The 125,199-nt window shown below is 34.7% G+C and overlaps 1 protein-coding gene across 3 annotated transcripts; it reads left to right on the top strand.

Annotated features, from left to right (window-relative positions):
* The first annotated feature begins 50,200 nt into the window (after positions 1-50,200).
* Positions 50,201-119,267, top strand: TFPI (tissue factor pathway inhibitor). Of its 3 annotated transcripts, XM_060016455.1 has the most exons (8): positions 50,201-50,464; positions 81,713-81,835; positions 87,241-87,438; positions 93,705-93,749; positions 99,966-100,142; positions 100,813-100,908; positions 115,601-115,780; positions 116,455-119,267. In XM_060016455.1, exons 2-8 carry the CDS (start codon positions 81,715-81,717, stop codon positions 116,559-116,561), a joined length of 924 nt encoding a protein of 307 aa, XP_059872438.1. In that variant the 5' UTR covers positions 50,201-50,464; positions 81,713-81,714; the 3' UTR covers positions 116,562-119,267. The 3 variants fall into 3 exon arrangements, with proteins under 3 accessions (XP_059872438.1, XP_059872440.1, XP_059872439.1); XM_060016457.1 differs by lacking the exons at positions 115,601-115,780; positions 116,455-119,267 and adding an exon at positions 112,077-112,744; XM_060016456.1 differs by lacking the exons at positions 115,601-115,780; positions 116,455-119,267 and adding an exon at positions 105,295-105,521.
* The last annotated feature ends 5,932 nt before the right edge of the window (positions 119,268-125,199 follow it).

Consider the following 125,199-nt stretch of genomic DNA (forward strand, 5'->3'; position numbering starts at 1 on the left):
TAGTGTAATCAAAACCAGATATTTTAGAAGAGACTTTAACAGAAATATTGGAGGAAAAAGCATGAAAAAGTAGCCCATGATGGGAATGATAGTTTACTATTAAAAGATAACAATGAAGAAAACTCCTTAACTCATTTCTGCAAATAGGAAAGAAGAAAATGAATATTACTTTACCAGCACATTGAGAGAACAGGAGTCATAGGAAACAATCAGAAAACAATATAAAACAACCTTGGGTTTTTTACTTAGGACTGCCCCTGAAAACTTACTACATGAGACCATTTTGTCTCTGTCCAGGTTAAAATTTGGCCAGAACACCCAGCTGTTAACTCTTAGTTAACAAAACTTCCCTGCTCAGTTTACTGCTGAAACAGTCTTGCTCTATAGTTAATGTACCCAAACAGGTATAATAATTAAAACTCTCAAATAACTTCAGAGTTGAAATTCTTCCATATTCCAGCTAGACCAGCTTCTCATCTAACAACTCCAGAGTTGGAGAGATATCGGGGAGAAAATGTAAATGATAATGAGATCTTTTTTTTTTTTTGGCCGCACTGGGAGGCATATGGGATCTTAGTTCCCCAACCAGGGATCGAACCCGTGCCCCCTGCATTGGACCACTGGACCACCACGGAAGTCCCAATGTGGTCTTTCTTAAGTGAAGTTCTCTCATCCGCAGTTCCAATGTAAAAGAGATACATTGGACATTTATGACTCCTTCAGCTTATGGTCCAAATAGACTCTCTTAATTAGGCCCTTCTCTCTCCTGCTCTAATAGTCCATGATACACCCAGCCCTTTGACCAGCCATTAGTAGGAGTCCTTTTCCAAACCACCCCAGACCACTACTTTGCTGTCACAAACTCCTTTATTTTTCTTTTTTATTTTTCCTAATACAAGTTCATTTGTTCCTCAAACTTAGAGACTTCAGCAACACCTATCAAATTCTCCAAGTAGTCTCATGTAAGTTTTTATCAATATATCTGAGGTAAGGGGGAAGCATGATCCCCTCACAGCAAATTTATAACTCTATCATGAAAGCCATTTCAGCTTAGCTTTTATATCATCAAATGTTTAAGAACCCAAGTGTTTTGATACAGTTTTTGAAAACTCTTTTGCAAATCTGGATAGGTGAATAAATGCATCATTTATTTTCCTATTTCTGGCTGAAGGAGAGGATGGGATGATAGGGTCCCTTTGACCACAGAAGTTTCCCCTCCTCTTCAAAACTATGCATCCTGCATATGTACCTGGTTTATGCCTTCTACAGAATAGCTCAGCACCACCTGCCTTTAGGGCTTCTCCCCATTGACCTATTTCCCCAGTTGATAGCCTCACACAGTAGTTCTACAGTCCCCACAGTCATAAAGCCACAATCTTATAACACATACCATTGTCTCAGTCTGTGCTGGGGATGAGGAACAGGCTCCCATGGCCTCCATTAAAAGCATCACTGAAAGAGTTATAGAAACTCCCGTGCCAAGGAGACCAAACCAATGTAGACTCTGTCTTCCCCCAGGTGCTATCAAGAGGAGATAGTCAACACAATTCAGAAGTGTGAAGGACATAACACTATATAGGATGGACTTTATCTAATGGGGAACAAGAAATAGGACTGTTCAATGAGCAGTAGTTTTAAACTGCCTCTTTGGAGATATTCTTCATGACTGAACCAACATCTGGGTTTTCTTGGGAGTTGGAAATGCTTGTATTTGCTTTTCCTCATTCTCTGCCTCATTTCTTTTCCCCCTGTGTTTTCTTCATTTGAATGACATTCACCAATAATACAGTAGCATGAAAGTTTGCCTCAGGCTCTGTTTTCCAGGGAGTTTAGGCTTATGGCCCCTGAAAGTAGGTAATTTACTGAAAAGAATTTAGGAGATTATTGTGAAAGGAACTTGGATTGCAGATGGTCAAGAAATTACAAATGCCACTGACATTTAACAGCTATTAACATCCTATAGAACTGCAGTTCTGAGGAACACACTTCATTTAACTTTGGACCAGTTGTCTAGTTCAAATCTAAAGTTTTATGATTCCTCACTTTATAAGTAGATCTATTATATTCAGAGATGCTGTAAATCCAGTCATTCAACCTATGAAAATTCCAAGAGGTCATGATTCTGACTTTGAAAAGGAAGGTACTAAGCAGCAATAAAATTAACAACTTTTTGCACAAAGATATCTGTGTAGCAAGAATCACCCACAATGACTTCCATTTATTTTGACCTCATAACACCAGAGCACTGAGCCAGTAACAGCTCAATATCAGAAAGATGAGCTGACCCAGAGGAAGCAAAGCACTGACATTGGCATCCAAATTATTATGTATTGAAAAATCATCTCGGTTTGCACCTGGCACATTGGCTCTTCTTGTTGACATTGAAACTGGAAATTGCCACTTGGCATTATCTATCAAAGTCTAGAAGGATAGAGGTTCGTTATAGAATGTAATGCAATCAGGGCCAGCCTGTAATTATGGGGACAGTTCTCAGAATTTGCATTAACACTGAAATGACAGTCCCTGTATTCATTCAATAACCACACTCTAAGAACTTAACAGTAAATACTAAAGTGATGTCTTTCCATTAATAACATCAATTTAGTGAACTTAAAATTTTGGAACAATATTGAACTACTAATTATAACTCAATTGATGTAAGAAGAAAAATTCCTAAATATAAATATGTCATAAACACAATAATTATACCCTGAATGTGTTACTTTATTATTGTTACCAAAAATCAAAATAATTTGTATAGTTATAATAGGAATAGGTAACGTTTGTAACTTTTGTTTTCAGAGCATATACCTTACTAAGGTACTCAGTCTTCATTACTGCTATCACATATTGTGTCTTCCACTGCTTCCCCATATTTCATATTATTCACTGTTATTTTTAAAAGCAACATTTGAGAGAAATTTATAATCTTCATAGTTATCAGATATTACTAATGAAATATAAAGCTCCTCATATTTTAATAAGTAAAACTGGGGAGCCATTAAACTAAACTGTACCACTTTTTCTCTTAAAAACTCACCTCTTAATTTCTTCTATCTTTTCCTTAAGCTGTTTGTAGGCATATTTTTACTGTTTGTATTACTTCTAAAATGTACTATGTACTCAGCAATTCTATTTCTTTAAATAACATTGTGATTTAATATTTAAGCAATACTCATTAGTCCATAAATTTTAAAATCGGAATTCTTTGCAGATCTGACTATTGCTGTTGATCATTAATCAGGAGTTGCATAACTCATTAATTTGTGGTAGGGTTTTACAGAATTCATTCTTCTACTAGGTGAATGCTAAAGGGCACAGAAGGAATTAAGAGTCAAGACTAAAATTAGGTAGTGGCAAAATGGCCAATAGTTAAAACCAATAACCATCACGTTGATAGATGGTGGTTAATTCAGAGTACTGTAGAGCAATGCTACAAAGTCAGAAGGATTGCTGCTATGCCAGCAACAGCTTACAAGGAAATGAAATGGCTTCAAATATAAAGGCTCTATGATCAAAATCAATGTTTCCTTTGGTATGTGAAAGTCCTAATAATGTACCTTCTAAAGGACATGTGAAAAGAGTTTACATTTATGACCCGCCTCTCCTTTATGCTTTTCTTCATTATACTTATACTCAAAATCTCCTAGGAACCTCTTTCAAAACTCATGTGAATAGTCTCAACCCACAGTGCAACCAGATCTAGTGAATCCCAAGCACATGTGTATTTTAACAAAGGCCCCCAAATGCCAGACACAATAAAGAATATTTCATTTGTTATCTCATTTTATTTAACCCACACAGAACCCTGAGAGGCATTATGAACCTTACTTTCCATTAGAGGGAAAAGGAGACTCAAAATAGTAATTAATAAGGAAACCCATCTAGTTATTCTGCTTAAAATCACTATTCTCTACTATGTTCACTCCTTAGTCACTAATGGTTTATGTAAAATAATGATCTCCATCACTGTCATTTCATAATCAGAAAAACAGAGTACCATTGGAAGCACATGCCACATGAAAGATAGAATTCCCACGGGAAGCGGACTGTCACACCTGAATGACAGAAGTCTCACAGAAGGTTGGCAGCTACACCTATTCCAACATGTTTGTGTTATGTTCCTATCACTTGTTCTTCCAACTCTGCCCTCCTGGTAGCCATGCCTGTGTGACTCCAACACACCTAAGCACAGAGGCGTGGGTGTCCACTCTTGTCCCCCTTTCAGGATTTGGTGGCAACTTTGTGCGAGTTTACTCTGCCTTAAAATGGAGGAAACTATGATTTACATTATACTGTAAAACCCTTTGCTTTGGATTGTTTTCTCCCGGAACAGATGCAAAGATATCACAGTTGTACCCTCAGGTTTTAGGGGGAGAGTCCAGCAGCATGCAAAAAGTGTTTATTGTCAGCAGATGGTCTTAATTGGTTTCACTTCTGATTTAAAAAGTCCATTTCTGCCCATCTTAGCTACTCAGCTTAACTTTTAATTTCACACTTTATTGCCTTTATTTTTGCTGTTCTGATCACTTGGACGGTTCAGTTATCTTTGTTATGCTTGGTTAATAACTATATACTTTGGCAAGGCAGTCTTTGCTTCAAACAGCTATCCTTCCTGATTTAATCAATATAGTCTATTTCACTTAATATTCCAACAAAGAGTAACATGGGGAACTAGAAAGAAAAGAATCCATATACTAACAATTAGTCCTTATAATTAATGCCTATTATCTTAAACACATAACAATTTAGGCCTTATTCAACCACTTTTAATGGCAAAGTATCTTCATTAGATAACAGAATATATTAATATCTGACAGAATATTAGTCAGTGATTAGTCAATAAATAGCTAAGCTAAAAAAAGAAGAAAAAAAGCTCTTTGTAGCTGATTAGTTCTTCAACTTGTAAAAGTTTTGCTTTTATTAAATTTCCATTTGCTATATTCCCATGACCAAACCATAAATCTCTGGCAGCCTTCCCAAATCACAAATATTATAATATAGAAATTTTCATTTTATCTCAGCAATTTTAGTAAAATGTTGTATTCTCAGAGGTTGTCACTATAGATGTATATTACTCAATATTGTGTGTTTTTGACTGAGCTTCAAAAACAATTGCACTGTTCGACAAAAAAAAAAAAAAAAAGAGGGCTTCCCTGGTGGTGCAGTGGTTGAGAATCTGCCTGCTAATGCAGGAGACACGAGTTCGAGCCCTGGTCTGGGAGGATCCCACATGCCGCGGAGCAACTGGGTCCGTGAGCCACAACTACTGATCCTGCACGTCTGGAGCCTGTGCTCCGCAACAAGAGAGGCCGCGACAGTGAGAGGCCTGCACACTGCGATGAAGAGTGGCCCCCGCTTGCCACAAATAGAGAAAGCCCTCGCACAGAAACGAAGACCCAACACAGCAAAAATAAATAAAATAAATTAATAAACTCCTACCCCAACATCTAAAAAAAAAAAAAAGACTTTTTCCCTCAAACAATACATTTTTCTTCTTATTCTGCTGCATACACTCAGAGTTATGAGGCCATATTTTCTAGCATCCTGAGAACCTGCACCTACATTATAAATTAAGGATTGCTCTAGTCATTTATAGATTCTCTGTGGAGAATAACAACTCAAATTTTCTCTTGTGTTTGCCCAGCAGTTCAAAGGAAAAAGCAAATTAACTGGAAAAATAAAATAGCTTTTCTTCTTCTCCAAATGATGTTTCTAAGAATATTAGAAAGTTCTAGTAGTTGGAGTGGGAAAAAGGAAATATTACAACAGAAAAGTATCTCTTCAGTTATTGAAATTTTTTCTTTTATATTTGTGGAGAATAACAATGACAGTGATGACAACAACAGACATTAAGTGCTCACTGAGTGCCATTGTATGTGCTAGGGACTATGTAAGATGCTGAGGAGTAAATTATGAGAGAAACCAGACAGGCTCTGTGACATCACAGCCTTAAAAAGTCCAAGGTACTTTCATTCGATGATCTCAGATATAAAAATTCACAAAGCAATCAAATAGTTTCCCAACTTACCTACATAGTTTTAAGAGTTCACTTGTTCCCCAAAGTAAAATTTGTTGTTGGCTGTTCCCAAAATGTCTGCTAAAAGTTTGAAAACCAGTATTTTTGACATTTTAATTTAAGGATATTGCCAAATACACAAACGGACAATTTTTTAAGTTCTATTTTGTGTTTAGAAAAGAAGAATAATTGTCCTAAATTAAGAATACCTGACAAGGGAGAAGAAAAATGGAAGTAGTAATCATTCATTATTAACATGAGGGCTACTCTTGACTTTTTCATTCTTACAAGTATTCCATTGGCTTATTATATTAGTCCCCTAACAGTCATTATTCTTACTGATGCGGTACTGCATTTGTGTTTACCACAATTGAAAACTGGAGGATAATTCATCTACTCTGATAAGTTGCATCAGGAAGCTACAAGGATCTTAGTAATAAAAGAGTTATTACTCTTAGATTAAGTATTATGGTTGTTATGTATGAATAAATACTGCTGAAACCTTTCAGCTTCTGACTGCTGTCTCACAATATTCAGAAATTTCAGTTCTCACTTTGGTATAACAATAACTCATAAAATATAGCTAGTCTTTTTTTAATCTTATTTTTTGAGATATCGACAGGTTGCTAGCTGGTAAGATATAAATATACCAAGTTTCTTTTAGACCACTTAACTTTAGAGAAATAGATTTGTTTTCTGTCTAATTGTGTAAATAACCTTTGCGTTACTTAATCTTTTTTGTAACCCTGGAGGTGTCTATAATATAAAGAATTAAATTCTGAATCATGTAACTTCCAGGGACTATTTGGCCAGAATTTACTGACTAAATAAAAAATCTCTAACACAATATTATAACTTAGTCCTCTTAGCTCATACCTGTGATTTCCAGAAAACAACTTAATCTCTTCTTTTCATAATCATTCATTCAGGCTATGTTTATCCTCTCACAGGAGTTACAAGACATTCTTTATTTTTCTCTTTAAACCATTTACATACTGAGAAACCTTAACACTGAAACAGTATTTATAAAAGGGAGAGTTCTTCAAGGACCTGTGACAAACAAAAATTTAAAGTTCATCCACAAATCTAAGTGCTGTCATATGTACATGGACACCGGAGCAACTGGAGATGCTAAGAACATAATTACTATATTATTAATTATTAATTGATAATATAATATAAAAATGTGTCTTGAATAATTTTCTGTGTAATATTTACTCACAAAATAAATCCTTATCCAAGAAATTAATAAAAACAAAATATGATTTTCAAATTGTAAACACCTATTCTTTTTTGTAATATATTCAGAGAAATAATACAGTTTAATATTAACATAGTGGTATTAATACACATATTGATACAGAAATATATAGTGTTACCTTAGGGAATTAATATTTTCATACCATTTATTATCATGCTCAAAAATATGGATAATCTACAAATTTGATCCATTAGTTTATTATACAAACCAAAATTAATTATATTCCCATTAGGTATATGGCTCATATACTCATATATGATAGAGAAAAGGCACAAATAAGATGAATAAATATACATTACAGCATATTTTTAGGCAAATTTAAAGATATTTTTAATTCTCTGATTTTGCACTTGGTTTCCATTCTGTCTATTGTGTCTCATATCTCCAATACCATTTCTAAAATGCCATTTACCAGAAGCAGAGAGTAATCTCTAGAGTTCCAGGAAATTTGAGGCCACACATGAAGTAGATTCTCTTCTTCCCCTTAAAAGCCTTCATTAGGAGATTACCACTTGCATGCTAGGTCTGTTCCATCAGGCATATTGGCCACTGGTGTGGCTACCAAAAGCAGTTCGCTTATCAGTCACTTCTGAGCATTCTTCAGGTCATTAAAAGCCATCAGAACATGATGTTGCAGAGCAACCTGGTTGTTGAACATGAAATTTTTTTAAAAAATTGCTCTGCTGTACATACTCTGCAAATAATTATTACAGAAATCCATATTGTGGATGGTTAAAAAAAAGAGGGTGAAAAGTGCTAATATCTTTCCATAAATCAGCACTGTATGTCACCAAATAAAATTCCCTTTATTAACAGAAATTCTATCTAAATCTTTTACATAATGTGCTGGAAGCTAACTCATCAGTGGTTATGGAAAGCCGCACAGCTGGATGCTCCTTGCAGATCTGCTGAAGTATGCCTCCTTTAATCAACGGCATTTGGATCTTCCTTTAGAAGCCTTGCAATGATTTAAAGAATTTGACCACGGCAATTACCAGGCTGACACATTACACAGTTTCATTAAAGATCCTTTCACTGCTCATTAGCATTAGACAGACATTACATAAGAATTCTCTATGATTACTTAGCGGAATTTTCTTTTTTATTCTACATGTTTCCAGTAGTTTATACTATCTGTCAGAGATTATTGTATAGTTTTGGTGCTGTGTACTATATTAACAATGTGACGACTCTCAGGGACTTGTATATCCCTAAACATGGCACTGATTTAATAAACTGTGTGACATCATAGAAGACAACCTTCACTTCAGTTTAAGATGGCTTTTACTTTCTAATTGGAACTTATTCTAGAGTTTTTTGATTGTAGGGGAAAACCATGACATTTTTCATTCATCCAGAAGAGATTATTAACCTTTTAAAGTAGTAATATTTTAATAGAAAGTGTTGTCATATGAGTCTCACTTTCCACTACTTTTAACACCACAGATAAATTATGTTTACAGTCTTTTATAGTTATTATCATTCATGCACACTGAAAGCTGTTAAAAGACTTGCTTTGTGATTGTCAAATATCCAATCAGTCCTGGGTTTGCAAATCTAATCTCCATGGCAAAACTGTTCATTGCTAAGTTTAAGGCCAAGGTTTAGACTCAACTGGATAGAGAGTCTTTCCAATGAGAAAGTTCCCACTTTCTTCCTTGTAAAGTTCTAACATGGACCCTAGAGGAAGGTAGAACAACTTGATCAACAGTTCCACTAAGACCATCCAAAGTGAGAATGAAGTAACACCTGTAAAGGAAATCAGGGCTGCTGAAGAAGGGGGAAATGAATACTGAACAGGCAAAATAGCAAAAAATAATGGATGTTTCAAAACTACAGTAAATAAGTGCTTCTGTCTGACATACTTTTAGGTTCTCTATAAATAGGAAAAGCCATTATAATTAGTGTTCTAACAATATAGGCCCTATAGTCAGATATACCTGCCTAATATCCTAGTTCTACCTCTTCAAGTTATAGAACTTTGAGCATGTTTTATAATTTATCTATGCCTCATTGCATCCCACTGTTAATTTCATAGAAATCATGAAGATTAAAAAACTATATAATTCCAAACATAGCATGAGCTAATTACTATTACTAGTATTACCTACTATTATTAGAGGTAACACTTATGAAGTACTTTACACCAAATAAGCACCCAATCAGTGCTAGCAATAGTGACAGTTAAAGTAACCATTATTATTTTTATTAACCAACAAAATATATACTGGTACATCAAAAGGGTATTTTTGCAAATAAGAACTAACTGGAAGAGGAACTTCCTTCGGTTAAATAAGAATTTAAGTATCATAAGTTGCACATGCAAAAATTGTACAATCAAGGTGGATGAGATGACCTTGTCTTTACAGAATAACAACAATAATAACAACTGCTAACATTATTATTAAAGCTACCTTTAAATAAGCACCTATTTTGATCCAGACATAATGCATAATACTATCTAATCCTGAAAGATAATAGTAATATAGAAAACAATAATAATACCAGAACTGCCCAAGGTAGTGAGCAAAAGAGGATCCAAATTTTCCTGGGGCCTGAAGATTTTAGTATGGGAAGCTAAAAAATAATATAAAAGTATGAATATATAATTAGGTACAGGGTCTTAGAAGGATTCTCTATTAGCCACTTGGTTATTCTGCCTCTGAAAGGGAGTACTATCATTATCATAACTTTACAGATAAGAAACATAAGACGCCCAGTGTTGAGACAGCTTGATCAAAGTCACACAGCTGGTGACTGTTAGAGCTAGGCATCAAGCCTGATTTTGTTTTGTTTTGTGGTATGTGGGCTTCTCACTGTTGTGGCCTCTCCCGTTGTGGAGCACAGGCTCCGGACGCGCAGTCTCAGCGGCCATGGCTCACGGGCCCAGATGCTCCGCGGCATGTGGGATCTTCCCGGACCGGTGCACGAACCCGTGTCCCCTGCATCAGCAGGCGGACTCTCAACCACTGTGCCACCAGGAAAGCCCCAAGCCTGATATTGTGTTTTCATTTTGCAGATGAGAAATCTCAGTCTCAGTGAGTTTATGTAACCTGCCAGAGATTGCAGAATTATTGAGTGATGTGGGCAAGATTAAAACCCAGATCTGGCAGACTCTGAAGTCCATACTCTCTACACTAAGCTTTTGATGCCAACTGGTGAATAATTCTACCACAGGATACTGAATATTTTTTTCAGATTTTCATTGCTTTTGATCAAAGAATCAAACGAATGAGACTTACCCTGGACCCTGAAGGAAATAAGGCTAATTTCAAAGGTGAAGTTGCTATTTTCTGAGGGCACTTTAGCAGAGGTTATTTTTGATATGTTTTAACAGGTATCTTTATATCTCTTATTTGCAACATAATTTTATATCCACCAGTCATCTGTTATGTCATAGAGCATTTGAGATTTCTAAACTAAAAGTCCCATATTAATTTTTATCCTAAGACTGAGCTTTAAACAAAAAACCCACCATAATATAAATAATCTATTCTTTGGGGATATAGAGAAGCTTTGTTCCAACTTTAGAGTTCAAGAAATTGTTCTTTTTATTTGGTTTCATTACTAGAACCCTCCATAAACATCCTTCTCCCCTGCATAGTATTGTGTATGTAAATAAGTGAAGTTGATGGTTCTCCCCTTAAGAACAGAAATGAAAAAGTGAATGAATGCAAAATGTATCTTTTTTTTTTTTTTTTTTTTTTGCGGTACGCGGGCCTCTCACTGTTGTGGCCTTCCCGTTGCGGAGCACAGGCTCCGGACGCGCAGGCTCAGTGGCCATGGCTCACGGGCCCAGACGCTCCGCGGCATGTGGGATCCTCCCGGACCGGGGCACGAACCCGTGTCCCCTGCATCGGCAAGCGGACTCTCAACCACTGCGCCACCAGGAAAGCCCCACCAAATGTATCTTAATATAATATTTTGAGGCCAGAATAAAGTTGATGGGGAATGTGAATATTTCCATAACCTTATTTCCCATAGTGTGTATAGGCATTTAAAATTCTTATATAATTTGACAAGCTAGAGGAAGGTGTGATAGGAGTCTGGTATTCCTTTATATTCATGCGCCAGAAGGGTATACATCAGATACAGAGGAGATTTTAGAATTCATCAATTAGGGACTTCCCTGGCGGTCCGTGGTTAAGACTTCACCTTCCAATGCAGGGGATGCAGGTTCGATCCCTGGTCTGGGAGCTAAGATCCCACATGACTCGCAGCCAAAAAAACAAAACATAAAAACAGAAGCAATATTGTAACAAATTCAGTAAAGACTTTAAAAAATGGTCCACATCAAAAAAAAATCTTTAGAATTCATCAATTATCCAACAATTAGATTGATATGAAACAGTAGCCATAACACTTCAGGTTCTTTAATAGGTCTTGGTAACCCTTTAAATCATTCTATGTTTTCCTGTCATATCACTCAACACAAATATACACTATATTTATAGGTATAATGATAATCAGTAACATCCCTGAACTATTAGTTCCAGGAAGGAACTCTTACGATAAAGGTGGTGTAGCAATGATCTCATGCCCATGGAATTCACTGTTCTTACTTTACACCATATTGGAATTGTGATGGAATAAAACAATATAATCTTACCTAAACATTTCAGTCAGATGTCGGTCTGTGATTTTTTTTAAACATTTCACAGAAAAATAAGAAAACTAAAGACACTATAGAAAGTTTTTTATTAAGTTAAAATTTTACTTTTGAAATAATCACTTTATTCTGAGATTATGTTTTTCCTTCTTTTTAGTTGCTAAAATATTCTTTCCTTTATGTGACTAAAGTGAATGGAAAAGTTATTTTTTAGTTGCTTTTACTTAGAAAATTTTAATGTTAACATTCTCTGCAGAGCACCTAATTTTTAAATAAAATGTTACTTGACTATAAAATCTAAAAATACAGGAAACCAATATTACATAGAAAGTAGTATGCCATATATTTTTGGTTAAAGTAATATGTGTGTACCTTAAAACCCTTAGTGAAATAACCCTTCTCAAAAAAGTAACTAGTGTCAGATAACTTCTGTTACTTTTCTTTCCAGTATCTTCATATGGATAGACAATTACGTGGATATGGATTTGCCTTCATGAACTGCAGTGCTTCTGCAAGCACCATCATTGGTGGATTTATAGAATTCCTTGTTCACTATTATGTTAAACTGCACAGAATCATCACAGACCAGGGACATATTTTCTAACAAAGGAAGTGTAGCAATGAGCTCATGCCCATGAAATTTACTGAGCCTACCATATGTCACATCTAGAAGAAATATGCTTGATAGGCAGTGGCACTTTGGGGAATCCAGCAGGAGGTGAGAAAGAGACAGAGACAGGTTAAGAAGAGAGTGGTAGGGAGAGAGAGGAGAGGAGAGAGTTATCAAGGTATGGATCCCCATGGTGTCTTTTGTGAGGCTGCCTTGTACTAGTTATGTCCTTTACATAAAGGTCACTTATCATCAAGGTGGCTCCCCTCAAGGTGGTCTGCTCTATCATGACTCACTTCTGGATTTTAGTTTCCTCCATCCCTTTGATACTTTAGGCCTAGGGGTACTGATAACTAAGCTGCTGTTAGGACTGGATCCCAGCACTATACTAGTGTTTCCCCTGACCCCCCCAAACCTTTATAATTAGTACTTTGGAAATAAACTCTTTTTGAAGTATCTAAATGTATGTGAGTCATCTGTTTTCTGTAGGAACTCTGAGGATCTATTTTCATTTCACCCTAAGAGCAGAAAACACTGAAGATAGAGGAGATTCAGGTCATACACACAAACACAGACACATACATAGAAAAACAGAAAGCAGGAATAGAGAAAGCAGGGCAGAGAGATAAACCTGCAAGTATAATACTTCACAAATAGAAAAACTATTAATTGTATAATTTATAATTTGTAGCAGCAACTTTGTACAACGTGTTGGAGCAATAGATGAACAAATGAAAAAAAAACAGTGAGATAACACATAAGAAGATAGACATTTTCTGCTGAAAATGATTCATATAAAAGAAAGAGACATTACAACTCAAATCAAAATAACACATAATTAACAAAAAAGAATCAGCAACAATTGATCAATATCTGAAACAAGGGACATCCTATCAGGACAGTACTGGACTAAGAGTACTTTAGTTTCTTAATGTGGACAAAACTGTAAAAGAATATATATTATTATATTCTCTGGTATAGTATTAATTTTGAATTAAACATTATTGACTATTGTATTGTGCTTATTAACACCTCTTTTTGCTTTTAACTTTGTTTTCATAAGGTTCCAAATTTTTAAAAATTTAGATATTGTGAGGGTAAATAGATAAGTAAATAGTGTTCGGGTTAATAGATTTATCATCTGAATTTTGTTCCTGACCACATTGTGTTTTAAGATGTTGTATTCTAGAACGGAGTTGGAAAGGGAACTGATAGGATTATTATGAAGAATATATTTTCTTAAGACATTTTACCAGTGTGTAGGTATACTGCAAGCTACTCATAAATGGCAAAACATTATTTATGGAAAAATAAACAAGCTCCCTTTATTAAATGATAAGAATTTGCCTCTACTATTGAAATATTACATTCCTCTAAGAGTTCCTGGCCATATTCATTTCCTATTGCACTTCATTTTTTGCCTTTCTGGATACATAAAACAATAAGATAAAACAAGTTATATTATACAATTTCATTTATCAGGGTGATGTTTTATAGTATAGAAATAGAATTTTAATATCAGCTATTATTTGATATACTGGATTGATTGTGTAAAATTAAACTGCAACTTTCTGCTATTTTTTATTTTAAGTTTCTAGAACTAAATAAATAACATTGACTTCTTCAAAGGTGAAACTAAAGTAGACAATATCAATTTTAACAGAGTTAATGAAAGAAATATCTTACTTTTTAGTCAATGATTATTACAGATGCATTAATAAATTATTGTTATTAAGTAAAAAAATGAGTCAAGTTTCAAAATTATATTGTAGTTTGATATTCTAACTGAAATTACTTGGAGAGAGAATAGTAGAGAAAAGGAACAGAGAAGACAACTGGGTTAGAGGCAACAAACCTCACAGGGCTCTCTTCTCTGAGGAAGAGTCGGAGGAGAAAGGGAAGTAAAGTATTTATCTTGCTGAGTTTTGACTACTAGAAAAGAGTCATGTAGCCAATACTCAAAATTATTTTCTAAAATCTCATCTTATAAATATTTTAAATCTAAGCAATCACATATTTTATGCATAAATACTGCTATTTTAAGAACCTGGGATGTCTCAGATGCTGCCTAGTTTAGAAAGTAGGAGGTTATAGTCATTATCAACTTCACATTAATCATCTACATATGAAGAACAGAATTATTTGTCAGTTTTTATACTTTTTACTATCTTGTAACTTCTCCCCTTTTTAGAAAAGAGAATGGTGGTTTATGCTCATGTTTTCTCCAATTGAAAATATTCTTTGTGAAAATTACTGTAATAGGAACATGTGTTTAAATTAGTTTGTATAAATGATATTCACCTACAAATATAATTTCTCCAATTTTTTCATTCAACATCATATTCGAAGATCTTTGTTGTATGTTTATATAGTTTTTTTGTCCTAAAATTCTGCACAGCGTTCCACTAGAATTAATTTTTAATTTTCCTTTATGGACACATAGGTGCCCCCAATCTTCTGCTTCCACAAACTGTCATGCAATAATAAATAGTGACACTGTCCGTTGGTTACACACTCAGTAGCAGGATTGCAGTGTCCTAGGAAACACACAATCACAATTCCAATAAGGATTGGTAGCTTGCCCTCCCTAACAGCTCATCCAGTTTTCACTCCCATCAGCAAGATAAACCTGCTCTCAAGTCTCTACATTCTCACTAACACTTGGTATTATCTCACTTGCCTCCTCTTCCTGAATTTGAATGTGGAAACTCCCTTCAGTCAGTGTGCTGGAGCAAATCAGAATGTAGGGCTGAACTCTTGTTTCCTGTCCTTATGGGATCACTGCTCTTCACTGACCAATATTTAGTTAGTGGAAAACCATCATTTAATATATTTTGACTATTTTATTTTTTTTAAGTTGTTTCAGGTGAGAGGATAAACCAATGTTAATCGATTGTGGCTAGAAGTAGAAGGGCTATTTTTCTTTAAATTTTTATTTTGTATTGGTGTATAGTTGATTTACAATGTTGTGTTAGTTTCAGGTGTGCAGCAAAGTGAATCAGTTATACACATACATATATCTATTCTTTTTCAGACTCTTTTCCCAAATAGGTTATTACAGAGTACTGAGTAGAGTTCCTTGTGCTATACAATAGGTCCTTGTTGATTATCTGTTTTATATACAGTAGTGTGTATATGTAATCCCAAACTCCTAATTTATCCCTCCCCCTACATTTCCCCTTTGGTAACCATACATTTGTTTACAAAATCTGTGAGTCTGTTTCTGTTTTGTAAATATGTTCATTTGTACCATTATTTTGTTTTAGAGTCCACATATGAGTGATATCATATCATATTTGTCTTTCTCTATCTGACTTACTTTGATTAGAATGATAATCTCTAGGTCCAACCATGTTGCTGCAAATGGCATTATTTCATTCTTTTTTATGGCTGAGTATTATTCAAACCAGGACTTTTTTAATAGTTAAGAGGAGAGATCATGATAACTGTAAAAGATATCAATCATAAATTATGCTATGCAAACCAGGACAAACATTCACCCCGTAACACTGATGTTTTAATTATTTGCATTTAATTATTTGATTATTAGTGAAATTGAACATCTCCTCATAAACAGATTAGCCAGCAAATTATTTCTGCTAATAAATACTATATCATTTGAATGTTTCTCTCATAGTTTTCTATCTCTTTCTTATTAACGGGTAAGAGTTTCCCTAGATTTTAGGTTCTAATCCCTTGGTTTCTGTCATCTTCTCCCAGTCTATAATTTACCTTCTTCCATTCTCTATTGTTTCCTTCACTGAAGAGAAATGTGAGTAAATCTATTTTATTCTTTGGGGACGGTATTTTTAGTGTAATATCCTACAATGCTAAAATTGTTATTGCTTAACCAAAGTTTCACAACTTAACACATCTTTATGGATAATCTTCTATGTGCCGCTAGACATTAATAATCAGTAAAGCAGATACGGTGTCGCTTTTAGGAAGTTCACAGCAAAGTAAGGCAGGTAGGCATTCAAGTACCAACGTGGATGGTGAACGTTAAAAACAAGAAAGAGAGGGCTTCCCTGGTGGCGCAGTGGTTGAGAGTCCGCCTGCCAATGAAGGGGACACGGGTTTGTGCCCCCGTCCGGGAAGATCCCACATGCCGCGGAGCGTCTGGGCCCGTGAGCCATGGCCGCTGAGCCTGCGCGTCAGGAGCCTGTGCTCCGCAACGGGAGGGGCCACGACAGTGAGAGGCCCGCATACCACAAAAAAAAAAAAAAAAAAAAAAAGAGAGAGAAGTCATGTTCTAAGATAATGTAAATTAAGAGACTCTAATCCAGTATAGGAGCCCTTGAGGAAAGGATGCCTAAGGTGGAATCGTTTAGCCAGACAATGGGGTGTGGGTGGGACATGTTCAAAGCATGGAAGAACACGGCCAGAAGCTGTTTTAGCGTAAGGCACTTTGCAAGAGAAGCCGGTCTGTCTAGACAATTTTAGCTGTGGTTATGGTATCTGGTAGTTATACCGAGATTGTGATAAACTGCTTTCTTTCAGACATTTCTTTCTTAAGGAAAAAAAAATTCAAAAAAGTTTTCAAAAAAAATTCAAAAAATTCAAAAAAATGTGGTGGAAAATGTATACAGGATGAATTTATTCCAATTTTATATTAAACATATAAGTTTTTAGTACTTGAGTATATGTAAATATATATTTTATATGCATATATATTTTAAAAGTTTTATAAGTAATGGAATACTTTGAAAATGTTTCATGTATTATATATTAGCCATGTACCATATGTAGCCTAAATCTTAATCCTCTATCTTAAAAATAAAATTATTGTTCAAATAATGTCTTTTGATTCTGTACTGTCTTCCTAATGAATTCTTTGTGCTATTTGAAGCGTGTCTAGAAAAAACATTATATCTTCTAAATTAAAAAAAATGTTTTCCTAATTTTTTATATCTTATGTGACTTGGACCTAAATCTAGTTGACAAGTACTTAAGATGTGGATTTGCTTCTTTTAATAAAGTGCTTATTTAGAAAATACTATAAATCGTTGTCTTTATGAACAAAACAGTCATATTTGGTAAAGCAACAGTGACATCCAGTGACAGTTCAGATTTATTCAAAGAATATTTTATAGATTTGCCATACAAGCAAAAGAAAAAGTTATTAAGTATTAACCTGCACACTTTTACCTGTTCTAAGAATGTGTCTGTAAAAAAAGTTATTGGATGAAAATAAAAACCAGTCAATTATTTAGAGAATGAAAAGATAAGCCACAGACTGAGAGAAAATACTTGTAAAACATATGTCTGAAAAAGGACATCTCCAAAATACACAAAGAACTCAGTATCATATGTCAAAAGAGGATTGCAAATTAAAACAACAATGATATACTACTACGCACTTGTTAAAATGGCTAAAAAAGTTTTTAAAGTGATTATACCAAATGCTGGCAAGGATAGAGAGCAAAAGGAATTCTCATTCATTGCTGTTGGGAATACAAAATGTTACAGCCATTTTGCTGCCAAAGTTTGGCAGTTTCTTACAAAGCTAACACTGTCTTTATGATCCAGCAATTGTGCTCCTTGGTATTTACTCATATAAGTTGAAAACTTACATCCACAAAAAAACGTGCACACCAATATTTATAGCAGCTTTATTCATAACCGCTCAAAACTGGAAGCAATTAAAATGCCTTTCACTAGGTGAATGGATGAACAATTGTGGTACATCCATACAGCTGGGTGCTATCTAGCCATAAAAAGACGAGTTATCATGCCACAGAAAGGCACAGAGGAAAGTTAAAAGCATATTTCCAAGAAAAGGAAACCAGTCTAAAAAGACTATGTATTGTATTATTCTAATTATAATGACATTCTGGACTAAACAAAACTATAGAGAGATTAAAAAGCTCAGTGGTTATCAGAGGGTGGTGACAGATGGGAGGGATAAATAGTTGAAGCACTGAGGATTTTTAGCGCAGTGAAACTATTCTGTATGATACTGTAATGGTGGATACATGGCATTATGCATTTTCAAAACGTGTAGAAGTGTATAATACAATTGTGAACCTTAATGTAAACCACAGACTTGGTTAATAATAATGTACCTATATTGATTCATCAATTGCAACATGTACCACACTAATGCATGATGTTAATAATAATGGAAATTATTTGTGTGGGGTGATATGGAAACTTTCTGTACTATCTTCTCATTTTTTCTGTAACTCTGAACTCTCCTAAAAAGTAAAGTCTATTAATTTAAAAAAGTCAATCAATAAAATTATCATTTCAAGATTAATCTTTTCCACTGAATTAAGGTATTTTACTGAATGGTGGATTGTCGCCAAGATACTGAATGGCATTATTCATAATTTTTATTGAATACGTGAAGTAGTGAATATTGAGTAACACGGTGACTGTGTAACTATATGACTTTTAATTGCAAAAATTAAATTGTATGTTGTATGTGTTTGGAACGATGAGGACTTCACAGTCATGTTACTTTGCTATGTCCTCATCATTGCATTATTCATTATTTTCATTAATATCATTGATATTGAAAACTTGACCTCATAATTCACCATTTCTAAAAGCACAGTGGAAAAATTAATACAATAGATACCAAAAAAAAAATCACAATTTAATGCAATCATGATAGGCTGAAAAAAATGGACTGTCTACTATGAAACTAACAAGGGTGCATACAAAATGTCACATCAATCACAGAATTATACTATCAAATTATAATTTGATAATAGTTCACACTGGAAAGTAAATGTTAGAGAGATTCTTAGTTGAACATAGATTCAATATAACCTGTTTGTGACGAGGTTTTTATTGGGTTGGCCAAAAACTTCGTTTGGGTTTTTCCACGCCATCTTACGGAAAATCCCAAACGAACTTTTTGGCCAAGCCAATATTTAGTCTGCCTTAATTTCATTTTTATTCTGTTTTATTTGAAAACAAAGGGAGGAAATAAGCCAACTGTGAACTCCAGCTGGTTAGACTGCATCTAGAGTACTGTGCTCAGTCCTTGTTGCCTCGTTTTAAGAGGGCCATTGACAACTGAAAGCATCTTGAGAACAGGTAAGATGTTGAAGTATGTAATATGAGGGGTGAAGAAACTTGAGAATTTTTAAATTCTCAAGAAAAGCATAGATAATCAGTTACAGTTACCTTTAAATATTTGAAGCCTCCCTCTGGGAGATAACATTTCCTTCAGTCTTACAGGGAAACTGTAAGCAATAAGTGAAAATTACAGGGAAACAACTTTTAACAATTTTCACTTAAGATAACATAAGTTGTTCATGCTGAATTTGATTATATTAACAAAACATTAAGATACTTTACCTGGTGTTTTTTATTTGAAACATAATTAGAACCCATCTCTATTTTTTTTTTTTTTCTTTTGCGGTAGTGGGCCTCTCACTGTTGTGGCCTCATCTGTTGCGGAGCACAGGCTCCGGACGCCCAGGCTCAGTGGCCATGCCTCATGGGCCTAGCCGCTCCGCGGCATGTGGGATCTTCCCGGACCGGGGCACAAACCCATGTCCCCTGCATTGGCAGGCGAACTCTCAACCACTGCGCCACCGGGGAAGCCCCCCATCTCTATTTTTATGCAACATATGTAAAATCAAATGATGGAAATTTTGAGAGAGAAACATACAGTTTTTTGCAGCTAATTACCAATTATGAAATTATAAACAAATTATCTCAATGTCTGTCCATATGAAAGACTGTCCTTGTAATATTTAAATTGACTAGTTTTCTTCTTTCATCACCAAATTAGTATGGGCATATTGTCTCAAGTGAAAGATGCAAAAATATGTGAAGATAACTTTAATGATCTCCAGTCATACATCTCCTTTCCCACAACCTTAAATTAATAAATTTCAAATGTCTTTTGTATATTCTTCCATACTCCCTCTATATTCATATGAATAAATACATGCACACGTAGAAGTTATTCATTTCTTTTCCAAAAATATGGATCACAAATAGTACATTGTAATGTAAAATAAAATCTCTTGATAAGCATATTAACTATTCCTCAGATCAGAAGGTTTGTTAATCTTCCTTCTATTGATAGATATTCACAGTTTTTTACTTTTTAGTTTTATATTGCAGTCATGCTGCTTGCCACAAACATTTTGTATATATGTGTATTTAGTTACTATTGCTTTTATTTTTATATATTATTCTGTAGGAACATTTTTAAAAGTGGGAATGCTAGTTTAAGGATTATGAGTTTCTTTTGTTTAATAGATATTACAAATTACTTTTTAAAAAAATTGTAGCAAGGCTTGCAAGAAAAGGAAAGAGAATTTCATTTCCCCCATCGTGTTATAGCACTGGATATTACCAAATTTTAAAAGTTTGGTAAATCTGAAGACAAAAATATTATTTAATTGTTGCTTTAATTTGCATTCCCTCGAGTGAGGTTGAAAATATTTTTTATGATGTTGTTTGTTGTTGTTATATTTCTTCTTCTGTAAATTTCCTGCTGTATTAGTTAGGATAATCTAGGATATGCTGATAATATGTTAACCCAGAAACTTTGCTGGTATGACACAGGAGAATTTTACTTCTCAATCATGTTACATGCCCAAAGTGGATTAGCAGCAATCCCAAACCCACAGACTAAAAAATGTTCTTCGATGTTGTATTTGAACCACCTGCAATATTTGTTCCAAGGGAGCTTCCAAAGAAGCAAAGAATTTTCAAGGAGGCCTATCAGCTCATAGCAGCCTTAGCTGCCAAATAATACCCATCACGTCTTCTTACACTAACTAGTCCCATAGCACCAATCTAACTTTCAGTAGGGCTGGGAAGTACAAGCAAGCTGGGTTTGGTGAATATTCGATAGCTACTAACCATTTCTACAACAACTGCCATTTTTATAACTTGATATCTGTCTTTTCTTAAACCAGTTTATCAGGAGTATTTGTAGGAGGTATTAACTTTTCATAGATTATGTTAAGATATACTTGTTTAGTCTATTATTTATTTGTCTTAGTCTTTAGCTATTTTGTGGTATCCTTTGCCGTACAAAAAAACCCCTCCATTTTTCTAAATACTATTACTCTTGTACAATATTTATTCATTTTCTTTACATTTAAATACTTACTTCATTGACATTGATTTTTAAATAATGAAGTAAGAATCTGGCTGTTCTTCTGTTAGATGATTAATCGACCCCATCAACAACATTTATTAAATAACTTCCCACTGAACTAAAATATTTCCTTTATAATACTATATGAGGTTCCTTTATAGGGTTTATATCTCTTCCCAAACTGCTTTTTATATATTTCACTAGGTACTGTGTGCCTTAATATGACAATACACTTTCTTTTGCATACAATGTTTTCATACTCAAATTTAATATCTAGTAAAACAAGAACAGAACCTCCTTTTCCAATTCTTTAAAATTTTACTAGGTATAATTCTTCTGATCTATAAAAACCTATTTAAAATCTAAGGTAAAATCAAATTACTGTGGACTTGTTTGAAATTATTCATTAATTTTACAATCACTTTTATTCAGCTACGTGGTTTCTCCATTTTGTGCAGGTCTTGAAAAAAATTATATAGGTTTTTCATTTTTGTCATAAAATTTATTTATAGGCATTTTATCATTTACTATTTATGTATTTATTATTCATTATCATAAGATGGTATTTTTATTTCCATTTCTCAATGGCAATTGTTAGTAGAGATAAAAAGCTATACTGACTTCTGTGTATTAACCTAAACAATCAACAAATTTTCTTATTGATATACTCACAGTTTCTTTAGTTTTCTAGGTATACACTCATGTTATCTAGATCTAAGAGTAAGTTTCTCTCTCTTTTTATACAACTTGTTTTATTTTGTATTGTCTTGTCACATTACCTAGAAAAATAATGTCCAACAGAACTTTCTGCAGTAATGTAAATATTTTAAAACTTCACTGCCAATAGGTAGCTACTAGGCACACATGGCTAATGCAACTGTGGAACTGGCTTTTTAATTTCATTTAACTTAATTAATTTTAATTTAAAATGTCACATATGAATAGCACCTACTGTACTGGACAGTGTGTATAGAAAATACAAAAATAATTTTGAAAAATATCATGATAATGAACATCCCTGTCTTCTTATTTTTAATTATCTCAGTATTTTACTATTTTATATGTTGTTTGCTGGTTTATCTGTGAGTGTGGGTGAATATTCTTCATTGTTTTTAAGGAGTCTTATTCCATTCCTATTTCCTTAATAAATTTTAGAAATTTAATTCGGATTGGAAACAGAGTTTTAGCAAATACTTTTTGGCATACGGTTTCTCTTTTTTAATGTGTATATGTAATTACTTAAGATTGATGCCCTAATTTTGAACAAAACTTATATTTTTGTCTAAATCCTTTTTGTTTCTGTTGTTATTCTTTTCACATTATGGGAATTTAATTTTCTGAACAATGTATTTAGAAAGTTAATAGTGCCAAGTGAATTGTTCTAGAGTTTCTTAACATGTTATAATATTAAGATTATGATAAATGCATAAAATGACATGAGAAAAATTCCATTTTTCTATGATCTAGAATACTTCATATTACATAGAGCTTTAATGTTTAGATAGAGCTCAATTATAAAACAATAAGGGTCTTATGGCTCTCAATGGGAGATTTACAAATATCTTTCTAATTGTTTTCTGTAATTATTGATTATTATTTGGTGATTGCTTTCTATGTTTTTGAAGTCATTCTTGATAGTTTATATTATATTTTTATAGGAAATCATCTATTTCTTCTAGGTTTTCTAAGTTATTGCCATAGTATTATTCATAATATTTTATAATTCCTTTGTTCTTTTATCCTCTTCTTTTTCTAAAGTTATATCTATTTTATCAATCTAAATATTGCATAATTTTGCTATCTCTTATAGTTCTTTTGTCAGATTTGTTAAAAGTTTATCTAACTGACATTTTTAAAGAAACTTCTGGCCGGTTGGTTTAGACTACTTTGTACTGTTTTGTATTTAATCATTTCAACATTCATTGATCTACATTCTCTGTTTCTTTGGCTTCACTTTCTTTCTTTTTTTTTTCCTAATGTTTTAATTTGGACACTTCATCAGTCTTTCTTATTTTTCTTCAGTCTGCATTGGCTTTATGTCAGTCTTATAATAAACTTTTCTTATTAAAAAAATTTAGTTAAAGTCCCATTTATGGTTTTTCTCTTTGATCCCAACACTTTTATTTTATTTTTGAAAGGAAAACAAATATTTCACAGGAAGAAAAAATACAAAGTATGACACAAGGCTGATACCCACCCAATGGCCAGATATGTTTTCCTGAGGGATTTCGTTGTGTTTATTCCTCTAGCATTTTTCCATTTCTGACTTTTAGGGTGGCCCTTCTGTGAAGTTTCCTCATCCCAGCTGTTATGATATTTAATACAGAGTTGGCAACTTCTGATCTGGCAGCTCTAAGACACAGGGTGAGGAAAATAAAGCTTTCCAGTATTTCTGAATCCTGTCCTCCACCCTAATTGGAATTAGTGCTTTCATCTCTGGTCAATCCTGAATTGTTTCTAACCCTAGCTTCATCCTTCCTCTCCTGCAGAATAGCAGAACACTTACTAATGGTAAAGATCCATGTCCATGTCCAGAGTTCAAATTACTTATGTCCCACACAAATCTCAATTTACTCTTTTTTCCTTTTCTATCCCTCTCCTCCCCTCTACCCAAGTAAATTATGGTTGTTTTCTTTGGGGGAAATATTTACGTTAAAGAGCTTTTATTTTTTCTAAGATAAAAATTAGATTTTTAGTTTTAAACTAGGAAAAACAGAATAATCTTTAAAAAGGGTAATCATCTGGGGATCCTAATGTTACTCCATGGGATGGCTTAACACTTCCAGTAAGCGAAGTCATGGCATTTCATTCTAGAAATACACAAGAATGGCTACTTCCTGCTCCCTCCTGCCCTCAGCCTGAATTGTTTAATGTTAATGTGAAGTGGTCCTGACTGATCCTGTATTTTATGCGTGGCATGCTGCAGAACAAGGCAGATAAGGAATTAGAGGTAAGCAGAATTAATACTTGAAGGCCTCAGAGTCAATGGTGAAAAAACTGATATGATATCTAATATGCTAAAATTCAAGGACAGGGCATTGTTGTAACCCAGAAATTACATATCTAAATAGGGTTATAGTAGCAAATTTATAACAATTGTACAGGCAATGGTTTGAAATCCAGTCTGTAGCTTCTGCCTCAAACTTGAAAGGATCCAGCCATCAAAATATGTCAGTGATCTTGGGGACCAGACTGGGAATATGCTCAAAGATTTGGGTAATATTGTGAAGTATTTTAACATCTTGGGTCATCTGGTGTAAGTTGGTTTGAATCTGACCTGAGCTGGTAGATTGTTCCATATCTCATCAAATCAGTTTCTTAGTTCTGAGAATGGTCAGTTTAATTAAAGGGTCGTGTCTCATTTCAGGAGGTGGTATTGCAGGTGGGCTCCCAAAGTTAGGTATATATGGTGCTTATTTGCATCAGGTTACTTAATAAAAGGCATTTCTATAGAAACAAAAGAAAAAAATGGTTAATGGTTGGAGCAGACTATAAACCCAGTCTGAGTCCCAAGGGTGACCAATCAAGATTTCTAGATGTTGAGTTTAAAGCATCTTCAGATGGAGTGAGGGAAGGCAGTGGAAATCTAATGCAGGTTCTTGGTTAGCAGTTTGAATGTCTCTGGTAATCCTTCTGAGCGGCCACATAGCAACAGACACAAAGATTGTCCATACACAAGCTATTGTGATGATTCCTCTAAGTTTATATTAAGTTGTCCTACTTTAGCTTGCATAGTTTGGAGGAACGGACAGTTTTAGTTTGAGAATTTCAGAATTCTGGAGGGATCAAGTAAGGAGAAAAAGTAATTATTTCACTTTTGTTCACAAAGGTATACTTTAACAAATTGCTGTAAGTCATAGCTTAAGAGAAAAAGTTTTCTTAAATCTGGAAAACAAAAGAAGAAAGGGCCAGCAATGTTCAAACAAAACGTCATAAAAAATTATAATCACATTCATCAATTCATTCAGTCCTATGTAATTAATTTTTGATCTTGATCTTTTGTTAGCTATTTTATGAATCCAGTTTTTCTTAGAGTTCTGTAAATTCTTACCTAGTTCAGTGGTATGATCTGACAGCAGAAACCTGTATTTGTCAGAGTCCCTTCCACAAATCTCCTTGAAGATGAAGCACTTTTGCAAAAGCATCAGAGTAAAACAAAAGCTATCTGTAAGTGACGAAAGACTTAAAAATGCCCATGGTTAAAGATCTGATAAATGTTCATTATAATGCAATTGATAAGGAAATTTGGTTCTTTCTCTAACACAGGATATTTCAAGATGATAACTAGAATTATGACTGATAATATTACATATCAGATTTTCAGTTTCATATAATTTCTGAAACACATATTCATAACATATATCCATAAAGAAGGTTTAGCATTATTTCTTATTTGACAATGCTTCCCATATAACTTAACATGTCAAATAAGCCTAATTAGTTTAATGTTTCTCCTTTATGAGGAGAGGCCCTCTGGAAATCCCAAAGTTACTTCCAGGTCAAAAGACTTCATTTAGAATTTGATTTGGGGAAGTCTGTCAAAAATATCAAAAGGTTTTGGACATTTGATGAAATAGGATCACCAATTATTATGAAACAGTACTTAATTATCTACTTAACCAAAGTGACAAAAGATTTTAAAGGCAAATACAGGAGGTTACATAGTTGTAAGCAAAACAGCTCTTTTAATGTTGAGGAAACTCAGTTTTCTTAAGTAATCAAAGACCTGATTAAGACAACATGAAGCACAAAATTATTCTGATAAAACTCATAATCTTTGCTTTGTAGCCAGATCACTTAAAAGGTAAAGAAATACCTTTCACAATCTCTTATGAGGAGCAGACCAATATTCCAAAAAACCTTTGCCCTTTTGGCAGATGAAAGAAAATTGCATAAGTGTACTTTGATACTAAATGTTATTAAAAAAAACTCTTATAATAACAAGTCAATTTTAGCCAACCTGACCACACAAGGTAAAATTCTCTTTTTCTCTCTCTTCTCAACTTTCTATACCATTTTTTCCTTTATTCACCTCTTTCTCATTCTGAAATAACCAGCTTTACTTTAGGACAAAAGACCAAAAAAAAAAAAAACCAAAAAAACCCAAAATAATTACTTGCATTTCCCTTAAAAATGCATCTCCATACATCATAGCTTTCTTACCCAAAACACATCTTACTTTTCTTGCATATTGAGATTTTTTTCATTATTATTTCTAGGAGTTTTAATTACATATATTAACTAGGGTCCTTAACCCTTAAAAACCTTAATTTCTAGTGAAAACTAAGAAGTAAGCAATTGTGAACTGTCTCTTACACCAGCATTTTTTAAGTTTGGCAAATCTGTGAATATATTTTATAATTTGTAGAAACATACATTTCCTCATAGAATAATTTTTCAATGTTGCAAAAATCATGTTTACTAACAGACTCAAATCTCTATAATAAGAGGTCAAAAGTCGGTAAACTTAGACTTGTTTGATAATTAATGTTTTACTAGTTTATCTTATTTGGAAATGATCTAGACAGTCAATGAATTCCCATCATTTATTTTAACTTAGCAAAAGTCTAAGCCTGGAAGTTACCAAAGATTTGGGAAACTATTTTTAAATAGACATACTATAACACATAATTCTTGCTGAAAAGTTCACCTAAAAACTCTTTTCCTACTTACATCTATTTAAATCATTTGCTCCCAACAATTATGTTTAGATTACCTGTGAAAACTTCATTAGGCAGTAGAAAAAGTCAGCCATCATCCCAAGCTACTTTTCTTGCTGACAGATTTTATAATAGAGATAACATGAATTTATTTGACTAGAAAACTCAGGTAGAATATAAATAGTTTATCTGCACTATATTTAATGCTGATAGCTCTGAAGACATACTTATTTTAATTAAACCAAATATAAACTAGCTTTTACTTACCAAAAGTTATCCTAGATCATGTAAACTTGAAAAACTTTGGAGTTAGTTTTTATATTTCTGAGTTTAAGTAATAGTTAATTCATAAGAGTTTATTTTTAAGACAATTAAATAGAGTTCTTTTATGAATTAATTTTGGCAATACCATCCGGAGGTAGAGAAGAAAAAATAATCACATATACCTAACATACATACATAGACTTTTGTAAACATGCGGACAGACACAAACAGAGACCCTATAGCTTCTGTTCCAAAATTTTAGCCATGAATCAGGTACAGCAATATAAAACTCACTAGTTTACAAATAACAGCTGAATCCAAATTGACAGAACAAGTAGAAGTTACCTGCTTCAATGGCTGAAACTTTATACTAACATTTGTGGAGGAGACTTTTTAAGATTTGTGTTTGTCCTTGACAAGTAATCTTAAGGAGGCTGCGGACTAGATTTTGGACAAGAGAGCTTTTACAGCAGTTTGTATTTTAAAAGGCCCCTTCCCCCCCCCCCCCACCCCCCCCCCCCCCCCCCCCGCCACACCCGGCTATTTAAACCCTTCAGTCTCAAGTGATTGTGGGCAGTGTTTTAGTTGCCACCTGGGGTGTTTACATTTCCAACACATGGTAAGGTTTACATCTTCAAGTGATAGAGAAAGAATGTAAATTTTCTCCTAGGAGTTTCAGTGCCTTTTGGATGGTTTCAGTAATCCCAATAAAATGTAGTAGCACAGCCCTATAATTAGGGGAAGCACCTTGTAAAGATAATTTCTCTGGACTCAGGGTCAAATGGGACATGTTCAGGGTTGGACATAAAGAGGGGCATCATTTTGGTCACTACGGTCATGGAAATGATAAGCCCATTGGACCACGCCCACCTTTCATGGCAGGAGACAAACCTCATCTGACGTTTTCCATTCACTGTGAGCCTTAGCAGTGATCACCGTGATGGAAGAATGGGCAGGGTACCAGGCAATAAATACCCAGATGAGGAGAGGGAGGGCCCTGGTATGAATATCGATGGCTCTGGGGGCCTTTGCCTCCCAGTTTCCCTCTTCCTCCTCTCTAGAGGCCTCAAGAACCCTGTCAGCCTTTCCCTTGGTGGTAGGGATACCTCTTGAGGAATGTTTCTTAATTCTGACACATTCAGGGGAAGGCCAAGGGGGCTCAAGATCTGTGGTATCTCAGAGGAAGCAAGCGTATATCCTTTATGGATCTTTAAGAAAGTTATACATTTTAAGGTCATTAGAAATACTGACCAGTTGCGGCATTTGGGGAACCATGAGTAATAATTCAGAGCCCCTTCCAAACAAACACCCGACAATGGCTGATTAGCTCCCCTCTTTCCTACTTGCTACATAAAATCTTTAAGAAAGGTTTGAATTTCAGTTAAGGTAATACTTTTTGATGTCAGTTGTACTTATTGATTTTCTTCCATTACCTTAATCTTATGTGTTGTCACTGCAAAGGTTTGGATGATGCCACTGGGAGCCCTCTTCGTGGGTGGTCACTTTCCTTTCCAGAATTGTCCCAGCTGATCTCTCTGGGATTGGAACCTGCCTCCACTTGTACGATACACACATGGTCTCTGGGGGAAGCCCCTAGGTTTCTGGAGTATAATTCCAGAGTCTTGGCATGTTGGTATGCATGCCACTGAACAACACCTAGGAAGCTTCCATGGGGTTTTGCATTTATCAAGGAACGGCTGTACCTCTTCAGGGTTCTTCGGAGGTGCTGGCACCAGATATTCAAGACATTTATATTTGTCCATTATTATTTCTCTTTTTTTAGCAATATACCAGTGATTGGACCCACAATATCCCACTGGGTCAGGGAATGAAGACCAACAGTAGTGAGTGAAGTGACCATAGGCCTCTTTGTATTTTTTCTCTGATGATGCCACTGGCCTCCTTTCAAGGCTCTTTCATTCTTCTGAGTTAGGACATGTAGTCCAGCCATGACCCACCAACTCAGGGTTCGCAGATGGACGTCTCCCATCCTCCTCACCTATGAGAATCCTTTCCCTGTGTCTTTACCTCAGAACCTCTCCTTGGTCAGTGCCAAAAGCTTTTCAATTCAATCCACCCTCCTTAGCTCTAATTGGTCTTGAGGCGAGGAAGACCCTCATGCACATTAGTAGTTAATTAAAGTCTATATAAATAGTGGTCTGATCACCTCATTAGACCATATGGCCTTGATCACACTGCTCTAGGAAGATCATTGGAATATTATGGCAGCCCTGACATTTTGGGTTGAATACCACAGGTAACACATGACAGAGGCAGTACCCAAAAGCACATAACAGTGGTACAGAACCTCAGCAAGCAGTGTCCCTTCCCCAGATAGTGTTACCCACCTGAATTAGGTGGTTAGTAAGCAAGTTTCAGGTAAAAGGCATTCAATTGCAAAGGTAATCTTGGAGTCCTGCTGACTATGCCGATTGTTTTGTGCTGGTCTCAGCCTACCCAAAACCAATGTTATGGCTGGATAGGCCCTTACGGTCCTTATTATGACTGCAAGATGCCCTGCAGCAATAACTATCAGGAAACTTTGAAAAAAAAGAAAGGTTTATTACTTACAAGACCTGGATATTACATGGCACACCTGGAGCTACACAGCAAGGTCTCAGACAGAGAGACTGAGAACGGTCCTGGGATTCTGCTTTTACTGAGGTTGAGGGTGGGAGCCTAGGGTTTCATGGGCTCACTCTTTATTAGTGAATTTAAAATATGAGAGTGGAAATTCACAGCAAGGAAGGAAAAAAGCAAGTGGCTGAAATGTTCAGTTATTGAAATCAACCAAGATCTTTAGACAAAGGAGCCTTAGTGGGGGAAGGCCACCTGGTTTTTTATCTGGTTATATGGCTGGCAATGTGTATATTCGAGATAGCCATTTTTGAAGCGGATGCCCCTTTGAAGTGGCATCTCAGCAATCAAAGCTTAAGTCAGGGACTTGCATTACAAAAAAGAAAAAAAAAACTGTCAGTGTTTACAGTACAGTCACTTTGGTTCACTGAATCAGAAACAAGAAACAGAAAAGGAAATTTAGTAATAACTTGAAAAACAAACTGTGTAAGTCACAGATGGCAAATTTCTAGTTATGTGCAAGGACAGGAAGAAACAATCCAGGCAAGAGCAAATAAAAAGCAAAGCTTCATTCTGTGATGCATCACAGGAATTTCACAAGTAAGCAAATTATTCAAGTGTATAACCAGGATTATTGCATGTAAGAACCATGAAATTATCATTCTATTATATGAAATACATGTTCTATATATACATGTTCTGCAAAAAAGATGAAAAAGAAGATACTCAGTGGAAAGTTCCATGATGCAAATAGATTAAATAGCATCTAAAACACTAGAATATTAGACGTGTGATGGGACATTAAGAGATCTGGATTTATTCTCTCTGTTAAAGACTCTGAATGAGATTGGATAATGGATTGAAGTACATGAAAGCTTTTTCCAAATAGAATGATGACTGTTTTATTTCTAAAGAAGCAAGAGAACAAAGGATTTATATCTTATTTAAGGAGTACTTTCCTGGCAAAAATGATAAACATAAGAAAGCATTGGTGAGAGAAACTGCAGATTTCCTCTTACTCACAGTCATTCTGCAAAGGATAGGTGTCTGTATATCTAAAGTAGCTTAATACATTTGGCTTAGTGATAAAGTGGTGTGAATTATGCCGCTACAGTCTCTATTTGATGCTATGGAGCAAATACACAAGTTAGCTAATATACAAGCCAAGAACTCTTGGCCCTAATGTGGATCTTAGAGGGCATGAATCTAATTCCAAATTTTTATCTTGGGGTGATCTGAGTCCTAGAAAAGTGACAAGGTTGCATTGTGAGTAGGAGCTTGGGCTTAGACATCAGACAGGAAAAGCTGAGTCATAACTCAACTCCCTAATAGATGGCAGATATCTATGTCTGAGGCTGAACGGTCCAAGGTCTCAGCTGGTGGTCTAAGAAGGCTTCCTGAAGAGTGAAACCTGAATTGATAGATAGAGCTGAGGCAGTTTTCACTTTAGGCAGAGGAAAGTACATACAAAAAAAAAAAAAAAAAAAAAAAAAAGGCAATAAGTCAGTTCTTTTTTTTTCCAAGAACTGCAAGATTCTCAGTATATCTAGAATATAAGGCTCAACTGGGGACTCTGAGATAACAGTTCTAAAGGAAAGGCAATTCTTAGTTTATGAAGCCCTTTTTAAGGCAATATTGGGAATTCATATTTTATTCAGAAGGATTTGGGTGATATCTTAGCAAGTTCAGAACAGTGCAAAGGAACTGCATGAGTATAGGCAGTAATTGAGTGTATTTTCTCTAGAAAAACCTAAAAACAATAATAAAATCAACTTATTTAGTCTTTCTTTTTAATGCACCAGCAATTCTAAACAGTCAGTGATAAAATAGTCCTCCCAGAAAAATATTTTATTGGTCTAATTCTAAACAATTTCTTCTGCAGTTATTGATGAATTTTAATACTATATATGCCAGTGCGGCAGATTGTATTTTTCAAAAACAGCTGCAATGGTATTTCCAGTACCATATGCTCTTCCAAAATGTTGTCACTCTCCCATCAAGAGGTGGAAACCTTCTCCCCTCTGTTTGCCTTTGTGTGGACTTTTGTAACTGCTTTGTTGAGTAGAATGCAGCAGAAGTGTAGATAGGTCTTAAGTGTCTCTTTCTTGTAATGCTTGCTTTTGGAACCCAGTCACCCTTACTATGAGGAAGCCACGGAGTAACTTGCAGAGGTTACATGGAGATGTTCTTGATGACATTTGACCAAGATGGCCTTAACGTCCCCTCAGCTGATTAAACTGTACACAGCTTTCTTCCTGTCTTTCTGACATTCCTCTTTTTAGAGCACTAACTTTAGAAGATTTGCAGTCATCTCGTCTGTCTCTGCCTTTTTGAAATGTAAATCTCTCAGCCTCCTGCCAGTTTTATAACCTAGGAAAGTCTTTCTTGAGGACCTGGGAGCCATTCCTTTAACATGCAATCATTCAGAAAGATATCACCCTTATTTCCCAGTGTCTGAGGGAGGGTAGGAGCCTAACTTTGATAAATTAGCCAACACAAATGACCTAATTCCATTGACCAAATTCTCCCCTAATGTCCTCTAGTAGTTTTCTACTGACTCACCCCAGCACTTAAAAACTCTTCAATCTCTCTCCCTATTGCAGTAGTCTTTAACTCTACTGCAATATACTTGAATAGTCTTCCTCTCTGTTTAACTCAATCCAATGCATTTTTTTCTTTGATTCACTCTCTGGTGAGGCCCCAGATGACAGCATCAACTGTTAAACATTTGAGTAAGTGAATATTAAGATTCCAGCACCCGACAGTCCTCCTAGCTACCCCAGATGGTGCCACTTGGAAAAGATACAAACTGTCTTTACTGAGCCTACCCATACTTACAGCTGTGCAAACTAAATAAATGATCGTCATTGTTTTAAGCCACTAAGATTTAGGATGGTTTGTTATTCGTCAATAGATAACTGGAATAGTAAGCTTCAAATTAACACAGTTTTGCTAATAACCCTCTTATAAACATTGTTTTTTTATGTGGATGTTAATTCTGTTAACTCCAATAGTACATAACACTCAATTCACAACTGTGCAGAATCATTCCAACTCACTTTTTTTTTATTATTTTTTATTCTTTTGGATTTATGTGACAGTTTTATTGGAAAATCATACTCAAGGCAGAAATAGAGACACAGACATAGAGAACAAACGTAAGGTCACCAAGGGGGGAAAACGGGGGTGGGATGAATTGGGAGATTAGGATTGACATATACACACTAACTAATATATATAAGATAGATAATGAGAACCTGCTGTATAGCACAGGGAACTCTACTTCTCTTTGCTGTACAGTAGAAACTAACTGTACCCCAATTAAAAAAGAAAAAAAAAGAGAGGGGGCAGGGGCAGAGATATGCAGAGTGAGACTCTCCAAGTGTTGGAGCCAGAGGTGTTGGGGGAAGAAGAGTACTGAATCAGGCTTGACTTAGGAGTTTTAAGATGAATAGTTTCAAAGACTATAAAACTGTTCTAATTACCAGCTCACTTCTTGTGCCATTTGATTCTCCGATCCTGGGGAACCACATATTCCTGCATTTAATGAATGGATTCAAAATAAACTATGATAACACAATGATTATAAAAAAGGAGAAACAAAACTTATGTTATTTCAATTCTGTCATTTTATGTAACCACCTGGGTTTTGTGCATGTGTGTTTAAAATTTAAAACATTGAAATAGAGTATGAACTGGAAGGAATAATAATTTTTGGCAAGTGCAAAATTTTATCCCACACATGAAAAGTTTTGCTAAATTTAAATAATATTTTTAAAACTAAAATTCACTCCTTTTTTTTTTTACTGTTAATTCGTTATTGGGAAACTAAAGAACAAATCAATAAAATAAAATATCACATCAGAATTATGAGGTAGTTGTACTTAAATTGTTTTGCAGATGTTCCAATTGTATTAAAATTCACTTACTAATTATTGGACACTTATTTACATAAAAACTTATTTTATAAGACTGTACCTAAGGATGATAGACACAATTGTTAAGTAGATATAAAAACTACTGTATAAATATTGTACTTTTTTCTCCTATAAAAACTTGGAGGAACTTGTAATCATTTGCAATATTTTTGTATAACCAGCAACTTGTTCATAATTATTGTAAATTTCAGAAAGAAAATTGAATACATCAACATGAAACAATTAAAATGAGTTTTCACTTGAAATGTTACACTGCTAACCACTATGTCATAACAGATATAAGTGGAAAACCCTTTCAGTAGCCAAAATAAACATCAGAAAGTCAGTGAGTTGCAAGTTCCTTTCTTTATTTTCCATAGGTTAAGTCTTAAGTGACTCACTCCTTTTTCAGTCCTCTCATCCATGTGGGAAGGTGTGAAGCCAGTCCAGCGTCTCCTTTTTCAGCACTTTGCTATTCTTCTCACAGTTAATGCTATCACTCCCCAACAAACTCCTCTCCTCCTGTCAATCCAGTGGAACTCAACAAGGAAAAAACAACAAAGCAAAAACAAACAAACAGCAACAACAAAAATATACTAGGAAGCAATTGCAGCAATGTCTGCATCTATTATGGAATATCCAATGTCTCCAATGTTATGTATAAATTAACTTCATGGTCATTAAAAAATAATAATTTTGTCATATAAGAGATGGGTAGATGTTAAGAAAAATAATTCACTCTCGTGTCATAGGATAGGTATACCACTGCAATGATTATTTTATATTATATATTCTGAGACTACTGAAACTATGCCTATTTTGTATTATACTTAAAACATAGTATTTAATAGGTAATTGTAAAGTTGATGCGTCAAATATTTACATAGGGAGTGACATAATCAGTGTTTTAGTTGTAAAGGATCACACTGATATCAATTTGGACACTAAATTATAGGAGGCTAAGACTGCAGACAGGAAGACCAATATGGCAATTATTGAATAAGAAATGAAGAACCAAGGTGATAGCTGTGGGTTTGGAGGAGATGGAAAAGATAAAAATACTGTTTATGAAGTATAATCCATAGGACATAAGGGAGAAGGAGGAGTTAAGAGAATCTTCAAGAAAGATAGGGTTAGGGCTTCCCTGGTGGCGCAGTGGTTGAGAGTCCGCCTGTCGATGCAGGGCACACGGGTTCGTGCCCCAGTCCGGGAAGGTCCCACATGCCGTGGAGCGGCTGGGCCCGTGACCCATGGCCGCTGAGCCTGCGCGTCCGGAGCCTGTGCTCCGCAACGGGAGAGGCCACAACAGTGAGAGGCCCGTGTACCGCAGAAAAAAAAAAAAAAAAGATGGGTTTAGGAAATCAATGATATAGTTCAGCTTTATACATGATGTTCTGGAGACATCTTTTGACTATCCAAAAGGATATATACAGTAGGTAATTAAAAATATAACATTTGTGTTTAGAAAAGAAGTATTAGAGAAAAATATTGGAGATTCGATACATATATGGTATACTTGATACCAAGGATATGAGGGTGATAACTGAGGTTCAGCCTTTAGGTTAGAAGAAAGAAATGTATGAAATTTGGGAAAATATCAGCAATTAGTGGATAAGCAGAGAAAGAGGATCTATAGAATAAAACTGTGAAAAAAACTTACAAAACCATTTGGAAATTTCTAAAAAGACACAGTGACCCCTGTCAAGGTGTGTAGAGAGGTCAAGATAGTCATTGAAAAGTGTCCATTTGACTTAGCAAATAGGGAGTCATTGCAATCATTAGAAAGGAGGGCTTCACTGGAATAGTGTTGGGAAAAAGACTTTTGCTATGACTGAAGTAGAGACTGGGAGATGCAGAAGTGCAGATAACAAGTATTGAGTATTTCAAGAGTCTTTATTCTAAAAGCCAAAAGAGGCTGTAAAATACTAAACAGAAAGCAAGTTTAAGGAAGAGGTTGCTTTCCTTTTTAAGAGGGATGAAACTTGATTATGTTACTGATGTACAGAAAGAGCTAATATGGAAAAAAAGTGATAGGAGTAATTAATGGAGATACTTGAGGATGTGAAATGAAATAAACTCCAAATGAAATATTCTGGGGAAGATATTAAAGATTTACTCTTTCAATATTTATTCCAGATTCCTTTTAGTATTTCCTTCTATACTGCAGAGACAGGAAAGCTTAAAACAAATCCCAGATTACCTCATAGCTAGAATTCCAAATGTGTTTTAGACTCCATAATCAAGTGCACTTACATGAGACTTGAATCAGAACTGAGGTTACTGAGATGGGTAACTAACACATGAAAAGATACCCGACATCACTAATTATTAGAGAAATGCAAATCAAAACTATGATGAGGTATCGGCTCACACTGGTCAGAATGGCCAAATCTACAAACAATAAATGCTGGAGAGGGTGTGGAGAAAAGGGAACACTTTTACACTCTTGGTGGGAATGTAAATTGATACAGCCACTATGGAGAACAGTATGGAGGTTCCATAAAAAACTGAAAATAGAATTACCATATGACCCAGCAATCCCACTCCTGGGTATATACCTGGAGAAAACCATAACTGAAAAAGATACATGCACCCCAGTGTTCATTACAGCACTATTTACAATAGCCAGCACATGGAAGCAACCTAAATGTCCATCAACAGAGGAATGGATAAAGAAGATGTGGTATACACACACACACACACACACACACACACACACACACACACACACACCACAGTGGAATATTACTCGGCCATAAAAAGGAACGAAATCACGCCATTGGCGGAGACATGGATGGACCTAGAGACTGTCATACAGAGTGGAGTAAGTCAGAAAGAGAAAAACAAATATCATATAATATCACTTATATGTGGAATCTAGAAGGATGATACAGATGAACTTATTTGCAAAGCAGAAATAGAGACACAGATGTAGAGAACAAACATATGGATACCAAAGGGAGAAGAGGGGAATGGGATGAATTGGGAGATTGGGATTGACACACATATATATACTACTATGTATAAAATAGATAACAAATGAGAACCCACTGTATAGTGCAGGGAACTCTACTCAGTGCACTGTAGTGACCTAAATGGGAAGGAAATCCAAAAAAGAGGGGATATATGTATACGTATAGCTGATTCACTTTGCTATACAGCAAAAATTAACACAACATTTTAAAGCAACTATACTCCAATAAAAATTAATAATAAAAACAGAACCGAGGTTATTGATGAGGGAAGCAGAGTGCGTGTTTCTCTATTTATTTGCACTTATTGTGGAAGAGGCAGCATGGTTCTGAAGTGAGCAATTGTAATGGCACCATGTCTGTATGTGTGTGTGCTTTGTGCATGCACACATGTGCTCCTGTGTATCTGTTGGCATTTGTCTGGAAACAGCAACTATAGAAACAACTTACCAATGCAATAGACAAGTTCTCATTATGGAAGGAGCTGCTGGTGCTTTGGCAACAGTTCTACTATTGATAATTTACATTAGAGTCTCTTTTGACAGCTCTCTCAATGATTTATAACCCATTAAGAACACTGTAAAAATATACTTATTCTTTTTAAACCACTTTATTGTGACATGATTGACACACAAAAAGCTGTGCATATTTAATTTCACATCTGAAATAATCACTACAATCTATGCCACAAACATATCCATCACTTCCATAAGTTTCTGTTACCCTCATTATTATTATTATATTATTTCTCTTTTTGTGATAAGAACACTTAACATAAGATCTATCCTCAACAAAATTTTAAGTATACTATGCAGTATTGTTAACTATAGACACTATGCTGTACAATAGATCGTAGGTTCTGTTTGCTTTAACTCAACCATGATCCATACTACTTAGAAAAAAGGTATAACATGAATAAAGAAAAGATTGCTAGTGGGGAACAGGAAATTTGATGACATGCTATCTGGCAGTCTCCTTTTTCTCCCCAAACAAAATAAAATTTTCTACTGAGAGTAAAGAGTAAAGTGTTGCGAGTAGGGACTTGCGGAATATAAATATTTTATTTTGCATTGGTGTTCAAAAACTTGCCTTTGTCTTTGTAGTTGTCCTCATAGTTGTCCTCTTGTTTTGAAGGGAAAATGTAAATTCCTGAACTAGTGGAATTCAATTGAAATATTCTGATTGAGGCAATGCGTAGAATGACACAAAAAATTTTGGCTAGAAATTTCTCGAGCGCTGAATAAAAATATAACTTTTCTGATACAATATATTGTTGTGTTTACAGTATAGAATGAGAATACCCCAGGGCTGGTGGGGAAAAAGCAAGAAAGGAAATGGAGATAGTAGGCTGATCTTGTGGCTGTGGCTGGGCACTGAGTTTAGTTTTACATACCCATGGCGACAAGAAATAAGTTTTGAATCTATATGAACAGGAAGTTAGAACTGAGGCACCTACAAATAATTGACATAGGCAAAGAGTTACACAATTACTGAAAAGGAAGACTATGGCGATATCTATGCACCTGCACAAGTAGATCATAGGAACATTTTCCTGGGATTAAAGCAGGAAAACGAGTTTCCCTCAATTACTTAAATCAATGAGCATGCTCCTTAAGTGAGTTTGAGATCAAATTTGCACAACTCTAATGGTTTTAAAATGCCCGTAGGAGTGAAAAAAAGAAGCTTAAAAATAGGTGGAACCAGCACCATCATGGATTTTTGGGCAGGTTTTGCACTACACGATGGTGCCGCTTTCAAGGAGAGTGAGTCATATCTTTGACATCATAGATTGTATTTTTCTATAACAATTTTCCAGTAATGACAGTAAGTTGTATTGTTCTAATAAGCTTAATACATTATGACAATTTTATGGAATAAAATACAACAAGAAAAGGTGACAAAAAGTTCCCAGGTGGGATAATAGCAGTCACTTGGGATATCTGGCATATGCACATGCACAATTTCTCTGAAAAGATACACAATCCAAGACAAGATTCTCACAAACAACCTCACTGTGAAGGTGAGGACATTTCCAAAATTGTTAGCATCATAAATGATCACTAGCAGCCATAGCCACCAGGATGATTAAAGACCTAAAAACTTCAAAACAAAAATAGAAAAAAAAATACAAAAGAATAATGAGACCAGAAAATAAGTATGTATAAAGTTATTAAAGACAAACAAGAAACTAAAAGCATAAATCAAAAAAACACCAAATTATGAAAAAAGGCAGAACTGAAAGAAAATCAAGTAGAACTTATAAAATTAAAGTACAGTCACTGCAATTAAAAATTAACTGAATCATAGATAACTAATAAGAACATACTGTATAAAAATAAATAAATAAAATTCAAAAATATATATAAATAAAATAAATTAATTGAATCAACTGAAAGCAGATTAGGCACAGGGAGTTTTGGTGAATTGAATATGAGACCTTGAGACATAACCCAGAATGCAGCACAGGGAGATAAATGACCTTTACGTCCTATTCCATGAGAAAATAAAAGCTTCTTCCATATACACCCACCACCCTATCTACCCATGCTTTGCAACTGAACCCATATCCTCTCCAGGACCAGCTACATATTTGGGGGACACATTATAAAATTTATCAATTTCAAGGTGATGACAGCTGGGTATCAAACCAAGCACAGGACCCTTCTCAGTGCAATGCCCTGTGTGATCGCAGCAGTAGCACATCCATGAAGCCAGCCTTTAACCAGCCTTCACTTCTATTTCTGTGGATGAGCTGCCTGTCTCCTAGCTAAGGTCAGTACATCCACCAGATCACTGAAGTCCAGCTCCCTTAACTGTTCAAGCTTAATCTTTCCAAATTAATTTATTAACTTAGTGCAATACCAGTTAATATTAAGTTTTTCAAAGAAATGGGCACACCAGATATTAAACTTTATATGGAAGATATAAAGGGAAAAATAGCTGAAGAACTTTGAAATGTTTGAAACAGAAGACAAAGATGATGATTTCAAAGATAAAGATTTAAAAGTAAAAATTTAGAGAAAACATAGAATAATATATTCGTCATATTATGGTAGTAGGATTTTTAAAATAAAAATTTAAAAGCATAAGCCATGAAGGAAAAGATTGATATATTTACCTACTTCAATATTAACTCTTATATGACAAAAAATTCTCTAAACAAACTAAAAAGACAAGACACATATTTGGAGAAGGAATCTCCATTCCATAGAACCAAGAGGATTTTTTTTCAGAATCTATAAGAAACAGCTCTTATTTAAACAAGAAAAAGGCAGAACAGAAAATCAAATATTTTAAATGGTCAAAGGATATGATCAGGCATTTCTCAGAAGAGTAAACCAATAAACATGAACACTTTCTCACAAAAAATCTAATAAATAAAATCAAATCTACAATAAGACATCTTTTCTTACATATCAGTTAGGCAAAATTTTAAATTCTGACAACACTTTTGGCAAGTATTTGGAGAAATAAGTACTCTTATATAGTGCTCTGGTGAGACTACTTTGTAGAGCAGTTTAACAATACCTTGTGTAATTAAAAAACTGCTTATTCTACAAGCCAGCAATTCCAGTCTTCCATACCTACCCTGAAGATATGCTTACATTTATACAAGGTATCATGTTTAAGAATGTTCACTGAAGCAAAAACAAGTGCAAGCAAGCTAATCAATCTACTACTCCTCAGCAGAGGAATGGAAAAAATTAATTGTATGTTTTAATAAATGGAACACTATACCATAGGTAAAGCAAAAGCAGTAGATCCACACATATGACCATGTATACATTTCAGAAATGTAATGATATGTGAAAAAGAGAGGTCCAGAAGAATAAGTTGAGTATAATACTATTTACTCACATTAAAAAGGGAGCAACTGTGTAAATTGTGTAAATATCATATATAGCAATGTACAACATCATAAATGGGAAAAATTCACCCAACTTCAGGATATTGACTACTTCTAAAGAGGCAGAGAGGCTGTAAAGTGGACTGGAGTTGAGGCTGTTTCAGAGTAAGGTAAGTCTGGGTCCTTATTGTTTAGGAGTAGTAAAACTATCCACAAAGCATGAATAGAACAAATATCAGCAGAAATGTCCCAAGATGAGAAACAGCCCCATAACTCATGTGCCATAAAGGAATGTTAATACTCACCAACGATTATTTCCACGTTTAGTGACATATAGGTATTTTAGCCTGAACTACCATGCTGAAGTAAACGCATTACTCAGTTGTCATCCATTTTTGTGGAAGCAAAGGTACACTCCCTGACTTTAAGATAAACGTGAAAAATCTAGATCAACCTTGTCATTTATGCGTTTCATCTCAAATTGTTGTGAGAGAATGAAAACCACGTATTGTCTTTATGACTTCATTATTTAGTCTGACTTTGGTTATAATGATTGTCACCTGGGTTTTGAATGACTTCCACTTCAAAAGAGAGAAAAATTACTGTTGCCAAAAAAGTAGAAATAGATATTCTTCTCAGTCCAGGTGGGTTTTTGGCAGGCACCCCACTTTCTAAGCTGTCTAATGAATCACTAATATATGGATCTGACACAATCCTAATAGAACTCACAAAAAATCATGCCTTGAAAATACCTTTTGCTGAATTGATTTTGCTGTTACTGGAACTGAATTTGCAACTACAGTATTTCTAATTAACCTTAATTTTCTGTGTGTGCAAAATGGGCAGCAGCTGTTTATCACTATGTCTCCACGGAGATATAAAGGCTATGGTTTTGTGATTGCTTATTTTACATGTTACAGTACCAATTAATCAAGCTTATTCTGCTACTTTCTGGAATACCTTTCCAACCTGAAACAAAACTCAGTTTAATTTTATATTTTCTTTCTTTCTTGTTTAAATTCTACTTGTTAAATTTTGAGGATACTGTTGGCTACATTGACATTTTTCTATTATTCTTCTGCTTTCTTTTGCCCCCTAAACATTTTCCCCAAGGCCAGACCTTTCCTCCAAGTCTTTTGATGAATCCTTCTGCAGTTATGGCTTTCTCCTACCAAAATCACATGTTAATTCAGCAAAATTTGTCATGCCAATGAGGAAAAATTTGTCATGCCAATGAGAAAGTTAGTGTGTGCCACTAAGAGGGCAAAAGTAATATCACATGCCTGAATATGTTAAATATGTCCCCTGACTCTTTTGATGAAAAATGTACTAAAATGTAAGTTCCAAGAAAATGGGAATGTTTATCTGGTTTGTTTACTGCAATAGTCCCAATAGTGGCATGTAGTAGGTGGTCAATAAATAGTTAGTAAATGAATGATTCAGAAAATGCTCTGTTTGCATTAAGGTGAAAGGCAGCAAGGCATAATGACGAACATGTGTTAAATATTAAAAGTTATTAATCAAGTTAGAAAAGTACTACAAAAGATATTTTCTATCTTACTTAGACAAATATACTTCATAAGATGAAATTGTAAGATATGTAAGATATGTAAAGCTATAATTTTTATATGGCTGAAAGCTGACAAAATTGTAAGACATCCCAATTGAGTTATTATTGTGCATATTTGGATATTAGGTTAATTGGTGAGTGCTGCTTGGATGAATAATAAACTAAATACATACATAATTTATGAGTATTTGTATATTTATTCCATACCATTGATCTTTCTTGCTTTCATTTCAGCACAATTAATAATTATGTGATAATCAAGATTATCACATAATTTTCTTCTACTGCAATTTGAAATAATTTGTCCAAAATGTAAATTAAATTTAAGTATTAAAAATTTTCTTTTATTTTAAAAGTTTTTTCTTCTAAAGCAATCAAAATTATTTATTAAAATACAAATGCAACATGAAAAGTTTTATCTAATATCAAAATTTAAAGTAAAAATTCACATGACTGAAATTTTAATGTAATGTTTGAAAATATGATTGTATTATTACATGTTTTAAGAAAAAACTGTCAGCAGTTCTGGTGTTCAGTGTTCATCTAACTGCCAATGAAAAGAATTATTATTTTACTCTACATGTTATGTATACACTTACACATGAAAAAGTTCAGAGTTACATGAATTGTTTAATATACCAAACCATTCCACATTCCAAGAGTAACTACTACAGATACCTCCTTAATTTGTGTATTCTTCCAGAAAGAGAAATTAAAATTAAACAAGAAGCCAGGAAATGGACACTCAGCACTCTTGGGAAAATAACACTTAGCATCTAAGATCTACTCTTCTTGCTACCTGAGAGAAAGGATGTGACAAGGTAATTATTTTGATTTTGTATTTTTGTTGAGCATTTCTGCCACTCAATCCTATCTGTGCACAGAAGCAGAAAAACTAGGTAGCTTACAATGGAGAAGCCTGTAGACAACACCTTGATGAAGTGATCAAAGTTAACATCTGTCATCAGTAATGAGACAAACCCAAATCAAGTGTCCCCTGATGAAATGAGAACAAAACAGCTTCACTAGTGTAAAAGTCCAAGAAGAGATGCACAATCTAAATTAATTACAAGAAATGTCAGGTAATCCTAAATAAGGACATTCTAAATTTGTCTGTAATCCTCGAAAGTGTCAATAAAAGGAAGTCATATTTAAAAATGAGTTATATCTCTGCAAAGTAATATGGAATAAACTCTAAAATATGTTTTACATTTGTAAAAAGTCGGAGAACAGTACTTCAATTTTGAAACACACACACACACACACACACACACACACATATATAATTTCCAGAATGACAAAGAAACAGTTAATAGTGGCAACCTCTTGGAGTGGAATCTAGATGGAGAGTGAGAGAAAGATGTTTATTTTTCTCTTCTCACTTTTATTTTTTACATGGTTTATTTTTAACCTGAACAAACATCTTATTTCAATTTTTAAAATAAAATAATTTCTTTAATTCCTTTGACTATTGTAAACTTCTTTTTTGACTCAGAAAATGGGAAATATTCTCAGGCAAAAATATTTACTGTTTTTAACTTAGTCAACACAAGACTGATGGTAGGGGACTTCCCTGGTGGGCCAGTGGTAAAGAATCCGCCTTCTAATGCAGGGGATGTGGGTTCAATCCCTGATCGCAGAACTAAGATCCCACATGCTGCTGGGCAACTAAGCCCGCGTGCCACAACTACTGAGCTGCGTGCCTCTAGAGAGCCCACGTGCCGCAAAATACAAAGCCCCCGTGCTCTGGAACCCACGCGCCACAACTAGAGAGAAGCCTGCATACCACAATGAAGAGCCCACGCACCGCAACGAAAAGGATCCCACATGCCTCAACGAAGATCCCGCATGCCACTACTTAGACCCAAGCAGACAAAAAAAAAAAAAGACATGGTAGGTCATGACACCCAGGGTCTCATCCTGCCCTTGTCATTTAAAAGCTATGGCTGCTTGGGCAAGGCACTTCCATTCTCTGGGATTTAATTATTCATCTTGTTGATGAGATTTGTTATAACTCTAACTTTAAATACTCTTAAAATATAAATTAAGATTTATATAACATTCTGCCAACAGAGGGCAGTAATTTATCACAAATAGTTCCGAAGAGTTTTTCTGAGCAAGAAATGAATCCTTTTCATACAATTTAAAGGAAAATAGTAACCAGAGTACCACCGTTTTCCTCGCTGTTCCTGAAAATTTGGATCGCATTCCAATTTCTAGAGCCCGTGCTCCACAACAAGAGAAGCCACTGCAGTGAGAAGCGCGCGCACCACAACGAAGAGTAGCCCCTGCTCGCCGCCAACTAGAGAAAGCCCACACGCAGCAACAAAGACCCAACGCAGTCAAAAATAAATAAATAAATAAGTTAATTTTTAGAAAAGTGTTGTTGAGGGCGTTGGTATATGCGTACTATCAGACTGTGAAGTTCAAGTGGCTAGAAACTGATATAAAAGTATAATTTTTGTGTGTGGGGGGGGGGCTTCTCACTGTTGTGGCCTCTCCCGTTGCGGAGAACAGGCTCCGGACGCGCATGCTCCGCGGCCATGGCTCACGGGCCCTGCCGCTCCGTGGCATGTGGGATCTTCCCGGACCGGGGCACGAACCCGCGTTCCCTGCATCGGCAGGCGGACTCTCAACCACTGCGCCACCAGAGAAGCCCCTAAAAGTATAATTTTTAACCGTGAAATTTTATTCTAAAAATTTTAAGAAATTAATCAAGATGGTAATAAATAGTTTGTCTTTAAATTTCAGATAATGAATAATCGATGAAAACCTCCACAAGATAAACTAACACATTTTTTTATAAACTAGAAAGAAGAAATAAACTCTCACATGCAGCTCCTGGAATAACTTCTTTCTAAGCAGCTTTAAAAGGAGATATTTTAAAAGGTGAGACATTCTTTTGTTTGCTGTAATCCTAATTCACTAAGTAAGAATTGTTATCATTAGTAGCATTCAGTTTATGGCACTAAAATTAAAGTTCCAAGAAGACAGAGTTGTATCTGTCATGTTCTTTGCTGTCTCCTTAAATCCTAGAACAGTGTTTGTCATACAGCTGGTGCTTAATAAATACATCTGTGTGGTATATTTATATGCTATCTTATTTTATACTTTGAAGTTTTCCCTAAGAAATTTGTAAAGTAAAAATATTTAATAAAAATGTATAAACTTATGAGAAACAAGTTTTAAATTTCTAAAACAAAATTTATCCGTTAACAGTATTTTTATGCTTCTTACCAAAACTCTACTCAACTCTGCCTACCAACCATTCTCGCTTTTGTAGTTGTGTCTTATTATCATTAGACAAAGGGAGACAGATAATCATAAAATCACCATCATAGTGTGCCTTTTTTCCTTTTTTTTCAGAATTCCAAATGGCACTGTATAATATTGTTTTTCTGAGTCCTCTTAGAAAAGAATAGTGAAAATACAAATGTATATTTAACAAAGAGATATAAAAATAAAATATTTTGAATGGAAAATTATTATCCAAAAACCCAGCTGATATTACAATAAAGGAGAAAATGAGATGGTAGCTGGTGTCCTATACTTTGAAATTCTGGGCAGGATCACATTATCTAATCAGCAAGGATTTCTGAGGGCAGAATCTATCAAGGGATTAACTCCCTAAATCTAAAACAATAGAAATGGGGATATAAGGATAATCCTCTCTGAGGCAAACTTTCCTTAGCATTCCTAATCAATAAGAGGTGATTTACGGTATAAGTAACTACCCCTCAAACACAGTGAATAAAAAGTAGTAAATTAATGTGTATGTTGGTAGTAGAGACTGGAATAAAACTTACCTATCGATACAAGCCATCTTTCTGGGAGGTTCAGAATGAAAGTATGTGCTGTGAGAAGGTAGACTTTTCATGCAATTGCCAGTGTCTGTCCTGGCAGTATAGGTAAGCCAGTGGTTGGAAATAATTTTCTTCTGTGGGCCTATCAAATTATTCAATGCAGTAATCTTAGAGTCACTGAGTCCTACTTTGGTTAAGGAAGGATAGTCTATCCTAGGGAATTGAGGGCTTGCTGCTATATCAAGTTGAAGGAAATAAAGACCCAACTTTCCTGGTTTACACCATGCTATATTGATACACATGGGCATAATACATTATATCTTCATCAATATAGTACCAATAATAATACTTAAGATAGACACTTCCATAAAAATGAGAATTAAAATAACACTAAAAGTAATAAAACTAGTTAAAATATTGTAGATGGGATTAATAGTACTAGTAATATAAATCAGAAGAATGATTAAGAATAATAGTATTACAAAATAATTAAAAGGACCGGAAAACTAAAAGCCTAAAACCGGTTTTAAATCTAGAAAATAAATAAAGCAAAGCAATTAAAGTCTAGATTAAAGGATAAAATGCAAAGTTGTTGAAAGTATAAACTTCAAGTCTTGACATTCAAATGCAGAAGCAAGCAGGTAGAAACTATAGAAATTAAGATTACTCCCTTCCATTGTTATCTGAGATTGGACTTTCTTTGAAGGGAGTCTCCAGGCAGATTTCCTAGAGAAAGAGTAGTTACTGAAACTCAGGTGAGCTCAGCGGTGGTTAATCTCCCTCAAGAACAGGACTGTGAATTTATTCTCAGCATTTTTGCTTCTCCTTTCCATGGCCTCTTCTCTCTTTGTTTGTGTTCACCAAACCAAGGGTGAAAAGGAACACAGGACACCAGGGGGACTGAGGGTGTGGGGTCCAGGGTTACATAACATAATAATATATATATGTGGTCAATATAACACATCTTTAAGGGAAGAAGGTAAGGGGGTAGGGAGTATATTATTTATCTCTTCCTAAATTATGCTTGATAACAAACTATCCCAAAATCTACAGGGTTTTTATGAAGAAAGGATTTATTTTCAGTCCCCTTTGTGGGTCATCTTTAGTGTGATCCAGTTTTAAAGAGTAACCTTTATGTGGGACATGCACATCATCTGTCAGGAAAATGAAAAATATAGAATCATAAAACTCATGAACTTCTCATAAAGCTCATAAAAGTCTGAAATGTTATTTGAATTGTGTGAGAGTTGGAAAGACAAAATTAACAGAGTATGGTGAGAAATGAAAAGGACAGTGTTTAGTATTAGGTGGGTACTTGGAACATCCAGATAATGATTAGATGCAAAGAACTTTAAGATAGGATGGCACATAGTCAAGTTGTTGGTGAGAAAATCTTTTTATCCAAATAATTTAGACTTAGAGTTGTACAAAATAGATAGGCAAACTAGTAATAAAACCTCAAAAAGGAGCTCACGCAAGCCTCAGGGAGAGAAAACCTGAGTCCACAGAGCCCTTAAGTGACAGCATCAGGTTGTCTTACCTTAACAATAGTTTACGTCAATTTCCCACATTCTCTTCAGCACAAGAATACCCAAGTCTGTGTAAATTACCTGGAAATAAAATGGTAAAAAGTCTTCACTGATGTCAAGTGCAACTTAAATATGAAATCAATGATATTTGAGAAAATAATTTCAGCTCAGTTGTGGCTCTTTCAAATAGGGTTCTTTACATAGTAAGAAAAAGAGATTTCTTAAATGACCTTAGGGGAAAAAAAGGGTTTATTACAAGGGGATATGTTCTTGAGTACTTAGAAAAACTTGAACCAAGCCTGGGAAGGACTGTTACTGTAGAGCTCAGGCATCACTTTCTCATCACTCATCTCATCTCTCAGTCTTGCTCTTGCTTTCATTCTTTCCCTGTTTCTCTCTCAGAGGTTACACGTCCTCTTTCATTCATCCCTTTCACCATTCACTCTCAACTAGCTTTCTCCACATAATCATCTGGTGCACACCATTTTGGATGTCAGCACTTCCTCTATCTTGGCTTTTTAGTTAAGAGCTTGGCACTGTATACTTTTATCTATAGCTCTTAGTACAAGTTTCCAAAAAGGAAATCTGATTTGCTGAGCTTACCGCTACCTTAGTAGAGCCTGCAGATTGGCCAAAAAACGAATCAATGTCCACTCCAGTCCAAAAACAGGCAACTTTCCTCAACAATCTAAGCAAGAAGGGAACATTGAATGTGCTTGAGTTGCAACAGGTAATAGGGGGTATAATTATGCAGCAAAGTTCTTGAACTAGGCCTGGGGAAGGACTGCTTTTAACTTTGTTAAAAATAAAGTTTCAACACACAGCAAAGTTTTGTTGTGGTATGAAATCCAGAACATGGGTGAGAAAGAAACATGGAAGAGTATTTAAGTATCTGTGCTCTGAAGTCAGACTACATGATTTGAATCAGAGCTCCACAAACTATACCTAACCTTCTTAAACCCATGAAATGGTGAAATGGTCATGCAGAGAGGGCTTTCTTCACAAGCTGGCTGTGAGAATTAAATGAGGTAATTTATGTGCCAGACACCTAGGAATTATTCAATAAATAGTAAAAACACACAAGAGGGAAAGTTACCCTGTAATAGGGAAGGACCTTTGTATTCTGTTACAAGGTAATCACTAAAGGGATGTTGCCTATAAGCTTAAATTATACATAATGGCCCATCTCTGGGAACCCTGCCTCCCAGGTAATGATCATTAAACTAAAATACTTTTGTTTAGCTCACAAGAAAACATCCTGACTAGGCCCACCTGTGAATGACTGCAGAGAGGAAGAAATTAACACAGCCTCTCCAGAGGCTGATGGGAACCAGGAAAGGTTTGACTTTTCTCCCTCCCCTTTAGTATAAAAGAAGCCTGAATTCTAATTCAGGCCAGATGGTTCATTGGTACAGGAGTCCACCATCTTCTCGGCCTGCCGGCTTTCTGAATAAAGTCGCTGTTCCTTGCCCCAGCAGCTCATCTCTTGATTTATTGGCCTGTCCTGAGGCGAGCAGTATGAGCCTGGACTCGGTAACAACCCCTTACCCAGAGGTCAAAGGAAGGACGCAAGAAAAGTTGAAGACATGAAGACAATCAGAGATGGAAAAAACAAGAAACTGATGGATTTTCTGATCAAATGACTTCAGCCGTCATGGCAAAGAAGATTCCGCCATCTTACGAAATCTCTAGTGATCTTAGCCTTATGTGGCCATAATTCCATTACTGAAATACTAAGGGTTAACTTCAGCAATAGTGAGCTAGAGCAGAGCAAAGTGAGTGATGCCTTTAAATATTTACATATCATGTAAAATAATAATTATGATATAAACAACAGCAATATACATGATAGTTAACATTTATTGAAGGTTTGTTATGTGTGGAGGACTAAGTGCTTTATATGTCTATTTATATGTATATATATTATACGTATTAATCCATTTACTACTTATATCAAACTTAGGAACTTTTATCATTATTTTAGGGAAAAAGAAACTGGGGCACAGAGAGTTTAAATAATTGACCAAAATTGCAAAGCTAGTAAGTAGCTGAGGCAGGGTTTACAGCCTGACATTCTGCAACAGGCAATACATTGCATTGCCTCTCTAATCAAAGGAATTTCAATAGCCCTCAGGTGTTTTTCACAAATATATTGACAACATGGATGAAATAATTTGAAGAAATAAACTGCAAAAAAAAAAAAGGTTCACTTTATTAAGTAACTACATGATGACAAATATATTTTAAAAATATATGGATCTGGGGGAAAAAAGTGTTTTTTTTTTAACTGATTACAAAGAATCCTGGAAAGTAAAAGAAATCGTTATACAAAAATAGTAATTCTGAAATCTTAGTGTAAGCTGATTCCTTTGTCTGTTTCCTTCATAATTGAAAAGGCTTTTGAATAATTTGGCGAAATAGCCTAAAAAGAGTTGGAGTGACCTAAACAGGAAGCCTGGCTATTCCCAGCTGTGGGTGATCTCTGAGACCGGCTCTGAGGCTCCTCTTTGCTCCAACGGACGGGAGCGACATTGAGCTGGATAAAAGTCAAATTCTTACCTCGCCCTTTCACTGCTGGCAGGATCAGATTGCATTTCTTTTATTATTCTTCACTCCCCAGTTTCCTGATCTGTTTAAAAGAAGAAGTAGAAAAGATAAATCCTCTCTTCAATGCCTGGAAAGGAAAACAAAATGACCTCAACTCCGCTTTGAAAAAATCTTTCCAAGAACTTTCTTCAGAGATTTTACTCGTGAGTACTTGGCAATATACTTTTTAGCCCATGAGAAGTAACTTTTATTTCTTTTCCTTGGCGGGGGGCGGGGGGCAGGGGGAACCAGGGTGTTGAGAGGCAAAGACTTGTAGGGGCGGACCATTGTCTGTAACCCTACAATGAAAATCGACCCTTCTCTGTAAACAAACTCATTGCAATGCTAAACTAAATTCTCAGCATTTTCCATTTAGTTTTAAGCAAATATATATGCAGTATAGGATTATGCTTTTAAGACCATGAACATAAAAAGTTGGTGAGATGTAGCCTTGTTTATAATTTTCAGCTTGTAATGGCAGTTCTTTACTAATTGTGTCTTTAATTGGAGTTTTCTGAAGATTTTTTTTTAACCTTTAAACATTATTTAGTAACATATAAAGAAATATAATAAAGAGACTGTCTGGCAGCCTTATGTTTAAAGAAACTTCTTTCATTGCCATTACTTGGTGATATTTAAAATAAGGTATAAACATTAGAATCCTTGTAGTCTAAATATTTCTTGCCAGCATTAACTAATCTCTCTAAGAAAATATTTTACAAGTCTCCAAAAACAAAAGCTCATATTCTAAATATATTAAAATAAGAATAGATAGGATTGCACTATATATAGTACAATTACATAAATTAAAGCAATAGATTACATACCTATATGATGTACTGTCATATTCTTGTTGCTTATAAAACGATATTAAATTTAGCTTCTGGTAGTAAAGAAAGCACATAGTATAGAAGTACACAACCACAGAACAATAATGAAACAAAAGAAATTAATTATGGAAAGCACTCGTTTGTATGAGTATTAATGGAAAAATGAGGGTCAAGAGCAGTGCTGTGCAAAAAAAAAAAGAAAAGATAAGTAACAGCCACACTGTGACTCAGTGCTCTGGAAATTAGTCACAAAATGACTTTGTATAATTGTGATAACATTAAATACAAAGGGCAGAACCCAAGCAGGAAACATACAGCCCAGAGAGTCATATTTTATTATGTGTAAAAGCATAGTATTTACGTCAGAGGTGAAAAATTGTGTCAATTTTGAGATATTGCAAAGTTTTTTAACCTTTCATAAAACATTTTTAGGATTATTTTATACTCATCATTCTAGTGCATGATTATTTCAAGACATATAATCTATATTTTATCTAATACTTAAACTGAAGGGTGAATAATCTCTGAAAATGTATTGGAGTATGAAATTTTAATTTGGGGCCTATGGGTTAATAAAATGGTATAAAATATCCTTAGGGATCAACAGAGTTGGAAAACTATTTATGTAAATACAGATAATTAACATTACAGTTGTAAAACTTTAAAATATTTACTTTTAATAATTTGAATGGTTATATTGGGAAGCCAAATTTGTCTTCTTCAGGTAACTATACAATCTTATTAGAGAGCTTTAATGGCATATATACTACTATTTGGTTCCGTTCTCTATTAGGTATGCTGACTTGTACAAGTTTTGTTTTCTGTTTTTAAAGGTACAGTCTGATATCTTTAAGCATTTCTTTTATCTCCAATGACTAGATCAAAACCTCTTTGGGAAATGTGGTCCTGTTCAAATGGGTTATGCCATCAGGTAGTGCTTGCTGGTGTGATTGGTTGTCCATAACTCTAGGCTTCATTTGCTTATTGATTGTACAACTATTTTGCCTAGAATCTTCTACTATAAACAGTATTGCTAAATTTAAAAATAATAATCTATGAAATAGAAAATTGTTTTTGTATTAAACTATAGTTTTCATAACACTAACATTCCTTCCTAAGAATTAATTTCCTGATCTTAGTTATCTACATCATTCAAATTCAAAACATAATTGAGGGACTTCCCAGTTGGTGCAGTGGTTAAGAATCTGCCTGCCAATGCAAAGGACATGGGTTCCAGCCCTGGTCTGGGAAAATCCCACATGCCGTGGTGCAACTAAGCCTGTGCACCACAACTACTGAGCCTGCGCTCTAGAGCCTGCGAGCCACAACTACTGAGTCTGAGTGCCACAACTACTGAGCCCACTGCCTAGAGCTGGTACTCCACAACAAGAGAAGCCACCGCAATGAGAAGCCTGCGTACCACAACGAAGAGTAGCCCCACGCTCACTGCAACTGGAGAGGGCCCGCGCACAGCAACAAAAACCCAACGGAGCCAAGAATAGATAAATAAAGTTATAAGAAAAAAAAAAACCATTCAATGATAATGATAATTGGACAGATGACAAACTATTGGACAGATGACAAACTACTAGAGGAAAAAAGCCAAACTGAAAAGGTTTTGTTTATTCCCAGAACACCTAGCAATCTAACCAAATAGTAGATATGCTATAGATTCTTTAGGAATTGTTGGCTTACTAAATTCACTGTCACAAACTTTTAATACAGATTTCAACTGAATCAAACATCTCTACTTAATAGAAGAAAAAAAAGTAAAACATCCTTGCCAAAAAAAAGGGGGGGGTGGGATAGGAGAGACAATATGAAAAGGAAAGGGAAGTACTCAGAATAGGGTTTTCAAAAAAATCTTGTTTATTGGTATAAATTAAATAAGTAGAATAATATTGATTAAAATTAGTTAATTATATAAATTTATTTTTGATATGTAGACATGATCTAAAAATTGTATTACAGTCCAACTCATCTATTCTCAATAAAGGCTGTCTTTAGCCACCCTTTTCTTGTTTACCATCTAAAATGTGTAACTCAGGAAACTTAATTTGCAGAGCTGTCTTTTTTAAAACAAAAATACTTTAAAAAAAAAGTATTTATTTGTTTGGCTGCACCAGGTCTTAGTTGTGGCACGCAGGATCTTCGTTGTGCCATGCAGGATCCTTAGTTGCAGCATGCAAGATCTAGTTCTCTGACCAGGGATCGAACCCGGGCCCCCTGCATTGGGAGCACAGAGTCTTACCACCAGGGAAGTCCCAAAACAAAAATACTTTTAAATGCATTATTTTTTTATAGAAATATGCCAATACTATAATTATTTGATTGTTACCATCTGCATTTGGAGAAATCTGAATTCAAGACATGGAGTGACTATTGAAGTCCTTGTTTCTGGATATTAAATCTCACCAAAATGAAGAAAGGATGCAACTCTCTTATTCCAGAGAGTTCTCATTATGGTAGACCTCCTCTCTTGGGTCTCTGAGATCCTCAGTGACTGCTTTCTTGGTGTGATGTATTATCTCTAGGAGCCCAGTCTTCCCATTACCCTTCTCTCCCTGTCTTCACTTCAAGTGGCAGGTGCTGTGTAGAACCAGAGCCTAGGATTCAGCTACCAATAGGATGAGGGCACCCTAGTCATTTCCACTTCTTTTCAAAAGCAATAACAAAAAGCACTGGATGCATGTCAAATCTGCTATGTTCATCTCTCTTCAGGCCTTCCTTTGTGATTCTATGCTCTTTCTTAGTTGGAACAACCATATTTTTTAATTATTTTAAAAACAAGAGGTCCATGATCCATACTAGGAGTCCCAGTGCTGCAATATTTCTGTCTCACCTGCTCCACCTGATAGACCACAGGTGCCTGGGGAGACACAGACTTACTGCAAGAAATTCCTCAATCAAAATGTGATGGTAGCATTCTCTCTAGACTGAATAAATATTACATGTTGTTGATTAGGCTATTTCAACATCAGGAATGTAAAAGTATCCATCAATACAGCACTGATATACTGTGGTGTTTTTATTAACAAGCATAGAGTGCCATTGACCCCCTTCAACTGTACCACACCCTCAATGCCACCACCACCCTGCTGCCAACCTCATTCTGTCTCTCCAATTCATGTTTCTTACCAACATCTATCCCATCCTTGAATCCTGTAATAATCCTGTAATCTAAACATCACCTCATTCCTTACTTCACAAGGCTTAGAAATGGAGTAAATCTCATAAATTGGGTGAGTCTCCAGAATAGTAGTGTTTGTTGCAAAATATTGGTAATATTCTTAAAGTTCTTTTAGGAATAAACTTCAAAGTATCCCAGGAAATGAATCAAAATGATTATATCAAACGCCTCCTCACTCTTCTATGTGCAACCAATTTCAAATATATGTGACAATAAAATGAATGAACTTCTGATTCATGCTACATGAATGATTTTGAAAACATTATTCTAAGTGAAATAAGCCAGATACACACAAAAAAACAAATAGTATATAATTTCACTTACATGGGATATCTACAATAGGCAAATTCATAGAAAAAGAAAGTAGAATAGAGGTTACCAGAGTCTGGAGGAAGGGATGAATGGTGAGTTATTGCTTAATGGATACAAAGTTTCTGTTTGGGTTAATGAAAAATTTTGGAAATAGATGGTGGTGATGATTGCACAAAAATATAAATGTAATTAATGCCACTGAGCTGTACACTTAAAAATAGTTAAAATTGCAAATTTCATGGTATATCTATTTTACCACAATCAAAAATAGTAAAAGAAAAATATTAATATTTTTAGTTTTTTTCTGTTTCAATTTACGTAGTTTCTATCATTATATCTTCAAATTTACGTATCTTTTCTTCTATGTCCAATGTGTTTATCATCCCATCTAGTGTATTTTTCATCTCAAATAATGTTTTCATCTCTAGAAACTCAGTTTGAGTCTCTATCTTCTTTCTCTATTTAACACACTCAATATTTTCTCTAGATTCTTGAACATATGAGTGCAGTTTAAACTTTAGTTTAAAATTTAGTTTAAAATTTAGTTAAATTTTAGTTTAATTTATGAATGCAGTTAAAATTTTAGTTTAGTTTGTTAATTCTATTTTCTGTGTCATTTCTGTGTCATTTGGATTCTTCTCATTATGTTATATTTTACTGTTTTTTGCAGACCTTATAATTTTTATCTGAATGCCTGATATTATGAATCTTACCTTCTTAAGTGCTGAATATGTTGTATTCCTGTAAATAATATTGAGCTCTGTTCTGAGTTGCAGTTTAATTACTTGGAAACAATTTTGTATTTTGTTATCTCACTGTCAAGCTTTGTTAGACAGAATCAGAGAAATGTTTATTCTATGGTTAATTTTTTTCCCAGTACTGAGAAAAAAACTTTCTGACTACTCTGCTTAATGCACCATGCATGGAGGTTTTTGCAATTTAGGGACAAGAAAATATTCACAGCTTTACATGCGTTCTAAGTGTTATTCCCCTCTAGCCCTTTAAGGTGGTTCTTTACCCAAACTTGGGTACTTTTCTCTTGTATATGTACTGATCAGTATTAGGTTGAAGACTTGAGGGCCATCTGAAGATTTCTGGATCTCTCTTTCTCTATAGCTCTCTACTCTGTTACTTAACCGTGCATACTCTAGCTACCCTGGCCTCTGCAGACAATGTGCTTTCTCCTAAACTCAGGGAGACCACTGGGCAATTCCAGAACCTCCTCTTCCTGAATTTGAATGTGGAAATTCCCTTCAGTCAGTGTGCTGGAGCAAATCAGAATGTAGGGCTGAACTCTTGTTTCCCATCCTTATGGGATCACTGCTCTTCACTGACCAGTATTTAGTTAGCGGAAAACCATCATTTAATACATTTTGACTATTTTATTTTTTTAAGTTGTTTCAGGTGGGAGGATAAATCCAATGTTAATCCATTGTGGCTGGAAGTAGAAGGGCTATTTTTCTTTAAATTTTTATTTCGTATTGGCGTATAGTTGATTCACAGTGTTGTGTTAGTATCAGGTGTACAGCAAAGTGAATCAGTTACACATATACATATATCTATTTTCAGTTTCTTTTCTCATATAGGTTATTACAGAAGACTGAGTAGAGTTCCTTGTGCTATACAGTAGGTCCTTGTTAATTATCTATTTTATATACAGTAGTGTGTATATGTAATCCCAAACTCCTAATTTATCCCTCCCTACAACCTTTCCCCTTTGGTAACCATAAATTTGTTTTCTAAGTCTGTAAGTCTGTTTCTGTTTTGTAAATAAGTTCATTTGTATCTCTTTTTTAGATTCCACATATAAGTGATATCATATGATATTTGTCTTTCTTTGTCTGACTTATTTCACTTTGTATGTTAATCTCTAGGCCCATCCATGTTGCTGCAAATGGCATTATTTCATTCTTTTTTAATGCTGAGTAATATTCCATTATATATGTGTAACACATCTTCTTTATCCATTCATCTGTCAATGGACATTTAGGTTGCTTCCATGTCTTGGCTATTGTAAATAGTACTGCAATGATCATTAGGGTGCATGCATCTTTTCGAATTATGGTTTTCTCTGAATATATGCCCAGGAGTGGGACTGCTGGATCATATGGTAGCTCTATTTTTACTTTGCTAAGGAACCTCCATACTGTTCTCCATAGTGGCTGTACCAATTTACATTCCCACCAACAGTGTAGGTTTCCTTTTCTCCACACCCCCTCCAGCATTTATTGTTTGTAGATTTTTTTGATGGCCATTCTGACTGGTGTGAGGTGATACCTCATTGTAGCTTTGATTTTTATTTCTGTAATAATTAGCAATGTTGAGCATTTTTTCATGTGCTTTTTGGCCATCTGCATGTCTTCTTTGGAGAAATGCCTATTTAGATTTTCCGCCCATTTTTTGATTGGGTTATTTGTGTTTTTTTGATATTGAGCTGTATGAGCTGTTTGTATATTTTGGAGATTAATCCCTTCTCAGTCATATCGTTTGCAAATATTTTCTCCCATTCTGTGGGTTATCTTTTTGTTTTGTTTATGGTTTCCTTTGCTGTGCAGTGGAAGGGCTACTTTTTTAAATCATATTTTAATGATATCCTAAAAAATAATAAACATAAATAGAATGAGAAATTTTAAGGGCATATAAACTGTAATTCGTTCATTGGCCTGGGTAAGATAAATATATTTTTTGCCTGCTATATCTCAGAAACTATGTTTCATGAGTAAATATATTTACATGATTGTACAATGAAAAACTTAAATTCACTATTTCTAAAAAATAATTATTTCATTTCAGATAAGCAGTTTGTTTCATTATGATTTTCTGATAACGGTAGTTGTTTGGGTGGCTAATATTTTACTCTCTTCTATTTTAGATGACAAATTCATTCTACAAGCTTAAAACCAATCAAGTTGTCACTTGTTCAACAGGCATTTCCAAAACTCTGAGTGCTGACTGTTATTTACCTAAAGCCTCCAGAGTTTTGCAATGAATTAAAGATTGCCTTTACTGATAGTTTCCTATCACAATTTCTCATAATTATCTTTCCTCCCCTGATTCCTGGATACTTCTACATATTGGAAGCTGTGAAAGTTCATTGACAGCACAAATTAAAACTTTCTCTTTTTATGAAAGATGTTTCAGGTGTTTCCTGCTTAATTATATATACCAATTGATATAAACAGATAATCCCAAATGACAAATATTGTAAACAAAAATTATATTTAGCATTAGAATTTGTTTTTATAATTATGTAAGAGTGTGTACATTATTGAAGTTTCTATGCATCTTATTTGAGTTCTGTGGTTTTAGTCTCCTTTAGCATAGTTATTCAGTCTATGAGGAAAGGAAAACAGGTACACAGTAAAGAAATCATTATGGCATCTACATCTTGGCACTAATGCAGGTTTATAAAAAAATTATGAGATAAGCAATTTACCTTAAAAACACTCAGGCCCTCCTTTCAGTGCCAATAATTTTTTTCAAGTTTCAGATTTCCCAGGATTAACCTCTTTTTGTATGTTTTTCTCTTAAGGAATTGCTGGAGAATGTTCCAGGGGAAGAAGAGTGTTTAACTAGGGAGAATTTAGATTAGCCTCAATTAACATGGCAAAAGAGAGTTGTTGTTTTTTTTTGTTTTTCTATTTGTGGTAAACTCTGGATGAAACTCCTTTAAAGCCATTTGCATTTATTAGTTATATCCCTAAAGAAAGGAAAAGGTTTCTTAGGTACCAGTGTTTGCCCTATCATTACTATGTCAACATTGCTCTCTCAACCACCACCTGCAGTCCACGTTACCATCTCCTTATTCAGAGGCCAAAGAGATACAAGTGACCATCTATCCTTCCTAACAGGTACTGGAAGCCTCTTCTGAAAGGATATGAGTAAATGGGCATTCATGGATGGTCCTCAAAAACGTGTGAAAAAATATCTGAGCCATGCATTTGCTCTTTAGAAGGGAAGGTATAGTTTTCCTCAGATCTCTCAGGAGCTTACATATCACCATGAAAATATATCTGAGACATGAATAAATATCCAAGGAAAACAATATATAGCACTGGGATCAAAAAAGAGTGTCAAGTAATAATATATCTTGAAGAAGGCAAGATAAAGATTTCAAAGGCAGATAAACTCGACATAGGAGGGATAAGGGTGGGGTAGAGATGGATAAGTTATCCTATGTATAAGAAATCTTGGAGAAAAGATCTTTTCTGAGAAGGCTTGGAAGAGATTAAATTATTTTAAGATCTTCAGTTCAATCATTACACTTGAATAAGCAGATTCAATTTTTAATATCTTTGAAGCTGAGCATTAACTATGTGCTTTTTATATATTAGAACTTATTCAGGGTACAAAAAGTATACAATGTGATAATTTTTTTATAAATTTATTTTTTTATTTATTTTTGGCTATGTTGGGTCTTCATTGCTGCACGTGGGCTTTCTCTAGTTGAGGCGAGTGGGGGCTACTCTTTGTTGCGGTGCACAGGCTTCTCATTGCGGTGGCTTCTCCTGTTGTGGAGCACAGGCTCTAGGCGTGTGGCCTTCAGTAGTTGTGGTGCGCAGGCTCAGTAGTTGTGGCTCACGGGCTCTAGAGTGCAGGCTCAGTAGTTGTGGCACACGGGCTTAGTTGCTCCATGGCATGTGAGATCTTCCCAGACCAGGGCTCGAACCCGTGTTCCCCGCGTTGGCAGGCAGATTCCCAACCTCTGCACCACCAGGCAAGCCCAATATGATAAATTTTAATCATTTATAAATTAACCTATTAGGATTTGAAGTAACTTAACACAAATAAAATCTCTGGTCTTCATTCTCAAAAAATTACAATCAGGGGAATTAAGTAGGGCCTTTAACAAGAACATGCTATCTGATTCCTGAGATTATGTGTTAGGTAGAATATGGATAGGAGAAAAAGGAATGACAATTTAGAGAAACTAGCAGATATTTATAAAAATGTAAAATAATGAGCATTCAATGTGAGGAACCAAGAGAAAAAAGAACTATTTATTGGATGCTATGAGTAAAAAAGGAAGTAGCACTAGTTTCCTTTCATTCTCTGAGTCCATAGTTCATTGTTTCATGGGTCTGACATTTTACAGTCTGAATGGAAGTGGCTGAAGATTAACATGTTAATGGTTCCTGGAGGACCATGACTTAGCTGCCTGGGGCCCCTGTTCCTTTACAATGATGACTCAGAAAGTTGAACTCAGGATGTCATGGGTGTAGTCACCAACAGCTGCGGTTCCAATCTTGAACTAAGCTCAGTTGCTTTTCATTAGAGCACAATCAGAAATTCCTGGGTTTTTTACTTTCGGACTTACTTTACCCACAGAATTACCCTCACTGAGGAGGGAGAAAATTGATCATTACTGGTTCAACATGTTTATTGTACTTAAGTATAAAAACTTTAGCTAATATTTGGAATCATAACACTTTCATAGAAACAAAGTTACCTGATTATTTATCTGACACCAGAATGTTATAAATATCTAGCCTCAGGTATATTGAGTATAAATTTTGCTTCTCTTTCCCTCAAGGAAATGACAGTATAGGAATATTTGTGGGAACTTCCCATACATGGACTAACATTTTGCTCTCCTTTTCTCATACTACAACAGATACTATCAAAAGCAGGAAGTTGAGAAGTTTCCAATATATTTGTCTAAGCAGAGACAAAATCTAAGATGGCAACAGACTTTGAGGGGAAATGAGGAAGCAGACTTGACTTTATCTATTGATCTTTAAAATTAAAAAAGGTAAAATAACCTGAATTACATAAGCTATGAATCAAGGTTCTAATTAGAAACCCGTTAGGAAGGTCTCAACTGTCTTTCCAAAATACATATACCTCCTGCCTAAGATGTCATACTCAATATTAATTAATAGATTAATTAGAATTAATAAATTAATTATGTAATCAGGAGATTGATTGATAGACATATAATCAGAGAAGCAATGGTCCTGAAATACCATTTTCTTATCTTACTAAATAATGGATGCCTAGAAGAGCAGATACAAACAGGAGAAAAAACAGAAGCAGCCATAGGTCTTTCTATGTAATTTTCTTTCTAATATGGACAGTAATGATAATAAAGACATAGTTAATATATTCAATTCTTTTCTCACACCAAAATTCATTGTATTCCTTTGTTTTTCTTTTTTATTTCCTTCCATTTGGGGCTACTGGCATTAGTAGTTGACCAGAATTATATCCTCAGAAATCTCCATTTTGGTTTAGATATATAATACCAAGTTTTATTTATTTATTTATCTATTTATTTATTTTCCTGCTTAAAGGAAAGAAATGAAAACAGCATACTATGAAGATCTTTGCTGTTAAACTGTATTAGATTAAGAAGAGTCCCTGTGATGAGGAAAGGTGAACTCATTCAAAGAAATGAATGCCACCTTCTTTTGACAAAATGTCTTACAAATTTAACTGTAATATCTAGACAAAATAATTCCCTACCTTTTTTCTAAGAGTTTTGTTAGCTATGGGCAACGATATAAGGAAGAATCTTTGGTATTATTTCTTTTATTATGTATTTCTATCTTGTTTTCCTTTGTTCATTGTATTTTTCTTAGTAAAATATATACACTCTCTTTGGACCTTTCTTACAAATTTCAGAAATATCTTTACATATTTACATTTCCACTATTCTTTTTAAAATTAATTAATTAATTAATTTATTTTGGCTGCTTTGGGTCTTCATTGCTGCATGTGGGCTTTCTCTAGTTGCAGCAAGCAGGGGCTACTCTTCATTGTGGTGCACGGGCTTCTCACTGCAGTGGCTTCTCTTGTTGCGGAGCACGGGCTCTAGGCATGTGAGCTTCAGTAGTTGCAGCACGTGGGCTCAGTAGTTGTGGCATATGGGCCCTAGCGTGGGCTTCAGCAGTTGCAGCACATGGGCTCAGTAGTTGTGGCGCGTGGGCTCTAGGGCATGTGGGCTTCAGCAGTTGTGGCACACGGGCTCTAGAGTGCAGGCTCAGTAGTTGTGGTGCACAGGCTTAGTTGCTCCATGGCATGGGAGATCTTCCTGGACAAGGACTTGAACCTGTGTCCCCTGCATTGGCAGGCAGATTCTTAACCACTGTACCACCAGGGAACTCCCTACATTTCCACTAAACTTTATAATTATCTTTTTACTCTCTCGCTCTCTCTTATTGCTTCTCGATTTTCCTTCTCCACATCCAGTTCTCTCACTCTTCTCTCTTGGCTAGTAATAAGAATTAATATTCCCTATTATTATTTAGAGGGAGATTATTTTTCCTCTTAAAAATATAAACACAAAAGTTTAAAAAAATAATTGGTGAGTTTCTTGACTTACTTTACTTATAGAACTTTAGTCCAAAACAGAGAATAAAAATCCCCTACTTATGTTTTGATGAATTGCTAATTTCTAGAGAATGTAAATAATCTGAAATTCACTTTAGGGGAAAAAAGAAAGAAGAAGATATTTATGAAAATAGTGGGTCTTTCTTAAGCTTGCAGTTGCCCTTTTTTGGGATGGTCACAATTCCTGTGTTTGAGTTGAAGCTCTGTCAATATGCAAATGTAAGACTTCAGAGAGAAAAAATTAGTTTCAGGGCTTCAGTGTCCTCATTAAAAAACGCAGGATATTCTAGATACTTATCCCTGTAGTTTTTAGGGTTTTTTGTTTTTTGTTTTTTTGTGGTACGCGGGCCTCTCACTGTTGTGGCCTCTCCTGTTGCGGAGCACAGGCTCCAGACGCGCAGGCTCAGCGGCCATGGCTCACGGGCCCAGCCGCTCCGCGGCATGTGGGATCTTCCCGGACCGGGGCACGAACCTGTGTCCCCTGCATCGGCAGGCGGACTCTCAACCACTGCGCCACCAGGGAAGCCCTCCCTGTAGTCTTTTATATCTCTAGCAGTATATAATTCTATGACATTGCCCTTCACTTCAGCTTTTTAAAATTTTTTAAATAAACTTAGTTTACATATGTTGTGTGCTATTTGGTGTAACATGAAGATATTCGCTTTTTTCTCCTGGCATAGCTATTTCTTTTCTCTGGGATTTTTTTTTTTTTTTAAGTTTTCTTTCTCATAGTATTACAAATGACAAGAAATTAGACCTACACAGTAAACAGCTTTTAACATTTCATTCCTAGAGGAAACTTCCCTGCTTTATAAAATCATACCTAACAACCACTTCATATCCAAAAGAGAGAGAGAGTAACAAACTTTTTTATCAGTGCAATTGTCACAATCTAAAATACAGATAAATGTTGTGATTTGACATATTTGCTAACATTAAAGAATTCCACATTAAGCAGTTCTCCAGAAATATGACTTCCTGTAACAAGAGCCAAATCCAATAGATGTTTCCTGAAGGATTGGCCAATCTTTTAGTAAACATGATTAGAGTGAATAGTCTGCAACTATTTGGGGAGGCTTGTTTTTGTTGTTGTTTTGGTTGTATTTTACTGTGTTCCAATATTAATTTACTTACCAGGTTCAGAGTGTTTTGCTTCATTGTTTCCCATATTTTATCATTAGTCTGGGTGTAGTTTTAGAATATAATCTGATAATCTGACTTTTATAAAGCAAAACATCAGGCATTATTTTAAGGGCAAAATAATTTTTTTGATATTTATTTATTTGTTTATTTATTTGGTCGCACCGGGTCTTAGTTGCGGCAGCTGGGCTTCTTAGTTGCGGCAGGCAGCCTCCTTAGTTGCGGCAGGCAGGCTCCTTAGTTGTAGCTCCCAGGCTCCTTAGTTGTGGCATGTGAACTCTTAATTGCAGCATGCATGTGGGATTTAGTTCCCTGACCAGCATTCGAATCCAGGCCCCCTGCACTGGGAGCGTGGAGACTTATCAACTGTGGTACCAGGGAAGTCCCAAAATAATTTTTTTTTTTTTTTTTTTTTTTGCGGTACGCGGGCCTCTCACTGTTGTGGCCTCTCCTGTTGCGGAGCACAGGCTCCGGACGCGCAGGCTCAGCGGCCATGGCTCACGGGCCCAGCCGCTCCGCGGCATGTGGGATCTTCCCGGACCGGGGCACGAACCTGTGTCCCCTGCATCAGCAGGCGGACCCTCAACCACTGCACCACCAGGGAAGCCCCCAAAATAATTTTAATGATAAGAAAAGGGGATTCTGACCTGAGCTTTATAGTAATGATATTATTTTCCCATCCTCCAAGCATTCTCAAATCAAAAATGCTGAAAAAGTTGGTTAATAGCCAGTTTGTGAAATAAAAACAGCAGAATAACTGTCAGGTTACATTTGGCTGCTAGAAGGCAAAATCCATAGCATGAGTAGCTTAAATATGAGGCCATTTACTAGTTCACATACAAAGTACAGAGGATGCTTCAAGATTTGTTAATTCAACACAGATCTAAGTGCTTTCCATCTTTTTATTTCCATCACTAACAGCAGGTCATCCTTATCTAGGGATAGTTCTCAACATTACAAGATGATTGCTTCAGTCATAGGCATCACATACAGACAAAACAAGTGGAAGGAAATATTATGTGCCCTCCCATGTGGCTCCATTTAGAATAAGGACCTTTTTCAAAAGTTCCCCAGCCCTGGAAGATAGCATACTTCCTTTCTCATCTCATTGGTCAGAGATTTATGAAATAGAAATATCTAAACCAATGTCTGTAAGGGAAATGGAATCACCATGATTAATGTAGATTAATGAAGAGTTTATTATTTATGAATTTATTCCTTAGGTGGGCATAGGCTATCCTTCCCTGAGAACTGGACATATGAACATATTCAGTTCATCTATCAATGAAAAGTGACAGAATTGTTGTTGCATAAGCAAATGAGATGACTGAAACAACACCTTACAAAGTTTAAAAAAAAAAAGACAATAATATATCCATAATCTCACTGACCTAATTTCCCTTATTAAAGCATATTTTTCTGTATAAACACCAATTTTTGCTTAGTTTATCTTAAAGTATACATATATTTTTGTATACAGCTTTTAAAATTCATATTACCATGATTAATCCCCTCTTAATCTTCTAGTCATTATCATTACCAATTTAACTTTGTATAATATTACACCTGATGGATGGATGTGCTGCCATATCTAATAATTGTCAATGTTGCATACCTACATTGTTTAAAAATGTAATATTTCTATTCTTAAAAAGATTGTGCATTTAGTCATTTTCATATTTTTAAATTCCCAAGTGTCATATCAGTACCTTAAAGTATCATCTACGTTTTTTAACAAAGAAAGTACACATTTAGGAAAAATTTTTAGTCGACGATTAAATAATAAGCCACTTATATACTTCCCCTTGCCAACACTACTCAAAGTCCTGCCTTTTTTGTCTTTTATCTCTGTCCAATTGATAAAATCCAACTCTAAATCCTTCAAAAGTTTAATTCTTGAATCTGGAGGGAAAAAGCAATGAATTTTGAAGGCACAAATTACTATGAATTTATAGTTTGGGATTCCAGCAGCCCATAATCCTTTAAGATTTTCGATACGCCATTTTATTTTACCTGGAGAAAATGGCAAACCCTCACATTTTAAAAAATCCATTATTTCTTGACATTTTGAACAGAAAATCTCAGCCTCTTCTTCACATAGAAAATTGAATCACAGCAAGAAAATCTTCAATTTTCTTTTATTTATTTATTTATGGCTGCATTGGATCTTCATCGCTGCGCATGGGCTTTCTCTAGTTGTGGCAAGCAGGGGCTACTCTTCATTGCGGGGCATGGGCTTCTCATTACGGTGGCTTCTCTTGTCACAGAGCATGGGCTCTAGGTGTGTGGGCTTCCGTAGTTGCAGCACATGGACTCAGTAGTTGCAGCACACGGGCTTAGTTGCTCCATGGTATGTGGGATCTTCCTGGACCAGGGCTTGAACCCGTGTCCTCTGCATTGGCAGGCAGATTCTTAACCACTGCACACCAGGGAAGTCCGAAAATCTTCAACCTTCTGTCTACTCTTCAACAGCTCCATCATAAGACACACACACACACACACACACACACACACACACAGACACACACACAGACACACACACACCTGAAAAATGTGTCCTATTTCTCTCCCCACAGAGAAAACCTCATTTCAATGGAAGTTACTCTTTTCTTCAGGCCAAGGTTAGACCCTCTTTACTTGTGTCCAGGATCTCAGTCTCTATTTATTTTATTTTTAGCTTTTGTCTCTTCCTCTCTAGTGGCAGAATTATATTAAACTAAGCCCTCGACAAAAGTATCCCTCAAACACCCTCTCTTACTTTCCAGCATAGATTTATAAAATGATATCCTCAATTGCTGTTTTCACAGCCTTTGTTCCAATTCCTTCCTCAGGTCACCAGTTGCTGCCCTCCACCACTGTACCAAATTTTATTTTGCAGTGTGCAAGGGTACTGACAATGCCACTGTCACTAAACCCCATGCATGTTTTTTAACTCTTGTACTTGAACCCTCTGTGCTCTAGATATTGTCAACTTGTGCCAATGTTATGAAGTATTCACTTCCTTAGCATCTATGTCACTACAGCCTCCCAGGTTTCCTTTTGTTTCCCTGTCTATTTCTTAATCTTCTTCTTAGACCTATTTCCCTCATCCTTGTTCTCCACAGTTCACTTATAGGGTGTTCCTTCCCCATCTTCACACTCACCTTATAGAGTCACTGTCAGGATTATGTGAATTAATATTTGCACAATCATTCAGAAAAACACCTGCTTCATATCACATGCTACCTAAGTACTTGTTAATCAAATCAACCTCAGCACTCCACAGAGTAATTTTCATTTTTATCTTGATTCTCACATTTCTGTCTCTACAGAGATGTCTACCCTGAGCTCCATGTCTACATATTGAGCTTCTTATTTCGTGGCTCCAATGAGTATCTTACAAATACTTAAAACTCTCCTGCTTTGGATGAAAATATTTATTTAAATCTATTACAGTTAGTAATACATAATCATAGTAAAATTTTACCTATGATTCATACTATCTCAATAATACCAAATAGAATGCTTACTTTTTTATTGAGATATATTTGACATATAACATTGTGTGAATTTAAAGTGCATGATGTGTAGATTTGATATATTTATACATAACAATATGATTATCATCATAGCATTGGCTAATACCTTTATCACATCACATAATTATCATTTCTTTTTTGTGGTAGGAACAATTAAGATCTAGTCTCCTAGCAACTTTGATGTTTATAATACAGTACTGTTGTCTATAATCACTATGCTGTGCATTAGATCTCCACGACTTATTTATCTACTGGCTATAAGTTTGTGCCCTTAAACAACATCTCCCCAAGTTCCCCATCCCTCAGGCTCTAGTAACCACCATAGAATGCTTACTTTAGATTTATACAGATATATCACTTAGATGAAAACCAAACTACATTTTTTTCTAAATGGCATCAAACACAAATTAAATAGACAATTTCTGGATGGTTTTATTGTTAACATTTTTTGTATTTTTCTCATTGTAAAGATGGGAAAAATAAAATTTCTAGGTACCTAGAACTTATAAGCTTATTATAGTCTTAAAGTTATATTAAAAGAATATACTATAGATATTTTTGAATGAAAAATTAAATTTGTATCATAAAATTATAACTAAATTGTTGCAAAATACACATAGAAAAAATTCCTTAAATACATTTACTTTTCTGTTATTGACTTTTTTAAATAAAAAGATATTGACCATTATGTCAAATATGGTGATAATAAAATATATCACATTTTAATTATGTGTCATAAAACAAGATTCATTTAGATGAAATAAACAACACATATAATAAGACCTCAAGGGCACAATTGGAATTCCTTGATAGACTATGGAGTATTATAGAGAACATACAGTCATGAGCTAAGGCAGAGACTAGAATGTAAACAACTAAGATCACCGGGTTGCGGGGGGCTGTTGGTGGTGGGATGAATTGGGAGATTGGGATTGACATGTATACACTAATATGTATAAAATAGATAACTAATAAGAACCTGCTGTATAAAAAATAAATAAATAAATTTTTTTAAAAAAAGAACAACTAAGATCACCATCGCAGCCTCTCTAGTGAGCTCTTGTTATTTGGCCCTCTCTGGAAGTCTACACCATACCTCTCTCTATAGACCAGCAAATCATCTGACTCTGTGTATATGTCTACCCCTTGGCAAGTCAGCAGTGGCCAGATGCTAATGTGACTTCATTATTATCCATTCAGTAGGAGTTTGGAGAGCTGACTTTATGAGTAGAGAATATGGGCAGGTTTTCTCAGAAGTAAGGGTGGAGAAAAGGAAGAAATAATTAGTTGAATACTTATTGTCATCTCTAGTAGAGGATTAAGTTATAATTGAAGTCCATTATGTTCCCTCTCATTCATACAGTTTTAAATAATTTTAGTTTATACATTTGTTTTAAATTTCTCCAGTGACTTTTTACTTTCTTTTTTGCAGAACTCTTAATTCATTGATTTGTTCTATAAACATTTATTGAGCTCCTATTAGATACCAGAAAGAACAGATATAATTGCCGCTTTTAAGGACAGAGAAAACAGATAGTAAGCAAATGTGTTATATAGGGATAAGTGCAGTGATTTAAAAAAAACATGAAAGGGAATGGAACATAATCATGGAGCTATTTTGTCTCAGTGTTCAAGGCAGGATTCTGAAAAGACTCCATTTGTGCAGAGATTTGATACAGAACCAATATATCCATAGCATTTATGAGATTGAATCAGAGCATGATTCCAGAGGTGGAGAGGTAAGGAAGACCCTGTGAGTAGGAATTTACCACAGAATTTCCTCTCTGCTGCAGCTGGGAGTGTCTCTACATCCTTTTCCATAAGAGTAATCATAACTTCTCATTTTCCTAATATCTTGCGGCAAATGGTACATACTTAGTTTTCAGGCCCTTAGGATAATTTAATAAACTTTATTATGCAAAATTATGAAAAAAATCCAATCTTAAAATAAAACTTTTCATAGCCCAGAAAACTAACTGGCTGAGTAAAAATTATTCTCTAATTTCAAGTTATAAGGACTGACATACAGTGCAGTGCTTTCTGCTCTGGAACATATGATTTGTGATTACAGTTAAGGAATGAAGCAGAGAAGGGATTAGGCAGTGAGGGTCTGTTTTACCTGCCAAGTCTTTCCTTCTTGTTGTGAACTTTAAAAGACACCTTCCTAGAAGAGATTATACAGAACAATTTTCTCAGAACACATCCCCTCTTAGTAAATAACAACAAAAACCCAACAAAAGCACATAAATTGAGAGAACTGGATACTAAGCATCCTTATAGTATAGGTGATTCTACATTTCCTATAGGAATGTGGCAGGCCATGGCCAGTCCTGCCTCAGGCTTAATTTTTAAGCAACAAGAAATAGAACATGGTAGTCTGTAATTGTGCAGAAAGAAAAGAATCGGCTTACACATTAAAAAGCAAACTCTAGGGCTGATGTATCTCTTCCCACAGCCTAATGACAAAAGGGAAGTGACCCTTGCTTCTGAAACAAATCTACTCACCAAGTTTAGAGATACTTTCTTAAGAAACTAGGAGGGCTCCTGCTATGAACTGAATTGTGTCCCTCCCACCCCAAATTCATATGTTGAAACCATAATCCCCCATATGATTGTATTTGGACATAAGACTTTTAGGAGATAATTAATGTTAAAATGAGGTCATAAGAGTGGTGTCCTAATCTGACAGGATTGGTGACCTTATAGAAGAGGAAGGGAGAGAGATCCTTCTCTCTATGTATGCACACACAGAAGAAGGGCCACTTGAGGACATAGAGAGAAGGTGGTTTCTGCAAGCCAAGAAGAAAGCTCTCTCCAGGAGCCTGATTCTGCCAATGCCTTGGTCTTGGACTTCCCTCCAGAACTGTGAGAAATTTGTTTCTGTTGTTTAAGCCATCTAGTTCATGGTATCATCTTATGGCAGCCATAGTAGACTAAGATAGCTCCTGTGAGCTTTATCCACAAAATCACTTGTATCCTTACCTGACAAAGATCCATTTCAAGCCGTGTTGGCTGGTTGGAAGTGATAGGAAAGAAAAACTACCTTGAACGAGGTCTAATTCAGCATTCTTGCCAGACCTCAAACCTGGACTAGGTCATTGATGATTGCCTACCTTAAGCATTGAGGCTCTTTCACTCATTTTTTACTAGCTGGCCTATCAACATAAACTTCCTTTATAATATTGCATGCTCAGAGTTCCAAAAAACTTATGCTGCCAACATGCTTTGGAGCATGGTTCCATTCTATGATGACTGCCTTAATCAAATCTGTAGTGTCTTTTTCAAATTTTGACTTAACCATTTTTATTACAACAAATCACACTAATCAATCCACAGAGGCATGTGTAAATATAATTTTTAATAATATTTAAATTTTCTTTTACCAAAACTTTTTTTTAATTTGACAGTATAAAGCAATAACTAAGGCATTTGCTTTAGAATTAGTACATCTGCACAACCACTTGCAAGCTGTTTTCTTAGAAAAGTTATTTTATCATTTTGAACCACTATTTGTTTTCTCTATCAAATGAGGATAAGTTAACAACATTATCTTAGACAGAGTGTGAAATATAAATGAGAAAGAAATAATAATTAAGGCTCATTATTGGAAACTGCTTTTCACATTATGATTTATTATCATTAAAGTGACAAACTGTAATTTCACCACCCCACGGTAAAAACAAAAAATAAGGTGGCTTAAAAGCAGGCATCTAGAGAGAAAATCTAAACAAAGACTTAATCTACAATATGAAAATTAATCCCAGATATTTCAAGAGCTGACTATAATTACATGTTTGAAATGGGGCTTAAATAAAATAGGAATTTGCTCTTTTCAACTCTAGTCTTTAGCCAAGATTTTTTTAAATGCGTGTATATGTGGTTTCTATTTCTTCTAAAGTTTGGGAAAAAAAGAGAAAATATGTTACTTAACAGATTTTTCAAGTACCTCTTTTAGATGTTCCCTTGTGTAGACTTCTTCTAATCTGTTCATTCAGGCTTTGACTGATGGGTGAACTTCTGTATCCTCTTCCCAGGTATGAGAGGCAAACACCTAAGTTTTCTAAGGTTTATGACCTATTACCTTCTCTAATATGGTTCTCTAAGGCTTGGGCCAAAAACCAGCTACCCGTATGTATGGATAGAGTGATGTGGAAATATTTACACAGTAATAAATATAATTACTAATGAAGTGTAGAGCTAAAGCTAGGAATAGAAAACATTTCGGCAACTTACTGAATCAAAAATTACCGTAATGATCACAGTAAAAACTTATATTGGTCAGTTAATTGTACTTGTAGGATTAGCAAACCAGAGAAATCAATTATTTTGAGAAATCAATTTTTATCCCGTAGTTCCCACGGTGATATTGCCTAATCATCGTCTTCAAGTCACAATAAAGGTATATCGCAAAAAGAAATAAACAGAGAGAGACTAAGTGATAAGAGAGACTAAGAGATAAGTGATTAATACATTTAATTATAGTTTCCTGCATTGGATTTGGTCTCTATTCCACAAATCTTGTTTATTTTAACGGTGCTTTGAGATCCTATCCTGCCTCTGTCACTTACTAACCACCTGGGCATATGAGGTTGGAAAACAAACCATGCATCTCTAATATAAATTCAGTATACCTGCCCCACTGGCTACACAGCATTATTATCAAGATTCAGTAACCTGGGGCTTCTCTGGTGGCGCAGTGGTTAAGAATCGGCCTGCCAATGCAGGGGTCACGTGTTCGAGCCCTGGACCGGGAAGATCCCACATGCTGCGGAGCAAATAAGACCATGCACCACAACTACTGAGCCTGCGCTCTAGAGCCCGTGAGCCACAATTACTGAGCCCATGTGCCACAAGTACTGAAGCCCACGTACCTAGAGCCCGTGCTCTGCAACAAGAGAACCCACCACAATGAGAAGCCTGTGCACCGCAACGAAGAGCAGCCCCCTCTCGCCGCAACTTGAGAAAGCCCGCACCCAGCAACAAAGACCCAACACAGCCAAAAATTTAAATAAATTAAAAAAAAAAGATACAGTAACCTAATAGGTAAGAAACCACTTCAAAAAATAATGAATCATTGCAAAATACAAATGTTTTATAATGATATATCTTTGTACTTCTATTATCATTCTTAAAATAAATGTGGTGAATATACCATACAGCCAGAGCCTCAGGAAATTTGATCTTAATTTTAATTGTAGGTCATAGATAAATAATCCTGATACCAAAATAATGCTTATAGTGATGACTCAATGCCTCAGTAATGTGAGATCCCGGGGGGAGTTAATAAAGAGATAAGGCTCTGTACTGACTTGTTAGAATTTGCTATGTGGCAAACGTGCAGTTACACAGCCTTAGATCTCTCTTGGGAAACTGCCCAAACATTTGTATTTCCACAATGTATTTATTTAGAAAAATACTCTTTTCCTGAGAAAAATCTGGCTCTCAAATCTCTCACTGAGATTATGCAATTTCAGTAACTCTATTCAGGAACAAGTGTTGGAAGTCTAGTGAGAAATATATTTAACAAAAATCCATTTCCAGACTCTAATTGTTGTGAATATTTGGGAATTTTCAGTTGAAAATACTACTTATAAAAAATGAACTTCAAAACATTTAAAAAAAAAAATAGAAAACTGTAAGAATACCGATAGGGCTTTTTGTCTTCCTCCCCTTACTGTAGATTTATTCTCATGTTACCTTTCTTCATTCATTATCCTTGTTGTTAGGGCACTGCAAACTCACCCAAAATGAGAAACAGCCAAGAAAGCACAAAGGTTAGAGATAAAGACAGGCACTAGGTTTTAGTGGGCAGCCCCCCTGGGGTTCAGCCAAACTGAGTGAAGGGAAGTATTAAACACCAAGAGGATAACAACATTGCCACTGCTGAGCAGAAAATTGGAATTATTTTTCAAGTTGTCAGGTTTTGTCTCTCCTGTCTTTCATTGCTACACTGCAAATAAATAAGCAGCCAACATGAAATTTCTTTTAGACGTGGCAAAGTACTCATTGAACTTAGAGATTAATAGTAAAATTTTAAAAAAGAAAAAGTTTAGTGATATGTGATAAGGAAAATCTGAACTAGGAAGTTTAAATTATATAAGCACCATGATGATAATATACACGTAAACACAACATGTGATTTTTCCAGATAAATTTATAAGATGATAAAATAACAAGCATGTACCCCAAAACTAATGATAAAATAGAGTAATAACTGCCTACATGTTGTTATATGCCTTTCCCAAAATGATGTATTAGAAATTTAATGCTGGGGACTTCCCTGGTGGTGCAGTGGTTAAGAATCTGCCTGCCAATGCAGGGGACACGGGTTTGATCCCTGGTCCAGGAAGATCCCAAGTGCAGCAGAGCAACTAAGCCCATGCTCCACAACTACTGAGCCTGCACTCTAGAGCCCATGAGCCACAACTACTAAAGCTCATGCGCTCTAGGGCCCGCATGCCACAACTACTGAGCCCATGTGCTGCGATTACTGAAGCCTGCACGCCTAGAGCCCGTGCTCCGCAACAAGAGAAGCTGCCTCAATGAGAAAGCCTGCGCACTGCAACGAAGAGTAGCCCCCGCTTGCAGCAACTAGAGAAAGCCCGCACGCAGCAATGAAGACCCAACACAGCCAAAATTAAAAAAAAAAAAGAAAGAAATTTAATGCTATCCTTCCAGCCTACTATTGGTCTCTTCCATTACCTATGAGCTTTTTGCTCTGAATCCTGCCACAAGTTCTCATCCACATCAACATCCATTGCCATTTCCTTTGAGTTGTTCTCACCAAAGCCAAATTGCCAACATATTTCTGCCAATGGACTTGGATTCTTAGAAAAACATTCATTTTACATTAAGATCTGTACTGCCTCATCTTACAACTTGTAGCCCAAGAAACCTCCCAAACCTAACCAAATTATCACAAAAATGTCTCTCAGTTTGGGCCTAAGGTCTTTACAAATCAGTGCTATATTTTCAATTGTTTAGATTTTCAGGGTCTGAGATGACATTCTCAACAAAGAATAAGCTCAATATAGCTCAACAAAGAATAAGCAAAATATTTTGCTTCCGTTTGTACAGTACACCCAAAATGATGTCAAGGATTACTTAAAATGATTATAATAGCTAAAATTTATTGTATTAGTCATCAATCTAATGACCTTTCCATTTAATCCTCACACCCTCTGAAATAGGTTTTAGTAAAATACCCAGTCTATAAATGAGTAAATAGAGGCAAAGAGAGGATAAATATATTGTCAAATTCATGTAAGTAGTAAGGTACAGAACTGGTATTTGAAGTTTTACAGTCTGTACTAGGTTACTAGAACTGCCATAAACAAAGTATGACAGACTGGGTAGCTTAAACAACAGAAATGTATTTCCTTTCAGTTCTGGAGGCTAGAGTTTGAGATCAAGGTGTCAACAGGATTTATTTCTTCTAAGGCCTCTCTCCTGGGTTTATAGGTAGTCAGTCTTTCTCTGTGTCTGCTTTCTCTTTTTTTTAATAAAGACACCAGTCATATAGACCCACCCCAATGACTTCATTTATCCTTAATTATCTATTCAAAGGCCTTGTCTCCAAATACAGTCACATTCCGATGTACTGGGGGTTAAGACGTTAACATATGAATTTGGAGAGGACACAGTTCAGCTCATATCACAGTGTTAATCCAGATCCCTCCTCTTAACCACTAAACATGCAAAAGGAAGGGAGGGATGGAGGAGAAAAGGAAGGGAGGAAGGGGCGAGGGAGGGAGGGAGGGAGAGAGATGTTACTTAGGGCATTACTTGGATTGATTTGATGGCTCTTGGTTTCCATATGGGATATAGCCACCTCTACCACAGTAATATACTTGTCAAGCAAACCAGAATAACCTTGAAGGCAGCTGGAGGTAGGGTGCTTTCTAGACAATGCTGAGACAGATTGACCAATTCTTGGGACAGCAGCTTGGTATGGTGATGTGACCTTGAGCTCTGAAGTTACACAGATATAGGTGCAAATATTAGCTCAGTTTCATTCTACTTGGAAAAATTATATTCCCTTTCTGAGCTTCAGTTTTCTTAACATGGGTGTAATATTTCATATAGGATAGGATTTTTAAGAGTATTATAGTTGATGTGAAGTTCATAGATGAGCTCATATCCTCAACAAGTGAAAACCTCAAAGTTCTTCATTTTTCCTTTCCATTTTTGCTCCTCACTTACTAGATTCACACAGACCACTTGCCTTTCTTTCACATACCCTCTCAAGAATATTAATATCATAAATAAATAGTGAAGTAATAAATAATACATTTCTTTCACCTAATTACCTCTTTTCTAAGCACACCTTTCTTTAGTCATCTCTCCTACACACTCACCATCTCTTTTGATTGGATTTAAGTAATCACCCTGTCTTCTTTCTTTGAGTTGCAAATTACCTATCACTTAAGCAAAATTTTACAAATAGAAATCTACTCTATTCATTTTACATTTTCTTTGAAAATTTTCTTTTTAAACAAATTTTTCAATTAAAATATTTTATACTTCCAGAAAAGTGGAATAAGCAATACAAAAGACACAATTAGAAAAATAAATGTGGATAAATGGACATTCCATCACATTGATTCTAATGTCTTTATTTTTTGGTGGGATTGGTAGAAATAAATAAAACTGTATGGATATATCTAATGATCCATATTGTAACCTAATTTTAATTCACAAAGTTTATCCATATTAATTCATTTATTTATCCTTATGTCAGTCATTATTTTGGGTATTGAACATAGAATTGTGAATGTTATGCTAAGAATGGAAAATGCTTTAGTGATGGAGAGACAGTGACTATGTATGCAAATAAATATGTAAGTGGTGATAAGTGCTATTCCAAAAACAAAGCAAGTCATTACTTTTAGGAATGTAAAATGGTGCAGCTGCTTTGGAAAACAGTTTGGCAGTTCCTCAAATGACTAAACAGAACTATCATATGATCCAATAATTTCATTCCTAGGTATATACCTAAAAGGAATAAAAACATATATCCTCACAAAAACTCGTGCACAGATGTTAATAGCAGCATTATTCATAATATCCAAAAAGTAGTAACAGCACAAATGTTCATTAAATGATGAATGGATAAATAAATTGTGGTATATTTATAGAATACTTTTAGCAATAAAAAGAAATTAAGTACTGGGACTTCCCTGGTGGCACAGTGATTAAGAATCTGCCTGCCAATGCAGGGGACACGGGTTCGAGCCCTGGTTTGGGAAGATTCCACATGCCGCTGAGCAACTAAGCCCATGTGCCACAACTACTGAGCCTGTGCTCTAGAGCCCACAAGCCACAACTAATGAGCCCGTGTGCTGCAATTACTGAAGCCCACACGCCTAGAGCCCATGCTCAGCAACAAGAGAAGCCACCACAATAAGCCCGTGCATCACAACAAAGAGTAACCCCCACTCACTGCAACTAGAGAAAGCCTGCACGCAGCAACGAAGACCCAACACAGCCGAAAATAAATAAAGTAAATAAAGTTTTAAAAAAAGAAATTAAGTACTGATATAAGCTACGGTATGGGTTAACCTTGTAAACATGAAAGAAGCCAGACTCAAAGCCATTTATATGAAATGTCTAGAATTAGGTGATATATAGAAACAAATTATATTAATGGTTTCCTAGGAACGTGAGGATGGGAAAATTGCTGGGGGTGATGGCTAAAGGGTGGGGAATTTCCTTATAGGGTAATGAAAATATTCTAAAATTGATTGTGGTGATGTTTATACAACTCTGTGGATATAGTTATAGCTATTAAAACATTTTTTTAAATTGAAATTATCAAAATTAAAAGTTTGTGCTTATCAAAAGATACATATAAAATTGAAGAGATAAGATAGACCAAGATAGAATATTTATATGTATTTGGCAAAGAACTTATATCCATAATATATGAAGAGCTCCTACAATTCAATAATGAAAAGACAAAAAAATCTTTAAAAAAAACCCTCAAGTTATTGAGATAGAGAGTAATAGAGGAACTGGTGGTTGTTACTTTTTAAATATGGTGCTCAAAGAAGGTCTTTTGGAGAGAGGATACCTGACAAGTGTCCTAACTAAAAGAAGGGAGTCTGTCATTCCAGGATCTTGTAGAAGAGTGCCCCCATGACAGGAAATAACAAATTTAAAGTACTAAACCTAGAATGAATATGCTATGTTCAAGAATCAACAGCTTCAGTGGAGCCAAGGGATTAGTAGGCAGTATCCATAAAGCTGAGTAATTACAGAAAAGACTGACAGGAAATAAAGTTGAAAGGGGAGCTGGGAATGACATATTGGACACCTTTTCCCTTGTCAAAATGATCCTCCCTAATGATGATGATGATGATGGGGCTACAGCAAGATATTTCCTATCTCCTGCCTTGTGTCTTTAACTGCCCTTATACTGTTCCACTTAGAAAACATAACCTCAAATGTAATCTGTCCTGACCGAATTTGTCCCTAATATGTACACCAATCAATATTTACATTAATTTACCAAGTTGTGTGACTAGCACACAACAGTTCACTCAGGATATACTTGAATCCTCTGACCTTCATATTCTGTATCTATTCAATGACTCAGTTTTATCAATACTAACTCAAAATACCTGCCCCTTTCTCTGTAGTTCCACTGATAACTCCCTTTTCATAATTTCAATCTGATCTGCAACATTCTAGCTGTTAATTCCACTTATAATTTTTCCCTCTCAACATCTTTCCATACATGCTGGATTTTATTAATGCACAAAGCATATCATACTTTTTAATATTTTTCTAGCTCAGAAAACCTACTGACTTTTTCTTGACTTTTTCTTATCTGTAATATTATCTCTCAAGATATTTTCCAAAAATATTTTATGGGAAAATAGCCCTTGACATATAAATTTCAAAATGCAGTTACTATATCTCCCATAGAAGATACTATTACACATTACCACATTAAGCATTCTTTAAAAGTCCTAGAGTTAAGAAACCTATATAAATTTTTAAACTTAGATATAAATATATATTAATCTATGAACACTTTTTAAATATAATAACTAATAACATCTTGCTGAACTAGTATTCGAGGAACATACCTTGACTAAAAAGGTTAAAATTGATGCTGCAAATTACCATTAAAGTGACTATAAAATGTAAGTTATATGACATAACTATGTTATTCCGCAAAGTGAGGAAAATGTGTTAGTTCAAATGCATAAATTTTTAGAACTGAAATGTAATTTAAGGACAATCTAGCCCAAGTCAAGCATTTTATGAATCAGGTTCGGAAACGTAAATTTCTGAAGGTTACTTAGGTTGCTGGCAGAGCTGAGATTAGAATTTCTAGTTTATTGCCCTAATGTATAAATACTATTTTTATTCAAGGTAAATAATTTAACATGTATTTATTGTCCACTACTATGTGCCTGGTATATGCAAAGATATTCTCACAATTCATCTTGGCACTTAACATTGCATTTGTATTTAATTCAATTGGTTGAGCATAAATTCCTTAAGGGTCAAGGCTTTCTCTAGATTTTTAAATCTCCCTTTGTGACTAACATATTATTATGCACAACTAGTCACTAACTCAACACATTCATGTAATATATTCTTGCTTAAATAACTTCTGATGACAGATCATAAATTAAAGAGGATTTAGCAAGAGTGAAGCCCTCTTCCTGGTTCATAGCTGGTGCCTTCTCGCTGTGTTACATGATGGAAGGTACAAGGGACCTCTGTGGGATCTCTTTTATAAGAACACATCCCATCCCTCATGATCTAATCCCTTCTGAAAGGTCCTGCTTCCTAATACCATCACCTTTGGGAGTTAGAATTCTATATAAGGACTTGGGGGAACACAAACATTCAGATCATAGCATAATCCCACCAACAGTGTTAAAGGTCCACATCCTCACCAACATTTCGTATTGTCAGTTTTTACTAATTTTAGTTGTGGTGTCTCATAACAGTGCTGATTTGTATTTTTTGATGAGTAATGATGTTGAGCATCTTTTAATATGCTTATTGGCTGTATATATATAATCTATTGAAAAGTGCCTGTACAATCTTTAATCCTTTTTTTTTTTTTTTTTTTGCGGTACGCGGGCCTCTCACTGTTGTGGCCTCTCCCTTTGCGGACCACAGGCTCCAGACGCGCAGGCTCAGCGGCCATGGCTCACGGGCCCAGCCGCTCGGCGGCATTTGGGATCTTCCCTGAACGGGGCACAAACCCATGTCCCCGGCATCGGCAGGCGGACTCCCAACCACTGTGCCACCAGGGAAGCCCTGATTCATTTTTAATTGCATATTTATTTGTAGTTCTTTATACATTTTCAATATATAATCTTAAGATATATGAATTTCAAATACTTCCTCACAACTTGCCTTTTCAGTATCTTAAGGGTGCTTCCTTTGTTGAACAGTTCTTGATTTTAATGAAATCCAATTATCAGTATTTTATTTTTAATTGGTGCTGTCTATATCTTGATTCAAAAATGCTTGCCAACCTCATCATGAATATATTCTCGTATGTTTTTTCTCCTAAAATTTAATGTTTTATCTTTCACATTTAGATGGTTGAATTCTCTTGAATCAATTTTTGTGTATGATACCAGGTTGGGTAATACATATTTTTAATGGGGCCAGCTATTTAAGACAATCGAGTACAGAAAGATACAAGGATGTGTAAGAAGTGTGTTAATCACTGGATAGCTTCAGGTCAGGTTTGTTATCTTGTTTGTCATTTTACAATGTAATTATGCGTTTTGAAATTTAAAAATAAGTTCATTACAATAATATATAATTACATCAGTTCACTCTAGTTGATCTCCACAAATTACAGTTTTATGAATGTTATAACAAGTTGTACTATTTTTTCAGTGGCACGCACACCCAAATCAGTCTTCCACACTGCTCTTAGAAATTGAAATATTTAGTGGTTTCGGTCACTTTTCAGAGGCAACACTGTGGAGAAGAAAAAGTACTGAACTAGCAATCTGCTCACTTGAATTCAAGTTCTGTGTCAGTCATTAATTAGCTATGGCTTTCTATAGAGCATACTCATAGTGTTTTCTGTCCAACAGCCTTGATTTCTTCTGGAAGCAATAATCTACTCCTCCTGGGAGCTACACCTGTCCACTCCACCCTTAAACTCATATACTTACATTAAGATTTGCAGTGTTTTGACATTTTCCTATTCCCTGACCCCTGACTTTTTTTAGGGTCCACCAAATCTGTGCTAGTCTCCTGTAGCTCTCCACCTCAAACATATTGGTCCAGTGGTGGGACACTTCCAAACTAAAACTATCAATGCCATACTGAAGCTATGTGAATCTAGTCCATGAAGAAAAGTAGTCACACTATTCTGATTAGGCCTTCCATATGCACAATTCCTTCATATCCACAATTCCTCTATATCAGCAGTTCCACATCCAAGGATTCAAGCAACCGTGGATCGTGTAGTACTATAGCATTTACTATTGAAAAAAACCCATGTATAAGTGAACCCATGTATAAGTGAACCCATGCAGTTCAAATCCATGCTGGTCAAAGGTCAACAGTGTATATGTATATTTGTACATACATTTAAATACATATATATTTGTGAATTAAAATACTTTATGATATGATTTAGGAGTTTTGTAACACTGCTACTGACTAAAATTCAAAAATGTGTTATCATTTCCAAAGTGTGAGAAAATGGGTTATACATTTCACTAGTGATTTTAATGAAGTTTAAAGTAAATGCCATTTATTACTTTATTATTTATTATGACTACACTTTAATGATGTATATTGCAGCTGTGATCCACTATAGACATAAACAGAATATTCTCTAAATTGTTTTTGATGGAATATCTGTTCCTGCATTTCTGAATGTTTACTGATAACATTGCTCTTTCCTTCCTGATTCCAATCGCATCAGTGGCTGAACACGTGCATGTATTCTCTTCTTTTTCTCTTCCCGTGCTGTGTAAACATTACACATTTCCTTCCACTTTTGAATCGAAAGGAAAAATAGCCTTAAAAAAAAAAATTTGTATGTGCTTTTCCATTATTTTTTGCTATTGATCTTTAAATAATTTTGAAACAGGAAGTCTCACTCTCCTGCTGAAATCTGTTTCCTATAGAGAGTAAATGTGTTGATTTATCACTTAAAGTCACTTTTCTATGAAACTCTTTTGAATCAGATAACTCCCTAAGTTGAGGGAGAAGAACTGGGACAAAGGACTGCTAGAATGTTAGACAATTTCTTTTTCAACAGTTCTGTTTGCAATCTCATAGAAAACCTGGTTAGGAAATTGATTATAAAAACAGAAACATACTTTAAAGGAAACAAAGATGAAAATTTGGAAATGTGTTTCTTTTTTGAAATGGGAGTAAAGGGAAAGAGGAATCAGAAATTGAAAGCTGCATTAAAGAAATAATAGAGGGCTTCCCTAGTGGTGCAGTGGTTGGGAGTCCGCCTGCCGATGCAGGGGACACGGGTTCGTGCCCCGGTCCAGGAAGAACCCACGTGCTGCAGAGCGGCTGGGCCCGTGAGCCGTGGCCGCTGGGCCTGCGTGTCCAGAGCCTGTGCTCCACAACGGGAGAGGCCACAGCAGTGAGAGGCCCGCATACCGCAAAAAACAAACAAACAAAAAAAAACAACAAAAAAAGAAATAATAGAAAAATGCAAGAAAAATTAAAGTAAAATTAGTTCTGACTCAAAAAAGAATAGTTATGAGAAAGATGTGGCAAATAGAATTGCGAATGTAAATGGTTCTTAATACATACTTAGTCATGTTGATCAGGATTACCCATGTCTCTCAGTTATTGCCATTTTAATGTATATTTTCAAGATTGAAATATGACCTCTGTACTTGAACATTATTAGCTATATGCACTGAAAGTATGTGTATCTACAATATTGAATGCTAATACACATGTTTTAAATATGACTCATGGAATTTGTGGACAGAAATGTATGAAAATACACATTAAATGTCATAGAAATTTACATGTGGAGGTATGCATAAAGTTCCTACTAGTCTGTATATAAATCCACATTAACATTTTATTTATTAGATATATCTGTGTTCTGTATTTCAGAGATGATTGACGCAATGAAGAAAGAACAGATTTTTTGGGTTTCTGTATGTCTGCTGCTTAGTTGTGCTTCTGCCCCTCTTAATGCTGTTCCTGAGGAAGGTGAAGAACATACAAACATTACAGGTAAAATGTTAAAAGCATTCATCTTTTTAAGCTAGTCAATGCTCTCAATTTTAATACAAAAATTTAATACATTTTTCTCCATCTTGTAGAAAAATCAGTTTTTATTGAAGTGACATTTTTCCAAAATCTTAGTCCAAAAAATAAAGTCACTTTAGCAAGGAAGATCTCTTTTTTCTCAGACTATATATTAAATACTGAAGTACCTCTGAAAAATTGCAAGGAGCAAAATGGTATAGATACAACTCTCTATGAACCTTGATGTCACCCTTTGTCTGGGAAAAGTATGAGAAAGAAAAGGAAAGTACAAACATCTGAAGTTTCAGTCATTCTCTCCTTCTTGCCTTTATTCCTCAAATAAAAACTTCTCAGATGAGTCCAAAGTAAGAATCTAGTCAAGCAGGATACCAGAAGATCTGGGTAATAGAAGATAGTTCTAATCCCATAAAGTTGTGTGTCTAAAAATAAAATACAGTTGACCCTTGAGCAATGCAGGAGTCGGGGTACCAACCATCAGTGAAGTCAAAAATCCGCATATAACTTATAGTCAGCCCTCTGTATCCATGATTCCTCTAGGTCCTGCATTCTGCATGCAGATTCAGCCAACCACAGATCATGTAGTACTATAGTATTTATTACTGAAAAAAACATTTTGTATAAGTGAACCCATGCATCTCAAACCTGTGTTGTTCAAGCATCAACTGTTTTAACAATAAAACAATAGAACAAGGAGGAGACTGTGTAGTGATCGTTATTATAGATTTATTTCTTTCTTAAAAGTAATATTTTGTGGCAAATTAGTAAATTAGTGATAAAAATCTCATCATTGTTAATAATGAGAGACTGAACAAAGTGATAGCTTCTATTCATTTGTATATATGTTTATGATGTACAAAACATATCCATAAATACATTTTGATTTCATATCTCCAACAGCTCTTTAATGTGATTTTGTTCCTTGTACTAACCTTTGATAAAGATTGAATAAATATATCTTATGTGCCTGAGACTCTGGTAGGTGCTAGGGAAGAAGTGATGACTGAGACCAGGTTCTCCAAAATTTCATGGTTTCACAAGGGAGACTTTAATGTAGACAGATTATTTCAGTGTAATGTGGTAAGTGAAATGGTAAGAGGCATGCATAAGGGTGCTGCTGTTGATACAAAGAAAAGGGGGACTCATCTAAGCTTGGCTATCTGCGAGCTTGGCACAGGGAAGTGGCCAAATGGTACATGCTACATCACTTCAGCCTGCACCCAAAAATGAGACACTGGGAGCAGATCTGAAGGTCTAGACCAACTGGACCCACAGCTTGAAGTCCATCTGCCCAGGCAGGCCCAGCCTACATCAGCCCCCAGCTGACCGGTCGATAAGAAGCAAACCCAGCTGGGATCAGAAGGGCCATTCACATCCTACCCATGAATGAAAAATAAAGGCTTATTATTATATGCCACCAAAAAATACATATATATTATTGGGAAAATTTCCTAAAGATGGAACATTATTTGATAAAGTAAAAACCATTATGTGCCTTATGAGAGTAGGAATGTGGGCACTATGAGATGGACTCTAATTCTTCCTTCCACTCATTTTTCAAAAGGGATGGCTAAAGTTCTAATATTCTGGAGGTTGGGTAGAGAAGGAATGCGGAGGTTACAGTAAGTCCCAACAGGGCAAAGGAGGCAATCCCGTCTTAGAAAGTGGGAGGAGAAAGAGTCCAAGTGTTCCTAATATTCACCTCCTCCAAGCTCCCTCAATTAGGCTGAGAAAATGCATGCCAGTTAACCAGGATGTTCCTGAAACTGTTGCTACTGCCACAGTCAGCCAAGAAACCAGAATTAACCTAACAATAATTAAACCCAAGTTTAAAATCTCTGGATAAATCCAGACCAAACCCACCTGGATAAGGAAAAATTTTGATCTTAAAGCTAGATTTGAAGACCACTTAGCTGACTGGCTGCACAGTCTTATGCAGTTTTGGTTTTCTTTTGTTTTGTTTTTAATTAATCTTGTGATAGCATGATCCTGTGTCTGTATCGATTCAATTTTGGAGATACCATCTATCACATTATGCCAAGGTCATGCCATCATTTTATAGATGTATGCCAGTTCATTGAAATACTGTACTAGCATTTTATTGAAAAACATTACAAGATTTTACGGCTTCTCTCACAAGTCAATAGTAGACCTTTTAAAATTAGTTCAACCAGCAGGGAGGATGAAATAGAGAAATTTTTGATAAGATAAAAATGATTAAAAAATAGTGGTGATAAACTTTTTTTTTTTGTTTTTAAATTCCTTTAGACTGGTAGAGACAAGATTAGCAGGGAGCATTTAGAGAAAGGCAAGTATGTTTCATAACATTTAGAATCAGACAGACCTAAGTATGCATGTGTAGTTTGCCACATAGCAGCTTTGCAAAATTAGATGAGTTTATGTAAACTCTCTGACTCCCAGTATCCTAATCTATAAGTAAGTGATCTAAATAACTACATTTAAATGGTTGTTATATAAACTGCATAAAAGCATCTGGCATATTTCCTAGCACAGAGGAGGCAGAGTACACGTCTGTGTTCTTCCTTTCCAGAGAAATCAAATATTTTAGTTAGAGAGTCAAGTAGCATATATATAGATAGTAGGTTAACCATAAAGCTCTAGGTTCCCAAACAAATTCCAGGAGAATGAGGATTCTAATAGTCAAGGATATGACACATCCCCAAATATATCACGAGCCTTCCATTCAACATCCCAGGACAGGGGGAGGGAAGACTGAGATTTTAATTCTCAGACTGTGAGACATAAAATATTGGGTTGGCCAGAAAGTTCCGTAAGATGTGATGGAAAACCCCTAACTTTTTGGCCAACCCAATATAAGAAATTAATTATGAAAATAATTACATATAAACCATAATTCTGTTTATCTTACTACATCAGATTAAAGTCCTGTTACATTGTCTTGTATGTTTTTTCCAGTTTTACGGCCTTAGGTAGATCCTTGTCACAGTCAACGCTTTCTTCAAGTCTTGGGAAAGTTACCCTTGATCCCCTCAGAAAAGCTTAAGTATCTTATTATACACTTACACAGCATCCTGAACTTCTTGAATATTTATATAACTAAGTCTTTAGTGTCCGCATGCTTCATGAAGGGGGGGGTGGTCACTGCCACCTAATTTACTATCATATCTGCCATGACAGCACAGTGCCTGACAAATGACCAACACACGATTGTTAACTTTTGAAAAGGTTTATCTAAATTAAAAAATCAAAACAAGACAAACTTTCATCCCTTTTTAGTGGCACAGCATGGCTGTGTGTCCAGAGGGGCCACCTGATCACTCCCCCAAATCAAGAATGCTGTGCCCAAGTGCGAGGTTGCAAGGTCACTGCACAAAAGAATATTCTAATATAGGATTCGTGTAAGAAATACAATAAAATATGAATGGTAAAAATGAGTAACTAGATAATAATTAGTAAACTACATTACTCAAAGTTAATTCTTAGTGTTTTCTTTAGGAAATTGCTATAAAATCATTACCTGCTTTCATCACTGAAACCATTTTTAATTTTTATAAAGTGAAGTTTAGAAAAATTTATTGAGTGGAAATTGTACAATTAAATCTATGTGCTTGACTTAAATGCCAATTAAGGAATCTCAGTCACACAGATCTGTGACAGTATCACTCAGTTATTAAGAAGGTGAGCAGTATCTGGTATAAAACTATCTGAGGGTCAATTCTGAAGCCGTCACTTATGGTGTGAACTGAACAATTAATTTTTGCAGTGCTCTTTTATAATCTGTAAAGTGGAGATAATAATGCCTAATTCAGAAGTTTGTTGTGATCGTTAAATAATATAATTGCAAAATGTCTGGAGCACAGTAATTACTCAGTAAACGTTAGCTCTTACTACCAGGACAACTGCTACAACTATGGTGTAATATCCTTTGTTTGTGGTACGCTGCCACCACCTGGTGGCACCATTACTAAATAGCAGGTTGAAAATAAGATGGTATATCCTTAATACAGAAAATGTAAAATAAAAGATTTGGCATGATAATAAAGAATATCAAATATATGAAAAGTCAAAAATGCGGGAATAATCAATGAGAAATAATTTGATATAAGTTATTGATTTATAAGACATAGTTTCCCTAAGTATACAGTATTTGGCAACTCAGGTAAAGCTGTGTTCTACAAGTGGCCTATATTAAAGGTGCCTGTCTGAAGCACTGCTTCAATGATTTGGTGTCTGTAGAGTTCTAAAGTAACATTAACTTGGGAATCAAGACCATCATATTGTATGAGAAGTGCTATAGGAATTTCTGAAATAATGGTATATAGCCATAAGTTATGAAAATGTCAGAGTTTCTATTCTAGCTCATTTCTCAAAATTATTTATGTGACTTCTGAGATTCTAAGATCTGCTCCTAAGGATATTTATAGAACTGATAGGTCAAATTTTTGTCAGCCCTACAAAAATGTATATAGAGCAGATAAAACATAAAGTGCTAATTCAGTGACACATTGTGCGTCATCTCTCAGTCAGATGCACCACTTAGGGTCCTTGAAGCTTTCTAACTTCTCACAATTTTTTAACAACTCAGAATGTCATGTGTAGAATTATCAATCTTTAAGTAAAGAAAGGAATATAAATAGCATTCACAATCATGCATAAATGTACTACTCAGAAAATGCTTTCGCTTATTTTTGAATTCAAATTGACAGCTGTAACTTCAGTGATGAAGGGAAAATATATATTTTTCATGTCATTTTTTGTTTATATACAGATATATACAATACTCTAAAATGTTATTATATATTATTAATTTCTAGAGAAAAGAAGTACTTGTGTGTATAATTTAAGAAAATTAATTATTTGTAATTTATAGTATTTAACACCTAAATTTTCATAAATAGGGAATGGTTTAATGTAGTATGATATATACATACATGTATGAATATAAATATTCTGTTGCTTTTTCTTTTATGAGGATTGGAGTCATGTACCAGCCCTGATATTGTTGCTTTTAAAGAGTTGTTTTGTATGTAAAAAATGACACAGCTGTGGATTAGGGAGACATCTCTACTTATCTGTAATGTCAACACATCAGTTACCTTATAACTACTACTCAATTCCATATTGGTCAACTGGTACAAGTTTAAGCAACATCTATAACAAGAGTCTAGAAAAAATATTTGATATTTTTCCTTAAAAGTTGGTTAATAATCAACTATTAAATTTAATAAAGTTGGTAAGACCTGTCTCATTTGATGAGTTTATATATTTTATCTAACTTTTTGATAACTTTTCATAGTTTCTTATATCAGCCTATTTTATTATTGTTGCACTTCTCCTTAAAATTAAGATGTATTAAAAATGAATGTTATTCTTTTATTTTTACCTTGTAGATGCTGAGTTGCCACCGTTGAAACTTGTACATTCATTCTGTGCATTTAAAGCAGATGATGGCCCATGCAAAGCAATGATAAAGAGATTTTTTTTCAATATTCACACTCAGCAATGTGAAGAATTTATATATGGGGGATGTGAAGGAAATCAGAATCGATTTGAAAGTCTGGAAGAGTGCAAAGAAAAATGTACAAGAGGTAGGTTTCTGGAGATACTTATTACCCAGAAACCTTTAGAGTTATTAGATCTAATCATAGATTTGATCATTTTAGAAAAAATGTTAAAACTATTTTAACATTCCAAGGAATCTTTTTCACTTTTTTAGCTTTAATGTTCAACTACTGTTTTTCATTTTTTTGTATCAGTCATTATAAAATACAGTAAGCTTATTGTCCTATACTCTTCCCCATAATAAAGAGGGAAGAAAACCCTTAAGTTTGCGGAACAGATTTTATATCTGCAACAAATTAAGTGTAATTCAGCCTCCTTGGGTAGCTATGAGTTCACAGGAAATAAATTGTTATTCACAGTGACTTAGACTTTCCTTTACCAATACAATGATCTCGTAGTTGTTTCCCTGTCAAGATAATGAATTAATCCAATTTGAGGTTCTCAACAGCTACTAATTAGAAAATTATAGAAATATATATATGAAAGTAAAATCCTTCTCTTTGGAGCCTTGGAATAATGTAGAAAATATCATCCCTGATGACCTATGAAGACCTTACTGAACCCAACTTTTCATAGTTTTACTGAGTTATAAGGTTTAAAAGCATATCACATTCTACTGTTAAACTTTATTGAACACTTTTATTCTTTTAATCATGTTAAAACAACTTTTTTTTTCAAATTCTACAAATTACAATGTTTCATGTGGTTTTCTCTCTTTAGACTGAGATAAATTCCAAACAATTACTGGTCAAAATTTTGAATGTTTTTATCTCAGTTTTATTCTTCTGAATTGAGAGCTACTTGAGAGATAGAAAATCCTGAGTTGTCTTTATTTCTGCAGTTTCTAGTCCCAAATTTCCCCACTGCATGTTCTTAGAGACAGTTGAATTAAACTGTAGGGCCATAGCAATGGTATCTTTAGTTAACACTGGTGTCTTGTTTTTTGCAAAGCAGGCAGGTCTGCATTTTCACTCTGATAATGCTTTCCTAAACAGCTTTTACAAAACAGCCCTGGCATCATGATGCTCTCGGCCTATGGGAAAATCTCAGTGTGGTAAAAACAGAGAGCTTTTCTCCTCTGTGACTGTTGTATGCTCCAGACCTGGCAGAAAAGAATTGATGTGAATGAATTTCTTTATCTCAGAGCACTTATTTCCCTCTTTCCTCTCCACAGATGTGCTAGAAATGTTACTAACACAGATTAGGCAATTCAGTGGTTCTCTGTAGTACCTTTGGTTTTTGTGATTGCCTGGTCATTTTCCATTCATCACAGATTTCTATACCCTGTTCTTTTCCATACTGGGCCAAGTATCCTTTCATACTGAGTATCACTCAGGTTCAGCACCTTGGCTAGAGGCCTGGTTGCCTCATTCTTTGTAATCCTCACTTTTTCATGTAGCAGCCTACTTAATTTCATCAACTGGCCTCTTTCCTGAAATACATACCTATTTAGTTTTTATAATTTACAAATCTTTTATTTCACCATTGTGAAAAGTTACCCTTTTCTTTAGAAATTAATCAAATATGATTTTGTTCTTCAGTGAATGTCCTGCTATAATGTTTTCTCAAACATCATTATTGCCTACCATAACTATATGTCTTTTGCCCCCATCTCCTCATTATCTCTTCAAAAGTCATTGATATTACTGTTTGAATATCTGAGTGTTTTATATAGTAAGCTACTGTTAAGGATATAGCTGACATAGAAGAATTACTAAACTTTTAAAAAATCACCTAAGGAGAAAATTCCATCTTCAGCTGTGATGGAGTAACTGGAGCTGAACTTTCTCTCCTAATGTAAATAACTAGAAAACTGGGCAAAATATATGAATCAGCTGTTTACAGACATTGATCAAAAGGCAGTGCAGGATTGTGATCTCTGAGAGACGGGAAACACATGAGGTGAACGCTCCGGTCTCCCCAGCAATCTGCATGAAGGCACTTCAGACCACAGTTAAAGGAGGGAAATACCAGCACAGCATGGTGGTCTCCATGGTGGAGGATGTGGAGATTGGAGACTGGTAGACTGATGTGGCTGGGTTTTGAGGGACAATATGTGAGAGAGAATGGACATATGTAGAGAAAAAGCTAAAAAATCTGGATAAGGGTCCCTTTGAGTTTGTTACTGAATAATAAAACTGCATGCACTTGGTGAAATTCCATGAATTTGAGAAAGTAATTACAGGGATTTGTAAGTGGAACAATTCCCAGAGCTCCCACATGACTAGGAGAATTTTACATTTAATTTAGTACTAGGACTAAATTAGACCTAGAGTAAAAGCTACTTTAACCTTGCCATAGTGAAGCTTAAACCAAGCCTTAAAAGTTCCAGATGATCCACAAGTAACTTAACTACTTGCCAGAAGGCACTTCTTTAATGGAAGATGGTAAAACATTCTTTAACAGAAGACAATAAAATCCAGCAGCAAACAGCATAATATTCAAAAATATCTATAATCCCCCCTGCCCAGAATACTAAACATTTGAAGAAGAAGCAAACTGTGATCCATAATTAGGAAAAAAGTGCTCAATTCAAACAGACAGAGAAATGACAGAGGTGACAAAATTAGTAGACAAGGACTTTAAAATAGCTATTATAAATATGGTAAAGGATTTAAAGAAAACATGAACATAATAAGGAGAAAATGGAATATATAAAAGAGAACTAAATGGAAATTCTAAACCTGAAAAATTCAGTATATAAAATAAGAAATTTTCCAGATGTACTTAAAGCAGATTAGACATTACAGAAGAAAAGGTCAGTAAACTTAAAGACAGAGCAATAGTAACTGTTCAAGATGAAGGACAGTGGGGATTAAAAAAAGGCTAAACAAGCAAACAAAAAAGAATATAGCCCAATAACCCATGACAGGAAATCAAGAAGTCTATCAAAATGGGTAATTGGAGTCCTGGCAGTTGGGGCAGGAGATATGTAAACAAAAAAATGGCAAAGAATTATCCACATTTGATGAAAACTGTAACATGTAGAACCAAGAACACTGACAAAATCAAAAAAAAAAAAAAAAGAAAAAGAAGTCTACACAAATGAATATAATAATCAAATTGCTGAAAATTGTGGATAAAAAGTAAATCATAAAAAAATGAGGAAAATGATACATGAGGGAATGAAGATCGAAAGAATCCCCAAGTTCCCATCAAGAAACAATTCACAAGAGAAGAAAATGGAACATCTTATTTGAAGAGCTAAAGGAAAAAATAAACTGCCAATTAGTAATCTAGATCTATTAAAAATACCCTCATAATGGAGATAAACACTTTTTCAGATTAACAATGTCTGAGAAATTTTATTGCTAGCAGACTTGTACTGTGAGTAATAGTAAAAGATTTAAAACTAAAGCACACAGGAAAGGAGGGGGAACATACGAGATTACTGTTGTAAGGTTCTGATACTACAGATGAAAGTGGTATTAATTACTTGAAGCCAAATTGTCATGAATTAAAGATGCATATTAAAATTACATTAAATTTTAATGGTATAATCACTCCAGTTAAAAGGTATATAGTAGACAATATAAAAAAATCACGAACTAAGTACGTGTTGTCTGCAGGAAAGACGTTTTAAAAATACAGACACAGAGAGGTTAAAAGTGAAAAGATGAAAAAAGATATACCATGCAAGCACAGATCAGAAGAATGATTAGTAAAAGTAGACTATAGGACAAGCAATATTGGCAGGAGAAAGGGAAGACACATTATAAGAATGAGGGCCAATTAATCAAAAAACCATAAAAATCCTCAATGTCTATGTGTATGCCTCCATTACAGAACTGGAAAATTTTCAGAGAAAAAACTGACAGAAGTGAAAGGAGAAATATGATGTATATCTTATATATTAAGACTTGGAAGCTGAATTTTTGTTTTATTTTGGAGACCTTCGAGAACTATGGCTTGTAAATTACCATGCCTGAGAATAAAGTCAAGCCAAATATTTCAGAGAATAGGAACTAGGCATGTGTTTAGTTTGATATGTATGCTCAGCTGTCCTTTTGCATGTAAAGCTGTTTTATCAGTTGTTTCCAAATATATATAATCTTGCATGATGTATTTACCTATGTAATAATAGAGACATGGTAACAAAGTTAATAAGGTAGAAAAAAATAAAATATAGTTTGTAAAATGGTTTCTAAACACATGGCTTTCAAAATGTTTGTCTTTTGGTTTAGTTGCTTTTTTCCCATAGCCTATACAAGAACAACATTGTATTTGATTATTATTTTTTGAAAAATAGGTGTATGTAGTGTGGGAATTAAAGAATTAGATGAAAGAGATCAAATTCCCACTTAACTTTTTAGCTAGTCAGCCTCTACAGCAACTTTTAAAGGTTCCAATAGGTATTCTGTTTATATTAATTACTATTTTATTAGTTGAACTAACTGTGACTTGCAGGTTTTCATGGGGATTTACATGGGAATTTTCTCCACTGGGAATTAAAGAGCATGTAAATACTTTTTCCATTCTCTTTATTTTTAAGTTTATTTTGTGTTTTATTTGTTTGGAATAGTGAAGACTTACCCAGTAACAAGAATATTCTGTCCATAGAGTCTTTTCCCATCTACTTGGAAAATTTTCTAGGCTGACTTCAACAAATATGAAATATAAAAGTTAGCATTCAGATTTTACCCTCCCCTTTCCCAACAGAAAACAAAAAGATGAAGAAAGAATAGGGCAAAAAAAAATTTTTTTACAATTGTTTAAATGTATCAGGTAATTATGAATTAATTTTGATATTAATTAATTTTAATATTCATGATGAAATATTAAAATGTGAATTCATGTACATTGGAGTTCAAGGAATTACTAAAATAAGAATTAGTAAAACATACTCTCATTATTCCTTAAGACATCATTAATAAATGTTATGTTCTGCATAAATCTAGGAAAATATGATAACTTGGATAATTTGCTGTAAACCTTATCTATCTTTTCAGACTGTAATTGGCATAAAAATAAATTAAATAGGGTATCCATGGTTGTTACCAGAAAGGAACAAGTTCTCTCTTTTAATATTGCATGAATATTGAAATCAAGCATCTCTATGTTCCTGTTCCGTGGCTATTGTCAGTAGGTAAAACAGAGCAAAAATGATTACTCAGCTCTCTAGTCTTATATACTGTTTATATGTATATATTCTTTCCCTGCCTTCATAAATTAAAAATGTAACATAATAATTGTACATTAAAATATTTTAATGTAAGCTTATTATGACAATCCACCATCTAAAAACATTAACTGGGGGTTGGTTATTTACAATAAAAAAAAATCAGGTTTTCTTAACATTTAAAATACAATTAGAATTACACACACACACACACACACGCACATCTTTTTTAAGACTGTTGAATAAAACATAGTAAAGCTCAAAAGGGAGATGAACCACATCACCTTATCATTTGTAGACATTTTACTCTCCAAAGAATAACCTGATTGATCACTGGCTGAAAGGGGCATTTAAGCCAACTCATACTCATATTCTCTCTCTCTTGCCTCTCTCTCCCTCCCTTTTATGTCTCTCTGGCCATACAACTAATAATAAGCTGCCTTGAACAAAGCTTTTCTCTGTAAAACAATTGATTATACAACAAATCAAATATCACTTAGTTTTCCTAATGTTTATGTGAACAAGTCAAAATTTTACATAATATATCAATTTGAATTTCATTATCCTTTAAATTAGAATTTAGAATCCATACTTGAAATACAATGGGTCAAAGACAAGTAGCATTCTAGTTCTCAAGTGGAGTAATTCCAATAATTCTATGAGATTAAACTAAAAAATACATCACAAATACCATTTGCTTCATTTCTCCTCTGTAATTGGAAATAATAATGAAGCTTGTAATTGGATTAAGATAATGAAGCAGAAGAAGGAATCGGGGAAGGAGGTAATTCTGGTTCCTTTCACCCCTACTTCCATTCCTCTATAGAAATGATCTGTTTGAATTACTTTCACATTTCACATTATTTTAATAAGTAACTATTTTAATCATAGATATTTTGAATAGCAAACTTAGTTCACCATGAATTATTATTTTTGTAAATGTGTTAGAAAGTTTTAAAATAGTTTTTGAGACATTATTATATTAAAATGTAGGTGACTTTATGGTTATACTGTAATAATTTAATCTTTAGAGCAAATAAGAAATTTATTGACATTCTGTATAAGAATAATTTTAATAGTAATAAACATATCACCCTAGTTTGTTAAATTGAAAGTCATAACATTATATTATAAATTGTGGTAATTGATACATATATACTGTTTTACTTGCAGATTATCCAAAGAAAACTAGAAGGACAAAGACAACATTGCAAAAAGGTGAATATTCATTTGTATGCTCATTAGTAGCATTTACATAAGGCACTTGGCAATTCAATTCTTAGCTTTCTCTGCTATGAGATTCATCATAAATCCATGTGATCTTTGACATGGTGTTTTGTTTCAGTGCATATAATGAAAATGTAGAAATAACATACATGATATTTGGTAAGGGAAGACTTCAAACACTGTGTTTACTCATTCTAATTCAGTGTGATATCTGGTATTAGATGAGTAACAATCCAGAGCCATGCACATGCTATTTTTTTTTTTTTTTTGCACATGCTATTTTAACATCCCCAAAATAGTGATTTAGATGTTGCTGTTCTTACTTTATTTCTCAGATCTCTAATCCTTTCATAATCTCAGCATTGTGTGGCTTTAGTAAGTTTCATCCAGTATTACTCTGAATATATATATGCCTTTGAGTTGTCAACAGCCTGTATGCAAAAATAAGTGGAGATATTTAACAATAAATAATTGCTTTTGTCAACATTATTTAGCATTTGCATATTTTTGATTTAAATTATTTATAGTTTTTAACTAAAAAGAATTACTTTTTGGTGAATATATTATATCAGTACAAGAAAAATGTTACAAGAGATGAAGAAAGACATGCTCCTTTTAATAAAGGTCTAGAAGCTGACTTTGCTCAATTACCATTCACAGCATTTACATTTAAATGAGAAAATATTGAACAAAAAGATCAAATTATTTAATTCAGGACATTAAAAAGCTACATAATTCAAAGTGAATTTTAGTTTTACTAACTTTGATTTAATTATGTGGGAAAGAGCTGAAAAATTCTATAACTCACTGATAAGCTTAAGACAAACTACTGTCCAGAATTTCAATCAAAAGTTATAAAATAAATTCAGCAAAGTTTGTACAAACAACATAAGTAAATGTATTTATTTATAAGTTTTAAAATAACTTTCTATAAATATTGAATTAATTTTTACAAAAGTGTTCAATACTTCAATTAAATGAAATTCTTCTTATCTGTAATATCAAAGAATACAGCATATTTATAAATAGGGTTTTTTTGTCCATCAAGTAAAAGATGATATCTTCAACATTTAAACATTAGTATATTTTTTTTCAGAAATGTAGATTTAGGGGCTTCCCTGGTGGCGCAGTGGTTGAGTGTCCGCCTGCCGATGCAGGGGACACGGGTTCGTGACCCGGTCTGGGAAGATCGCACATGCCACGGAGCGGCTAGGCCCGTGAGCCATGGCCGCTGAGCCTGTGCGTCCGGAGCCTGTGCTCTGCAACGGGAGAGGCCACAACAGTGAGAGGCCCGCGTACCGCAAAAAAAAAAAAAAAAAATGTAGATTTAGGAAAAAATTATATGCAGGGGAAATTTACTGGAAAATTATGCTACTTAATTTATATTTAATGATTTAGAATTGAAGCATTCTTATTTGATATTATATATGAAAGTTAGAGAGTAAAGCTATGGATATTATTCACATGTGTAAAAAATGTTCAGATGCTAAAACCAATCCATGATGAAGACCTTTAAGCATATTGATTTGAAGTCAACTTTGTGATATGCTTCCTAACATCACATCAGAACAGTTATAAAGACAATGGGGATTCTTTACAACCCTTTTGGGAGAAAGTTTTGTTTAAGACAATTGCCAAGTATGCAGCCTCAAACAAAAGTTAGTAGTGAAAATCATGTGGTTTGTGGAAGTTGGCATATATCTTAAAGCCTGCCTTCTGGGTTTTAACTGAGCATCAATTTAGAGCGAGGATTGTGTATGCAGATTCAATACAAACGTTAGAACTTTATTTATCTGAGGAATATTGGGAATGAATTTCTTAATTTGTGACCGTAGATATATTAAATTCTAGGTCTAAGCAGAATTATTTTACAAGTATGCAATTTCAACTCCTAAAATAAATGTATGTCCTAGAATGGGGCCTCATATAAATATGGCAACTTTCAGTTGTATAATTCCTTAATCATATTTTCAGAATAATTTGTTACTGTTTTCTCTTCTTTGTATGCAATATTTTTTACCTACTCCCTTTTGTTAAACATAGAATTCTTATATTATTTGTTAATATGATTTAAAATTTCATAAATACATACTAAGACCTAAACAAATCAAATTAGTGATCAAATGTATTTTTCTTTCTCTTGTAATACAGTATATTATAAAACTTTTTTAAACAGCTTTATTGAGATATAATTCACATGCTAAACAATTCAGCCATTTAAAGTGCACAATTTAATAATTTTAGTATATTTAGTATAGCGCAACCATCAGCATAATCAATTTTAGAACATTTTTATCACACACACCCCCAAAAAAACCTCTGTAATCACTAACAGACACTGCCCCATTTCTTCCGGCTCCCCCAGCCCCAGGCAACCATTAATCCACTTTCTACATCTATAGATTGGCCTATTCTGGATGTTCCATAAAAATGAAATCATATAATATATGGATATATAGATATATATGGATAATATATGGATTTCTGTGTCTGACTCATTTCACTCAGCATAATGTTGTCAAGGTCCTCCATGTCGTAGCAGATCTCAGTACTTCATTCCTTATTATGACAGGATAATATTCCATTATATGGATAGACCACATTTTGTTTATCCATTTATCAGATGATAGACATCTGGGTTGTTTCCACCTTTTGGAATTTGGGAATAATGTTGCTAGGTACATTAGGGTTCAAGTTTTTGTGTGCACATGTGATTTCATTTCTCTTGGCCTAGACACCTAGGCCTCGGTGTGGTTCTAATAGGCATTCCTTTTAGAATTCTGAGTGAAGTTGAACATCTTCATGAATTACCTGTTTAAATCCATTGCTTATTTTACTGTTGGGTTGTTTGAATGTTTCTTATTTGTGATATTGTGATTTATAATAAAGATATAGTTGGTCTTCCTCCTGTTGTCCCTGGCACAGAGCTCAAAAAACCCTTGGAATTTCCTGACTTGAGTCTTAAAGGTATCTTTTGTTATGTTAATGATGTGACTTCCGGGACAGCTCCTCAGTTGGGGGGACTGCTGGTTGCTGGGGGAGCCAACCCCTTGATTAGAGGGTTGAAACTTTCAATCCCATCCCCCCTCCACCACCTCCGGAGAGGGGAGAGGGGCTGGAGGTTGAGTTCAATCACCAATGGCCAATGATTTAATTATTCATGCCTGTGTAATGAAGCCTCCATAAAAACACAAAAGGACGGAGGTCAGGGAACTTCCGGGTTGTTGAACTTGGGGAGATTCGGGAAGAGTGGATACCTGGAGAGGGAAGCTCTGCCCCTTCCCACATACCTTGCCCTGTGCATCTCCTCCACCTTGCTGTTCCTGAATTATATCCTTTTGTAATAAACTGGTGATCTAGTAAGAAAACTTTTCTGGAGTTCCGTGAGCCAAATTAATCAAACCCAAAGAGGGGGGTGTGGAACCTCAGATTTACAGCCTTGTTGGTCAGAAGCCCGGGGGGCGGGGGGGGTGGGGTGCACCTGAACTTTTTTAACATCTTTATTGGAGTATAATTGCTTTACAATGTTGTGTTAGTTTCTGCTGTATCACAAAGTGAATCAGCTATACGTATACATACATCCCCATATCTCCTCCCTCTTGCATCTCCCTCCCACCCTCCCTATCCCACCCGTCTAGGTGGACATAAAGCACCGAGATGATCTCCCTGTGCTATGCGGCTGCTTCCCACTAGCTATCTATTTTACATTTGGTAGTGTATATAAGTCCATGCCACTCTCTCACTTCATCCCAGCTTACCCTTCCCCCTCCCTGTGTCCTCAAGTCCATTCTCTATGATTGTGTCTTTATTCTTGTCCTGCCCCTAGGTTCTTCAGAACCATTTTTTTAAATAGATTCCATATATATGTGTTAGCATACAGTATTTGCTTTCTGACTTACTTCACTCTGTATGACAGACTATAGGTCCATCCACCTCACTACAAATAACTCAATCTCTTTCCTTTTTATGGCTGAGTAATATTCCATCGTATATATGTGCCATATCTTCTTTATCCATTTATCTGTTGATGGACACTTAGGTTGCTTCCATGTCCTGCCTATTGTAAATAGTGCTGCAGTGAACATTGCTGTACATGACTCTTTTTGAATTATGGTTTCTCAGGGTATATGTCCAGTAGTGGGATTGCTGGGTCATATGGTAATTCTATTCTTAGTTTTTTAAGGAAGCTCCATACTGTTCTCCATAGTGGCTGTATCAATTTACATTCTCACCAACAGTGCAGGAGGGTTCCCTTCTCTCCACACCCTCTCCAGCATTTATTGTTTGTAGATTTTTTGATGATGGCCATTCTGACCAGTGTGAGGTGATACCTCATTGTAGTTTTGATTTGCATTTCTCTAATGATTAGTGATGTTGAGCTTCCTTTCATGTGTTTGTTGGCAATCTGTATATCTTTTTTGGAGAAATGTCTGTTTAGGTCTTCTGCCCATTTTTGGATTGGGTTGTTTGTTTGGATTGGGTTGTTTGATATTGAGCTGCATGAGCTGCTGGTATATTTTGGAGATTAATCCTTTGTCAGTTGCTTCATTTGCAAATATTTTCTCCCATTCTGAGGGTTGTCTTTTGGTCTTGTTGATGGTTTCCTTTGCTGTGCAAAAGCTTTTAAGTTTCATTAGATCCCATTTGTTTATTTTTGGTTTTATTTCCACTTCTCTAGGAGGTGGGTCAAAAAGGATCTTGCTGTGATTTATGTCATAGAGTGTTCTGCCTATGTTTTCCTCTAAGAGTCTTATAGTGTCTGGCCTTACATTTAGGTCTTTAGTCCATTTTGAGTTTGTGTATGGTGTTAGGGAGTGTTCTAATTTCATTCTTTTACATGTAGCTGTCCAGTTTTCCCTACACCACTTATTGAAGAGGCTGTCTTTTCTCCATTGTATATTCTTGCCTCTTTTATCAAAGATAAGGTGTATTATAAAAATTTAAAGAAGTAGGATTTTTCCTTGTCCCATATATTAAACTTAACCATGGGAATAATAGTTACATTCACCTTAAGAAACAAGAGGCAGTAAACAATGAACAAAATAACTTTCAAATTGGTACTTTGAGAAGTCATAGAAAATAGATATTTTACTCTATATTAAAATAGGATGTTTTAATTAATAAAACAATTTTTTCATAGGGGATTGGTTTTTCTACTGTTGCAGAAATCATTAACATTATTAAATACATACTGTTTTTACAATAAAGCACTCATGAATATTGCTTCCCTGAGATAAATGCAAGATGCTTTAAGATGTGAAAAGATGCTACTCTTCATTTTTGCAGCTATGGTAATATATAGTCGCAGGGGGAAAGAAATGGGGAAATTGGAACTTTGCCCTAAAAAATTCAAGCCCAATATATCTTGCAATCATCATAATTTTGAAAATAATTTATTGCTTTTCTTTACAGAGTATGCATGTAAACAAGGCTTGTAATGTAGATCACAGTGGTACAACTTTTGTGACAGCTACGTTTAGCCTGGTTTGGAGCACTATCAAAGAATGGGTATTAGACTTTTTCAAAAGCCTCTCCAATCCTTGAACATGTATTTCCTGTCTGCCTCTGCACTATTGGAGTCATTCCAATGCCTGGAAGAAAAATAAGAGACACAGTGGAGGAGGATGTCATACCTAATACAGATATTAATTTCAGCATAAGAATTCAGGAAATTCTAAGTATAGCCATGAAAGCTTCCATACCCCTCAAAGCTTCTCCCTTTTTAAAAAATTGAAACCATTCTAATGAAGCAACAAAGTATACTTAAATGAGACTGCACACCTGAAAAATAAGAAATATTTGTAGATCTTTCCTAAATGTTGATGCACATAAGCTTAGTAAAAATAATTAAACCAAATTTTTGCCATAATATTTTGGACTTCCAAACCAAGGGTAAAAAAACCAAATATCTTTTATTCTCTCAGTTCATGAAAGAGCTGATAGTTAATGCCCTATTAATTTACTATGAGAAATTTAGAATTTGAAATTCCAATAGACACAATGTATGACAACAGTTGTAACTCCCTTATTCTAAATGTCACAGTAGATATAGTATAGTTGTGGATAAAGTTATATTTTACCTTTTATCTTTATCTTTTCATATTTACTCCTTAAATAATTTCAACTTAACCATTTATATTTTTAATTAACGTAATTAAATTATTAACAAAAAGGAATATTGCTTTCTGACATTTTTATAATTTCTAGAAAAGCCAGATTTCTGCTTTTTGGAAGAAGATGCTGGAATCTGTCGAGGTTATATTACTAGGTATTTTTATAACAATCAATCAAAGCAGTGTGAACGCTTCAAGTATGGTGGGTGCCTTGGCAATCTCAACAACTTTGAATCACTGGAAGAATGCAAGGACACCTGTGAGGACTCATGTACGTTCATTTCTCATCTCCTTTTACTTCATTTTATAGCATTCTTTTTAAAATAAGGCATCCTAGAGGATGTTCAGGCTTACCCAGATTTTGTTGCAGCCATGCAAATGAAGATCCACTGTAGTCACTCTTAATCTGATAGAAATTAGTCACCATGTTAGTTTATTTAAGAAACAGAGAATTAAGAAATTTATAGTGGAAATTATTTCCATAGAAATTGCTTTTAGGTTATGTTATTTAATCTTCCTTTCTGAGAATACTGTAGTGCAATTTAGGCACAAGAGTAGGACTGCTGAAATCCCTTAGGCTTATAAAAATTTGAGAGCACGTGGTTCTTTAGAAACTACCACCTAAAATCAGTCAGTTTTATCTGAGCCTAAAATTAATTAAAGGAGTGACTTAAACATTAATTGTTACCTTTTTTGTTTTGACAAAGAACCACAAAGTTACTCATGGAAATATTATAGTATAAGATACATATATAAAGATATATATATCTTATATATATGGGATATAAAGATATATAAAGATTCACTAATTTAACATACCAATGTGAATAAAATTTCTAGACATCTACTTTTCTTAACACAACTTCTGTGCTTTGCTTTATGTGTACAATTATGAGCTTGTGAAAATGTCTTCTATTTTAATTGGCTGTATTTTTTTCCAGTGAATGATTTCCAGGTGGATGATTATAGAACCCAGCTTGATGCTGTGAATAATGCCTCCTTGACTCCCCAGCCTACCAAGGTACCCAGCTTCTTCGGTAAGACTCTCTTTTAATTGCTGCCAGAAAAATATTATCATGGTAACAATAGAAATAGAATGTATATGAGAACTATGCTTTTTAGAAAATTATACTTCTTTTGTTACTTAATAATACGTGTGTTGAAATACTGAGATTCAAAATTGCTTAAGACCTTTTGTCCCAGAAAAGTGATAATTTTCCTAGTCTATTTTAAAGTATGCTTTGTAGTAGGCTTTTGATTACATATCCCATGAAAACTTTTACATGATATTTAACTCTGCACCAAATTTATCTTATAAAATAATGCTAGGAATTATCAACTTCATCATTGTAATGGCAGCAGTGTGTCAAAAGCATCCTAAAGTGTTCTTAAATTGAGCATAGCATTGGAGAAGTTCTCTGGTGTTAGTCACAGGACAGATTAGGAATTCGGTGACTAACCATCCGTGAGGCTATGTCACTCTGAGAGAATTTTCTTTTGGATGTATGCAGAACACTTTTCTGGGCTCTGTCCTGTCAACATATTTGTCAAATTTAAACAAACATACAGGAAATATGCTCACAAAAATGCAGAGCTGGGAAAATAATGGAAATACTGGAAAACATAACCAGACACTACAAATATCTAGACAAACAACCTAAAAAGTTGAAAGTTAATGGGATGAATGTAATTCTTTCTAAATTTAAAAAATCACAAGTGCTTATTCAGAAATTGGAGATTTTGCTTAGAAGCAGTCCGTATAAGTGTTAAACGTAAAGGTGGCATGTGTTGAGAGTTCTGTGGCTATTAAAATTTCAGCCTTAGGGTAAAAAGAGACATAGTGTCTGGGGCACAGGTTCTCTACCCCAGCCATGTGTCAGAATTGGATGGGGTTCAGAATGTCTTTGAGCATCTTTCTTTACAAAAAACAAACAAACAAGCAAAACTTCTGCCCAGATGGATTTAAAGGACTGCAAATGTTGTCTGTGATTTATCTAGAATGAGGAATATAGTCCTACATTGACCTGATGATGTCTGTGGACTTGCTTCAGCCCTGAATGCCATACCTTAGAAGTCACTGGACTGAGACTTAGGACTGGAAAGTGTAAGGAGATGTGAGATCTAAGAGAGAACATTATATATACTCTCAGTACTTGAAACACTGTCATGTGAAAGGAAAATTAAATTCTGTACATGCCTCACTCAATCTTCTCCATTTCAGTCTTCCCTGTCCATATCCCCCTGGTTCCTTATCTCCCTCAACCCAGCCTAAGAATCAGAATTAATGAATGAAATCTAAAGTACAAATTTCTTTCTGTAAAGTGTTTATTTTTAATGTGAGGTCTTCAAAAATGAATGAGTGCTTCAGTGACTAAATTCCCCAAATTGCAGGCATTCAAATAGTGTTCCAATAGTACTTGCAGTGTCATAAAGGGCATGCAAAATTTCAGAGGGAGTTAGTATATTCAAAATGCCTTCAGGTCTTTAGATTTTATAATTAGAGCAGTGAAGTATTACATCTGTCACTGCTTGCAATTATATAAATACATTTTATAATAACTTAAGAAAATACAGTTCTATGTTTATGTAAAAACTTGTTCAACGTTTTAGCAAATGTGTAAGGTTCTCCGTGGGTATTAGGTTCTTTTGAAAAGATGTAAATCCTTTAAGGTTTTGATTCAGTGTACAGGAATAAGAATGTGCCCCACAATACAAATACAATAGCATTCATTTAAAATTCTTTTCATTAAAAACAATCCTTAGGTATTTGAATATTCCAAAAATATAGCTAGATTGTGTTATTGTTATTAAGTGAAATATTTATAAATATAATTTTAATGTTTCTCTTTCTGATGATAATAGAAAAACATTTTAGAAATTTTGTTCAATGTTACTGGAAAATGGTTTGGTAATTTTTTTTAATTGCTATTTATTCTCAACCATAATATTGCAAATTAGCATGAGAATATATATTTTCCAGTGAACCCTCTTGACTCAAGATATTTGAATGCTTATTAAGAACAACTGAGGTTTAATTTTCTTTCATTTCCATATTTCAATATTAATAGGCTACATAGGTGACCTCAAATATTGAAACTTGCTCTTCCTTAAAGAGGTTTTTGTTTTGTTTTGTTTTGTTTTGTTTTTGCGGTACGCGGGCCTCTCACTGTTGTGGCCTCTCCCGTTGTGGAGCACAGGCTCCGGACACGCAGGCCCAGCAGCCATGGCTCATGGGCCCAGCCGCTCCGCGGCACGTGGGATCCTCCCAGACCGGGGCACGAACCCGTGTCCCCTGCATTGGCAGGCGGACTCTCAACCACTGCGCCACCAGGGAAACCCTAAAGAGATTTTTTATAAATGTTTTGTAAGCATGGCCCTGTGCAAAAGTGAGAGCAAATTATTTGATTTTAATTCTTTGTCCTGAATTGTGAGGATCTCTGCATAGTTACAATAAATATGTGCTCAGTACATGTGGGAGAGAAGTAATTCTAACACAGTATCTCTAAATGTATGCAGTTCTGTGTAAGATCTTCAGAATGAAAGACTGTCACAACTGGTTCTTCTTGACTTTCCTGCTGGGATTGGCACTAAAATATAGTGGATAAGAGAAATGACTCTGAGCCTGAAGACTTGGTCTCAGATCCCATTTCTTTCACTTACTAGCTGTGCAACCTTAAGATAATTCTTAACCTCTCAGAACCTTATTTTTTCCCACCGCAAAATGAGGATGTTAATAATATAGTACTTACCTCATAGGTTTTATTGTGAGGTGAAATCAGTCAATATACATAACTTGCTTAGGACAGTACCTGATAACCTATTGAGTGCTACATAAGTATGATTTGTCATTATTACCCATGTAATTCAGAGCAATACAAGCCTTAGTTCCCAGGTCTTAGTTTCTCATCTGTAAAACAACTCTTTGTAAATTCCCATTTGCAGGAAAAGGTGGTATTTCAGCCACTTATAAAATCTCTAATTATTCAAATAAGTGCTTCAGTAAAAAAAATTACAATTAACCTTTAAAAGAGAATTCACAATAGAACTAAATACATATGTGGGAACTTAAACAGTTCAAATGTGTTTCCTAGAAACAAATTGAGAATATAGGCATGCAGAAGTATCATGGGGCTTTGAAACCAAAAGAATTTTATTTGTAAAATTTTTCTTTATAGTTTTCAGTATTTCCAGCTTTCCAAATTTTCAGAATTCTGCCACCATTTTTCCATTTATTTCAGCTTGAGCATTTGGTAATCTCTTTTGATCACTTCTGTTCTAGTCAGTCATTAAATTCTATTGCTTTTTCTGATGAAATGTCCATTCTCATTGTCTCCATTTTCCGTCTAGCCTGTTTCCTTCAGACTATCAATCCTTCATGTTTAGATTACAACAATCATATGTCAACCAAACTGGGATGCTAAAAGAAATGAAAGGAGAATGCTAAAAAAAATTTTATTTATTTAAAATATATACATATAGACAGAAAATTGGGTTTGTCATTTTGGTGGATAAATATTATAGTTTTATTTTAAAACATTTCAATTTTTAAAAAGCACAATATGTTGGAACATGATATACCAAAAAATAAGCATGAACTAATACTAGCTCTGGCAGACCAGATGTTATAGACATTAGATAGGTAGATAAGGAGGATAAATAAATAGATATCGCAGAGTTCAGCTATAACTCAGATATACTACATATATTATTAATATGGTCATATACCAGGCATAAGTCAAGTAAAACATTTTATGTATATGTGTGTATATGTATAGACATAAAAGACGGAGATGGAGAATCAGAGCTACATATAACATGTATAAGATATGACCTTTTTTGACATGACTGGCCTACTTAGATACATTCATTATATTAGAGTCAAGCAAATTTACATATTTCTCTTGCTTTATAGAAAAGATTTTTAACTTAATGGATACATTTTTTCCCCATGTTAATTTAGCCTCATCCACTTGGCTTAAATTTGTCTGTTATCTGTTAGCTGTCTACCTATTCCAGATTTTGTCTCACTATCCTGTAAATAAAAAAGTTTTTTGTCCATTCAGAATAGATATTGTCATTAAACACAAATTATCCACTATCTTCATTATTATTAAACACAAGTTATCCACTGCTTTCTCCCACCTAAAACTCACTGGCCTTCCTCATCGTATCTAAGCTGCTTTTTTACCACCATAAGGAAGACTTCTTCCTCTCTCTTTCCCCTGGCTTTTTATTTTGATTCATTTAATATTTATATTGCTTGATGTGTCAGCTCTGCCTCACTGACTAGATTACAAGTTTTTTGAAGGAAGAGACCATGGATTATATATTTTGTAGACCTCCCTCCCCTAGTGTTTATCCCATTGTTAGGCACAGGATAGAAGATTAATATTTTTTTTATTTATTAATTTTGTAATCCACAGTTACAACAGAAAGAACAAATGACGGTTGGAAGAATGCTGATCACACTTACCAAGTCTTTCTGAACATCTGCATTCATGCATCCATATTCATTTTAAGATTACATAGCATTTTATGCATATGTTAATAATTGTTTTTTGGTATTTCTTTAATATTTATATGGTATATGTGATGCCTTTCATAGGATACTATTAATAAAGTTTTAATATTTATATGCATAGAGTTAATATATTCCTCTCAATATATCTCTTTGATAAACATCTAACTAGCAAAGAAAAACTAATGTTTTCAAGTGTTCATATTGGTACTGGGCCTTTTGAGTGGACTTGACTCATTCATGAAAAAAGTGGATTATCCTTCTGCTGCTCATAGCTTCCTTTGCTTCTGTATATCAACTGTTTTTTTGTTTTTTTTTCTACGTGGGCCTCTCACTGCTGCGGCCTCTCCCGTTGCGGAGCACGGGCTCCGGACGCGCAGGCTCAGCAGCCATAGCTCACGGGCCCAGCTGCTCTGTGGCATGTGGGATCCTCCCGGACCGGAGCATGAACACATGTCCCCTGCATCGGCAGGCGGACTCTCACCCACTGCGCCACCAGGGAAGCCCCTGTATATCAACTCTTAATAGCTGTCTTGGAACTACACCAGCTATATGATATTTCGGAAAGAAAAACTTTGAGTAGACTTCAAAAGTCTATTGCCAACCCAGTCTGGTACTTACTATTTAAGAAAATGAACATCTATATACCTGACCTAGTCCCATGTTGCTTCCTGGCAGCCTCCAGGTCAAGGGAGAATGATTGGATGGTATTCTGAAGGCCATTTGGGTACTTGGAACTCTGTGTCTCTCCTGACTGTATTCATTGTATGACCTAGTGGCCAGATTCCATATATATGTGAAAAAAATGGGTAGAAAAGACACACACACACACACACATCTTTTTAAAAATTTTGGTTATCAGCCTTCTGGAAGAGGTGTTATGCTCATCTGGAAGAGGTGTTATGCTCAGAAATTGCCTGATTGACACCAAACAAACACCATTACTGATATGGTCAATTTACAGATTTGCAAGAGAATGTTGTCACCTATTTGGCCTCTTGTTGAAGCTGTGGTTACATAAAGGAGACTATTACAACCACGGAAATTTTTTGGAAAGAAAATAACCTCCATCAACTGAAGAGTTACACACTTAGCTATATACCACAGTTAATCACTAAGCAGTGTCAACAATTCTGGAAAACCCCACTCATCAACAACCCGCTTCCATAGTCCCAAAGAAGTATCCTGTTTTTCATACTGTGTTCTCAAACCAAGAAGCACAGAAACTTCCCTCATAATCTAAATATTCCTGCGTGGTGAATCAGGTGCCTTCAAGCTGACTTTACAAAAATTGATAACAACTTGTGGTAAGGATTCATCAGACCTACTATTTCTTGGCAGGAGATCTGGTGAGAAACAAAAATGTAGCACTTCATCTCTGCCAAGAGTGCTGCCATCTGACTATAGTCACTCTAGGTGACCACTGACTACTTTTGCTAATCCTTTTCTTCCTGGACCATCTCTGGTTTTAACAAGGATAAATTTTTTGCCCCAGTCATAAGATTCCTCCAGAGAAGTGTTTCTAAATATATGGATACCTTTAAAAGAGAAAATTCACAGACCTCCATTTTGAAAACCAAATTACTTTGAATGACATTAATTTTATATGAACAAGTAAAATGGTAGGAATAAACTTCTTTGGCATGTGACCATTACACAACTATAAATCAAAACTTATTCACAAATGAATACAATACAAACTAACAAATTAATAATACTAATTCATTGATTCATTTGATGGCACATGTTTTCGGCTAAAAAGGAAAAATCCCTATATTATGATTTTGGTATGGACTGCTATAGGACATGTTAGGAATGAGATAGGAATAGGTTAGAAAACCCTGTGCTACTCTGTGTTGCGTGTAAGCCTTTGCCCTTTTTCTATTTGAATGCTGGACAATCTTTGCAGGAATGAATTTGAGAAGCATTGATATAAAATGTATATTTTAGGAAAATTCCAACTTTATCTTTCCTAGGGACACAGCAGAATGAGGGTTCTAGTCTTCTATCACATCTTAATGCTATTAAATGGATCCAACTGGCCAGTGCAAATATGATCAGAGAGGGCATAAAATCCTGGAACTTTGGTCTATTTCTAGAATCTGCCCAGGCTGAACATGCCAACTCAATAATTCTCGCCTTCAAATGTTTGAGCTCTCTGAATACCGTTTGGCTCAGCACTGTTACTCCCAAAACTTGTCTTCAGCCTCCTTGTTTGATGACCTGTTTTGATTAGGTATATTTCTCCTGTACAAACTTGATAAATTCCAACTCCACTTACATAACTGAGGGTAAGAAGCTTCTAAGACATACTGAATCTGAGCTTCAAAGAAGAGAGCCTTTGAGAATGAAACATAAAGGATAAGTTGTGACAACTTTCATTTTACCTGATAATTACTAAAATATATTTGCTCAGTTATTTTTATTTTCTAGTTCGTTTTCAGAAGACATATCATAGTGGTTAAGAACATTGGCTTTATGGGCAGAAAGATGTGGTTTAAATTCCAGTTCTGCTATTGCAGACTCTCTCTGTGGCCTTGAAAAAAATTACACAACTTTCAGCCTCAGGTGCCTCATTTGTTATATGTGAAGACTGATAGCTCATAAACTTTTGGGGAAGATTGTAATGACTTATCTTAACCCAGTGTTTAGCACAAATAAGAGCTCAAAATTATTAATATTTGAATTTTTCACGATGGTGGTATCAATGATTATCCAGTATCAACAGAGGTTTAAAGCAGGAAAAAATAAAATAATCAGGAGTATCATTTGTATGCACTTTATTAGTAATAATTTTTAATACAACTAAAGTATGTAACCTTGATTTGAAGTGTCTGTATTTAATATACTTAATACTATGATTACATGAAATAACATAAAGCACTTGTAAAATTCAAACATAATTATAAAATACCAATACCTGTTTCGTGTCTTTGGGTCTTATTTCTAATCAGAGGACTTGCAAACCTGTGTTTCCAACTTTATCTTATGACTTTAGGTACAGATCTGTTATGTTTCTAAATTTCAATTCAGTTCAATAATAATTGAGTGCCTTCTATATGACAGGATTTGTCATGCAGACTGGGAGTTTAATAATAATAAATAAGAGGGTGGTTTTGTCTTTTACAGGCATGCCTGAGAAATAGGGGCATACATAGATGAAGGGAGGACATAGTCATGATGTTGTACTTGCACTGAAGGATTTTCAAAATTAAAATTTTCTGTCTTCTCAAAACCTGAGTTCCATCTTCTATCTAACGTCTTGGACTTGTTTGCCTAGGTGCTGGCTAATCCATAGGCATAGTTCACAATTCCATCTTCATTCAGGGAATTTTCTAAGTAAAGCCACATTGAAAGAAAGCCATGATAAAATGACAAATTTTGAAACTACTGACTGTATTTTATACTCTAATTATATTTCATAATACATTAGAAATATTCCATCTTCTAAGTCAACCAGTCTAGACATATTAGAATTACCTACTCTCTAGCTGTCTCACTACCCACATTCACTCTGGTGCTTAATTTTAGCCATTCCCACTGTAACTGCTTTAGTTAGGGTTATCTTATATTCTCCTCTATTGCAAGTCCCCTACTGGATTCAGCTGACACATGCCTGGTTGTGTTTGTTTCACGCATATAGATCAGAATTTGTCTCTTTCATCCTTTTATGTGTTCAGTCATTTATTAATGTCTACATCATAAAAACCAAATATATTAATATTCAAGGACCTTCTTAATTTTGTCTAAATCTGCTTTTCCAGCCTTGTGTCCCACTATACGCTCCATGCACTCTGCTCTTCAGATAGCTTGGAGTTTGTGAAGTACCTCAACAAACCAGGAATATTCGGACCTGTGCTTTCCTTCACCTATATTCCCTCTACCTCCTTTGCTTATTAAAATTTCTTGAAAGCTGATCAAGGGACTAAATAAGCATTACTTTTCACCTTTTACTAAAATCTTATAGGGTTTTCAGTGTTGCAGATATGAAGAAAAGTTTTTCTAATGTATTATAAGGTATAATTATCTTAGTATAAGTTTACTCATAAGAGTCTCATAATTTGTGATTTTACTATGGCTTTCTTCCTTTGTGGCTTTATTTAGAAAAATCCCTTGATGAAAATAGTTTTGTGAACTTTGTCCATGGATTAGGCAATATCTAGGCAAGGAAATCCAACTGAATAAATATCTACCTAATTTCCCTTCCTCCTGTTTAATCTGTGGGGCTTCATTGTCTGGGCAAGGTTTCTGACAGTCAATTTCCCCATGACCTTTCAGTTTCAAGTGCCCTGGCAGTTTACCTTTTACATTTCAACCTCAGCTAAGTGGCCCAGTACACACAGAAAAAAGAAAGTTCCATAGTGCTTGTTTTCCCATTCCCTGCCCTCTTTTCTATATGGCATGTCAGTTTCTACCCATTTAACACCAGTTCTACCTAGTGAATGGAGATACATGCTTTCCCTGTAGTACAAATTTACTATCTGTAAATAGTAAATTTACAAGTGACAGGTTTATTCTTCATTCCTAATCTGAAATAGATTCTAATCTCTAGCCTTTCTTTATGACCCCATAACACTGGGATCCCCCTAAAAATATTTTTATTATATAATATCTCTAATATTTATTATATAATATATTTTATTACATAATTTGAGCATTATAATTGAAGACAACTTGCAAAAAATACAAAAGTAGAAGAAAAAATTAGCCATATTTGCATTACGCGGAGACACTCACCATTAATATTCTAACATATTTCCTTTAACTATTTCTTTGCTATTTTTGTTTCCAGCTCATCATGAAGTAAATAAAATACCGTAAAAGTAGCTTCTGGAGGATCCCCAGCAATATAGAATAGGCTTAGCACAAAAGAATCTATTTTGCAGAGTTGTAAAGTCTAAGCTCCCTACGTCATAAAAACATCTCTACAGTGATCACCTTTCCCACTGATTACATACCCTCTCAGCTTTTTGTGTGTGTTTATATATGTATATGTATGTGCTTAATTTTGGGGTGTTGACACAAAAAGATAAACTATCATATTTTATTGATTGTGAGGTACATATTTTTCCATGTTTTAACATGGTTCAGATCATGATGAAACTTGTAACTTATGGTATGTAACAGTGTAATTGTATTTTTTTCTTTATAAGCAGTGCATAAAATAATGGTGCATCTTAAAATCAATGGCACCTTAGGTTCTGTAAATTTGCAGAACATTTGAGTAATGAGCAATTACTTCCACTTTTGTGGGTATGAAGAGAAAATAAAAGCAACAAATGGTAAATAAATACAATGCAGTAAGGTCCAAGTTTGTTAAAATTTTTAGGCACTTTTCTTTTTGTTAAATTGTTTAGGCACTTTTAAACACTGTTGTAAATGTATAAATTTATATAAACTTTTAGTGGAAAAGGCAACAGCATCTACCAAATTATAAATTGAATATAGCTTTTGCACTATTCTAATTTTAGAAATATCTCCTAGAAATATCTGAACCAGTATATAAGGATGTTCATGAGCCACTGTCTGGAACTGAAAAAAATAGATTACCTATGTATACACAATAATGGATTAAGTATACTGTAGTCAATTCAAAAAATTAAATACTGTGCATACATTAAAAAGAATGAGGTAGTAGGGCTTCCCTGGTGGCCCAGTGGTTGAGAGTCCGCCTGCCGATGCAGGGGACACGGGTTCGTGCCCCGGTCCGGGAAGATCCCACATGCCGCAGAGCAGCTAGGCCCGTGAGCCATGACCACTGAGCCTGCGCGTCCGGAGCCTGTGCTCCGCAACGGGAGAGGCCACAACAGTGAGAGGCCCGCGTACCGCAAAAAAAAAAAAAAAAAAGAATGAGGTATACAGATGAAGAAATGTGGAAACAAGCCAGAAAATATTATCAAATATAATAATGAGACAGAACAGTATACTAATATGTTTGCATATGCAAACGATTTGGGGGAAGATATTCCCAAACCACTGGTGGTGGTTTAAAGGGCAAGGGTCAAATTATGGAGAACTTTTGTTTTATATTTGTCATACTTTTATATTATTTCAACATTTTACAATGATAAAATATAATTAGAAAATAAAAATCTTTATGTTTTTCTTCACAATAAAATTATGGGAAAAAAGAATTTGTTGTTCAAAGGAAAGATTTGTTATTCAATTCCCTAAAACAATCTCAGAAGACAAAAAATAATTTATTCAACAAGTGATGAGGTAGTTCCTAAAACCTAAGTTCGTTGGTAAAATAAAAGCCTAAATATAGGCATGTAAAATGAGACAGTAAGAGAGACACCATAGTAAAGATTCAAGTGAGTACAAAATTCAAAGTTTAGTGTATAAGTTTCAAAGCAATTGCATAAGGCACTTTACATATAAAACTGGCTCTGGAGCATCACCTTATAGTTTACCAGTCATACTACATCATGGCAGCTCCTGGCAGAATATAAGTGGATCCTGAATTCTGAAATCTATCATAGACCCTCTAAATGGAAGCTATCCAAATTGTTATTAATGGCAAGATCAAGACAGAATGCATTTGGTTATTAAATTACTTTGGAAAAGAACAGAAGTCAGGTTAGCGTCTTTTTATTCGATCTTAAATTTCTGTGAATAATTATAATCTAGACCAAAATATCACATTGTGCAACTACTTCAAAATCTTTATATTTTCTTTCACTGTAGATATCAAAGTCTGGATTTTGAATAGGTGAGTGCCTGTGTTTATCTAGAATAAATATGTTAATTTAAAACAGTCAAGCTTATCTCCTCACAGCGGGCAAAAATATTTCTATTTCCTCACCTTTGGAGATTGAATCAAATGATAATCAAGGACCCAAAACATCCTTGGAGCTAAAATGTCCTTGAGAAACCATCTGCTTCATTATTTTAATTCTGTTGTTTATGCTAAAATAATCCAATGAGAGTCTTAACTGCTTAGAGTTTAAATGATTTTAGGAGAAATAGATTAGTTTATGTAGTGGGTATAACTCATGTTTCTGAAGAGTAATGACATTATGAAGACTCCCCAACTGATGATAATTTATTGCATTATTAAATACATAATTTTTAAAATTTAAAATACAACATTCTTAGTGATTAATTTCAAGCTTTAACACCCTAATCAAAATATTCTTACTTCTCTATATTGACCTGGGTCAAATGTGAGTTGTGTTTGATGATCTGTCTGGGTAGTGATTAAAACAGGACAAATAAATGAGATAGACAAACAGCTGTCATCGGGTCAGTCATGGACAGACACTTTCTGAGTAGGAGCTGCTATCTGTTAAGAGGGACAATTCAAGTCTGCACACCAGATGCCAGGCTGTCAGAAAGCAGCATTCCACACATCCTCTGATTCAGAAGTCACAAAGAGCTTCGGGTAGAGGCAATCTGATGCCTGGGACAATTTAACAGGTAGAAAAACTCTTTTTGATGGATCTGTGCTGTCAACTGTCTGTTTGCTTTCAAACTAATCCCCTGCCTTCTTCATGCTCTTTCTTTGGCAAACCGTTGGCAAAACAGTTTGGCAAAACATGCTCTTTTCAGTGGCAAACTGTTGGAAGACTGGGTCACCAAAGGAATACAGACGCTGCAGTACCTCTCTCCACCAAAACTGTGTGGTGTATGCTCCATGGTTTCAGATCCCACTGGAGAGATCATTTTGGTTCTAGCTTTCACAAGATGTTTGAGGCTCCTGGCCTGTGATAACAGAGACACATCCCTTGTTACCTTTAATCTAGGGACTGTAGCCCCAGATATCCAAGCCAACTTTTGCTCAAGTTGAAATGGCATTGATTTTGTTATGGGGCCAGTTTTACTCTAGATTGTAAGCAAAAAGAAGGATGATTTTGCTCCCTGTCATCAGAAAACTCTCTCTGTCCCGGAATAAGGAACTTTAGGTAGGGCATTGCTATTAAGACATAATAACTAACGTTTGAAAAGAAGTGTACAACTTACAAGTACATCCATATTATTATTTTCAACTTACTGTGGGCTAATGACATCTTGTGTACAAAATGCTAAAGTGAAATTGATGTATAAATCATATCATCATACTTACACATATACTATGAAGCATCTGTGGGTACTTTCTGAGGATAATTTTTCAAAGAATAGCAATTTCTTCTGTTTTCTCTGTTTCTCAAATCAGGCTAATTGCTTGTGGGGTATTTCATTTGTTTCTGAACATAGGTGATGACTTTTGATGACTCATGGAATTAGAAGTGGTGGCAACTGATAACCGTCTCATCATCTCATATTCTTGGCTGTGGATTAATGAGAATCCACAACATACCTATTGGATAAGCTTGCACAATATTGGACTCAATTAGAACATATCTCTCCTAGGTTCTTAGAAATTTCCTCTTAGTTGAGCCATTGTTGGGGCAAAAAGACCTTGACATTTTCTAAAAAATTAAGCACACATTCTCACCAAGTACATTTTAAATTTGATTTATGATGGCAATAATCATGCACTGTAACCCCCAAATGGGGTGAGGCCAAACAAATTAGACTACGTGATTTTGAATGATGTTTTATAGATCCTAGGAGTTTCTTTTAAAATCAGTGTCTAGGGCTTCCCTGGTGGCACAGTGGTTAAGAGTCCGCCTGCCGATGCAGGGGACATGGGTTCGTGCCCCGGTCCGGGAAGATCCCACATGCCGCGGAGCGGCTGGGCCCGTGAGCCATGGCCGCTGAGCCTGCGCGTCTGGAGCCTGTGCTCCACAACGGGAGAGGCCACAACAGTGAGAGGCCCGCGTACCGCAAAAAAAAAACAGTGTCTACACACCTAGTCAAAGACTAAATAATACAAAAATTTTAAATGTGATTTCAGTTCTTGAATTGACAGAAAATGTCACCTTTCTAAAATGTTTTATCATAAATTATTCCCATAGTATTCCCACTGCTTCTCTTATATGTTCCAGAATTTCTCTTTACATGAGACGTTATATCAAGACACTCTAATATTTAAATACATAGAAGGCAGAAGGTTATAAAATTGTGTTTATCAATTTAAGATCTTTTTCATTTTTTTCTCAAATTGTTTTATTTCTCTTTTAGTCTATTCACCTGGGGTTCACTTGCCATCAAACCACTTCTTGCTTTTTTGCACAACCTATTTGCCTTCATTGCTACTGGATTCCTCAAAGTTCTGTTTTCTGCCAGTGATGTACATTTAGCAAATCCTCTTCATCTGCATTTGCTGTACCACATCTCACTATTTGGCAAAGCCACTAAAGCTCTCTTTTACTGATTCCTGACCATCCTCCAATTTACCTGCGGTACTGATTTACCAATAATAATATCAAGCAGTTTAGCTCTGCTACTGAAGAGTACCAGCTTCCCCTCACTGACAGGAATTCCAGAAGGAGCTAAAAATTATCATTGGGCTGAAACCATTTTTCTGCTTCGCCTTAAGGAAATGAGTTATCCTTTCATTACCCTAATTGCATGGTTTTTTTCCTTCTGTTTTTGAAAGTGGTTGGTCCCATTGACAGACCAGCCTGTCTGTCTGGTTTAAACCTGTAAATGTCTGATCTTTCCTGCCTTTAGCAATATTCCTTCCTTTGCAAAAATATCTAACTCATCTAGAACTGATGGTTCAATTCACAAGAAAACTTTATTACTAAGCCAGATCATCTCTTCTGAGCTCCTTTTCCAAAGCTTAAGGTTAGAATTTGCTATACCTGATTCCCTGCGCTTTAAATTGTGATATGTTATATCATTCAGAACTTTAGTCAGGGAAAGAACTCTTTCTCAGCTTCAGTTTGTGTCATACAATGAGTAAGGATTTTGCTCATCAGGACTTGTTTTGCAAAGTTGAATACTCATGAACAAATGATATGTAAACAATGATAATTTTTTTAAAAATTGATATGGTTAATAAATTTTCACAAATTAAATTGTTGAATAGTGGTTGTTTGTATTATGTACAACTAGTTTTGTCACATAAAGAGTAATCTCGGCACTTTCCTTTAACAAATGTACCTACTTTTACATTTATTGGAGAAAGGTGTCAGTATAGTGGACACTTGGAGATTGGTTTAACATTTTCCTAGAATTGAAATACATGAATTTTGTTACTTTAATTCATTCAGATTACTGTTTTACATAAACATGCCACAAGACTAATCTATAAACAATAAATATGAAAGTTTCAGATTAACTATCATATATGGCTTACCATGTTTTCTTGATGTTTCTAGAATTTTATGGCCCCTCCTGGTGTCTGAGCCCGGCAGACAGAGGATTATGTCAAGCCAATGAGAGTAGATTCTACTACAATTCAATCATTGGGAAATGCCGCCCATTTAAGTACAGTGGATGTGGAGGGAATGAAAACAATTTTACCTCTAAAAAAGCATGTCTTAAGACTTGTAAAAAAGGTATAGAGGACATTCTTCCTATTAATTCACTAGTGTTTAAGATAATAATTATATTGAAATTATGAATGAATTTTAATCTATGAAAGTATGAAATGAGTTCTATTTATAATAAGAAACAGTATTATTATTTAACTAAGTGTCCCCTTTTCAACTACATTTTGATAATATTGCCAGATATGTTAACTGTAATTCCTTTTAATGTGTCTTCATAGAAAAAAATCAATTTTAAACAAAATATTTTATTCTTTTAATATTTAAATACTAAGCTTTCATTTTAAAGGATTATACCAAAATATCTTTAAGCTTTCTAATGCACAAAACTTTAATGTATTTATTTTCTTCTGACAATAAAAATGTTGCATATTTATAGAGTATTAATATGTAAATAAAAATCATCTATAACTCTACATAGCCACATGTCCACTTTAATAAAATGAGTATTATTTTGTAGCTCAAGGTGAATAATAAAAATCAATAACGTTTACCCATTTATGCAAAGTGACATCCTTAGAAAGAGGTTGTTTACACAAAGATATAGACAAATTAAAGACTTTTAAACCAATTACATGTTTTTTGGTTTTAAACATTAAAAGATAATTTGAAGAAATTTTAGATTAAATGTTTTATTATGTTGTTACTTTATCATGCATAAATTTATTTATCTTCCTTTTTAGGTTTTATCCAAAGAATATCAAAAGGGGGATTAATTAAAACCAAAAGAAAAAGAAAGAAGCAGCCAGTGAAAATAGCATATGAAGAAATTTTTGTTAAAAAGATATAAATTTGTTACATTACAACATTATTTCTACTAAATATTTTGGATAAAACTTTTCATTATGATTCCTATTTTTTCTCACCTGAAATCTTTTTAATGAATTTTTCATGAATTTTCTATGCATATATTACCTGCTATTAATGCATTTGCATCAGAGTTCCTTTACTTATCTGGTCAAATTGCTTATTCTATGGCTATAACTTATTAACTGTCTACTCTGAACTTATTATTCTCTCAATCCCTTTCTAACTATCTGCCATAACTACAATTTATCATACAACTGACATCAAATCAGTCCATTTTACCATTTGGTGATCATCCTATTTGAGAATGTGTTGTCACTTATTTGTTTTGATCATGTATACAATTATATTTTTTACAGCCTATGTCCAGATTAAGAAATACAACTATTAAAGATCAAGTGGTTTTGGGGTTTCACATCTAAAATAGTGGCAAGCATCTTCTTCTGATAAAGATCACTCAATTTGGAAAGATCACTCATTTGGAAAGAGCTGGTAATAACAGAATTCTGTCATGTGATTCCCTCCCTAGACATACTTTTTCTCCTTTTGCATTAACCAGTACCTCGAACAATCTTGAGCCAAACCGTATCTGAACAAAGAAAGTCAACTCTACGTCATGTGCCTGCCTGATTTTGATTGATGTAACTTTTATTTGCTTATGGCTCATCATATCAGTAAAGACGGCTGAATAGCTGTGTGTTAAATACAGATCATGATAAGAAAAGACTTGGTGGGAAAGGGAATTTCTTAGTGGCAATCAAAAGGAAATTGTTTATGTACTTCCTAATTTTATTGCTTGACAAACTTTTCTCTTACCAAAAATAGCAAGTATATTTAAAACTCCTGAAACCTATTCATTTATAATTAGGCTTTGCACACAAAGCAACCAGTAATTCATGCTTTTAAAACAAAATCATGTTATTTCTGTAGAAAAGGAAGAGAAAATTATCAGCAAGGAAGATTCTACTAGAAAACATATGTGTTATTCACTCTCAGGCTTTTAACTAACATTTCTCTGGAGTTAATTCACTTTATCCAGATCTATACCTTTCCTTCGCTGCTGAGTCATGTACAGCCTGACATCTCAACAGCCTTCTAGATATTTCAGATTCTATGATGTTCACTTCAAATTTCACATTAAAATTTGAACTTGTCATCTAGAAACAACTAACCACTTTATCCATTTAGTTTAGCTTAGTTACTTCTCTCTAGCAATAGTATCATAATTCTGCCTGCTCCTCAGGCTTGAAAGTTTGAACCCATTTTGATTTCTTATTTTCCCTCATATACTACTTCCAATCAGTTTCTAAACACTAACGCTTCCTTTTTCATAAAGTTCATCTAACTCCCAGGCTTTTTACATCTACTTCATTCTTCATATCATTATTAATTCTTTTCTTTTTTAAATTTTTCCTTAAGCTTTATTTTTTTAGAGCACTTTTAGGTTCACAGCAAAATTGAGAGGACATTTCAAGATTTCCCAAATAACTCTTGACCCTACACATGCATGGCCTCCACCATTATCAACATCCTGCAACAGAGTGGGACATTTATTACAACTGATGAAACTACATTGACAAAACATAATCATTCTAAGTCCACAGTTTACATTATAGTTCACTCTTGGTGTACATTCTATGGGTTTGGACAAATGTGTAATGACATGATTCTACCATTTACAGTATCAAACGAAGTATTTTCACTGTCCTCAAAATCCTCTTTGCTCTACCTATTCACTCCTTTTCCTTCCCCAAACCTTGGAAACCACTTAAGAATTAATTCATATATTTCTCCACCACTCAAACCTTCGATGACTCAGTAATTGGTACTTAACCCCACCCCATCCCTCAATTTTGATATATTTATATATATTTTTGCACTTACCTACACTACTCTTTCATGACTATTTCAATTTAAAGTGGTATTCACTGATCACTGAATATATGTTTAATTACTTAGTTTATTCATGCTGATTTTTTATTTAAAAATATGATCCCCTCCAGACCATTCATGTGAAGTCAGGGTACAGCTGATGTGAACTATAAAATCACTGTATTTTGAGGCATAATATGAAAAGTTCTAATATACACCCTATGGCGTAAAAATTATATCATTGAAAAATAGTGTCAATTTGTTCACTTAAGAAAATTTCTATATCTTGATTTCAAATATTCATACATAAGTAACTGCCTTAAACTGAGTCTCTGCTGTGGAATTTGGAACTTTTGGAAATCAAAATCTCTTGTGAAATATTCCTGTTATCTTTTATACATGGATAGCGATAGCTTTAAATAAAGGGTAAAGTCTCCCTAGGTCAAGTTGCAAGTTGCTACCAAGGACATATAAACAGCACATTGGTGAGTTGACTATTTTCGCCAACAACTATTCATGGCTTCATTACTTAGTCAAGAAAGACACACACTGAGAGATGGTTTGCAATGTTTAATGCATGTGAATATTATGTTTACTGTGTTTTTAAGTAAGATTGTCGCTGGTGGTATTGTTTTCCCTTATTTTGCATAATCAAATGCATCTAACTGTGAATTTTATATAGAATTACATTATACAGCATATAATGCTTATTTACCGACTTTGTTTATTCTCTGTTCAAAATTAACCACGTATGCTGAAAATTGCTCAAATGATTTTATTTTTTACAGTATAAGAAATAAAATATATTATCCTGAATAGTAAAGTATGACTGTTATACTCATGAGTTTTTTATACTTCAAAAAATAAAAATTAATGCTCTTCAGTTATTCCAAAGATAAAGAGTTCTAAGACAAAGAAAAAAATTATTCCACAAGCTCCACTCTACTTACCTCCTTTAATTGGAATTTGCTAATAATCCTTTCAGTTATAAATGGGCATCCATGTGTTATGATTTCTTACTCAGCAAATTAGTGTGCTATGCCTTATAATCCATATATTCTACATTTAATTTATTCCATATATATTTCTACCAATCATCTCATATTTGTACAAATATATTTAAATATATATCATATGACAATATATTATATAAATGACTTCCGATCCTGACTATTGAAGGAGGCCTGTCCAATTTTTATACCAGAAGAAGGAAGAATATGACATTAAAGTAACCAATTATTTAGGGGACTTTCTGATTTTTTCACCAGCTCTTCCTGCTCGTCTCGTTTTCATGAAGTTAGCGTTTGTATTTACTCTCTCCAATTTTTGACTTTTAGTTCTTTCTCAAGGACTTGAACATGGACACATCTTAGTTGCCTTCCCTGCATTCTGCTTTGCAGAACCGGAAACCTTGATCTTGTCAGCCGCTCAGGCCCAACCTGTGAACTATTCTAACCACATAGCTGAAGTCTTGGCTAGGATTATTCAGACCACTTTTAAAGGGAGTAATAATACATGATAATTCATCTTACCAAAGAGAGAGAGGTGCACAGGCATTTAATCATATAACGTAACAATAAATAAAATAGAGCTTTAGGACAACAGGTATGATCTCCTCATCAATTTGCTTACAAATGAGAAAAATTCTGGCCCACACAGTCTGAAACAAAACAGGGATATTTTTTATCACAAAAATTGAAAAAGTCAAAGGTATCTGACTGCATTATGGTTGGATTCAGGGCCTCATATTGTCATCAGAATTCAATCTATCTTCACCTCTGATTCCGCTGCCCAACATTTTTTGCCTTTATTTTCTAATCTCACAGGATTTCAAGATGACTTCCAGAATTTAAGTCCCACATCCTCTCAGAGTAAAGTTTTCTAGAAAAGTTTGTACTCTCTTACCTCAAAGAATTGAAATAAAGTCCTGACCTCAGGCATGATCCATGAAAGAAATAATTGATAAGCTAGATTTCATTAAAATTAAAAGCTTCTGCTCTGCAAAATATCAAGAGCTTAGAAGGCAAGCTACAGACTGGGAGAAAATATTTACAAAACATACATTGGATAAAGGACTGTTATCCAAAATATACAAAGAACTCTTAAATCTCACCAATAAGGAAACAAATAACCCTATTAAAAATGGGTCAAAGACCTTAACGGACACCTCAAAGAAGATATACAGACAGCAAACAAGCTTATGAAAAGATGCTCCACATCATATGTCACCATGGAAATGCAAATTAAAACAACAGTGAGCTACACACGTAATAGGATGGTTGAATAAGGTACACTTACACCACCAACAGCTGGAAAAGATGTGGTAAAGCAAGAGCAACTCATTCATTGCTGGTAGGAATGCAAAACAGTATAGCTACTTTGAAAGACAGCATGGCAATTTCTTACAAAACTAAACATACTCTTACTATACCATCCAGTAATCATGCTCCTTGGTGTTCCCAAAGGAGTTGAAAATGTATGTTCATGTAAGAACTTGCACACAGATACTTATAGCAATTTTATTCATGATTGCCAAAACTTGGCAGCAACTAAGATGTGCTTCAGTAGATGAATGGATAAACTCTGTTACATCTAGGCAATGTGATATTATTCAGCACGAAAAAGAAATGAACTACTAAGCCATGGAAAGACATGGAGGAACCTTAATGCATATTACTAAGTGAAAACAGCCAATCTGAAAAAGCTACATATTGTATGATTCCAAATATATGGCATTTGCCTAGAACAGGCAAAACTATGGAGACAGTAAAAATATCAGTGGTTACCAGGGGTTGGGGGCATGGGGGAGGAAGAGATGAATAGACAGAACACAGAAGATTTGGGGGGCAGTGAAAATACTCTGTATGATACCATAATGATGGATACATGTCATTATATATTGTCCAAACATAGAATGTACAACAGCAAGAGTGAACCATACTGTAAACTATGGACCTTGGGTGATCATGTGTCAATGTAGGTTCATCAACTGTAACTAATGTAACATTCTGGTCAGGGATAATGATAATGGGAGAGGCTATGCATGTGTTATGGTAGAGGAGACATGGGAAAACTCTACCTTTCCTTCAATTTTGCTGTGAATCTAAAACTGCTTTAATAATAATAATAATAGTAGTAGTAGCAGTAATAATAATAATAAAAATCTTAACTTAAAAACAAAAACAAATCCTGGCCTCCCTCTCTTTGACCCAAATGTCTTATGGCCAGCCTTGAGCCAAATGCCATGTTTAGAGAAATGTAACTTTCTGACTGACCAGATTTGATTCACAAATTTAGTCCCAAATATCTGGTTGGTATCAGCACTATCTGAAATATGTGATCTGACTGGCAGGGCTGGGAGTAGAGTGAGACAAGTGAGACACTTGCCTCAGGCACAAAGTTTGAAGGGACATAAACAAACTCAGTAAGATAAATATACTGTAATGTAGTATTTTCATAAATCAAAAATAAAGCAAATATCCATGATGAAAATATAAAATTTTTTTAAAGACAGGGTCAGTAACTGAGCCATATTGTTATTTGAGGCAAAAGGAAAAACCAATAATACTGATGATTTACAAGAAATATAAAGATGGTTCAAATGCGATTGTTGTTTAATGTAATGAAAAAATATTAATAAAAAGTATAAGCCAAATTATCATTTTCAATATATAAAGAAAAATCATTTGATTAAATTTGATACTTGTTTTATGATTTAAAAATTTAGCAAATTTAGGAGGAGACCGTCCTTAATCTGGTAAAGGATATCTACCAAAAATTATATAATACTTCGGAGTAAACTTTTAGAAACATATTCATTAAACTCAGGAACAGGAGCAAGATGCTCTCTATTACCATTGCTATTAACATATCCAGGCTTAGTTTTACAGTCAAAGCAAAAAGACAAGAAACAGAAATTAGGTATAAATATTACCATGATATTAGTTATTTGCATATAATATGCTTGTCATAATTGAAAATCCAAGAGAATCTAAAACAACAGAACACTGGCGTTCAGCAAGATTACTTTATGCAATTTTAACATATGAAATCGATAGTATTTCTGTAGGCTAAATAGGAAAATAGCAATAAAATTAAAAATAAATTTAAAAAAAGAAAAACAGAAAATACATACTAGTGACAATAGAACAAAAACCCTAACCTACTTAACAGTAAATCCCACAAAAGATGTGTAAATGACCTTTACAGAAAAACCCCACAGAAAAATTCAATATGTTATTGAGGGATGTAAAAAAAGCTAAATACCTTTCTATTTATTGTAACCCTTATAATTAGTATTTGCAGAGAAAGAACACTAGATTATGAAGAAAAAACACTAAAATACAATAAACATTTTTAAGATTAAGAAATTGGAGAGAAAAGTGATGAAAATATCTAAGCTATAGAAGGAAAAAGCCATAGAAAAGGAAAATGGGGGAGGAAAAAAAGAGTAAGAAAATTCGGAATTCAATTCAAGAGCCCAAACTTGTTGTAATAGAAGTTCTACAAAAATAGAAGAGATAAAATTGAGGGGAGGGAAATTTTATAGAACTAACATGTTTCCTTTATTGAAATGGGATATTGTATTCAACAAAGGGAAACCTACCCAGCACACTCCCTACACATACACACACACACACACACACACACATGCACACACGAAATTTCAAACACTACAGATGAGAAAATTCTAAAGAACGGGGAAAATATGGAGGAATAGGTCACATACAGAGAAGCAGAAATAAAAAAAGGAATTGTGCCTCTCAATGGCAAGAATTGACGGAAGCCAGAAAAAAGTTGGATGTGGAAGTCTGAGGGATGAGGAATAGCTCTTTACTTGTTATACACATTTAGTACTAATTGATCTTTCAATTATGTGCCTGGAGTGCTCAGCTGAAAAATAGATGTTAACTAAAATAAATGTAAAGTTGTTTAAGGCTTTCACTTTCCATCAGAGGCTGTGGGGAAAAGTTCTGAATTGTGAACTAAGAGATATTGTTTATTATACAAATACTGACACTACCTGGTGGATGAATTTGTTTGTCATCTAATTTGTTTACCCCACATTTACTCATATTTAGAAATAGTGTTTTGGACTTGACTGCTTATAAAAATTCTTCCAGTTTGGCATTTTAGAATTTTATAAAAATGTTCTCTATTTTAAAGCCTCCAACACCGATACATGGTAAGCCAAAACAAATGTGAAGATGTTCTGTGACTAAAAAACAAAAGTCAACACTGGCCAGGCTCTTCTGTTGGTAATAACCACATTCCATGTAGATTAAGGAAGTCATTTTCAGTGGTCTGCTATATTCCTCCAAAACTAGCCTATGTGGATGCAGCTTGCCTTATCTAAACTGACTACACCTGCAACAGATTTTCTTTTTCAGTGCCTGATTAGTCCATAAACAACAGAAGTTTTTTATGACAAGCTTCCAAGTTACTACTTTACAGGGGGCCCACTCACTTTGGAAGATTCTGAATGCCTTAACATTTGGCTTTTGCTTATGATAAAGTATTTAATCTCTTTTTGTAATAATTCTTGAAAGAGCTAGCAAAATTTAGTGAAGCGTAAATTATTTCAAGTACCAAAATATTTTATTTCAATCTACAATTTATTCTAACTAATAAGTTTTAAGCAAATTCAATTGAACCAAAATTAAGCCATTTCTGTCAACACTACTGATAATTTGCTCTTCTTCATTTATCATGAGATAATATCTAAGTCAGTTATGAACCTGAGTGTCTTTGGGGTTTTAATCCATATTTAATCTGTATTTTCATAAAGAGTGTAATTCCAATTTACTGACCTCTTTTCTTAAGCTGCAGGTGCTCTCAAGTTAGAAGTCAGAGGAAACTTTCAATACTTCCTTCTTAGTCAATTTTTGGAATCAGAAAGCAAGAATTTTGACCTTCAAAAGTCAATTTTTTTTTAACGTATTCCCTATTCTCAACAGAATGTTCTACAAAATTTGTAAATCACTCTAGGGAGATTTCCAGAGAGTTTCAAAATGCAAACAGCTGTGAGCTACCTAAATGATCCATCTTGCCAAGAAGTTTCTACTCCAGAGATGAAGAAATAAACAATTACCATTTTTTTTTTACTCAAAATATCTGCCACTGTTCGATGAGAAAGTTTGTGGAATTATAAAGCTAAGTATACGTTAGGAAAAATTTTATTCAACCTTTTGCATATTCTCTTTATTTTTCTCCTTCACAAGCTACACACACATACATACCATCATTTAATTGGGAAGAAAATCTTTAAAATCCAGTAAATCCCACAGTTTCTCTTTATCTACTGGCTGCCAGTAAACTGTCAGACACAAATGAAGAATATTTTAAGTATTGTAGAAGAAAAACATAAAACACCAAATCAAATGCAATAATAAACAGCATAGGATTTGGATTCAAACCAATTTGGATTTGTACTCAATAAGCCTGACTCTCTCTTCTTTGCCTGTGAAATGATTATGAGGGTAAATGGGAGCACACATGGAAAGTATTTAGCATAGTGTTTGCTGCACCGTAAGTATCCATAAGATGATAGCTATTGATATTAAAATGTGTTGAATAGTTATTATTTCCCAAAGTTTTAAAAAATAGTTTGAGCTGTAAGAATTATTCAAATAAATTAGGCAATTAAAAGTTAGAGTAGGAAATTTTAGGTAAATTTTGTTTGCTAAAGTAACAATTTCTTAAAATGAGAAGATTAAGTAGTTTTACTGTTAACAAGATTAATGAAGAAA

Source organism: Delphinus delphis, chromosome 7 (genome assembly GCF_949987515.2).
Source record: "Delphinus delphis chromosome 7, mDelDel1.2, whole genome shotgun sequence".
Classification (NCBI taxonomy): Eukaryota; Metazoa; Chordata; class Mammalia; order Artiodactyla; family Delphinidae; genus Delphinus; species Delphinus delphis.

What these genes read in the sequence shown, in the direction of transcription:
- TFPI (XM_060016455.1), top strand. Translation starts at nt 81,715, where the DNA reads ATGATTGACGCAATGAAGAAAGAACAGATTTTTTGGGTTTCTGTATGT. An exon ending in CAAGGTACCCAGCTTCTTCG is followed by an intron (nt 100,909 to 115,600) that starts GTAAGACTCTCT and finishes TGATGTTTCTAG; the next exon opens with AATTTTATGGCCCCTCCTGG. An exon ending in TCTTAAGACTTGTAAAAAAG is followed by an intron (nt 115,781 to 116,454) that starts GTATAGAGGACA and finishes CTTCCTTTTTAG; the next exon opens with GTTTTATCCAAAGAATATCA.